General features: G+C 40.3%; 3 protein-coding genes across 6 annotated transcripts; 1 reads left to right on the top strand and 2 right to left on the bottom strand.

Moving 5' to 3' along the window:
• Positions 1-4,659: 4,659 nt before the first annotated feature.
• On the bottom strand, positions 4,660-51,879 carry GPR176 (G protein-coupled receptor 176). Its single transcript, XM_076344890.1, has 3 exons — positions 50,792-51,879; positions 9,236-9,488; positions 4,660-7,555 (listed from the first exon to the last, which is right to left on the bottom strand). Exons 1-3 carry the CDS (start codon positions 51,018-51,020, stop codon positions 6,448-6,450), a joined length of 1,590 nt encoding a protein of 529 aa, XP_076201005.1. The 5' UTR covers positions 51,021-51,879; the 3' UTR covers positions 4,660-6,447.
• Positions 51,880-56,177: 4,298 nt separating this feature from the next.
• EIF2AK4 (eukaryotic translation initiation factor 2 alpha kinase 4) lies at positions 56,178-101,740 on the top strand. 4 transcript variants are annotated; one of them, XM_076344886.1, is made up of 39 exons: positions 56,178-56,393; positions 58,264-58,379; positions 59,562-59,664; positions 62,287-62,460; positions 63,356-63,436; positions 65,939-66,087; positions 68,306-68,421; positions 69,467-69,624; positions 70,056-70,591; positions 70,965-71,074; positions 71,608-71,765; positions 72,111-72,523; positions 73,269-73,338; positions 74,466-74,549; positions 75,870-75,992; positions 76,453-76,557; positions 76,792-76,849; positions 77,554-77,633; positions 78,346-78,447; positions 79,062-79,112; positions 80,114-80,350; positions 81,019-81,094; positions 82,773-82,894; positions 84,062-84,111; positions 84,205-84,373; positions 84,852-84,968; positions 85,679-85,744; positions 86,300-86,470; positions 87,128-87,262; positions 87,398-87,505; positions 88,267-88,395; positions 92,272-92,358; positions 93,689-93,801; positions 95,392-95,450; positions 96,607-96,704; positions 97,987-98,055; positions 98,648-98,692; positions 99,859-99,983; positions 101,212-101,740. In XM_076344886.1, the coding sequence occupies exons 1-39, from the start codon at positions 56,241-56,243 to the stop codon at positions 101,264-101,266; spliced, it is 4,971 nt and encodes a 1,656-aa protein (XP_076201001.1). In that variant the 5' UTR covers positions 56,178-56,240; the 3' UTR covers positions 101,267-101,740. The 4 variants fall into 4 exon arrangements, with proteins under 4 accessions (XP_076201001.1, XP_076201000.1, XP_076200999.1 ...); XM_076344885.1 differs by having other exon boundaries at positions 56,190-56,333; XM_076344884.1 differs by having other exon boundaries at positions 56,190-56,393; positions 87,188-87,262.
• Positions 101,741-102,494: 754 nt separating this feature from the next.
• On the bottom strand, positions 102,495-106,904 carry SRP14 (signal recognition particle 14). The gene is made up of 5 exons (XM_076344888.1): positions 106,824-106,904; positions 106,210-106,282; positions 104,889-105,001; positions 103,707-103,739; positions 102,495-103,370 (listed from the first exon to the last, which is right to left on the bottom strand). Exons 1-5 carry the CDS (start codon positions 106,845-106,847, stop codon positions 103,281-103,283), a joined length of 333 nt encoding a protein of 110 aa, XP_076201003.1. The 5' UTR covers positions 106,848-106,904; the 3' UTR covers positions 102,495-103,280.
• Positions 106,905-109,694: the final 2,790 nt, after the last annotated feature.

Raw genomic sequence — 109,694 nt, 5'->3', positions numbered from 1 at the left:
GATAAACTAGGTACTTCTCTGAAGTATGATGATTAAAAAAAGAAAGGGTTGAATTGGAGAAAACTCTTCTGTCTAGGAAGGGCACAGCAAGAAAAGCACTCCAAGATGTGCTTTTCATCCTAAAAGATAGGTTACAACATGATGAAGTCACATTTAGACAAGCTGTCTTGATACTCAGAACACAGTCACCATAGTAACAGAATTCATTTATCCTTTTCTCCCTAATCCAATCAGGAAGAAACACAAATGAGGGGGGAAAACATAGGGAACTTGTTCCCATTACTACTGCTTATCTTCATATTCCTCTGCTGAACAGCGTTTTAATACACAAATAGGTAGCCAAAACACTTTCATTGTCTCATACAGGTTGGAGGGCAAATTATCAAGACTTTGTTTAATGCTTATTAGTTATTTGTCTTTGATATTTTTAATATTCTTTTGTGTACTCACCAGAAGTAGCTTTTCTTTACCACAGGCAGTATTTTTAAGGTAGACTGTAGCAGTTCTAGTACTTGGATCAGGATAAGCACAGCTAATATTCATTATATTAACTCCCCTAAATGTTAGGGGAATAAACAGACCCTTTTCTTGCAAAGGAAAAATAGATTATGTGTTAATATCTTTTGATTGGTGTGTGCCAAGTCAAGGGCAAAAAACCAGGAATTTTGGGCCATATTCCAACTTTTCCAGAAACCCTCGGTGAGGATGAGTGGAGTTCTGCAGTGTGCTCCATCAGCAATAGCGATACAGCGTAGTAATCCGTCAGCCGAGGAGGAAAGGCTAAACTAAAATGCTAAGTTCAGAGTCAATGATAAAACTGCCATTGTGTTTAATAAAGCCAGGTTTTCATTCTTTGACTTGCATTGGGAAAGGTCCTACCTTGACAAGACTGTCTTCCATGCTGCCACACCTCCTTCTGCTGGAAAACAGCAGAGTTTAGGAAGCAGGAGCTCAAAATGGATTGTGGTGGTGTCCTGGTTTTGGCTGGGATAGAGTTAATTTTCTTCCCAGTAGCTGGTACAGTGCTGTGTTTTGGATTGAGGATGAGAACAATGTTGATAACACACCCATGTTTTAGTTGTTGCTAGGTAATGCTTACACTAGCCAAGGACTTTTCAGCTTCCCATGCTCTACCAACTGAGAAGGCTGGAGGTGCACAAGAAGCTGGGAGGGGGCACAGCCAAACTGGCCAAAGGGATATTGCATACCATATGACGTCATGCTCAGTACATAAACTGGGGAAAGCTGGCCGCGGGGGCTGCTGCTCGGGGACTGGCTGGGCATCAGTCGGCGGGTGGTGAGCAGTTGCATTGTGCATCACTTGTTTTGTATATTCTTCTTCTAATTATTGCTATTATTATTTTATTTCAATTATTAAACTGTTCTTATCTCTACCCACGAGTTTTCTCACTTTTACTCTTCTGATTCTCTCCCCCATCCCACCGGGGGGCGCGGGGGGAGTGAGCGAGCGGCTGTGTGGTGCTCGGTTGCCGGCTGAGGTCAAACCACGACAGTTGTGCTGAAGTGTCCCGGTGCTGTGGGGTGCAGTGTGTTGGAGTTTGCTACCAGACAGGTGCAAGGGGACCAGAAGAATGACATCCTACAATTGTCTTAAGGACCTTCTTCCGTGGCTTAGGATATGACCCAGGCAAAAAGTACAGGGTTTAGTTTCACAGAAAATGGAGGCAAAGAAGATAGAATACTGCTTAGGTAAGTACTGTGCACAAGGGAGCTTTTGGAGTAAATCACCATCTCAGTGCATTATGTTTAGCCATAGAGAACCTCGGGATGCAGAACAGCAGCTGCGTAGAAACCCTGGTTTGCGTTGACAAATGTGTATTCAGGAATTGGATCTGACTTGGTATTTCTTATGCTTTCTTTAAAAAATAGTCCACTTTCTCCTCACAGAGAAGAAACAAGAGAACTGCTCCTATGCATCTGCAGAGGGGCTTTCACTGAGATGAAGAATGCTTCTGCACCCCCCTTTTGTATTGTTGTCCCTGAAGAAAGCGATCAGAAAAATCAGCCTCTGCGTACTCTTCACCACCTTTGGCTGGTTTAGTAGCTTAAAAACAGACATGGAACAAAGATCATTTTGGGCTGGTTCCTGCTGTTCCCCCTCTGTGTCCTCCATGAGAGGGGAGGAATCAACTCGCTCATGAGTGCAAGCATCTGCATCTGGTGTTCTGCAATTTCCTACAAGATATGTTTTGTTTTGTTGTGTTGTTTTCCTAAACTGTCCTTGAATTACAAATTACTGAAGATTGCAGTGACTAACCCCATGGTCCCGGTTTGATAGTTAAAGACATCATTATAACTTGTTTAGAAATCCTGCTAATAACCCTACTTTGCACAGAGAAAGTCACTTTAATTAAAATAAGCAGCAGTCTTTTGAAGAGGTAAGAATGTTTTAAGTTTGAAAGCAATGACTTCATATCTTTTGGGGGGGTGAGTCCTTTATGGCCAAAAAAAAGAAAAAAGCCCTAAAACCATTGATTATCTCCTACTGACTCCTACGTAGGTTAAAGCACAATTACACAGTAATTTAGATCAAATAAGATTAGAAGGCAGGGATTTTGCTTTTTTATGTTTACATTCTTTATCAAATTATGCAGTGCAAGGTCAGGTGACATGAATGAGAGGAACTACCAGAGTTCTGTGGGACATGTAATCACCTCCAGAGCTGGCTACCTTCACAGCAGCTTATGGGACAGCTCCTGTTTAGCTGGAACCATCTGCTAAGTCCCAGTCCTACTGATCTGGAACCACAGCCTGACTTTCCTCTCCGTTCTTCAAGATATAGGCCACTGATACAGGAGTATTTTCCCAGGAAACAGGGAGCAGAATAGAAGAAAACTCACTACAGAAATCCAGCCAGCCTTTTCTGCAAAACATAGGTGTATTTTTAAAACCAGAACAAATGCATTCATTAAATTACTGCAGCTTAGCAACAACTAGATCTGTTATAGAGTAGAATACTTGGGGAGTTTTTTCTAGAAAACAACTGCTTTTCTCTGGAAGTTTATCCCATTGTGCAAAATACATTGTTGCCAAGTAGCCAACCAATATAGCATTATTTGGTGCTGAAGGACTGTGTGGGTTTTTTCTTTTTTTAATTTTTACATGATGTTTGTTTGAATTTAACAATATTTCTTCAGCATACCTAGGAACGGTAAATTGACATTGTCCCATAGTCTTTTCATCCTTTTTAAAGGACTTCTTCCTTTAATGTAAGCTCCATTTTCTATTTTTCTCCCCTAAGTGCTAGAATAATGAGTTTTAACTTTCCTTCCTCCAAGTTTATTCTCCAGTAGTAAGATTTAGCCTTTAAATCTATTTGCACAGGCCAAATTACCCCAGGCTTTCACCTCTTCAATTCCCACAGCTTTGCTTTGTACTTCACTTTCTTTCATTAATAATCTGGAGAGAAAAATTTATCTTACCAAGACCTGTGGTGGTTAAAAACAACCATCATAACAAAAGAAGCCCACTTTTGCTTATCTTTAATGTGATGATAAAGAAGAAAACAAGTGTTGATTTTTTTTTTTCATATTGGATGCTGGAGAACATTTTGCCCAGTAGAAATTATTTGAACAATAAGCCAACAGACTGCAGTAATGACTCAAAGTTACCACTGTCTTAAGATGAAGTTAAAAATCAAACTCTGCAAGCCAAATATTCCATCTTGCATAAAAAGCCTCCTGAATTACTGTTTTCTGATGACAATTCTAGCACAGAGGCTGTATTATGAATTTTATACAGATTATTTTTTCTATGCAAAGATGTGCTTTTGTATTTTTTCCACTTCCCTTAAACATTCACATGGATAAACTGTTGAAAGAGGGACTAAAATAAAATATTCCCCAGTAATTCTTCAGGTATGGAAAACCACCTTAGTTAACTTCTCGGTGAAAGGTTTCAATGGCTTCAGCTACAATCTGCTAAAAAAAAAAAAAATAGAAGCAAGTTTTTACATGTGTCCTCTTTGAAAGAAAGAGGTATTTTTGTCTCAACAGTCAAAAACCACCACAAATCCCTTGCTTTCCTGATATGATAAAACTAAATTCTATGCAATTTGGCTCTTTGAATTTATCATTGGTATTTCATTCAACATGAGAGTTGAAAAGGACAAAACTAAGACTAAGTTTGCTTTCCTGAAAGGAGTTCAGATCTGAGTAACCATTTATCCACATTCATTAATCACAAAGACTTTGACCGGTATCTATACTTAAGTGGGCCATAAATATTAAATTTAACCAAAATTCTTAAGGAAACTATAACTCCTACTTCACTTCTGAGGTTTTCAGGATTTTTTGAATGGCATCTGTTCTTTCACTAACTCTGGAAAAACAAACACTCCAATAAATTACTTTTTATCAACACTTAAAAAAAAAAGTCTGCTATGGTACTTCTCTACCTCTGCCACAGAAGGAACACCTTTTCATGGAATATTTCTTCTGTCTGATTTCAGGCAAGCTATGTCTGCCGTCTCATCTCTGTATCTAAGAAGCAGGGCAGCTGGGGTTCCCACCACCCATCTGGACCCATTGAAGACTGCTCCTCACTCCCAAGCTGAGAAGTTCTTGAACTAGTAAGAAGTGAAGAGCACTGAAGCCAAAGAGGAAATGGAGAAAAACATCATTTACACAGTAATTTATAAACTTTTTTTTAAAATACATTTTTATTAAAACATTTGCTTTTAATGCCTTGTAGAAATCCACCACCTTAGAGCCATCGGAAGCTGCTGACTTTCTTCAAACGTGTCAAAGGAAGAACAGGTACATCTCCAAATTCTGCTTCAGCAGAATTTTTTCTCACTTTTAACATTAACCAGTTGGATTTAGTAAGTTACTGTGAACTTGCCAAGATTCTTCACCTTGTCCTTTTAAAAGTATGCTTTAAAGAAAACTACTTTTATAAACAGGCAGTAACTACAGGTAAAGGTTCAGCATGCACCAAAGGGCTAAAGTACAGGAGAACCACAAGGAGTACACAGATGTTACTGGATTGTGCTTTTAAGAAACTACCCACAGAGACAACAGTGAGTGCAGGTAAGGAAGAAGGAAAGACTACTTGCAACTGAACAAAGATTAAAATGCCAGGGTTACAATAGTTTCAAGTCATCTAACAGACTGATATAGTTTAAAATTCACACTCAGTATAAATGAGACAATATGCCTGTGATGATGCAGGGGGGCAAGCTGCAGTACAATGCCTGAACTCTCATAGAAAGGCTGGTGTGCTGATACCAGGGATGGCATGACTCCGATTCACTCGGGAATCAGGCACCAGATTTGGAAGTCTCATGTTCATACACTGGGTGGTCTAGGCTGTGAAGCGAGTGGAGTAGGATGGTTGGTATCTATCTCTGTGAAGGTAGAAGGAAAACCTCCCTACCGCTGACAATAGTGAGCAACGGCATTAACAAACCTTGCCTTTTGGGGTCTGTTATCAGCTTCCTCAGTCAGCGGTTCAGTACAAGGCTACTAGCATTTCTGACCCGTTTCTTTCATTTGTTAGCTTTCCCATAGGAAAACAGAAGAGTGCATCAGCAGATGAGTCTATTTTAAGGTTGACCCCTTGGTTACTTACACAATACATACACTACACTGTTGGGACATTTGTATATGCCCTTTATCACAGGATCAAAGTGTTCTATTTATGCCCTTGGCACATACACACTTGTTTACTTGAGTCAGGATTTGTCCTGCATGGTCTCCAATCCAGTTTTTACTTAAAACTACAAATATATGTTTTTTAAACAAAAGGTCTTTCTCAGGTTTGACACACATGACAATTTGGGCATCCTTGGCTTTGCTGAAGTTTTAAGCCAAAAAATAGTGGTTTAGGTTTTAAAAAAGTTTAGATGTTTGGCAGATACTTGGTAACTAATTTGTGCAAAAAGTCCAGCAAGTTTTATTTCTAACACTGATTTAAGAAATGGGCTTAACAGAAAATAGATGTACTTAATAGTCCATCTTACTTCATTAATGAAATGTGCAGTACCTTGCTGTGTCTGTTTACAGGAGGTTAGGACTTACCCATTTTGCATCTGTCTTCCGCTCCCTACAGCCTTTCCTATTGTTACTTTGATACCCAGCCCATTTTAATACAACATGAGGTTTCCCAGCAAACTGGCTGCCGTATTTCCATACTTCAGCCATACAAAGTGTTTCCAAAGCCACATGTACTTTTTGAAAGTTAATCAGGCAGGTATCATTGTAGGGATTTCACAGATAAAACTAAGAATCACCATCGTTTGATATATTATTTTCATGAAAACAAATTAATAAGGAACACTTGTTATATTCCCTTTTGTTTGTTTGTTTAAATTACATTTGGCACAAAAAAATCAGCCTGTAACAAATTTCAGCATAACAAAGATCCATGGGATCACACATATAATAGAAGGTGACCTTCCTCTGTCACTTAAAGCTCCTGCTCTTACTAAGAATCCACCTTGGGAAAAATACTGACTTTATTGTTTCTGCTGATTTTTCTTTCTGCTTTACCCTTAGGCTGTTTCGTCTGGATTAGCTCTTCAGGGGTATTCCCCAAAGGAGGCAGGAGTCGCTTCTTACTGTTTCGGTTTTCTGAGAGCCACTGTGGAGGCAGCTCAAAGGGTCCAAAACCAAACTGCATGGAATACTTGTCATTTACCGTATCAGCTTCTGTGGGCACAGCTGGCGCCACCTGAGCTGCAGAGTCTGCAATCGTCTGTGGTATAAATTTGTGAACCAAAGTCTCTCCTACCTCTAAACTGGTGGTAGGAATTTCTTTCTGCTGAAAGTCACCAGAGCCAATGGATTTGGTCTCATTCTCCTCATCTTCCGTTGGCTTGAAGATTTGTTGTTGCCCGATATGAAACATCTCCAGAAGCTGGCTCCCCGAGCGGACACTGGGCTCCAGATTAGCATCTGCAACACCTCCCGAGCTCACAATGTTTCTCCTGCTATACCTTCGGTGCAGCTGTACTATTGTCCCCACTAAGCACTTCCGTACAGATTTGTTAACAGTTAAAAACAACAAAGGATTGGCCAGCAAAGAGACCTTGGGCAACCAAATGGCAGTGAGAAGCAAGAAGACTGAAATATCTGAAATATTGAGTATGGTGCGGTAAATCACCAAAGTCACATAGGGGACGCTGCAGAAAATAAATATCATAACCATGGAAAGCAGCATGGCATGGAGCTCAGCTTCCCGCTGGGAGGCATAAGGGATGGAAATTGTATTCTGAGGGGTCCTTAAGGCAGCTATGATGACTTTTTTCTTCTGGCTGGCACTCAGTGCCCTGCGAATAAGAATCATAAAGAGAAATACCACAGCCACTGGTACAATCACAGTGGTGATGTTATAGATGATGACGTATATCAGGTGGCCAAGGGAGTAACTCCAAGATTCAGAACAGGTGGACATGGCATAAATATCAGACACATTGGTCACAGCAAATACTGGAATGCTGGCCACTATTGCATGGGCCCAGATATAGATAACCAGGTCTCGGGATTTTGCATCAGATATTTTTCTTTCCAAAGGGTATAAAACAGAGTAGTACCTGTCAAAAAAAAAAAAAAAAATTAAAAAAAATACAACTGATACACTGCAAAGGGTGAAGTCTGTAATAAGCATAGTGCCTATGAGAAGCCTCTCAGGAGCTGCCTGAGCATAATGCCCAAAATCCCTAACTGGGTTGCCAACTGACTACCTGCTTATGAGAGAAATAAAAAAACCCAAGGGTCTGCCTTTGCAGGTCTGTCTGTAGAAAAAAACCCTGAATATTCAAACTTCAGGATCATGTTATTGGTGTTGAACAATTCTTTCAATAATTGGGACTATATCACTTTGGCTGATGTGCATGAACATTATTTTGAAGATTTCACCGTTCACTTACTTTTACGCTGGACAGTATATTGCACACAGCACAAAATTTCAGAAAACATGATGGAGGCATAGGTATGTCACGTTGAAAGGCCAGACTCATAGTTTATTTGAAAAGCTGCTTTATGATAGATTCTTTCTCTGGATATCTGGAAAAAGCTGTTGGTCACAAATTACATGTACCCATCTACTGGAAGTACAATGAGGTTTTGTTTTGCACAAGCTCTGGTTGGCAAGGCCCTGAGCAAAAGAGTAGTCAAACACTGAACGCTCTGTGTGCATTAAAAAAAAAAAAAGTGCATCTCTGACATGCACTTCAAATTTCAGGCACTGATTCATTGTTTGCTTAGCTACTGCGGACTTTTAAGCTCACAGACTTTTCATGAGACCTATCCTTTTACACTTATCGTTATAAGTGGTAGCAGTTTCTGCTTTTTGTGAGGAAGATGACAAGTTTTACTGGTGAAGGGCAAATGATATGCTGTTCCAGTGGCAACACTGGTATGCATTACAGATAGTGATACTGCATTTATCAAGACGTTAACATTAAAGTAAAAGACATACCACTTTATTAGGTATACAGTTTGTTTTTGTAGAGCTAACATATTCTGTGGTGAGACACAGTAACAGACTAACAATAATTTTATCCAACATGTATAAATCCACTGTTTTAGTAATTTAAACTGTACTAAACCAGTACCTACCCTTCCTTAAAAATATCTAACTTACAGTCACTGTCAAGATGATAGAGCTGTGCATTTAGGTGGGATCAGTGACTGCTAATAATAATAACCAAAATGAATGGAATCCAAAAACTTAGACAGTCCAAAGGGCCACTTTTGTTTTAGACTGATCTTCTACATACAAAATCTCTCTGAATTAATTCTGGTTGTATTAAAATTGTTTGGGTTTTTTTAAAACAAATCTACATATGAAATTTGAAATTGATGGACAATCTACCACAGGCATTGTTAAATTCTTCTAACGGGCAATGACTTTCAACTTCTACAAATAAAAATGTGCACCTTGTCTATAGTCTGACGTCTGGCTTCAAGTTCCATTACTGAACAAGAATTATTAACAAGAAGAAAGAAAGGATAAAAACTTCTCTGAAGACAAATCTACAGACTCGAAGTCCTTTATAAATGTCCAGAGACATCAGAGTAAACTGAAAAATAAATGTTTTCAATGTTACAGAGAAGAATATTTATCCCAGTACGTTCTGGAAAGAAGCTGTACACTGCGAGCAAGGCAACACTAAATAGCATTTACAAGACTAATATGAAAGGAAGAAAAGGGTTTCAAAGGGAGAAAGAAGAAAGAAAAATCAAGGATCCTGGCAAATTTGATCCCTTACCTGTCAAGAGCAATGGCTGGAAAACTAAGGATGGTCACTGAGCAGAAGACTTTGTGCAGAAATTTGGCAATTCTGCAGAAGAGCATCGTATAGATCCACCAGCAGCAGTGTGGACTGGCACTAAGAGCAATGTCAAAAGGCACACAGACTAGGCTGGCACAGATCCCCGAGCAGGCCAAATTCTTAATGAATCGGTTTGTTACAGATTTAAGTACCGATGTTCTGCAAGTTGACCACAGCACCATGATGTTACCTGCAAGTAGAGACAGGAAGGATAAACAAAGAAAAAAAAACCAACCAACCAGCCAAACACCCCCAAAACCCAACTGTCCTGGTTTCAGCAGGGATAGAGTTAATTTCCTTCCTAGTAGCTGGTACAGTGCTGTGTTTTGGATTTAGGGTGAGAACAATGTTGATAACTCACCCATGTTTTAGTTGTTGCTAGGTAGTGTTTACACTAGTCAAGGACTTTTCAGCTTCCCATGCTCTACTGACTGAGAAGGCTGGGGGTGCACAAGAAGCTGGGAGGGGGCACAGCCAGGACAGCTGACCGAAACTGGCCAAAGGGATATTCCATACCATGTGACGTCATGCTCAGTATATAAAGCTGGGGGAAGAAGAAGGAAGGGGGGGACGTTTGGAGTGATGGCGTTTGTCTTCCCAAGTAACCGTTACGCGTGATGGAGCCCTGCTTTCCTGGAGATGGCTGAACACCTGCCTGCCCATGGGAAGTAGTGAATGAATTCCTTGTTTTGCTTTGCTTGCATGTGTGGCTTTTGCTTTACCTATTAAACTGCCTTTATCTCAACCCACGAGTCTTTCTAACTTGTGCTCTTCCAATTCTCTCCCCCATCCCACCGGGTGGGGGGGAGTGAGCGAGCGGCTGCGTGGTGCTTAGTTGCCAGCTGAGGTTAAACCACGACACCAACAACAGTAATTTTAACAGATTTGAATGTTCCCTAGTACTGCAAATAAAAATACTTGTTTGGAGTTTGCCAGGAGTCACTGATTTGAACCATCACACTGCCCAAACTAAAAAGTCTGTGTAATGGCTAGTGGCTCTATAAATCAGATGACTGAAAAAAATTACTCCCCAGCTATCTCCTTGCAGTGTCTATGCCCTGGTTTCAGCTGGGATAGAGTTAATTTTCTTCCTAGCAGCTGGTACAGTGCTGTGTTTTGGATTGAGGAGGAGAACAATGTTGATAACACACCGATGTTTTAGTTGTTGCTAAGTAGTGCTTACACTAGTCAAGGACTTTTCAGCTTCCCATGCTCTGCCAGTGAGAGGCTGGGAGGGGGCACAGCCAGGACAGCTGACCCAAACTGGCCAAAGGGATATTCCATACCATGTGACGTCATGCTCAGTATATAAACTGGGGGGAGTTGGCCAGGGGAGGGGTGACCACCGCTCAGGAACTGGTTGGGCATCGGTCAGCAGGTGGTGAACTATTGTATTGTGCATCACTTGTTTTGTATATTCTTTTATCATCATCATTATTATTATTTTTCCCTTCCTTTTCCATCCTATTAAACTGTCTTTATCTCAACCCACAAATTTTACTTTTTTTTTCCTGATTTTCTCCCCATCCACTGAGGGGGGGGAGTGAGCGAACAGCTGCGTGGTGTTCAGCTGCCTGCCGGGTTAAACCACAACAGTCTAGTAATGAATGACTTCGGGAATTTCAGAGGCAGATACCTAAGTAGGATATCCAAACCATGTTTTTAGATGCTTATGTTGACTCCTGCATTAAATGAGCCATCCTGAGTATTCAAATATAGAAATTTGCTAAAGTGCTCATATTTTAATAACTAGTGCATAATTGTTTTTTAAAGATAAAAATACTCTGTAAGTAAACATAAACATATAGTTTTAATCTGTTTGTGTGTAAGTGGATCACAGCAGCTTGCTTTTCTTTCCATTGGCCACTTCAATGGCACAGACGGACCTGTGTGAAGCCACATCCAGAAGAAATTATTTTTTTTCAAGAGATTCTACACATACATAATAACACGTAATTAAACAAATGGGACAGGCAAAAAAAGAAGAAAGACTTGATGCACATAACTTCACAAAAGTACGCACAGAATGCAACCCACTGTTTTGGATATTCAAGCCCTACACATTTGTTTCAAATACGGTGAATGGATGGCAGTGGAGCAGAAGTACAGAGAGAAACCAGCATTAGCTCAGACGCTATTTTTCCCTAATTATTGTATCTTACTCTATCCAGATCTCAGGAAGAAATATCATCTCATAGAAACAAATTTTCCATCACAAATTTCCCTATGATTCTAAGTCACACAGCAACAGCACAAGAGTAAATGAAGCAATCTGTTCTTACTGCATGCAGCTCTGGGCACCTTCTAATGCATACCAAGATGTCAGAAAACTCACACTCAGAATATAGGATTTGAGCTCTCCTTTAAAAACCTGTCTTTAGCAAGATGTTTGCTTTTTTTTTTAATTTAAAAAAAAGAGTGCTACCAGGAAAAAAAAGGCTTACTAGAACTGTGCAAACGTGAAGATGAATTTAATATTAATGTCTTGTCTTGAATGTCATAAAACACCCACAGTCCTCAAAGGTTTGGTCATTTCCGATTAATAAAAGTTAAAGACAATACTATAGGTGAAGGAAATGCAGACACCCACTATATGGCCACAGAAATGCTTACTTGCTCCAAATGCATTTTAAGCACACAGAAGGACTACCAAAGACAGGTCAGCCCAGGATGGCTGGCGGTGGAAATCACACATCTGTACTTAAACACTTGCTGCAAACCGCCTGGAGCGCACTCAGCTCCACGGACCTGACATACATGGAAATACATCACACACTGGCTCGGCAACAGCTCTTTCTTGTTCTGCCTTGGTCTGCTCAGACTGAGAAGTCCCTTTCCTCCCATGTCTATATGGGCAGAGGGGAGTGATGTTAAGGGGGCAGAGGGCGGTGAGAAGCAGACAGCCCATTCTGGTTTCTTTGCTCCCCGTCTTCTTGGCTCTGGCTTTACCCTCCCAGGGCAAGTGATACTCTTAAGTAAGCAAACTCTTACGCTCATCAGACACTGTAGCAGACACTTTCTGTGGTACCCAAGCAGACAGAGATGTACTAGTGCAGAGCTATGCAAGGAGGATCTCTGCTAGCACAGCCGAGTGTGGCACACACATTCCACATCAGGTAACCTGGTCCTGGCTTTCCACCCATGCCTGCACAGACACCGTCTTGGCTCAGCCACCAACCACTCAGCTGGTTGGTGGCTCCAGCACCTACCACTTGAACTTTTTAGTGCCGTCTTCAGACAGAGCATTTGAAGACTCACTGACAGCAAAAGGAAACAGAAACTTTCAAAGTGTGTTAAAACTGGAAGGCAGCAGATGAATGTGCAAGGCCACCAGAGCAAGTTAGAAGGACACATTTTTAAAGATATGTGCAGATCATATATTTCTAAGCAAGTTGTCCAATTGAAACTGAGAGGTGTCTAATGTTTCAGCTAAATGTTTGTCACACAAACATAAAAACAGCACAAAAACATGCAAAGTTTTCTCAGGGGTTTCACAAGCGTTCTTTGTATACTTAAAAGGCATCAGAGTTATTTTCAGAAAGCATTCACCCTTTTATGAAATGATCTGACAACGAAATGAAAGCAAACATACTTTATACAACTCCCCCTAGTAATTCTTCACAGTGGTTTTAATGGAGAAAAATCTCTAGTGGAGCACATATCTCTTGATGATACTATCCCATAGCTAATCAATTCTAATGTGGTTTATTAAATACCTCTCTTTCCATAAGACACTAAGCAACAGACAGTCATTAAATCATCTTACCAGACAGCAAATCCAAGACAAAAATAAAATGTAATAGCTCAGTGCATGAGACTGATTAAACTATGTTTAAATTTTTATACTGAAGAAATACTGCAATCATTCTTTGTTATCCAGTTCACTGTGCACCAGGCAAAAATTGTCCTGAATGACAGGTATTGGTGAATTAGTAAAATTCTCAGCATTGGCCAAATTATGCAGCTGTGCTCAGTGCATAGCTCGTGTGCGAGCTAGTTGTTTTGCACGAGCAGTAACTACATGGTAAAGGCCACTATCATCTTAATAAAATGTGATTCTCCCTTATTTTAGTTCTCCTGGAGATGTACTGTGCACTACCACCATATCAACCAAAGCATAGCTACCAGCATAAAAATACTGCTTGACGAGACAACTCCATTTACTCTGCTGCAGCTGGACAGCATGCAGAGTTTAGCTTCCTGCCTCCAAGAAAAGTTAGGTTGTTCTTACTGCAGACTGTATCAACAACCACATGTTGTTCATACTATATATTGTTGACACTTAACAGAAGCTCTTTTGAGTTGAAGTGTAATTGATTTATGACGCAGACAGATTTGTTAGTATTTTTGTAGGGTACATACAAATATACACAATGAGAGAAAACAGCATCTTAAGCTGATTGAGAGATGAAAAAGCAGCTGCAGTTCCCCCCCAGTGTCTCTGTTGACACTACCATTCTTTGGCTTGATTCTTCCTCCAACCAATAAAAAAACCCCAAGCTTTTATTTGCCAAGTAGAGTTTTCCTACGGTTGCCCACATAAAATGCCAGCAAGATCATATTCTTGTTCACATGGCCAATGTGTATACCAAGTGGCAAGTACCAAGAAATACCAGAAAGTCAAGTTTAGCTTCTTGATAAAACACTGCACTATTTCAATAGAAGCATGCAGTATTAACTTCAAAATCTACCTCACAGATGTACTATTTAGGTCTGCAGCACTTGAATGCCATTTGGAATTCAAGTTTCTATATATTGCGTCATGCGTCTTATGCAAATTCCTTTTTGGTAGCTGACAAAATATTGAGTTACGTATTTACTACCTGATGTGTTTTAAAGAATGGAATCATCATCTGGTTTTGGCAGGTGCTTTGGGCTTGACAATATATTCCACAGGCAGTATTCAATCAGTTGTATTTAAAGCTTCCTAAGTTGCTAGGAGATATTCAGTCAATCAAACCACTTGCTTTCAAAAATATCTCTAACTCTCCAGTTATTAAAGAAGTACTTCTCACATAGTAATAATATATTATTACAACGCCCTGGAGTAGGGGAGAAGCTGGGGTTTTTTGTTGTTTTTTTTTTTTTTTTAATTTAAATCTTTCATCTAGTTTGAACTGCATTGATTTTATAACCTTACTTCCAAAGCAAGTTTCATCTCCATTAGAATGAATATAAATGAAGAATGGAAAAATAAAAGAAATTAGAGGGGTTTTCATTAATACTTCAGAAGCTGCTAGAGAACTCCTGAGCTATTCTTCAGGGTCCTACAAAGGAGCTTCATTCAAGACTCCAGATTCTCATCTGTTGAATTACTTCTACAAATTATGTCATATTATCATTTAAACATCAGAGAGTCACAAGGAAATGAAATTAGCTCTGGTGCTGACTAATCCTAAATGGAAGTGGAAAGAATAAAGCATTAAAAAAAATATTGGTTCTAAGATGAGGAAGAACTCTTTAGACTGACAAAATGAAGTCAGAGCCTGAAAGGGGAAAAAAGGATAAGCAGACAGAAGTGTCTACTTGGGACACTGGAAAATTAGTGAGTGAGTATCCCTCAGGGAAACATTCTTTTTCCACTTGCAACTATGAGTAACTTGTATATTAATAAGCTGCTCCGATGAACCAGATCAGCTTCAGTATAGCCTGGTAGCTCTTTCTGCTGATGCCTTCAAATCAAGTATTTCCCTTCATGCATCTCAAAGCCACCCACTCAGAGAAAAAATTACACCAGAAACTTTGCACAGCATTAAATACTAAGACACTTCAGAACAAAACTGCATGCATTTCCCATTTCACTGCTCCTCACCTTTCCCCAGCAACTCCTTCCCATGGAAGAGGATAACAATGTTCCAGGCAACAAGGTAATTCAACAAGCATTATAGCAATTGCGCTCTGAATCTTTTCACAGTGTCTACAGGCACTTTTCTATTCTGTATGTATTAGTCATTCACTTTGAACCCGTGAAAGACACTAGTCTAACACCAGTATTCTCCTTGGATTACAACTGTACTAGGCTGTGGCACATCCTCACAGTGGGCAAAGCTGTCATTTTCTACCATGGGTTAGTTTCTGAGGTGTTTCTCCTGGATAAGTGGTCTAGGGCTACATAACCTTGGGTTCAAACTTCGTAACAGGTTAGCTGGGAGGCATCCAGGGAAAGCTGGAGTGAACAAGCAGCTGGAAAACGTAGCATCTTGCTGTTTCCTGTAATTCAATACTGCCTGGGATATAAGTGTCACTTATAAATGATGACATGTGACAAAGCATATCCCATACTGGTTGCACAAAATTCCACCACTAGAAGAAAAAGATGAAGTGTTTTTCATTTAAAAAGGAAAAGCATATCTTTGGTCTTCTCAGAGAATGAGCTATGTTTACATAAACCCCTTACTACACCTGACATTAGTTGATAACCTTGTCAGTACACAGACTGAATGAGCAGGAGGTTAGAGTACCCAGCTTGTCTGTGCCTTTGAAAATTCCTCCAACTAAAAAAGAGGAATAGGAAATAGAGCAGCATGAGAAGCAGTTCTTTTCACGTTAGAAACAAACACATGTATAAAGCCTGCCAAACAAGGTCAAACAGAGTTTGTTTTATCCTCTTATATTATCATAACTATCAACATTCAATAAAATCTCCATGTACTATATACCAATTCCACTGTATTCAGATTGAAAGGATGGTTGTTTCCAGTCATCCCCTACATTTTTTTTTTAATTGAGATATATCACAGATAAGCAGCCACAGTACATGAAGTTGCACAGAAGTACACTGAGAAAGTAAACACAATGGTCCGACACAGCATGCTGCCCGGACCTCCTTCAAGCCTTTATAGTGTTTCAAGTTCACTGTACCTGCAAGGAGTAACATTCTCTGAGCATGAAATGTTATCAGAGTGCATTAGTCTGATTCAAAGCAGCAAAAAATATTTTTGCTCCTCTCCCAAGTTGTACCCTCCTCAGATTTCACTGCCAGACACAAAGTGTTGATGCAGGCATCAACAGCTGAAATAGTTTTGAAATACTAGCTCTTAGCAATAATTCAAATAATGTGAACAATTCTTAGTAATACCTTTAACAAGCAGAAGAATGATCCCCATGGAAACCAGAGACTGTTATCTAAAACGAGTGCATTTGCCATGCAGTCGTCCCCCAAAAAAAGAAGAAGAAATACTGCTTTTGTCAATTAACTCATGGAACCCAATCCATTAGCTGGGTATGACATTCATCTTACATTTTTGTTAACATTAATCAGCACGTAATTGAATCAAAACAAAGTCCACGCTCTAGCAAAATCCTCCTCCTCACAGCTTGCCTTCCTCTGCTTGCTGATTTCCCTCCCACCTAGAGTGGGGTTCTCAGGATCCAGCCGTCCTTTCCAGCAGAGAGCCTCTGCGTACCCCACCCACGCTCCACACAGTGCTGCAAGGAAGGAGCTGGCAGCCCTCTTTATAAAAAAACAAAGCAGGAAGCAACGGAAAAGGTTAGAAACTGGGCTTTAGCCATTAAAACCTTCCATTAAAAACAATTAACTGAAAAAGTCACAGGTTCTGTCAACATGATGAACGGGAAAAACTTCTCTTGTTGAAACACCAGGATGATTACATTCCCAACCCTCAAACTCTGTTTTTTATTATTTTCTGAGGTATTTTGAGGAAGGTGTTTTCCGCAGAACTTATTCTGTTAAACAACAAACCTCACTCAAAAAGTGGTTCACTTCATTTTTGGCAACCCATGATAGGAAGCTATCAAATACCCTTCTTATGTTAAAATGTATGTTGTTTTCATCTATTCATCTCCAGAGGGAACAGGTATCAGGACACATGTTGGCTTACATAGCTTGAAAAAATGCGTAACTTTATCACAGAGTGGTTGAGGCTGGAAGGGACCTCTGAAGATCATCTGGACCAAACCCCTGCTCAAGCAGGGCCAAATTCTTGTAAGTCTTTGTAATTCTTGTATATTTTAGTTTAAAAAAGTATAGTAATCAGACTGACAGAATTGCCTTTATAGATGAAAAAAAAAACACCATAAACCAAAAAGTAAACTTCCTGAAACCAAATCCAACCTTTTTTAACATTCTAGCTACCAACTTCAAAATTCAGTGAATAAATAACAATTGCACTGCAGTTAAAAAGAGTGGGCAACAGCTTAATTTGTTGTTTTAACATATTTCTTTCATTTTCAGTTTGTGCACATGTGCAACCAAATGTTTTATATCCAAGATGAAGTGTCTGCTGCAAGAGAACTACCTTGGAACAACATTTGCTGTATACCGAACATTTTTCTTTTCCTTCATAAAACAGGTGATCGCCTTAATTTTAAGATAATGTTTCTCACTCCTATTAGAATTCTCATCACGTTCCTACTTACATCATGAGTATTGATTTAGAAGTCTAATTATGTAAGAGATTTATCAGTGTGGAGTTCCTGGTCACCAAACTCAGCTCAGCTGAACTACATCAAGCATGAATTTGCCCCGTACAAAGAAGTTACCTGCAGAGTGTTTCAGCATAGATGTAAATTATATTGGAAGCCCCTTCATTTAGAGTGTGATACTTGTCTACATGGTTTCTGTTCCCAAGAAAGTGTATAGTTACAAGGTAGAAAAGATTTTAGGGAAGGAGCTAGTTCATAGCTGCTTAGTCCCAGAAAGGGAACATAAGATTTCCTTGCAGCAACAGGTAAGTAATTGACTTTTGTTGCGGTATTGCCTAAGACTAGTGCAAGGCCAACACCTGCCTACACAATCCACTGGCAGCAGCTACCATGACTTGTTGTGAAGTGAAGATGGAATAAAGTTAGAAAACATATGTGAAGAAATTTAAAATTGTTCTTACAGCAAGCATAACTTGTGGGATATGATGGTATTTGTAATGTCAAAATCACTATGGGAAATGACCATTAATATAATTCCATTTGTGACTTTTTTTACTGTTGTCCTTAGTATTTTATAAATTCATTGTCTGTAGGCAGATTCTAAAGTAACTGCATCATGTTAAAGGTCTTGGATACCCACCTGTATTTCTTTCAGATATACCTATCTGAAGGGAGGTAAGAAAGTGCTGCACTGGTAATTCTCCAGTTCTTCATACCCACTGCCCATTTTTCCCACCCCACTTTTTGTACTTACTGTCCCGTTAAATGGACAGAATTTCTGGGCAGGAACAATCATTTTCTCCCTTTCGACAAACTACAGTCCTTCAACAGCCACATGATCATTTCAGCCAATCAAGGAAATAACCAAACCCACTTATTTTGCTGAAGTACACTTGACTTGTCTGAATTCCTTGCCTCTATTTTAAAACCGATGTCCTCAAAGAACCTGAAACTCTTCAAGCGCCTTGGAAGGAAAAAAGTTTAAAGAATATTGTGTCTGCAACTTCAGGACCTTGGATTGTTCCCATGTCAGGAAGAAATGACAAATGTATAGCATTACCTTTGAAACCCAAGCTAGGAAATTAAAACCCTGAAAAAAGAATGTCCAGATTTACTGCTCTAACCGTAACAGGAATATAAATGTTTTCAAAGTTGTTAGCTTTTTGAATCACAGTGCCTAAGGGACCAGCTTGTTTTACTTATTGCAAAAATATAACCAAAAATTTTTAAACCCAAGGACTTTACATGACACCCATGAGAGTCCCCCATGACATGGGGACCAACGTTTTTACCTCTTCTATAGAGGAAGGAAATAGAAATAAAGCAAATAGATATAGAAGAGGTAAAAATATTGGATGTCTGCATCACCAACATACATTAAATCATTAGCAGAAGTACTGGATCCTACATCTCCTTTGCCAACAAAGTGTCACATCTAGTGAACCATCTGGCCTTTCTTGCACCAGGCTTTGTGCCAGTCGCCCTCAGAGAGCAAATCTGATGTTGTTACTGAAACACTACAAGGCCTGGGACACAAGTGAAGCAGGTTATTTTTCTGAACAGCCAGTCTGTCTGTTCATCATCCTTGGTACAAGAGGAATAGCTTTTGTCCCTTTGTTTTATAAAGAACTCAGAAAAGGGCCATTTTGAACCTGTATGTCATGAAACGACTGAAGGGATGCAATAGTAAGCACTTCTTATGCAAGGTGATGTCAAGTAACACAGCGATTTATTTGAGCTGCCTTGATCGCTGTGCTGAATCTAATTGTAAATAGCAGTCTTAACACAGGGAGCAAGTACGTTTAAGATTTGTTTTTAAACAACAATGCTATCTGCCAGTACCTCTTTGTTTGTAGAGAGCCTGTAGCCACTTCTGTTGGTAGCCTCGCTATGTACATCCAGACACGTCTCTTCAGATGCTCTTTTTTTGTCTAACTTCACATGCACCTGCAATTCATATGCAGGCATGTTGGTGCTGTTAAGGAGATGTGGTCACTAAGACGTGACTTTTCACATCGCAGATGCAGCTCAACTTCGCTTCACTTATAGGGCCAGCCCCAGTCCCTGCTAGGTTCTCCTAGGAGAAACCTGCAGGACCCCTGTCCTCTCTGCGCGACGTGCCAAGGTCAGATCCAGGAGGAGACTGACAGTTTTGCACTTGTGAGGCTGTGGAAAAACTTACGTCTTTTAGAGCAACTCCAGCATTTGGCCTGGGCTGTAAGCAGCTCCAACATCCACAGCAAACAGAAACAACTTTCCACCTTCCACTCTGGACCTGATGACCTCCTGTGCTGTTCAGAGTCTTACTCCCTCCTGCCTTCACCCTCATATCCATACAAAATGCTACCAGAACAGAATGCAACGCGGACATGGTCCAACAATTTCATGCTTATGCAAAATTATTTTTTCTGTATTTAATACTTTTCCAGGTGTTCACTCAAGATATTAAGACAAAACTTATAAAAGAAATTAGTTGCTGTGCCATATTGTAGTATAGTGGATATGTGAGATCTATACTGTCTAATAGTATACAACCAACTGGACAACTTGACTAAATTACTGGTTAGCTGATTTTCCCTGGCTTATTTATTGAGGAAAAAAGCAGAAATACACACAATTTAAAATGAATTATACTTAACAGAGGAGCACAATTTAAAAAGCCTGTGGTAATTACTAGTAGTTGGAAGACAGACTTCATATTTTCCTTAGTAATTGAGGCTCTCTTGCACTCTTGATTAAAAAAAATAATTCCTACCCATTAGCATCAATTTTCATCCTCCGTTGCAGCTGAAATTATTGAGCTGGTAGCTGAAAAACACCATAGTAACAGCTATTTCATAGAGCAGAAATTATTTTCTGGCCTACCCCACAGTCTTGTGACTCTTTTTTTTTGCTTTAGACAACTAAGAAAGCTCTGATGTCATTTCTGCATCAGTTTGACTGTGCTTCCCTTTCTCCAAAGTGCCAGGTTATCAGAAACAAAAGTTTATTCTTTATATAGTTTTGCCATGCAGCCATTCACCAGGTCACCAGCTGGGCATATTTGCCCTTGATTCTTTATACACAGATGTCTTCAGACAGAAATTACATATGCTTAATACATCCTGCACAGTGGGATTAATTTACGTTATATTTAGAAACAAGCTTTTTTCCCTCCCTCCACAGCTGACTGTAATGAATGGTTCTCTCCACTCCTCCCAGCCCTGTGAATGGACTCAAACAATACTTGCTAGGAAGAAGAAAGTAGAGCTGGGGACTCTGACACACATCTGAAACACCATGAGTTATAAACTGAAAAAATCAGTATGGCCCTAAATCAAATACTATAAAAAAAAAATCACATGGAAAAATATTCTGTCTAGTTACCAGAGTGAGGCATTTCACTGAAGAAATATGAATTTACAGAACCAAATAAGATTTATTCCAACTTGCCAAAGGGAAGAGATGTGTTCCCAAGGGATACCTCCGAGCAGGCGAGGTACTTCACTGTCAAGATCACGGTGACATTTCTGGCCTGACTGAATGCAAGAGGTGGGGTTTTGGTTTGGGTTTTTTTTCCTTAAAAAATAAAGAGCCCTGAAGTAAAATTTGAGATTTTGTTGATCAAGCATTTCACTTACAAAAACTGTTCTTTATTGAGACTTTTCCCAAATTTCCTCTCTCTCATTTTTCTACAGTCCCCAATCTGTAACAGAACTCCACTATAGGACTTCTGTAGTGTCCACTCTCCAGTCGCCTTTCTTTTACTCTTTTAATAACTCAGATCCCTTTTCTTTGCTCAAAATCCTCCCAGCAAGAGACACTGCTGTTCCCAGGTCCATTCTCTGCAAGGCAGCACTGTTAAACCCAGAATAGCATTGGGCCTAGTGAAACGGGCCACAATCATTTGTCCTTCAAATGCCTTCACAGAAAACACTATGAAAAATTAGTATGATTGCTTACTGCTTCCCTTTTATTAAAAAAAGCCAGAAATTCAGCTTGATCCACATTTTGTATGTCCTCAGCAAGGCTAATGGGTGGTAGATGATCTAATCGGGATTGATGACTCAAAATCCAGAGCAACACGCAAGTGCTCAGGATTGACTGAAGTAAAGGGAACCAGATTCAGTTACCCAAACTGAAGAAATACTGAAATTCTTCTTGACCTTAAGAATAAGACAAGTTTTAAAAATTCTAGGTCTGGACACCCTCTAGCAACAGAATAGTTCTGAGGGCAAGACAAGCTGTAAAACTGCGTAAAATTCACCCTAAATACACCCCTGATGTGTGGAAAGAATTTTTAAGTTTTCTTTTAACCTTCCAAGAATCCAGATGACTGCCCTACTGGAAAAGGAAGATAACATGGTCATTTTTACTGTAAGTGTCCTTTTCTTCCCTGGTGTTAAAAATACAATTAGCCATCCATATTTGGGCTTCATAAGTTACTGGGCACAGCAGAAGATACTCTACACTGAAACCTGCCATCACACTGCCAAAACTTTGCCCTATGTTTCCTTCCGCTAGCGTGAGCTTATGACCTAACACGGGCTGATGACACAAACTCCCTCATCAATCATCCATATGCAGTATAAAATTTTAAACTTGTGTTTTGCTGATAGATGCAGCTGAAGAGAATCTTTTTGCTGATATATGGAATTTTTAGGTCTATTACTGTATTAAAATCAAACTGATTTCAGTATGATTTTTCCATATGAAAAAAATTGATACAAAGCTGGAACAATGTAACCTAAAATTAGTTTCTAGTTTTATTTTCTGAAACTAAAAAATTATTTCATTGTCTTGCTACACATATATAACCTGATAAGGTCTACCATGTATTAGCCATATGCATGTGAAAACTAAATGAACCTAAGACACATGTGGCACACAACTAACCCTATAAAAGACAGCAGCTGCCATCAGAAATGAGAGAGAACCATGTATGCATACCCTACCTTCCACCAAAGAGGACTGCACACAGGCAGTGACTTGTTTGACTGGGGGGAATCAGCAAGTGGGTGTATCAAATCACTTACAGCTTGCTGTGTTTTCCTATACACATATACAAACACAAGCTCATTAGCAAAGCTTTTCAGGGTTCTCGCATCTGTTCTCTGAAGTCATATGTAAAACAACATTTCTTGTTGTGACGCAGGCAGTAAATCCACAAATAACCAAGATGTTAGTTGCTGTATCGTTGACCTCTGCTTATTAAACATTCAACCCACCTATCGCTACAAACCAAGGCATGTATTATTTATATTTCAGCAGCTGTCTTTCATATTTCTACATTTCTCACCCACTTCTTCCCTTTTGTGTTCCTACAAAAATTACCATGTCACAATGGTTGGGAATGCTTGCATGATACATTTGTGTAATTGCTCCTCTCTTGTACTGAATCATCCATTTCAGCAGGTGAAAACGTTTCAGATGTCTCTACACCATATGGAAACAAACAAACAGAAAATAAAAACAATCCAGCAACTTCTCTTGGCTTCCGCAGATGAAGTAGCAACAAAAATGTATGCCAAAAATCTATAGCGATTTTAGCTCTTCCATAAAGGAAATAAAAGGCATCCATTTACAGATGAAACCCCTTCAGCTTTGTAACTCCATTGCCTGGATGCAAAATTTTCAATTTTAAGTAACAGCTATGTAATTAGTCTTGTTACCTTAAAAAGAAACATAGGCACAGTTTGCACTCTTCAGGGTGAATATGAAGAGCAAGATTTAAGTTTGCATATTTTAGTAGTCCCTGGAAAATTGCTATTGCAAATCCAAAAGGTCTTCCAAAATAGCAGAGCCAAAGAAAAAGCCCGTTAATTTACCTACAGGTGTTTGGCATACTTCAACTAGTGACCTAAATAGATGAAAAACGTGTGGATCCTTTCCTGAGGCATTTAGAGATTTGCAACACAAATACTAAGATCAGTCTGAATGAAACATGAATAGAAGTGAATGTGTGTGAAAGCATCAGAAGAAACAATAAAGCAAGGGTTAAAAGAATGTCATGTATTGATAAAACAAGGACACCGCTGACAGCAATAAAACCGGTGAACAGGGAGGAACGTGCTGTTTGCATCAAGACCAGGAGGCCTGTGCTCTGAAACGGCCACAGCAGAGATGACTTGTCAGCAGAGGACTCATGCTGTAATTCAGGAGGATGGCAAGGAGGTTGTAGTACAGCAGTACAGTCACTGCTCTCCTGCCTCTTCCAGCAGGAAGACAGACTGCAACTATGATTCCCGAAACGATGGAACAAAGACAAGGGGCAGCAACCTTGCCAAGGAACTACAGAGGGTAATTAAGAATAACAGTAAGCAGGATTCTGAGGCAGAAGATCCTCCCGTAGTAACTGTTGACTCCTAACAAGTTTAAAAGACGTGTTCAAAAAACATTTCATTGCCATCCTCCCAATTCCACACAAGTAATCCAGACCACTTAAACACACATGTGTTGGTGCTTGTGAGTATGTGCGAGAGAAGAAGGGCTGAAATCAGTGTTGTTTAAAAAATAAAATAGTATTTCCCTTTCATAAGGTTTCACATCTATTTTTGTTAACACTAAATTCTTGTAGAATTTAAGATACCAGTTTAAATTTAGTTTTGCTTTTTTATTTTGTTAAACAGGAACCTCCTTCTAAGTAATACTGCTATTATCTAACACTAATCCCAAAACGTGTCAATGCCTTGCAATTTGGACGTAATTCCCACTGATGGAGTTTGAATGAAGAAAAAAGGCTAAAATGATACTGAACTTCAGCTCACAAGGTCTCAGTTACATAGTCTCAGCAACTGTTCACAGCTACACATGCCCAGAGCCCAGTGCAGCCAGCAGGAATCAACCAGGGAGCAGAATCCAGGCTACAATTAAAGCATCCTGAAAGAAAAACTGGTCTTTGCTCCAAGACCACCACACTATTATGTTACTAGGGTTTTTTAATTTCACAATATCCATTTTTACAGTTCTTTTGTCTGCTTCTCATCTCATGTAGCTGCTCTTTTCCAACGACACCACTCAGTAGGATAAAATGTATTATTCCTTCTCAGAAACCTTACCTTGCTTATATCCTTAGACCACAGTAACAATACTGCATCAGATAGGGGCAGTCCAAACCAGTTTTGCATCTTTTCCTGGCCTTAGTCAATCTGAGCTGTTGTACATGAAAAACTAAGTTCTTCCTTACTGAAGTGTTTTTGCTAACTTTCAGAAGAAACCTTCAAGAAGCTATCAGAAGATTTAGCTTTTTCTAACCACACATTTTTGATATGGACAAAATTTTAACTGCTTCAAAACATATATTTTTGATTCATTTATGAGGAAGATTATTTGAATTTTTAGATAGCTTTTATTTTACTGATTATACTCATTTGTATCAGCAATGACTGCAAAAACAACTTAATAAATACATTCACAAATACAAACGCAAAAATCATTCCACAACTAAAAAACCCACAGTTGTATTGTTTGGATTTGGAACGTATTTGGGTTGTTTTACTAAAATAAGTAACTAGACATAAAACTAGTGTTGGAAACAAGCAAATCTCATCAAAAATATATGATAAATGAATTGCGGAAGGAAAAAAAAAACAGGATTGTTTAAAAAAAAAAAAACAAACAACAGTATTGTACATGGTGTACAATGTCATGTAATAGAAAAACTACTCACAAGTACATTACCAAACTGTCATTAAAGTTCCAAAAGCAAACCATCAGTGTGCTTACACTAAGAATAAACTATAAAAGAATCTCAAATACAAACTAATATGTACATGACTTGTTTTTCTCGTGTCAATTCAATCTGGTAGGGCATTTTATTAAAAAACAAATTAAGAAAAAGGCATTACAGAAATTCTCTTTTTCTAAGAGACACTGTAATAAGCTGTTCATGTGTTAAAGTGCCAATGCAAGCGTAAGTAATGCTTAATGAGGAGGCACTCAAATAACAGCACAATCTACTGTCAGAGGTTACCTCAGCTCTTTCTGATTTTCCAGTGGGAGACAACTCATTGGCAATAACCATTTTAAACAGTTTGCTACTAGATGTGTACTGGGGAAAACCACACTAGAATCACTCTGTAAGCTTTAAAGACAAGTTTAATATAAGCAAACAGAGGGCTTCACAGTGATGGTCATTTTAGATTGCATAATTGTAATAAACTCTCTTTCATATTTTGAAAATTATATAAATATAGCAGGAAAAATAGCCACCTGTGTTCCAAAATGTCTTCATTAAGATGTCTTCATTTTAGCAAACTAGCATGTGGACTTCTTTCTGATTCTGTCGAGGTGATCCCATTTTCTTTTTTTTTTTTTTAAAAAGATAATTATTACTGACAGACTGCAACACTCCAGTGCTCTCCTAGAAAAAGAAAAATATTCAGCACAGGGAGCTATATGACAGCCCTCTGCCCTGTCCTGCCAACCCACTCCTATGTACAGAGAAACCTGTGCATGCTCCATACCCATGATTCATTTGGATCTTTGTGCTAATACTGTAAGAGTGCCACAAACTATGACACTGCTTTAAAAGCTTTAATTTATGAGAAGTGCCTTCATAAGAAGTCTCTTTTCTAAAAGCATGGTAGAGGAAGACTTCATCAGTAAAGTAACAAACTTGGAATTAAAACAGTAGATGTTCTAGATTGAAAGTAAAGAAAGAAAGAACAAAAAGCCCACAGCATTTTACTGAGTCTACAATCGCCTCTGGAGCCTACTCAATAAAAATTCAACTTCAAAAATTAGCACTATAATGATGCAAAAAAAATCATTACATAGGAACTCAAAGACATGTTGTTAAACCCTGACTCACTCTACCATCACTTTTGTGAGTAGCTCAACAGACCATAGCAGAACCTGCACACTGGGGACAGCAAGGGTGTCCCACCTGTATCCTAAAGCAGAATTTACATGACAAAGCACTTCCCTGATTCCTATAAAATTATTTTTAGTGGAGATTATTCTTTTTTTTTTGTTCATGCCTCGGTGTTCCAACAGCAAATAAATCAAAAACTCCTGCTATTTCAAGGATGGAAAAGTTAATTTACCATTTCAAGCTTTATTGGTAAAATATGCTAATTGAGAGATGTTAACTGAAACTACAATGGTTAGATAAATATTTCATAAAGCATCTAGTGTATACATAAATGCAAAAAACATTAATGCAATATTAATGTTTGAGTTGTATATACATTAATAATTACTGTTATTGAATTACTGTTTAACAGGCTACTTGTAAGTCTTAATCTGGCAGTACAGAGCAGCAAATATTGCCAGTATGTCAATAGCCTTTTCTGAGTTTAAATGGTTAAACTAAACAATGCATCAATTATTTTGTATCTAATTTGCAACATGTCTAGTTTGTTCTTTTTCTAAAAGAAAAGCGACTCTCTTCCAGACAAATACTTGGCCAGTGACTTCTGCCACATGGCTCATTACAATATTAATGGCAGTCATGTAGCTTTATCTTCTGCAATGTTTTGAAACCACATACCACAGATGTGCCTGCTAGTGTACAGAGAGCTCCCTTACAGACATCAGTGGAGGGCACTACTCCCTCAAGACTGTATGTTTTTAATGTGACCTGATAATGATACTCTGCAAAGAAAATGGAAATTAAAAATAAATTGTATAATGCCATACACTCAGAGAATTGTGGAATGACCCAAAGGACTATTTCCATTCCTAGGAAATGAGCAGACTTAATTGGGAAGCATTTTTATATATCCTTTTTTTCTTTTGTCATTCCACTGATCCCAGGCTGCCTGATTTATGAATTAGTTGCAAAATATTTCGTAACTAGCTTTCCTTTGCTGAGATGATGGAGTCTCTGTAGGACACGCATGGACACTCACATTATAAATACACCTACTTAGAAAAGCTAAAACCAAAACAAAATTCAAAACTGAGACCTGAAGCCACTTTTCATCCTTCAAGCAGGCCACTGTCAATGAATTTGGCTGTCCCGATACTTATTTAGATGAACGCAATCATAAAGCTGCCTTACTGCTTTCTCAACCCTGCTAAGATTGTGACACAAGCAGTGACGGGAAAGCAGGACTTGCAGGTCATCTCTAATTCTCCCTGCTATGGACAACTGAATGAAGAGGAGAAGATGGACACTCTTTCAACCCTTTCATCAAGTTAATAAGTAAGAGTAATGCCACCCATAAAAGAGGGAGGCAGGTTTTTTTCTCTGAAATACAAAGGGGGAAAAAAAGGAAGAGAGGAAGAAACTACTCCCTGTATGCATATCACACATGCCAAGTTCAAATTCTACTGGGAGTATAAAAGTATAGCTTTAGCCTCCCAGAGGCACAAAGTCAGAGACTGATCTGTATTGATCTGATCACCATTTTTAATTCTCTCTGCAACAAAGGACCTAGCCCAAGCTGCCAGCAGACCCTTCTTGTGTTGACAGTTCATTCCTCACATCACCTAACGTCACCTCGGTGTGATCAGGGTTAACATACCCCAGTGTTCTCTCCGCAGCCTACCAGAGGAACCAGAAGGCATTATCTGGTTAAATTCCTATTTCCTTCAAACATCACATTTAGATGAACACTGATAATATAATTACTGGATTCACACTGCTCCGAAAATACATGAAAACTGTAATTCAATGCAACTGGCACTAAAATTATTCCCTTTCCTCTATTCTAACTTTTGTTTTGTTAACTTATTAATTGTTTTACCGATTTCATGTTGCTGGGAAACAGAACAAATGTTGAAGAAGAAATGCATGCCGCCTCCTCTTTGTCCACATGTATACTCTCAAGGTAATTTTTTGTTTCTAAGAATTCTTTATCATATTTAAAAACATAAAGATTTACAAAGACTGTTTTCATGCTGTGTTTGTTGGCTACAATAGATATTAGTAGGTAATTTTTTTTCTCTGAATATATCCTCTTTCTGTGAAGTGTTATGTTTGTGAACATTATTAATTCAATTTACTATTAAATTTCCATTTTTGCCCTATTTGAATTGTTCATGGGGTTTTTTTTAAATACATTTTCAATACCTATTACTAAAACTATATTGGAGCAATTTCATGGAATTGCTCTGCAGGTGAGGTCTTTGCGTCTTTTCAGAGGATGAAGCAGAAAAAAATCTAATCTCAAGCTACCATTTCAGTACAAAAAACACCCACAAGAACCACAGCTCTGCAAAGTAATGAGAGGCAAAGATGGTACGGGAGGCAGCATCTTTTATTAAACCAACTTCAAAAGTTGGGAGGGAAGAGAAGAGAAGCTTTCAGGGTAAAGACAGACCTCTCTTGGACACGCAAGTCGTTCAGTACTCTTTGATCTGTGTTATTATTTACAAGAGCTCTTTTTTATCTGGTTTATCACAAACCTAGTAGGATATTTCTTACATTTACTGAAATGCAAGTAAACAAAATACAAAATAAAGCAGTTTATGACAAATGTGAATAGCAGGTAATCTTCAAAGCTAAGTTTTGTGACTCTAATGATGCTATCATTGAGACAAATACTGCATTAACCCTGTGGCATGTACACAGCTCACCTGTTCATTTGGATGGAATAATAGTACTTAGCTATTTTCATAGGCACTTTCCAGCATATTTGTCGAAAAACCTTTACTCATGTGCCTTTAAACTTAATTTTATCTATTTGGATTATCATTGCACTGGCTCTACACAGTATCACACAGCCTGCAATGAGAGCAGGTGGAGGTAAAACTCCAGCATAATTGCATTTTTGTTTGTTTGGTACCACTGGCAGGATAATTTGAAGTCCTCTATTTTGCTTTTTGTGGACAAAACTGATTTACACTTTTGTGATCTTTAGCAAAAAATACATTTAAAAAACACAGGGGAACATAGCAATTGAATATATTAGGGGAATCTCTCATATTCTTCACTCTGCACCTTTCAAAATAAAATTTTGCCATGTTTACTGTGCCAAGAGAGGCTTAGTTCTCATCATGCTAACTCAACTGAATTAAGGATAAAACACTGAAAATAAACTAACTTGATTAAAGACAACCTCTTTTTTACCCTAGAGAAGTTGAAAATTTACAAATTTACGGCTTTAACAATGTTTTCTAATGAACAAAATTTCCTTTATCATGAAAAACCTATATAAATGCAGAAAAAAGTTTTAACAACAGTAGGAAGGCAGGCCAACATTTCTTTTTTTAGAAGTTTTAGGCCACCCCAAACTTCATTAATCTGCTGGAACAAAAGAACCTTACAAAATGAGCCCTCTCAGTACTGCAACATGCCACAAAGATTTTGTTTGGCAAGAAACAGTCATGAGGAGTCTGAATGCTTGTTTCTTAAGCACAAATCATATCCATGACTTCATACCTTTGGATTCAAAAACACTTCAGCATACTTCCACTCTACCTTGAGTCCACACAGATGGGACAGAGCAGTCCTATTGCTCCAGGCGTGACACTGAGTTTCCTGACACCTACTCATTTGTGCAAGGAAAACCAAAGCAAACTCCCATACTTACTTTGTTACAGTTTTGAGGTCCGAGTTGGACCCATAAAGGAAAACTCAGATCTGCCAACAGTTCCTGAACTCAGATGTTACAAAAAATATAGGCTGCTGTCCTTGTTAGCACCAGTAAACAAATAAAAGGTTAGCCAGTTATAAAGTCACATTTACAACTTCTGAGCACCTTTTCTACTCTATTTTGAAAACATTTTGCTCTGGTGACTGACTTCCCTATAAATTTTCCTATGAAAACCTTCATGAAAAGTAACCACCGCCTTTAGCATGAACTAGATCAACACGTGCAAGAGCATATGACCTGGTATAACGTCCTATAAAATAGGGAGGCCAGCAACCTTATTTACCCAAGACAGTGATTCATGGTAATAGCTGATAGTAAATCAGCAAAATGTTTCTTTTCCAGACAGAACAAAATACAGGAATCTCCCTCTTTCCCACTGAAACATCACCAATACATCGGGGCTCTGAGTAACAACCCCATCTGCATTTCCCCTACACATACTTCTATGCAGAAGGAGACTCTTCCACTCCAACACCCTTTCTCTCTGCACCTCACTATAACACTGCTCTTTCTGTGTCGCTTGTTTCCTGGTGTAAGACTTTGCTTCTTAGGTAACAGAGCACAGAAATCTCCCTCAGTCCTCACCTTGATAAATAGTGAGAAAGCAAGCCAGGCGGCAGGCGCTGGTTTCCTCGCCCATGCACAGGGGATTCAGTGCCCACACCACCTCTGCAGCCGTGCCAGCCCCGGGCTCAGTAGTGCAGCTTGTGCTAATGTTGTCTAGGTATTAACCCAAACATATGGCTACACTAACAGCCTTGCTGAGATTTCAGTCACTTTCTCCTACCAGCTACCAGAGGGCGCGAGGTGCTGCACAGAGCGGAGTATACTTCTTTCCCTTATTGTGCCTGAGTGACCAGAGCAGGGAGAGGGAAGCATATTACAGATGTAGTTGCACTGCCTGATGGGTTTTCAGCAAGCTACCGCACCCATCACTTTTCTTAGCTTTTTAAGTGGGGACGTAGATTGGGCAAGATTGGGCAAGAAAGGCAGAAAGTAGGCCATCCTCTATCTGCCAGAAAGGTGTTCAGAGAAGCACTAACCACTGCCACTAACACTCAAAGTAGGGTTACAGACACACCTTCACACAGACATAATTGTCATGTATTAATATTAATCTTGCACGTGTGCTTTTTACAATTGTGTGCAAAAGCAAATTTCACACAGGCTGACTACGAGGGCCTTAGTGGCCCTGACCCACCTCACCTCGGACCCACAGCCCCTGCCCGTGGCTCCGGCAGCTGTGTGCAAGCTCTGACCTGGGCACACAGTCCTGGCATCAGCCACACTACAGGTGTGCCTGTCTCCTGTCTCTTGGGTGGATCTCAGACCTATGTAACTTTTTTTTCCAGTTAAAGAGATTAAACATTGTGTGCTGCCACTTTCCTCCTCCTTAAGAGAGAGAACATGAAAAAAGATGGCAAATATCTCACACAGGATCTACTCTTAACCTGTACGTAGCTTCTTTTTTTATTTTGACCAGAGAACCTCCCTCTCTATTCCAGCTGGGGTAGCTACCTCTATGGCTGGTCTCCTAACATGAAAGTAAGTTAAATACAACAAATCAAAAGCTCTCATTTATATTTAAGATCAAACCAAGGTTCCCCACTGCTTTACTGAAATATATGGCACTTTCTAGCGTGTGTTTCTTGGGTAAGTATTGCTGCAGTACAGGTCTATAATTTAATACTCCCTGCTGACTACTAACACACTACTAGTATCTGTGACTGCTATTACATGCTGCCGTTGCAGTAGTTACCATGCCAAAAAGACAATTCTCAAAAAAATCTCTCTGATTGCACTCAGGAGGTTTAGCAACAAAACAGAGTCAAAAGGTTACAGGAAAAAGGAGATGTGAGGAAACTCTTCAGTCTGACTGCTGTCTTCTCCATAGACCAAAGTCATTGTCTGTAACGCACCTCTATATCTACAGTCAGATTTCTGTCTTTATTCCAGTTATTTACTCTTTGTAACTGTCAGAGTTAAAAAAGCACACAATTATTTTTTTTTATTGCATGCTCCTGTGATGGTCTCAGTTTATAATCAATCTTTTGGGAACCCCTGAGCAGCAGCAAATTGTTCAAAAGACTCCCCAAGTCGTGGCAGAATTATTCCACACAGTGGTAGTATCCGATTAATCAGAATAACTGAAAGCACTCAACAGCCAGCAGGGATTTTCTAATTAAGACTCTTTCAATGTAGTGTATCATTTTGCAAATCAAAAATTACTGTAAAAATAACTCAGCTGAAGCAAAATAGAAGTGGGGTTCTTTTTGTGTGTGGTTTGGTTTTTTTAAATCAAAAGTATATGAAAATTTGATTTCTAGAGCTTCCAAAGGTACAACCTGGCCACTGTCTAGAATGAGAAACCAGAAATAGGAGTATTGAGATAAGATCACAGGGTTCCCTAAATAGCCACATTACCTTTGGAAGTCACTTATGGCCCAATTTTGCAAGAGCAGATAATGATTCTGCTGGGTGACACCCTAAGCCTGATATTCAGGAGATGGTGAACACCTATCTGTATGGCTTCTCTGGACAGCCAGCCAAAACTCACTCATAATTTCTGACAATCTCAGCTGTATGGACACATATGCACATCACAACCATTGCTCCTTCTGCTATTACCTTCACATACTCTAGCTTCTTTTACTGTTTCCTTTGTTCTTTGGACTTTAGAAATCTAAATTATAAGCTCTTCAGACAACTTCAGGCAAAATGAAGAGTGACTTATACAGACATGTTGAAGGCTTCCAAATGCTGGGGAAGCACAATTCCAAGTATTGATCCATAATGCACAATACAAGCTCATCTCGAGTTTAAAACTTAACTAAAATTACTAAGTCAGGGAAGAAAAAAAGAACAGTAAATTAGTTCAAGACATAGCTAAGGAAACCACTCTAGAAATTAGAAGCACTATAGACATGAAGTAAATTGTTATGGCAAAAAGCAAAGTTACATAGCCTTGACTAGTCTGAGCCTGGCCACTGTCTAGAATGAGAGACCAGAAATAGGTTCAGAAACTTTGTGGTGTCTGAGCACTTTCTATTCATTGCCCAAAGGATGTTGACACTGGCTTAAATGCACAAAAATTTATTCATGGGGTCCATAGCTGATGGCATACATGGACTTCAAAGTTAATTTAGAGATTAAAAAAACAAAGGAGAGAAAGTGAGAGAGAAGGGAAATAGGAAAAACTCTGCCCCATGGTGACAGGGAGGGGAAGCAATGGGGTCTCAAGACAAATGTCCTGCCCTTCGTGTCCTTGCCAGTGCAGCAGGTGGTGATGGTGAAGATGATGAGGCTGATGATGACTTTCACTATGCTCTTCCCTAGTAAGAATAGTACTTTTCATCAGGGCCCACTCAAATGCCCCGTTTCCCACACACACTTACGACAGCGCTGCCTGAAGCACACCTCATCAGGTGTAAGAGTTGCACATCACTCATTGCTAAGCTTTGTGTACATATATGATTGGCAGATGCTTATCAGGTATTTAAATAGCTATTACCTACTTTGACATTCATTAAGTCTTGTTCTTTCCCCAGTGTTAAACTAAAGGTTACAAAAAAGAGGTTGGAGAAGGCAAGGGAAAGAAGGGGAGATTTTTTCCATTGGTGGCAATCACTTGTGTGTGTGAAATTAAAGAAGTTAAACAAGTTTAATGATAAAAGTATCAAAGCTCAAGAGAAATGATTGTGCTATCAGATTAAACTAACTGGTTAAAGCACCTGTCACTTAATAAGGCCAGGCACCAAGAAACCTCAGCACACTATGCCAATATGCTTGTCCCCAGGGTGCGGTAGTTCAGTTGAAGTGTCACCCCGGCACACAATGGCTGGTACTCTACTACCAGGTGCAAAACACCATTTGAACATTAATTTCATTTTAATCAGAATAGAGGTGCTGACACTGAATAAGAGTGATCATTTAAAGCACGTTTATGTAAACAAATGCAAGTTTCTCTGTAAACACGGCTTATAAACGATAACGTATAAATTAGCTAGTATATTGCCTGAATAAGAAGAGACACCAGATAAAAGCTTTGCTCTTAGATATGAAAGATAATGTATTAGGTAAATAATCTCAACTATCACTTAGCAAAGCAAAAATGTGTACAAAGATGGATACTGCTTTTTTTTTTAACAGGAAGGATGGCCTTTTGGGATAATTTGCTCTCTCTCCCAGAAAACCCATCTTTAAAAGATGACTAGGTAAACAGATTTCATTTGTTGCACCGCAAAAGTAGGTTCTTCTTTAGTGTGGTTGGATAAGTCAGTGGTAAAGCCAAACACATCAAGTCCATGTCTAAAATAAAACAGATATTTGAGAAATTCTATTCCTTAAAAGCAAACAATTAAACAAAAAATACTTTATTTAAGGAGCTGCTGCTACCTTACATTGATCATGCTGTACTTTATGCTAGCAACTGAGAATATATGGAAATGCAATAGCGTTTTTGCCACCTGAGGCTCCAACACAGACTGCATAGAGCCATTTACTTCTGGTATGACACATGTAGAATCAGTTCACACTCAAGCTATTCTTATTGCTTGGGTTTACACGTTCTTTCTACCCTGCAGCAACATAAGACAGCCATCTCACCCCAAGCTGCCACACCAGTCTCAGAGACAGTCTACTTTCGCACTAGAGCTGGATATACAGCACAGAAAGCCTATAGAGTCAGTTTTCAACAATTTAAAAAAGGAGCAGTCTCATTCTTCCAGACTAGTATTATTGGATAGATATGACCATACAATATGTGAAGATGGCCTTGACCAAAGACAGAAGCAGACTCAAAGCCTGCCTGTCTCCCAGTCCACAGGGAAGCCTTGCAGACAGCCTGCAAGCAGCCTAACTCACCCTAATTCACCTAGGGACAGACCTGAACCAGGTCCCCCTCCACCCCTCCAAACAAAAATCAAAGAAATTCTCTTTCAGATATCAGATTCTCAGGACTGCGAAGTTACCTGCTCTCTGAAAATAGTAGAATGTATGGACAGAGACTGTTAACACTACTTCATCAATGAAGCTAAGATACATGTAACTGTAACATTATTAACAGACTACTATGCAAATACCTACCACCTTTGTTAGCTCTCTACGTGATATTAAATGAAGAGAAGACAACTTACTAGCAGCGTATATAGATACCAGAGGCTCTAGGGCTCTATTTGCCCTTCCTAGACATTTCCACATACAATTTGTTTTAGACCCTATCACATAGAAATGTCTTTAACCATGTAACCTCCATTTTCGGTCACAAAGCAATCACCTCTGACCATTGGTTTAGCCCCAGCAAATATAAGGTATTCTGAGACAGCTACTTACTCAGATCTGTCCACGTTATGCTCTAAGAAATTACAGAGGAAACAGAATCCGAAGAGTAGTTCAGTGTTTTTCAGCTCCTTTGGAACCTGAAGTGCAATTTTACTTTCTTAAATGCTTAAAATTATCAAAATAAGTCTCCAGAGGCTAGTACCACATCATGCATTATCAGCCTTTGCCAACTGCATGGGTGTTTTAGTATCTCCTTTAACCAGACTCTTTTCTTCTGATGACTGTGTTTTAAAAACTGAATAAAACAAAAGGATGTCTTTGCTGTCCTATTACGGAGGCTTGTTACAGTCAGAAAATTTCTGGTGTGGTGGCAATTTATTTCTTTTTTCAAATTAAATTGCAGACATAGAATACTGAACTTAGCCAAATCTAGCATGAACACTAGAGAACTGTACTGGATGAAAATAAGGATAATAGATAAAAATTTTTGTAAGTGAAGTAAAAGAACATTCTGTAATACACTATTGAGTTCTGCAGCTTTTTCTGTAAGTATTATAGTAATTCTGCTAACCTGCACATGATGTTCCTTGCAATGTTCCCTTTTTCTATTAACACATCAATGTTTGGGTGAAGGGGGCAAAATAAGAACCATATCTTTTAAAATGTGCTCCAAAAAAACATGGACATGTTAAAGAGCAGTATATGTGGCAACATCCCACTGTAATTTCCTGATGATTAGTAGTCATATACACAGTGTTACTGTACACATATGTGTAGTTTCCCAGACTTAACCTACACAAGATGGAGACGATGTATCTGCAAAAAACAGATGGATGCTTGCCCTTGTTTCGGCAGGGATAGAGTTAATTTCCTTCCTAGTAGCTGGTACAATGCTGTGTTTTGGATTTAGGATGAGAACAAAGTTGATAACACACCCATGTTTTAGTTGTTGCTAAGCAGTGCTTACACTAGTCAAGGACTTTTCAGCTTCCCATGCTCTACCGACTGAGAAGGCTGGAGGTGCACAAGAAGCTGGGAGGGGGCACAGCCAAACTGGCCAAAGGGACATTCCATACCATGTGACGTCATGCTCAGTATGTAAACTGGGGAAAGCTGGCCGGGGGGGCCGCTGCTCGGGGACTGGCTGGGCATCGGTTGGCGGGTGGTGAGCAATTGTACTGTGTATCACTTGCTTTGTGTATTATTATTATTATTATTATCATATTATTATCATTTTATTTCAATTATTAAACTGTTTTTATCTCAACCCACGAGTTTTTCTCACTTGTGCTCTTCCAATTCTCTCCCCCATCCCACCGGGTGGGGGGAGTGAGCGAGTGGCTGTGTGGTGCTCAGTTGCCGACTGAGGTTAAACCACGACAATGCTACATCCAGCCATCACAGGGTATTGTGCACTCCAAACAAAATAGGATGAATGCTTATCTCTCTGTGCTGGGAGTACATGTAGCAAACAAAGGGCAATCAAACAGGGCAGGTGGCACAGCTGTTTTGCCCAGAAAAGACAGGAACAGTGGGAAGGCAGGCAAGATTGGCGAGTTTGGGGCTGGCCTGCCTCCTTTGGTGGCCACGTGCTTTGGGTAAGTAGGAGTTTGCTGAGGCTGCTCAGTGTTTGCCAAGTGACTGCTGTGGAGGATGTGAGAGGGCGGGATGCGAAGAGGTCTGCAAGGTGGTCCCTTGATGCTGACAAGGGGGCTGAGCATACCCAGGGTGGAGGCGACAAAAGGCAAAAGCTAAATAACCAGAGGAGCATAGTGAACAGAGGCAGCCATGATGGAAGAGTGCACTGGCAAAGGTACAAATGAGCTGGCTTCTCCACACACGCTCACTCACACGTGCACGCACTCACTCCTCAGTTTATCTCATATAGGCTACATCTTACTTCACTGCTAAGCATGTTAAAAAGGATACAGTACAGTAGGAGGACAGCAATCTTAATCACTGAAGCAAAAGACAAGCTAAACTAATAAGACACTTAAACTAACATGTTAAGCTCAACGTGCCAGTCAAAGTCCAGGAACAGATAGTGCTACTGGCCAGAGTGCAGCACACGTGATTACCTATTCAGGGGCCATTTTTTTGTGTGCGTGTGTGTATACAGTACAAGAAGTTCCTGGCCCTCATTCTCTTCAGATGGGAATGGCTAAACTGGAACAGCTAAGAGAAATAAAAAGGTCCCATATGAGGCCTACAGGGACACTGCTGCATACTCTCACCTCCACTGCAGCAGCTCTTGTGCTGGGGACACAAGTCTCAGGGAAGGACAGTACCCATCTGGGCAAGAGTGTCCTCTTGCATACTGGATGTGCCTGCAGTAGAAAGGACTCCAAGGACAGGAAGCAGCAGTGGCAGGAGGTTGCTTTACTAGGCACAGAGCTAGCTGGCTTTGAGACATCAGAGAGGAAGGACTGCACGGTAACTTGCCTGTCAGGTGCAAAGGGAGTGGACCTCCTGGGATCTCCCAATAGCTCACAAGGAAGAACAGGGCCAATGGTCAGTCTGTATCAGCACCAGCGACACAGGCAAGTGTCAGAGGGACGTTCTGAAGGCTCAATTCAGGTGATCAACCAGGACACTGAAGCCCAGGACCTTAATAACCGCTGTCATTAAGAGATTTATTAAGAGCTCTTATATGCTAAGGGCAGGCAGAGACCTGGAGTCTCAGTGCATGAATGAGATGGTGATGCTGAGAAGGGGGTTTTGGATACATTAAGAAATGGGATACCTTTCAGGACAATACAGACCTGTAGAAGAAGGACAGGCTGGCTGTACCTTAGCCAAACTAGAGTCAGGCTGAAAATTGGAGGAAAACATTTAAGCTAAAAGCTGGGGAAAGCCAAAAGGCACAAAGGAGCACCTGATTCAGACTGACATAGTTCCAAAGGGGCTGTAGCTTAATGCTCCTCTGAAAAGGCTAAGGGAAATAAACAGCCTAATACAACAAATAGAAAAGGCGAATCAGACTACATTTCTGTCCTAGATACTCCTTAAAACTACAGATATTAAATTGAAACAACAAAAACCACCTTACCTCAGTATTTCCACTTTTTCCAATTAATTCAGGCAATAGCAGTAGAAAATGTATTTTAGCCCCTTGTATGACTGACTGTTGTTTGTTCTACCATATCAGAGAAATGATCCAGTTATGCCATAAGAAATATAGATACACAACAAAAGTAAGGCCTGTTGGAGTCTGAACACAAGCCAAGTGACACAAGCTATGTAGAGAAAGATACAAGAGGTTACACGAGAAGCAAGATCACTTCATATTTTACCAGTCTTCTGGAAGAAATTGTTGAGTTCTTGCTGGAATTGCTTTGACAGACAAGAGAGTAAGTCAAAGGTGGTAGAAAAAAAGCAGACTAAGAACAGAGTCTCTGTCCTCCAAAAAATTACAGGCTTTGTTTTCCCCCAAGAGAATTGGCAGAAGGACCACATTTGTCAGGAAGTAAGCCAGGCTATTCATGATGGAGAAGAATGTAAATTACAGTGTTGAATATCATAACTGATAAAGCATTTAAAAAGGCAGCAATCTCCCAGCAATCTCCCAGCAATCCCCAACGACAGCAAAAGACCATGAGCGGAGAATAAGACAATTAGAGCTCTCCCTGCCATCACCATTTCAGCTTCACTACTGCTTTTGTTACTACCATAATTGCCATTTGCATTGTCTGGCTGATCTAATTAGCCTTACCATGACAGGTTATGAGCTTTCTTATCCAGCCAGCCTTCCAATCCAGGATATTCTCCTTATTGCAATGTTTCTATGGAAGCTGGCTGACTACAAGGCACCAGTTCTTGTCCCTGCTTCCAGCTGCTAAATCTAATTTAAAGATGCTAAAATTAAAAAAGGCTTACATGTAACAGTACTGTTCAGAAAACAAGAGGCTGTACTTCCTATAGGGATAGCATTTAATCAGCAGTGAAATGACGAGAGCTACAATACAATAATTGTTTCACTGGTATTTCTGCCATTTCCAAACTTTCTAGCAGTACCTAGCCCACTCTCAGAACATTTTGAGAACTCCTTCCTTGTTAGATATTGAGACAGCAAGTATAGGAAACATAACACAGGAAAGTCCCAAGTCTTTGGACTTCCAGTTCAGCTGTTGCCCCAGTGACCACCTATACTGGACACCCAAGAATGCAGAGTCATTTACAAATTCTGTGATGGGCCGGGCCAGGGGGCGGGGGGCGGGGGGGGGGGGGGGGGGGGGGTGCGGGGCAGGGATCAAAAGAAGTACAGCAGGAAAACAAAACATTATCTTGATCATTTAGGAATTTTTCCTTAAATATATAGAGGATGTATATAAAATCCACTTTTGTTTTTCTCTGCAAAACACTTCACAGTGATATTCCCACTAGTACACATACAATCTACTGTATGATCTCAGAGCCTCATCATACAAAAACTATCAAAAAGAAGTGCAGTTTGTAGCTTATATTAGCAAATGTGATTACAGGCTTGCCTCCATGAAGACAAAGGAGCAGAGAGACACAACAGCAGGTGGGGGAAGCCCAATAACCTACTCAGAGAAAGGAGCCCCTGCCCCAACCCCTCCCCAGGCTGTCGCAGGGGAGACTCCACCCCATGGGCCAGGGGTGGCCCCCATCCGTCAGTCCATGGGAGAGGCTCTCCAGGTCTCCTTTCAGACTGAGGGGGTTTAGCCCAGGGGTAATGCAGTCATTGTGGGATGCAGGGGAAGACCATTTCAGGATTGTACAAAACTTACTATGGGATGTTTATGGTAGGGGAAAAAAGGTGGGTAAAGGGAGAGTTCAGGGTGCTTTGGGGAGGAACAAGTGCGGGAAACTAGAGGGAAAAGGGGATAAAAGCCATCTATAAACTAGCATTTGGTCAGTACGCTTGTCTGGCCATGCCCTGCACCTGATCAGCACAGTCTATCCCATCTTCTCATTAAACTCCATTTCCAACTCTTCTCATAGGTGGGGGGCTCTCTGCTCCATGGGTCTGTGTGCATACAGAGGTCCAAGTGCAGTAACTGGAGTCAGACCATGGGATATCAGGGCCCACACATCAGGGTGGCAACAACTGGAGAGACCGCAGAGTGTGCATTTGTGTAAGCGTGTATGTCGGTGTGTAATCACTACTAAACATCAAGCCAGACTAGGCAGCAAGTAGGGTAAGATGCTTAGGAGACAAGTATTGGTGTGGCCATAAGTCTGGGCCAGATAACCAGGGGGGACAAGAGGGGTCTGAAAGTTTGCTAGTGGAGAACCAGAAGGTCCAAGCCAGCTACTGGAGAGACCTTGGGATTTGGAGGTCAGCTACTGGTAAGGTCATAGTTCCAGACCAGCAACTGGAGAGACCCGTCTACATCTGTGTGTCTGTGTGTGAGAGAACTGGGAGACCAGAGGATCCTGGGCCAGCTACTGGGTAGACTGGGTGTCTAAGACCAGCTACTACAAAGGGATCTATACTGATGTGTGTATATGTATATGCTTATGTATTTTATACTAATGGGCTTTCATCCTGAGCAGCTAGAGAGGGGAAGAGGATGAGGCCATCGGTGCTCTTTGTGTTTGCATGAGTGCTGCATTTTCTGCCTGTGTCAGTCTGTGTGGCTGCTCGTGCATATATGTACATATGTATTGTGTGCATGTGTGCCTCTTGGGAATGTGTGCTCAGCCTTGCTGTGGCTGGACCTGAGGACACGGAGCTGCAGCAGGCTCACCTCTATCAGCCTACAGGATTCAGCAGCACCTAAACACTTACCAGCATCTTTTCTGGGGATGAGTCGGGAAAAAAGTATACAATTTCCTAGATCTTGAAAAATGTTCCCAATAAACAGAAAACTTACTTTTTCCAACACCACACAAATAAGAAATTAATTATTAAAGATGAACAGAAAATAATAAAAACCTCATTTAAGTGCTCATGGTGCCTGCTCAATAACAAGCCAATAAATGAGGTCTGTAACAGAACTAACGCCATTTAAAATTCTTCCTAAGGCTTGGGTTCATTCATGCCTGAAATACTAACTTACTGCCCATAATATCCAATACAAAATCTTGATGTATCTAAACTTTCACTGAAGTTCAAAACAGTCAGTGATATATACACCAGCTGGCATTTGAGCAAATGTAACTCACAATGAAAAGCAAAACATGACATCCAGTCACCTAGGTAAACAGCTCTGGTTCATAGCTGTCATTAAAGTGTTCACACGGGGAATACAGACAGTAAAACGACTAGTATCAGTTTCACCCTAAATAGCGATCAGTTTAACATCCTCGACACACACGATGTTTAAAGACATCAGCTAACCCCCCAGCACGTATCTGAGGAACACTCCAGCATCCAGTATCCCCAGAGTATCACGCACTTGCAGTTCAGATATAAATCATTGCATCTCACACGTTTCCAGACTGGGTAAATCGTTATTTTCCCAATGCCTCTCTTTTAAAACGCGGCGGTGCTATCTGAGTAGCCCCTCAGCCAAAGCCAGACAAGGCACCTCTGCTAAAGCACAGGAAGAAGAGAGGTCTCCATAGCAACGGGGACCGCAGAGGCTCTCACAACCCCTTTTCTTCACCCACTCCCCAAACTCAATTTTTCTTCGGAAAAATAATTGCTTAGTAGTTCACCCGAAAACACATAAAAAGCAAAAGCATAATACCTGTTCCAGACAGACTTTATCAAGGGTGCAACCTGAACTGGGCTTACTGCTGCAAGGTCCATTACTCCTGAGGCTTGGAACCACCCATACAAAAATGCAGGGGAAAATTATTCCCGTAATGTTATGATACTGTAATATGTTATTACTATGCCATTATTATTACATGCAAATATTACCACTCATATCATTACATTTGCCTGATGCTTCTTATTAGACTTGATTTTCAGTCACTTTTTGCTTTGCCAAACTTTAACTATTCCAGCTAATCAGCAACAAAGTTAATCTATGCAAAGTGCCTGGTTTAGAAGATTTCATCTAAAACAATTCCAATTTTTCTAAGACTGACACCAGTAGAAACAAAACATCATCCTTCCCATCCCCAGACCCTTTTCTTTTCCCCCTCAGACGGTTCTATCCTTTTTGGGGGCAGGGCTACAAATTTTTGCTGGAGCTATTGCAGATGTGCCCCTCGTTCTTTAAAAATTCTCTCAGTCTAGCCTTTAATCACGTACCTGCAGTATTTTTTTACTGCAAGATTCCCTGCTTCATTCTTTATAGAAGATGCCTGTGGCAAACTTCACTGGTAGCTATTCCAAGATACAAATATTTATTCCTTATGCTAGTATACATTTGCCTTTATGAACACGTTACCTAGACTGCCAGTTACTTCACGATTGTATCCCAGAAGGAATCTATCCTTTTATAAATTAGGTGCTGCAACAACTCCATTTTACATGTCTGTTCACAGATGTCAAGACAGGGAGATGAAAATCAGTTTCAAGGGCAGGGAGAGGCAGGAGCCAAACAGCTCATGGGAAATCCTCAGGAAAAGGGGTGAGCCTGAAGCCTTGCCTCTTCTTGTCCCACAGGACACTGGGAAGGCTCACTTTTCACTTGGAAATCTGGTATTGGTTTCAAAGCGTGCTGTTTTTCAAAGGACACCTCCCTTTGATATCATCACAGCGTGGTTAGAAACCAGGAGGTAATCAATCTAACCCACAGCTTCCAAAAAAAGTGCTATAACCACTAGAATAGAGTTCAAACTGTATCAGAGCATCCTCAGCCTTTCCAATGACATTTCTTTCTGTACGAGACAGATCTGGGAAGACAAAAGAGCAAGTAACAGAGCCTCATTCCCCAAACCCCAATTAAGGCACTGATCTACAAGATCTGGGAAAGTTTCCTGGCTTTGGGATTATTTGGGATACTTTCTGTGCATTTTTTACTAACTGTCTAGGGAGTAGACACTGGCACTGAGGACATCTCTTTCTCATTATAATTTTCATCAATTGTCTAGTGTGGGTTTTTTTCCCCAAATGTCTGAAAAGAATTATTTTTTTAAAGAAGAAATTAATGCAGTTTTATCTACATGGCTAACATGAAAATTGTGAACGGACTCAAATAACCTCAGGAGCACATGCAGACTCTCAGACCTGGGAAATATGAAAAGAATAGAAATGACAAACCATGATAATGGGATACCATCTCGCCTAAGCCTAACATGACACGAACATTCAGCTACACCCATGCTACACTCAGTAAAAGCACAACATATATTAGCTCCCCCATTTAACTGCAGTTAATGGTATGTAAATAAGTGAACTGTGGAAAAATCCATGTTAAGAGTGACAGAGCCCATATCCTGATCTCCCTCAAAACTGTTATTCCTGGTCTTCCTTTCCCTTCTCCTGAGAATAATAGAAGGTGCTATTGTCCATTGCATTTCACCCATCAATTTTATCTCCCTTTCAAGCTAAGCTTACTGTGCATGCTGGCTACAAGTGCTTTTTGGAGATCCTCTTCTTCATTTCCAAGAACGCCTCTCACGGCTTGCACTCAACTGAAAACAGCTGCAGCCACCTCCAGCGACCTCTCCCTGCCAAAGCTCGGAAGTAATACTCCCTCTTCCTTCTGTCAAAGGTTTGGTTGCTGTGCTAAAGTAATAATTAGTCTCTGCAGATTGATTACCTGTAATGGCAAGAGAAAAATATCCTTTGTAGAGTTATATTGCTCTATTCCTATATTCACTGCAAATCTGATCTCAAGAATCTTCTTTGATAAAAAGGAAGCTATTAAAAATTTAGTCGCTTTGAAAAGGAGCCCTATGTCATCCCAAGCTTTTTTAAAGAAAAAAAAAGCATCTGTGATTTGCCATTCATCAGTTGTCACCTATTTAAAAGTCATTGTCCACATGTATCCTTTTTCAAGCTACTGACAGCCACAAGAGTAAAAGCAGTAGCTCCATATTCTTCTGAATCAAATAGCTAATATTTTTTCACAGTTACCATGTTCAAATACTCTATTTTTCATAAACTGTTTATTCATTTTTGAATAGCAGCCAAGAATATACTAGAGCTTTTTGCTGTTTTCTTTTCATGCTGGAGGAGGGGGCGGAGGGAAGAAATTATCTGAATTAAAAAATACTATGAATTTCAGGTTACAAGTTTAAACTCTTAAATCCAATAAAAAACAACCTATAAACTTTGCCCTACCCCTCTGACCTCAGACTGAAAGATCTGAAGCCTCTATTTTTTCTGACTGTGAGTGTGCAATGAGTAACGCCAACAGCATTGGTGATACCCCTTTTCAGCCTGGCTACTCTGCTGTGCATTACTGAAACGTATTGCAGTGCTAGTTGCAGCCCTACCATGCTGTAGTTAATCCTCACAGTATGCTCTGTATATTAGAAGCCCAAACAGCCAGAGATATGCCCCCAAAAAATGGAAGAGTGAGATCACTGCATGAGCTCCATCTCACTATATGGCTACACGACAAGAGAACAAATGAGAAAATCTAGAATGCACCCAGTGTACACAGGTCTCAGAAGGGGGAGAATGGAAAACAAAAACCAAGAAACACTTTCCTAGGGTAATATAACAGAATTGCTGCGCAGCATGCTTCTCAAATGGCGGAAATTTCTTTACCTTAGGGTTCTCTTACCTGTAAAGCCAATGCAGATACATCTGCACAGCTAGATGTAGCTCCCATTCTATTAGTCACTATGGGAGAAGCCAGCAGAGTCTCACTTTCCTGGCCCATTGATCTCAGTCAGTCAAATCATAGTCGTCTCTTCACCGCAATAGCAGGCAACAAAAACTGGTCTCCCCTTGAAAGGCTCCTGAATTTCCTGGTTTCTGTACTTGCCCTGTGAGAACAAGCCCCGTCCATACATGGCAAAGGTACAGAGAACCTAGCACAATGACAGAGTCATGGGCACAACCACCAGTGGCCTGCATTGCCCTGGGACATGCTGACCATTATGATCACAGCAAATCATACAAAAGCTGAAGCCTAACTATTCTCCAGCAAGAGGAACCAACTTCCCATAGACATGGGAACACTACAAATTTTCCTTCTCTACCATTCCAATGCTACTTGTCAGTCCTCTTCCAAATAAAACCCTACACAATCAGCAAAACTCATGAAATCTCTTCTTTTGATTTAAAGAAGAAAAAAAAAAATCGCAAGCAGAACTTTACTCCTGCTCAAAGAGGAGCAACTTCAGAAACTGCACGAAAAACTGTGCTTTTGTTATGAATTTGTATCACTGATGGCACTCTGCTACTATGGCAATAGGTGGCAGAACAACATTGTGAAGTGGACAGACTCGGAAGAAAGACTCTGAAACAAGAACCCAGAGACAGACAAACAGGGTAACATGCCAAAAAAAATCATGAGAATGGAGAATATGGTCTCCATCTTCAAAACTTTAGTAATTTGACAGGGCAGTAGTTATAAACCTAAGTTTTATTTTATCCTTCCTTTTATCAACTTCACATGAACAACACCATCCCCTTGATAGTAGCCATCTGAATTTGCCAGCTAAGGACCCTAGCCAGTATTACCATGAGTGCAAATCATCATTCACTTCCACAAGTAATCCTGACTTCATCATCTTAGTCACATCCATTTGGTGGCATAGGTGGAGGGAACTGGCCTGAAACACGTTAGGCAAAACAAAACAGTTCCCACAGTTCTTACAAGGCAGTAGAAAATTATCTAACCTGAGTCAGGCAGAATACACAGGGAACCGCAGAGCAGATAGATCTGTGCAGGATTAGTGGAAGTGAAGCGATCAATCTCAAAGCAAATCTCTACCATTCTTGTTCTTCCATTGACGACTTCTACATCCTTTCAAAACAAGTTAGGACATGCAAAGCTCAAATCTCTTGACACCTTTTACCACACAGGATTAAGTCAACCGAAGGGAATCAGTACTGACAGCATGTGTTGCTTCTCATGTCACACTGCTCCCGTCTGCATCATTCCAGTGGCCAGTAAAATCAGCTAGTTCTTCCCATTGGTGCCTTTCACTTTCCCTCATATTTAAGGGAATGAAAGTTGCTGCATTACACACAGAAATTCAACACATTAGCTTTCCTTTTGCTAAGCCAATTAGGGGCAATTGAGGGGTTCAAAAAACAGTCATCCATATGAAAGAGTTGACAGAAGCAGCATAATTATTTTGGCTTCTATTCTCCTATAGTAACTTCTCTTAGAAGCAACAGATTTAATCATACTGTAACTGCACAGCTATGGCCTAAGCAGACTACTGAGTGCAACTCACCTGACCCCACGCCAGAAACACATCTCTACACATGCACTTGTCATTCCAGAGTTCCTGAGGCACCCACTCTCTTGATTTCCAGGAGTACCAAGTGCACGTGTGGATCAGAAAAGGAAAGTGGTAACGAGAGGCATGGGTCTTTTCCTAGTTCTTCTGCTGATGCTCAGCACGCTTGTATTTTTTTCTGTAACATGTTCCACACTCCCTGATCCAAGTACAGTTCAAACAGTGGAACGAGAAACACCAGTGGCAAGCATTTTCACTGTTTTATTCTAGCGCCGCCCTGAGTTGATAGCTTACAGGCTAGGAAATGCCATTACTATGAGAACTGCCCTTACTAGCCATGGAGCTGCACAGGAAGACAGCATTAACAAGGCCTTCTAGTCTCATACATACTTGGTACCTCACCTTGTGCATTTGGTAAATAAGTTCATCAACATGTGCAAAGCATTTAAAGCTCCCCAGATGAATTCCCCAGTTCATGAGTTCAGCTAAGCATCACAGACAGAAATGGCTTGCAAGTCTTGAACATACTGCAAATCTTTCCTTCATAGAGTCAAATCGATCTGCTGATCAGGATAACTAAATTGACCAAATTCATCCCTCCAATGCCTCCTGTCTTGTGCTGAAACCTCGTGGTGGGCTACAGCCAAAGGAGTGCATAATGGGTAGTACCAGTTGGCTTCAAAGTATAGAGATGCAGATTTACCCCATTTTATTCCTCAGTCCTTGAAAATTAAAATCATAGGTAGTCTGCTAAGCAAGAACTTCCACGCAAGCAGTGGAAAAGCAACAGTGGGAAGTTTGTGCAAACAGACTCAAAGTCACATAAATGGTTATTTAAAACTGTAGCATTTAAGCACATTATAGCTTCATTAACTCAGTAACTCATGACCAAGTTATCTGAAGAACTCTCATCCCTAAATTATAAGTGATTTTTAGGCTAATAATTATGTTTTGTCCATTCCAATCATGGAATAATCTGATTCTTTACAAAATCAGAATTTTTTAACAATGACAACTTTCTACAAATTAGGACAAAAAACAATAGGAAAAAAATCTGCGAATTGGCAAGCCTCTTCTTGATACTTCTGGTTGGTTCTACCAGTTAGATCTTCTGACGTACATGTTAAGGTCATATCCAGGTTCAAGCTTTGGCAAACTTGTCACAACTACACAATCCCTTTTAAAGACAAACAAAAATTCTAGAATCTAGTATCGTTGTTATTGCTACCTAAAATAATAAACGAATTGAGAATGTGCTTTCAATGTATTGTAAAGTAACCATAAAGAAGAACAGTTTGACTCTTTCTTGTCCTTAGCAGGTATCATGAAACACTCACCATAGCACAGTCCTTTCACAACACAGGGAAAACTAACACAAGAATTTCTCCTACTGTTACAAGTCTCCCCACAGGTCTCAAACAAATGGGAGAGAAAAACATAGTGTACGTCTCTCTCACAACTGACTATCACTATCACATTTTTCTGCGCAGCAGGAACCCAAATTAAATTCACAACCCCAGCTGTGATTCTTCCCTCTTGTAGGACCTGGACCTCTCTGTGCTGTAGACTGCTGCTTATGTCAGACCCCAGTATTCATTATCAGGACTGAGACATATACATTTGTTCCCTTTCAAGCTGGAAGCAGAAATATTTTTTTCCTTTTAAAAGGGTAGTGCTATTTTATGCAATAGCAAAGTGGCTTGGGCACTGACGTTGTAGGATGTACAAGCTGCACATCCTCCTAAACCAGAAAGAATCCAAACCCATACATCCTACCTCTGAGGAGAGTGCCCCCCATCTCATGCTTTAGGGGGAAGGATAGTCCTAATTCCCCTCAAAGGGTTTCCCCTCTGCAAAGAGGAACCTGAAACTCACTGGACCAAAGAACTGCTATTCTGTAGCTCAGCTGAGGGGCCCACCTGAGGGAGAAAAGATCTGCATGCCGCCCATGCTCTAAGGACCATGGCAGAGAACAAATGAAGAGGAAAATTAATTAACGGCGTTTGTGCAAGTGTAAGTATGAGGTAAATATCCAGTTGTTCTCCCCTGCTGATGCAGAGATAGTGTGCAGCAAAACATCTGGCACGTATGAGGGTTGAGCATGCAGGCACCAAAACCCTGAGACCTTCGGGAGATCAGGGCTTCAGCTTCTTTGTGGCTTTGTTTCCATTCAGTAAAGAAGGAATAGCAGTACATTCATACGGATGATATGGGAAGACATTTTTAAAGACTCTCAAGTTTTCAGCTGTTATGATAGCGTGTCATAAATGTTCTTAAAATAGTGTTTTGGGGCAGCAGGGAGATTGGAAAAGAAGGCAGTTTCAAAAAAATAGTTAAAATTGGTTTCCATCACCGTAAATCCATGAGGCCCACTGCTAACATTTGTCATTGGACTACTGCATTTTCATATTTCAAAAAACCATAATTTCCTCTCCTATTTTGCTCTTTGATAGGCCTGGAGGAGTTACTGATCTGGAAGCTTCATCAGCCTCCCAGCCATCCAATCTGCAGATAAACCCCTTATAACAGGTCCAAATCTTTTCACAGAGTCCACCTCTTGAAAGCAAATTGCAGGAGTGCCAAACCATGACTTGCAGTAGTCTTGCAAAATTTATAGCTATGGTATTTTTTGGTTGGTTGGTTGGTTTTTAAAAACTCCTAGCTGCTGAAGGCATGATTGTCTGAGAGTGTCTGTTTTCTTCTTCAAATAACATTTGAGGATCCATGCTCATGAAAGTAAGTCTGGACATATGACCCAAATGTACACTCTTAAGGCTCAAAACCCAAAAGATAAAGAACTAAAATTCTGATTTTTCTCATCCAAATTTGTTATTTTTAGGACACTATTTGCTGGCTATCATTTTGTGCCAGGCACTATCCAACATACAGAAAAAGAGAGTCCTTTCCCCATACTACCTATGCGCTAAATAGAAAAAAAGCAAGAACCATGAGGATTACCCCCACTGGACAGAAGAATAATTGAGGCCAAAAGACTCAGTGATTACAGTAATAACCAGTAAGTGTATCGCTAACTGAGCCCAGAGCTCAACGCTGTTCAAGACTATGCTTACTATCTTCTTCGAAATTATTTAAGTGATATTAAATATTACCAAGAGGAAATCCATATTAGAATTAATTACCATGGCCACAGAAATGGATTTTAGCATTACTCAAGATCAGGAAAACCAAAAACAAATCCCTGATAATAAGTGCCAATGACCATTAGCAAAGTCCTATTGAACTCACCTAGGAGAGCTGGAGACTTTCTCAGCCAAGCCCTGTGTGAAAAGCCTCATCATCATTTCCAGTAACTAGCTCTGAATGACTTAGACAGTAGCAGCATTTTACTGAAATCCAGCTTACTGATCTCCCAAATAGTGCTAAATTGACTCACCAAAAGGCTTATTTTGCCTTTTTTTTTTTTTGGAGGGGGTAAGAAATTCACATGTATTCCTAACAAAACAATGTACTATAAGCACCTAGAAAGCAAACGTACACACATTTGTAAAGTTATATGGCCATATATATTATTCGTTTACTACCACATATCTAAAGTGTATGATTCCTAATTTAAGTATAACAAGTAGGCAAGATTGCACGTGGTTATATATGTTTACAGCATAAAGCACTTCCAAAGGATTCATCTGAAATCTGCAGGACGAAATGTAGAATTACTGCAGTGTGAAACAGAAATTCAGTAAAACTTGTTTAAAACACTCCACACCCTTTTCTATGGTAAAGAGAACAGATCCCATTACAGTTGAAAATCAACCCATTAAATTTTTACCCATTAAATTTTTGCCCATTTAAATTCTGATAGAAAAGTTTACAAAGTGATACATACATATAATGTACTGGTTCTCATCTGTGATGAATAGCTAACTTTTTATAGTAATAGCTTTTACACATCAGAAATCCACAAGGAACATGAAATCATACAGCTGAGGACCTAAAATGCAAGAAGAAGAGCCACTAAGGCAGAAAATTATGCTTGTTACTGTTTGGTCTGCAGTCCCTGGCCATAAGGATAAACAAACCGCATCAACAAAAAACTCCAGCAACACCCACTTACCCAGCAAAGACCCTACGAAGATGACAATTTGCACAGTGGTAGTGAAATGCCTGTAGGTCTGCTCTTCGCCGTGCTCCTCGCTCTCCGCAGTGCCAGCCTCGCTGCCGTTCCCACCCTGCCACACTATCTGCCCAGCCGAGGTGTTCCTCATCTCCAGAGCTCTGGTGACAGCCTGGTACGGGGCATGCTCGCTTTCATTCCTCAAGATCCAGCTTTTGTTGTACCCCATGGCGAAGTTCCTGCCTTCCTTGCTGCCACCTAATAACCACAGGTTATTGAGCCCCTGCCTTTAATGACTGAATGGAGCCCACAGGCAAAAAAGCACTTATGAGAATAAAGCCCTGTCTCTGACACTCAGAGGCATCTTCACCACATTTCTGTGTCCTGGAAAGCAGGTTTGGCTTTTCACATTTCTACCTTGTAAATCATGATAGCCAGTAAAGAAAAGCAGAAAATAAAGCAGGCTCCTCCTTGCAATTAGCTGTCCCGCATTTCTTGCTTCACAATACCACAGCGTTTCCTCAGCATGTTTTACTGCAATAAACGTGAATGAGGAAATTACAGTGTACACCACGGCTCATCTTCCTAACCCCGCCAGGTCACCTCGCGCCCGCCGCGTACACGCTTGCACGCACACCGACTTACTATACATTAAAACCAGTTTGGAAAAGTTGATGGACCATAAGCTCTGTCCCCCACTCCATTCTCAGCCTTTGCATTAGCTTTTCTCACAACCTTGAGAGAGGAAAAACATCTCTTTCCCCGTGGCACATCTCCTAGTGCTCTCTTCTCTCCTTCCGCTCACTCCTCCTGGGGTAAGACATGGCTCTGTCCCGCGTCCCTCCTTGCTCTGCGCAACACTGGACACCAAGAAGACCCTTAGACAGCGTCCAGAGAAGTAAATGCCTGCTCAATGGCTTCCACTGCACTCCAGTTATTTCTCGGGGAAAATTAATTTGGTTTTGAATCCCAAGGCGGGGGGCACTCGAGCCTCCAATGAACCAGCCCTCCGCATGATCCTGCGTGACCCCCTCTGAGCGCGCCCCGCACCAAGCGCGGCTGGCGGTGACACCCCTGCTCGTACGCGCGCCAACATGCCGGCCCGGGCGCCGAGCTACGCTGCCCTGCCCTGCCGCTGCCCGCGGCCCCGCCACTCCACACTGCGGACAGCCGCCGACCTCCGCCGCCCGCGGGAGGCGGTGGCCCGACGGGGCGGGGCGGGCCGCCGAGCTCCCGCCTCCGCCAAGCTCCCGAGGGGCGGCGGGCACCGCCATCACGTGGCCGCGGCACTCAGCAGGGTCTGCAGGGCCGCCATTTTGCTCGGGAGCGCTGGGGCGGGCGTGGCTGGGGTAGGCGGGAAGCGCCTGTCGCGGCAGCCGCGCCGCCACGGGCGGGCAGGGCAGCCCTGCGCCCGCAGCTCGTCATCGTTAGGCAAGCGCCGTCTGGAAGCCAGCATTTCTAAACCGGTATTTTAAAACAGGTCCGTAATTCTGAGGACTGAATTCCAAAAGACAGTGCTAACTTGCAGATATACATATTATTAAAATAGATACTTCTTTAGTATGTAATTTGCCAGGAAAGCTTTTCTATAGGCATAATAAGTTTGGGTTTTAATTGTGCAAAAAGTGTCCATATAGCGGGTGCATATTTGCCTTTAATTTGAAGATTTTAGGAGGATGGCTAGTTAAAAATGAAGCCAAAAAAGGTTTTTCAGCCATTGGCCAGCAAATCTGAAAGTGCCCCCTGGAAGAACAGCTACCCTTGAGTGTAACCCCTGCACAGCAAGGCATTTTCAGGGACCCCAAACTGACAAAATGTATTTCTGTGATCTATGTCCTGTCTCCTGTGAACTCTGATGATACAGGAGAGAGCTGAGTGCTCTGGTATGGGTTCAAAGACATTTGCTGACCACAGGGAAACAGGCACTGCCACCGTCCCATCCCACCACAGGCCCTGGAGGCTGTTGGCCAAACCTCCGCTTGCACCTCTGTGTTTGGGCCCTGCCCTATGCAGCCTCCTGTCACTCCTCTGGGAGTGTGAGTCTCCCAGCTCATTGCTCCAGGCTCTCTTCCAATAATTCATATCTCTTCCCCACTCCCAGCCTGGACCCAGGCTCACCCACCCGCCTACCCTTTCCTCTCACCCCTACTCCCAACTCATGCACCTTGTCCAGCCAGTCCCAGTTGTTTTTCACTTTCTCCAGGCAATAATCAGCAGCTTCCATTGTGCTTCCCCCTCATCTTTGTTTCCTGGGGCTCCTGCATCAGCTTCCTCCTCCTTTTGGTCCCCCAACATCCCTGTGGCCATTTTGGCCAGTCTCCGTGACCAGACTCTCTCGTGCTCCCTTCCACCTCCCGGCCACCAGCAAGGAGCCTTTCCTCACCCAGTCACCCATTTCTTCAGCTCCTCCCTCCGGGACCCTTCCCCTCTCTCCTGCACTTCACCTGGGGAGACTCACCTCCCCTCACCATGCACAGGGGGAAGTGAAAGCATGCTCTCACGTCCCACATCATTAAATTTTAATGGCTAGAATTAAATTTTAATGTTGTGGGATGTGAGAGTTGTAAATTTTGTCTTAAATTTTGGAAGGGAAGCTTCTGTCCAGATGCAGTCTGGCACATGTTCAGCGCGGGTGGACTCTTCAGTGATAGTCATTGTACTCCAGTAAATCTGCGCGGAGCATGTGAATACTTCCCCCCCCCCCCCCCCCCCAGTAATATAATTTGGTTTACTTTATGCAGGTTTTCACAAGGCTAGCTAGCAAAGCCACAGCACTGAAAAAGGTTGTCTCTTCCCCCTCACCCATCAAATTTTCACACTTCCGCTGGGGTACAAGACTTTTTAAAAGAAATTCTCAGAATGTTTTTATTATGATGTTATTTTTCTCTGGCTTTCTTCTTGGAAACAATGAATCAATGTAGAAGAAATTAAGAGAAAAAAAAATAGCCTGAGGTAGACATCTGGTCTAGAACATTTAATCCCAAATGGTTAAAATTTTGCCAAGAACGGAGGGCGGGGACGACAGTCAGGCAGCTTTAACAATGCATACTGTTACCTGACCCACCCATTGTTATGCAATGTAACATGGGAGAAGATTCCCACGTGCTGGGCAGTGTACCCCACACAAAGTGCTTGGAAAGTGTAAACCCATGATTTCTGATAAAATTTTACTGAAGTTTCTTAATTACTTACTGCATCACATCTTCAAATTGGCAATTCTTGCTGCATCTTTGTGTGGGAGAGAAGATGAATCCGGGGCCTAGAAACTTTTATTTCTTGTCTTTAACACAGAGAGGCTATCTATATACAAACTGATAGATGAGCATATGCAACTGCACCAGTGGTTCAAATATAGCAGTTACTTCTAAGACGGTGCAAGAAACTAGTGGACAATTACAGTGCCCCCGGTCACATTTGACTGTGCAAAAGGATATCTCTGTTGTTGTTAGATGAACACTACACAGCTTTGGTCATGCATTTCCCACAAAAAAAAAGATGAGACAGAAAAACGCTACCACTAAAGGCACATTCCAGGCATTCCCAGACATGGTGAGGAACAGTGAACAGCATCAGAACAGTGATACAGTTTAAGATTTGTTTTGGTTAGATACTAATGACATTATGAAACTACCATTTATTAAATAAGTTATAATCCCAGCTGGGACCTTAAGAATTATGGAAAGATAAACAAAAGTATGCACGTAACAAGTTCTCAATTTCAGAAGGACAAATTGAGAGCCATAGAAACTATTCATTAGAGTAAGTCCCTCCTTAAGTGGTCTATTTATAACAAAAAGTCTGTACTTGAAGGTCAGGGAATAAAGTGAAGATCACCAAAACTCCATTGATACAAACCTTGTAAGTAAAAGGGAAGCATCGGAAGATTCTTCATGCAATTACAAAAGTAAAGAAAAATTGAATCCATTATACTGCAACAGTAGAGATTTAAAATAATGCAAGTATGGCTCTGAAACTTATTTTACTTGTTTTCAATTAAGATGACGGAATTTGATCTTTAGGGGCAAGATAATATAACTAATGGGGATCCTGGTATGAACATGACTAGGTCTAAGGCAGAAGGAAAACTCCAACATTGAGTTCATTCCATCTCAGTGGACCACACTTGTTTCCTGTGTTTCCTAACAAATAAAATCACCTAAGTATAGTATATGGGTGCATGGTAGCAAGCTACAGATTACTGTAGCGTTTTTGTTTGCCTGGGGATCACATACCTAATAGGTAAGCTTGTATGTATGAATTTACCTGGGGGGGGTTCATTAAGATCCCAAAACTTTAAAGGCTACGTCATCTTGTGGCAATCCTTCCGTTCACTAGTTACCACATGAAGTGACTGAAGAAAAGCACATTTTCTTCTCTGCTTACCACCACTCCCCTGACAACCCCCAGCTGCCTCTCTCTGGCAAGTAAGTTGCCCCCTGGAGACCCAGGGGCTGTGGGGGTGCTCACAGGGTCTGGCGTCACCTCGTGTTTGGAGCTCAACCAGCCGGAGAGTACGGCTGCTTACACTCCACCTCCTAGTGGTCGCTAAAGCAATCCTCAGTGGAAACATTTTTTTAGTTTCCACATAGATTTGTATCCTGGCCCAGCTCTACATGACATCCATTGTGAATTTTGTGGTTCTTCTTCCGCTTTGCAAATCTTTCTCAAGGTCTATAAAAAAAATCCGCACAGTAATATGTCTGTATTTGCAGATATACCTAGAGGCGTATCTGGGGGAAGTTCAGACTCAACATTAGGAAAAGGTTCTTCACTGAGAGGGTGGTTGGTCACTGGAACAGGCTCCCCGGGGAAGCGATCATGGCACTGAGCCTGTCAGAGTTCAAGGAGCATCTGGACGATGCTGTTAATCATATGGTTTAGTTTTAGGTAGTCCTGCGAGGAGCAGGGCGTTGGACTCAATCATCCTTATGGGTCCCTTCCAACTCAAGATATTCTATGATTCCATGAGGCACAGCTACTCTGGGCCTACACAGCTGTGAGGACGGGGCGTTTGGAACGAGGCAGTTGGGACCACGAGTGGCCATAGGGGTTGAGCAGGGCACAACAGCAGCTGTGGGCAATACGCCACGGTCCCTCCCGGGCTGGCAGAGCCCCAGAAAGGCCGCCGAGAGCCGTCGGGTCCACGTCCCTGCACGGCCCGGGGCTAACACGGCGCCGAGGCCGCCGCCAGCCCACCGCACCCCGGCACACAGCTCCTGCGAGGGCTGCGGCACTGGCCCCGGCCTTTCCCGCAGCCGCCGTTACGGGACGCACCATGCCCAGGCGGGGCCGGGCGGCCGCGGCCCCGCGGCTCCTCCTCCCGCCGCCGCGGAGGCGGTGCCGGGGCGCGGCAAAGCGCGGCCGCCGCTGGCCCGGCGCCACTTCCACGGTGGCAGCGCCGCGGGGCCGCCCGCGATGGCTGCCGCCCGCCCCCGCCCGGGGAGCTAACATGGCCCGGGCGAGAGGCGCGCAGCAGCTGCCGGCGGAGGTGGCCGCGGAGCCGGCGGAGAGCTACCAGCTGCGGCAGGAGAACGAGCTCCAGGTGCTGGAGTCCATTTACGGGCAGGACTTCCAGGATCTGCGGCAGAATCAGGCCTGGAAGGTAGCGAGCGGGGCTCCCGCGGCCGGCCCGCTTGCCTGCGCTGTCCGCAGGCGCGGGGCTGCCCCTCGCCTGGCCCTTCCGAGCGCGGCGGCGCGGGGGCCTCGTCGCTGCTCTCTCTTAGCGCTTCGTGCGCCCATTAATGGTTAGAGAGGCAGAGCCGCTCGTTCTCCTTCGTCCCATGTGAACGGGAGGCAGCAGGAGGCAGAGCGGGCCCTTGCTACTTGCGGATGTGGGTGGTGGCGCTCGCGTTGCTGCGGGCGGGCGGTGGGAACGTTGTTAGTGCTTTCTCGCTGGTGTCGAGCCCTTGTATTTCTTGCCTGGCGCATCTTGCCTCTAGCTCTTTGCCCGTTGTCCTCCCCTACTTCGGCAGGCAGCCGTGTCACTGCCTTTCGATTAATCCTTTAGGTCGATGCGTTCACGCTATAATTAATGCTGTGCACGTAACTTGCATTTTAATTAATTGTCAGATTTATAAAAAATTGCTTCTTAATTCATCCCTTAACCGACTAATTACATACCTGCTTAATTAATTCATCTCATGGGTATACATGTTGCTGATCTTTGCATATTTCTTATATGCTGTGGTTTACTCGAACTGTGGCTGTTTCCATGATAATGTAATACTTTAACATTCATTTTTATATTTTTTTTTAATTACAACTAATTAATGCTCAGGGCTAGTCCTCACTACTCTTTTGCATTTCTCTTTCGTGTCCACAATGTCTAATTGATAATTTTTTTCCAGTTGCATCTGTGACACTGTTTTCCTGTACCTGGAGGTACTGGTCACTCTTTTCAGTTCCCCAAGTTCACTGCTACTGTCGTTTCTCTTTACATTCTTTTGTCTTTAGTTTCTACAAAATACACCATAGCCCTAGCTGTCTTTTTTCTGCCATAAACCTGAACTTACAATTCTTGCAGCACCCTGTAACTTCTTTTTTTTTTCCCCCATGGAGTTTGATGCAAACACTGTTAGTAATTTGCTGGGTTTTCAGAAGTGTTGCAGACCTCGCTGCCTATTAAAGTCATACCTGACATTCTCTTGACTTAACCTGTTCTTCTCCCTGCTGGAAACGCAAAGGGAAGATAAAGGGCATAGTGACCATCTTTCAACCTGTTTCCATATTTGTTATTCCATGTGGTCTTATTTCCCTGACTGTTTGTCATGTTACTAAGGTCTGGGTTGGTTTTTAAAAAAAAAAAAACCAAAACAATTTTCTAATTGGAAAAAAAAAGTTTAGAATGTTTATATGGGCATGTTTTACTTTATTATGATTTTGAGTAGGCAGTTTGAACAGAATGGGGGGAAGGGCAGTACTTGTTAAAATTCTGGTTTATACCAAAAATATATACACAAAAAAAATACTAGCCATTTGTTTGGCCACACAATGTGTATATAGATGTGATGTTATAGTCTGTTGCCATGTCAGAAAATAAAATACTGACTGTTGTTTATTAGTGACCTAAAACAAACACAAAAGAGACAATATTGTTCTTATAATGAATGCTTTAATCTGTGCTATTCCATAAATAACCTGTTACATTTATTTAATTTTTTCCTACTATTAGCCTACAGTAAGCAGAATACAAGGGTTTTATTATAAAACCTCCTTTTTGCTCAGTCTGAATCATCTTTCTAATAACTAACTACACTTATCCGAAGAAGTTCTAAAAATATACTGGATAAACTGTGATAATCAGTGAACCAGTTCACTCTCATTGAGCAATGTCAATACATTAATATTTTTTTTTCACGGTTTGGATGGTCTAACCTGAATTCTGCCATAATACAGGTTGTGAGAGTTGTGTGCTTTCATTAAAACAAAACCAAAAAAACCTTTTAAATCAAAAGTTTTGTTTTCCATTTTAGGTACGACAACCTCCTGAAATTAATTTAGTTCTGCGTCCTCAGGGATTGACTGGTGATAATGAAGTATATGCCAAAGTTGATCTGTGGGTCAAGTGTCCACATACTTACCCTGATACGTGAGTGAACGTTAAAATATAACCTTCTTTCTCTGAACATTTTTCTCTGTTTTCCACAGTAAAGTGTAAGTTGAAAAAACATGTAGTTTTATTCATCACTCGTATTCTTGCTTTCTGCATGTCAGTATTTAAGCCTGTGGTATTTTGTAATAGGCAACTATAAAATTTGGCACCTGAATTGGATGTGGTCTTTTGTGCAATGGAGAATAATAGGGATGCATTTATCAGTGCAAGACTGCAGCCCCAATTTGTAGCTTGGAGAGATGTAAACACGGGTGTACCTGCTAGCATCTTAGTGCCCTTTTTAAACTTTTTCCACTCGTGACCTGCTGAGAGGGGGACTGAATGTTCATTTTTAAAGCAGTCTGCTGCCTTAGTTGTATCTGCTGTTCCTGTTTTCTGCTGGATTAGCCTTTTGGAGGAGTTCTCCACAGAGAATTGTAAAAAGAATTGCAGGTGATCAGCCCCCCCAGCATTTTGGGCTCGCAAGTTATTTCTGGGTTAAGTGTTGCTCTGTGCCCCGTTTCGTTCAGTCCTTATGCCACTGGTTGTGTCCAAAGCATAACTCCCTTCAGCCCGTCCATTTGTGCTGTGGTATGAGTGGTGTGCAAGGGAAGTGCTATTCCTTACCAAGTGATAGCTCAGTTATACCCTGTAACATGGGATATAACAGCCACTCTACTTTACTTTAATTTAAGATAGCATAGCTACAGACATTTTACTTGTTTACTTTATTTTAAACATTTTTTAGATTTAGCTGTTACTTACTTATTGCATATGTTTCTTTAGGTTTGTGTAACCTGTATAGTGGTGATAAATAAATTTTAAACACCTAAATGTTGTGCTAGTAATATTTTTAAAGGACTGTTATGTAAATCACTGGTTAAGAGCTGAATTATAAGAGTCTGCAGGGTTTATTTGGTAGTTTTTCTCTTAAGTATAACTGACAGGTAATCTGCAGCCACAAAATTTGATGGTAGGGAATATAAAACAGTATTTCTGGCTTTATTCTATATTGTATATCTAATATTTATGTACTGCTTATTTGAGCATTGACTAATCGCTAAGTGACTATGAACTCCATTCCTTTTCCCTCACCCACCGTTTTTACCAACATTCTGTTGCTTTTTACACTTACTTTTTCTAACGAGGAATTTTTTATGTTTTGTTGCTGTCCTCCAGTGTCCCTGAAATACAACTAAAAAATTCAAAAGGCTTGTCAAATGAGAAAATAAATGAATTAAAATCCAGACTAGCTGAACTGGCAAAACGGCGCTGTGGAGAGGTAAGAACTTTTCACTTCCTTGAGAAATATACTCTGGAGCTAAATAGCTCTAAAAATGTGTGGTATAATATAATGGAATACATCCACATTGGAAGTATAAGTTGCATTGCTCCTAAGGAAGGAGAGACTTTCTTTCTTTCTTAAGAATGTTTCTAATTAATGAAAGTTCGGAGTATGCACGCTCTTAAAATATAGTGCATGTGTAAATAGTGCAAGCTTTATCCCTGTTTAAAGGCAGATTTAAAGGTTCATGTTATTCTCGGAGTTATTTCACAGTATGAAAAGCAATACTAACTCTAAAATTGAGAGCTTTCTGCACTCTTCAGATTAATTTGAATATTGTAAGTGGCTATACCTGTTTAAGCAAACAGCAATTATGTGGGGAGTTTTTCAGTGTGATCTTGTTCACCTAATGCTGAACTGAAGGGCAAGAGACCTTACTTACACCACCAGCTCAACAGTTGACTTCTGTGGCTGTAGCACAGTCACTCCATGCCACTGTGCCTTTTTTCCTACTGTGTTTAGGAATAGTGATTCTTGACTTGCCCCTGAATAGGATAAAAAGAGAAAGATGGAGAAACATATAAAGCTTAGAACTCGTATCTATTTTAAGGGATTTTATAAGTCACCAGGTATGTTTGGTATTAACAATACCTTTCCATTGTTGCTGAGGACTGAAATGATTCAAAGAATTACTAGCAAACATTGAATTCTTGGTGAAAGCAGGGTTTACGGTATGTTTCTTATACTATTTGGAAATGTTACAGGTGAGCACATTTGATTTGCTCAATTTGCCTTTTTAAAAGTGAGAAATACACAGCTGTGGAAGTTGTTATATGCTGAAATGGGATAATATTCTGCTTTCAGTTTCCTACACCTGTCAACTTTACAGGTTTGGCAGGGGTTGCCTGTTGTTCAGTCTTGCCACATCAAGCCTTTTTTCCATTTGCATACTATATTTCTATTTTGATTGCCAATTTTTCTGCAGATAATTTCAAAAGACCTGTTTTAACCAGTTACTGTTTTGTTCATTCTGTTCAATAACCAAGAATTTCCTCAATTTTTTCAGTATCTCTGGAAATTGGCAGTTTAACAGTGTATTCTGGATTTTTTTTTTTTTCTTTTTTGTAATGACTGTGCTATGGACAATTGATAGGAAATACACGGTTCAAATTCTCCAAGTAACCACTAAACGATGCAATACATACTCAGTCTGCTCACAACTGACCCCAGGAGAGCGATTGGCCTCTAGGGCTTTAAATCCCAGTTTGATTTCTGATCTCATTGAAAGGAGCTACAAATGTGTCATAGGTTTTCCTAATGTTAATTTTTCAAAGCAAGAGTTGTGCTTGCTCCAGCAATGTGTAGATGCAGTTGTGAGTTACATGTATGATACACATTTTTGATGAATGACATACACAATGCATTCCTGAATTACTTTCTCTGCAGGAAAAGGGAGATAACTGTTCTCTCTGCCTTGACAGGTATTCTTTATTGAAGTGCATTCTGCAATATGGAAAACTTGAAAATACCTCAGTTACCTGTCAAACTGAACAGCAGATTGTGGCTTTTTTAATTATTGAGATTCCTCCTTTTTTATACATGTGTGTACATGCATGATCGCCTTGCCTTCTGAATAGCAACCTGGGAAAGATATTTTCGTTTGCACGTCAGATATATGCATGTTGCGCTCTTCTTCCTATTCTGAATTGCCTCCTGGCTTCATTCTTACTTTCAAGCAGGGGATTTGGTGTTTGAGAATCTTCTAAATGTCAGCCTGTCGCAGGCAGATGGTACAATTTAGTTTGGCTGTTTTCCCACCTATACATGCAAATCCTGCTCAGTGCTGCTGCTGACTGCTGGAATGCATCTTTCTGATGTACTGTCCTTTAATTTCGGAGATACAGTGGTCTATTAGCACTGTGAATTGCTTGAATTAATAAAGGGATGCTACTTAGACTGATGAAAGCTTTAAGCCCTGACAGGTCAATAGATCATCATCAACATACCCAGTTCAAGTAAACAGTAACTGAAAATTGATTCCAACCTTGCAAACCACATAGCAGAATTCAGCTGAGTTTTCAGTGCAGTTCTTATTTTAATAGTTGTGGTTATATGAATGTGGAATGCCTTAAGTGACTTTACAGTTCTAACTGGAGGGGGCTAGTTTGCAGAGGAAGGACTGGATTGTGTGTTAGCAGTGAAGTAAGTAACTGTTTCATAGCAGTAGATACAGTAATAGACAATTGCAAAGGATTTGTTCTGTTGTAGCTCATATGTCATAAACACGTATCTTTGTGAATAGAAAAATACGCCTAAAAGAAGATGAGAAAAGGAAATTTATTTTGAATTTTTTTTTTAGAAAAAGATGATGTTTGAAGTTGGCTTTCTTACAGTATTTTTTGCCGTCTTTGCTACTGTGGTCAGGGATTTTTCATGTTACAGTTTATTAATAAATAGTTCTGACAAAAAAATACTGAAATATGGTAAATTCTCCCTGATAAGTAACAAAATCAGCAGTCACACTGCTGCTGTATTGCTTTTTCGAGTTGGGAATCATTTTACTATGTGATCTTCTTCTTCTTTGAACTCTGCATGTCATTCATATTTATTGTCTTTCAGGTGATGATATTTGAACTTGCCAACCACATACAGTCATTTCTCAGTGAGTATAATAAACCACCTTCCAAGTCTTTTCATGAAGAAATGCTAAAAAATCATCAAAAAGAACAAGAAAGACTGGCTCAGGAGGAATTGCGTAGGGCACAAGAAGTTAAGAGAAGAGAGGAGCAGGAGGTAAGAGAAATTAAAGTGTGAATAACCCTGTATTCTTAAAATAACATAAACAATCATGATTTTGTGAATCATCCTGCGTAGCGGTGGGTTTTAGTGAATTATTAACTTGTCAGACCTGTCAGTATACGTTGATCAGTATGTAATATATTAACTATCTGCTGCTGCAATTGTAATATTTTAATGATGTGTTTTTAATCCTGAGAAATATTTATGCCTGAAACAAACCTAAACGTTGATTCCTGATCCTATGAAAATTACTTTTATAAAAAGGACCTTATACAAAAGTGTAAGCAAATGTATATATGAAGTGCGTTCCATCTTAAACTAGGAAGTATTAGCCAGACAGGTACGTAATCATACCTTCCTTCACCCATAGGGTGACTGGAATGTTTACTATGACAGACTTCTCTACAGTGCAATAAATTTAATCTAAAGAGACCTTGGGCCCGCATACATTCTTCACTAGAAATGAGAGGATTCATTTAAGTCTCACAGGGACTAGTAGTGTGGAGTCTCCACACTGTGGGAATATGGATAGAATAGCTCTTTTTTTAAAAGAATGTTTTGGCTTATTCCTCTGTCTTTTCTGCATATGAAACTTTATTGTTGGGTCTGTCAGTAGAAGTAAATTTCTTCTGTCTACAACTCTGTTCTCCTATATCATACAATTGATGCTGTTAACTTCCTCAGGAGAGCTAATTTGATTTCTATTTTTTCATTCTTGTGAGATCCACAAGTCCTCTTTACCACTTTTGAAAAATCGGCATCAGAGCCTGCGCGCTTGCTCTTTTTTTTTTTTTTTTTTTTTTTTTTTTTTTTTTTTTTAGCCAGGGTGAGATTAGCAGTTGCATTGCATGTACTGTTGCATCTCTAACGACACTGAAATTCATTTCAGCAACGTGAAATCCTTAACGAGATTCAGAGAAGGGAGGAAGAGAAAAGAGAAGAACGAAAAAAGAAAGAGATTGCCAAACAGGTATTCTTCCTAAACAGGCGTGCAAAACCCATTGCGGTAACTTATTCCCAGTACTGTAGCATATGCTTATAAAAATTTGGGAGATTTACATGACTGAATTGTCCTGGACATCTTTTCTCATCCAGTGCTTCTAATAGATCTAGGTTAAAATAGGTTCTTGATTATATGGGGTTTATTTCTAGAATAAAATCAACTGTAGGGGAAAATAGCTTAATATATTAGCATCTTAAGTGTGCTGAGATGGATATTTTCAAACAGACATAGAAAAAAGCTAGTGTGTTAATATTTCCGGTTTCATTGTAAAGAATCTTTACATTCTTGCCCATGGACAGTGCTGAAATGTACTTTCTGAATCTCAGCACTTCTTCCTCAGCCTTATATGTACATTTATTATGAAAACCGATCTCTTCTGTGATCTGGGTGACTTTATAGAATAATCATAGAATAGTTTGGGTTGGAAGGAACCTCTACAGGTCATCTAGTCCAACCCCCTTCAACTAGATCAGGTTGCTCAGAGCCCTGTCCAACCTGACCCTGAATGTTTCCAGGGATGGGGCATCCACCAGCTCTCTGGGCAACCTGTGCCAGTGTTTCACCACCCTCCGCGTAAAAAATGTCTTCCTTATATCTAGTCTGAATCTACCCCCCTTTAGTTTAAAGCCATTCCCCCTTGTCCTGTCACAACAGGCCCTGCTAAAAAGTTTGCCGCCATCTTTCTTTTAAGCCCCCTTTAAGTACTGATAGGCTGCAAGAAGGTCTCCCCGAAGCCTTCTCTTCTCTAGGCTGAACAACCCCAACTCTCTCAGCCTTTCTTCATGGGAGAGGTGTTCCATCCCCCAGATCATTTTCGTGGCCCTCTTCTGGACCCGCTCCAACAGGTCCATGTCTTTCTTATGCTGAGGGCTCCAGAGCTGGACGCAGCACTCCAGGTGGGGTCTCACCAGAGCAGAGTAGAGGGGCAGAATCACCTCCCTCGACCTGCTGGCCACGCTGCTTTTCATGCAGCCCAGGATACGATTGGCCGCCTGGGCTGTGAGCGCACATTGCTGACTCATGTCCAGCTTTTCATCCACCAGTACCCCCAAGTCCTTCTCGGCAGGCCTGCTCTCAATCCCTCCATCCCCCAGCCTGCATTGATACCAGGGGTTGCCCCAACCCAGGTGCAGGACCTTGCCCTTGGCCTTGTCAAACCTCATGAGGTTCACACAGGCCCACTTCTCGAGCTTGTCCAGGTCCCTCTGGATGGCATCCCATCCCTCTGGCATGTTGACCGCACCACTCAGCTTGGTGTCATCTGCAAACTTGCTGAGGGTGCACTTGATCCCACTGCCTATGTCATTGATGAAGATATTAAGCAGTACTGGTCCCTATAAGGACCCTGCAGGATGCCACTCGTCACCAGTCTCCATCTGGACATTGAGCTGTTGACCACTACACTCTGGATGTGACCATCTAACCAATTCCTCACCCACCGGACAGTCTCCCCATCAAATCCATACCTCTCCAGTTTAGAGAGAAGGATGTTGTGGGGGACTGTGTCAAAAGCCTTACAGAGGTCCAGGTAGACGATATCTGTAGCCCTTCCCGTGTCCACTGATGTAGTCACTCCATCATAGAAGGCCACTAGGTCAGGCAGGCAGGACTTGCCCTTGGTGAAGCCATGCTGGCTGTCTTGAATCACCTCCCTGTCCTCCATGTGCCTTAGCATAGCTTCCAGGAGGATGTGTTCTATGATCTTCCCAGGCACAGAGGTGAGACTGACTGGCCTGTAGCTCCCCGTGTCTTCCTTTTTTCCCTTTTTAAAAATGGGGGTTATGTTTCCCCTTTTCCAGTCAGTGGGAACTTCTCCGGACTGCCATGACTTCTCAAATACGATGGATAGTGGCTTAGCAACTTCATCCACCAGTTCCTTCAGGACCCCCGAATGGATCTCATCGGGTCCTATGGACTTGTGCACCTTCAGGTGCCTTACATGGTCTCGAACCTGGTGTTCTCCCACAGTGGGCGGCTCTTCATTCTCCCAGTCCCTGCCTTTGCCTTCTGCGGCTTGGGCGATGAGGCTCAGGCACCTGCCGGTGAAGACCGAGGCAAAAAAGTCATTGAGTACCTCTGCCTTTTCCGTGTCCCGGGTAACCAGGTCTCCCATTTCCTTCTGGAGAGGGCCCACATCTTCCCTCGTCTTCCTTTTATCCCCGACGTACCTATAGAATCTTTTCTTGTTGCGCTTGATGTCCCTGGCCAGATTTAATTCTATCAGGGCTTTAGATTTCCTAACCTGATCCCTGGCTGCTCAGACAATTTCTCCGTATTCCTCCCAGGCTACCTGTCTTTGCTTCCACCCTCTGTAGGCTTCCTCTTTGTGTTTGAGTTTGTCCAGGAGCTCCTTGTTCATCCATGCAGGCCTCCTGGCGTTTTTGCCAATAATAGTAATAGTCAAGTACTCGCATATTTTGAGGATAGGGGCAGTTTCTGTACCTATTTGGTGTTTTTCCTGATTTGTAGGAACGTTTGGAAGTAGCTGCTCTGACAAGTCAAGAAAATTCTCACAGGAGAGATACTGCAGGATATAGAGTTGCTTCCAGTTTAAATGGGAGCTGTTTGGAACATGGAGTGAATAATAAACACCGACCAAATTCAGCTGGACGTTCAAAGTAAGTATGTGAGTTTGTATATGGATTTTTTTTGTTTTTTGTTTAAATGTTACATTTCGAAGTGAAATTTGAAGGCAAGAGAGTAATGTGCCATGTTTCTCAGCTGTTTGTTTTGGTCTCCCCCCCATTCCTCCCCCTCTTCATTTGGCATGGTTTAACTAATTTATGTGCTATGGATAACTTGAGAACTTTCCAATTAAGAGAGTCAGCTTGGCCCTTAGTTTAACTTAGAAAGAATTTGGCAATCATTGGAAGGTATATTCAGGGCTTACTTAGTTTCTTAAAAGTATGCAATATGTTGGCAATTGCAGAAAAAAATATTTTAAATTAGTTAATGAAGATTTTGGAACAGCACAATAAATTAAAGCTTATATTCATCTGAAAACATTTGCTGTAAAGACACACCGGTGTAAAGTTCCTTGTTGGAGAACTGGGTAATGCTGATTGCATTTGCAGAGCAACTTATTGGAGGGAAGATTAGAGTTATTGGAGGGTTCTTTTGCTGGTACGTAACTCATCTAGGTTAGGATTGGTGATGATATAGGTAGGTTGGGGGGTTTGTTTTTATTTTCCTTCCCGCCCCCCCCCCCCTTTCCTGTGTTCATAGCTGGTATAACTGTCAAGGACAGTGGAGATATCCTGGTATTAATTTTCCTAGTTTTGATTCAGATTGTGCCAATGACTTGTTATTTGGACTGTTGCTTTAATGGAAATAGCGTATTGCTGTTTTCTTCTTGTCTATAGACTTCAAAATTGTTTTCACGTTATTTATCAGCAACACTAGATAACCTGAAGCAGTTGTTCTTCTTTCATCTGTCCTACTTTGACTCTTGCTGCTGTCTCTTCCCTTTGCCTATCCCAAGTCATATTTGGCAGTTGTTTCTGTATAGTGTTTGATGGTCCATAAATCTCTCTTCCTGTCTTCTTGCTAATCTGAGCATAACAAAACGAGATACTGTCTGTGGTTGTGGAACAAGACCAGTGTCTCAAAAGTTTGTTACTATGCTTTAATGCAGAACACATACTATGGACTTACGTGAACTTCACACACAAATTCTTACATTATATGTTCTTATTAAGAAAAAAAAAATGCAATGTTACTTATTTTAACAATGGTGAAAACAATCAAAAAGGATTTTGAAATGTTGAAACTTCTCATGATGCCATGTTCGTAGAGTTAAGCAAAAGCTAGACATGTTTAGTTTTCTGAGGTCTCTTTTCACAAGAAAAGTAGTGCAGTATTTTTATCTGGTTTTGAAGCCTGAAATATTGGCTATTGGAACACAAACTTTTAGAAGATTATTAAAATCTAAAATAATTTCATTTATAAAATGTATTTGAATTCAGAAAGCCAGATGCTTTCTTTGTATTTTTTTTTTCTTTATACAGCACTTGTAAGAAGTTCCCTGTGGCATCTTCTTTCTATGTAGTGCTTTTTACCTTTTTTTTTTTTTTTAATAAATTCAATATTTTGAAAGAGCTTTTACATTACCCTTCATGTACTCCTGTGATTTCTATACGTGATTGCATTTATTTGGAGGATACTCTTGCAGTGGTGATATTTCTATTAATTTTGACATAGATTGTACCAAGAAGTAATGGAGGTTGATTTGGATTAGTGGTCTTGAGTTCTTTCTGATCTCACATGCAGCTCCATACATGCATATGAGAAGAAACACTCTAATCATACTTGCTTTGAAAGTTTTTGCAAAACTTCCCTTTTCTTGAAGGAGGATTTTAGAGTAATAAAGGAGGCAAATGGGAAACCCATTTTAAGTTAGGAAAAATAATTAAGCTAAAGCTGGAATGAACTTCCAAAATTGCATATATCTGCTTTTTGTAATGTTCTGAAAGAGAATGCAAATCAAGTCAAACTTACATATTTTTCAGAGCTGTAGTATGTTTACTTTTTTTTTTAACTACCCCACCCCCAACTGGGAGTGTCATCCTAAGATAAAGAAGTTTTAAGGTTTGGATTCAACTCCTGGCTTTGAATATAGAGACCCAGTGCAGCATGATATTGCTGCTAAAATGCTGGATTTCTAATCAGACCTATATCTTTGCACTAACTCAGTATCTTTGAAATTAATGGATATTATCATTGGATGCAAAAGTCTCTGAAAGCTAATCCCCTTGCAGAATTGATATCTTTAGGGACTAGGGACTGCAACAATACTATCTTTTTGAGTTGGAGAAAATTGTTCTGTTCACGTTGCAGACGAGAACGCCAGCTTTCTCTTAGTAATAATGAAGAGTCCCATGGAAATTATGAAGTTTTGAACTTCAGCACAAGTGGTGCTGGACAACTTACTGTCCATAAAGGAAAATGTTTAGGTAAGCAAAATTACAATTGCAGCTTGAAATACTGGGTTTTGGGCTGGTGGGGTTTTTTTTGGTGGTTTTATTTTTTTTTGAGAGGCAGAACTTAAACAATGTTAACAGGTATAAGCAGCAAGGGTGGAGAGAATATTGTTCTGGATTGTGAAATGTCAGAGTCAAGAGTGGGAGAGAGTAAAGTTACTTTGTGGTAAATATTTTATATTTTCTTAGGACTATTTTAAGTAAAAATTTGTTTCTCCAGATACCATTGCATAACTGAATAGCTATACCAAAAAAATCCTGCACCTTCTCAACTTTTTATATTCTCTGCATAACTAAAATAATACTGAAAACTATTTGCTTTTAAATTTAAATAGCTAGCTTGTCAGATACACATGGCTACCAAGCAAGAAGTCATTTAGCTTTCAGTAACATGTGAAACGAGTGATAAGCACAGGGTTAGAAACGCATACTTACTCTCCTTCCATTGCTGCCGTTAGCAATGGCATAAAAGCAGCAGTTTTGGTGAAAACACGAATACAGGCAACAACAGGAGACTTTCAGAACTGAAAGGCATCCATGAAGTGCCCATATGAATGGACCATCAAATGTTTTCATTGTTCGTTTTCAACGTAGCGCTTCCTCAGTGGCAGGATGAACAGCCTGAAAGTCTCTGGAGCAAAGAGAATTTTATTATTTTGCAGTTTGAGGATGAACAATTATGTTACTGTGTGTAGAGCTTGGCATTTGCTCAGCAGGGAGAGTATTTGTTTACTAAAACCTGAAATTCTTTAAAATGTGCAGCAATTTTTTGCCAATGTGCTATTGCTTTCATCTGAGTACTGCTACGTAGCATTCAGTCTCATCAGACCTGATAGTTTCCATACCTACCACGTAGGTATGGATCTTGTTTAGTTGTAAGTAGGTTTGTGTTTCTGAAATTGTAGAAAGCAGGCTTACTGGTGTTTATTTAGCATTTGCAGGAGCTCTTTTCAAGCAGCAGAAGTTTCTCCTTAGAAACAAAAGAAGCCCTGTTCCTCTTCTCTCTTTTTATGTATAGGCAAGGATGAACAGCTCGGCAAATCAGTCTACAATGCCTTGGAAATTCGCAGCGGAGACTTTGTTTTAATCTATGAGTGGGTTCTGCACTGGCAAAAAAAGATGGGAAGGTTTCTTACAACGCGTGAAATGGAGAAGATTGAGCAGTGTAAGAAACAGGTAAGGCCCATATTTTGCTTTTGGCTTAATAACGGTTAGGTGGGGTTCAGTGCTTTTGTTGAGGCTGCTAGTTTATATTAAACTTGAGAGGGTGGTGATGAGCTTGAAAATGCTAGTGTTTGGAGTATGTGCACCACAGAAGAAGATGGGTTTATTGAGGTATTCAGGAGTTCATTTACAATAATATAAATGCAAGAAAGTGCGTTTGCAAGTATGCATAAATAAAATACTAAAATTCTGAAGAAAGAAGGAATCAAGCTTACCTGGCAGAAATCAAAGTTGTTCTTGCCCCTTGTGTACAATACTTCCTTTTCAGAAAAGGATGAGAACGTCACATATTTTTACATGTATTTTGTGTGTGTTGTATATTTTAGTAGTGGTGTATTCATGAGATATGACACAATGTATGTTATGTTGTGTTTCTCTAACAGCTTCAGGGTGCAGAAACAGAGTTCAGCTCACTGACGAAGTTAAGTCACCCAAACATAGTACATTATAAATGTATGAACCTTAAAGAACAGGATGATTCAATTGTGGTGGACATTTTGGTGGAGCACATCAGTGGTTGCAGCCTTTCTACATACTTGCACAAAGAGACTCCAGTTCCAATTGAGCAGTTGCGCCATTATGTGACCCAGATCTTGTCAGCTCTCGACTACTTGCACAACAATTCAGTAGTGCACAAAGTTCTTTGTGCTTCCAGTATCCTGGTAGATGCTGAAGGAAACATCAAGGTGACAGACTACAGCATTTCGAAGCGCTTAGCTGATATCTGCAAAGCAGATGTTTTTGAGCAAACCAAAGTTCGTTTTAGTGAGGATGGTCTTCCCAGCAAACCTGGAAAAAAAGGAGATGTATGGAGCCTGGGCTTGCTTCTGCATTCACTCAGCCAGGGCCAAGTAGCCAAGGAATATCCAGTTGCTGTTCCTACCAATTTACCTGCTGACTTCCAAGACTTTCTGGAAAAGTATGTTTGTCGCGTTCCTGTATCTTTTTGTCTTTGATTCTTTTTTAATTTTTATTTTTTTAAAGACTTGAACAGCTTTTTGAAAGAACAGCTAAATCCCCCTGTGTTGCTAGTTATAGTTTATAGAGAAGAGGTGATTGCTCCCTCATGGCTCAGGCTGCTAATCTGGGATTTGGGAGAACAGGTCTGGTACTCTCTTCTCTTCCCTGCCACCAACTTCGTCAGTTAGATAAGTCATTTAGTCTGTCTTTGCTTCTGATTCCCATCTGAATGATAAAGGTGATAATTTCTTAAATATAAGACGACCTCTTTGAACATTTAGGCCTGATACGGAATAGATCTTTGAACAGTTCTCTTCTTGGTTTGGTAACAGATGCATTTGCTTGGAAGATAAGGAAAGATGGACTCCTCAGCAGTTGTTACAACATAGTTTTATAAACATTCCACGAATGAAAACACCTGTAGCTGAAGAAAATCTAGATGGTAAGAAACTTGGTTCTTTCCATATTCTGCTAATTAAGTGGACTACATGACTGCAGTAACAGGAGATTTGAGCTGTGCTAGAGCTTCACGAGACTGCACAAGTGTTTTATATTAAGTAACTTAAAAGCTAGTATGGTCTTTAACTTCTATATCCATGACTAGCTAGGGTGGACTGACTGCTGTTGTCTCTTCAGTAGAAGAAGCTGATGCTTTAATTAAACCTGTAAATTCATCCACCTCCTGCATGGTGTAAATGTCAGACTTAACTTTGTCCTTGGAAGATGCTGTTCCAATGAGACTTCTTTGCTACGTTCTTGTTTAGGATCAGTTCCTTTGTCCAGTGTAATTAATGTTAGTAATTAAAAACTGTATTAAGGTTTATGCTTGTACCAGAGCGTAACTCTACACAGCAGAGCACTTCTGTATTTTAGGCTTTAGTTGCACTTGAAGCTATTTAGGTTTTATCTTCTTCCTGATGTTTGTGCCTTATCCCCATACTGCCAGCAGTGGTAACTTTGATATCCTCATTACAGATTCGGCAGGTGTAGATTGCATCGAGACAGTTGTACCCAGCAGTCAGATATCTAGCGCTTCATTCTTCACAGAAACACAGAAGCAATTTTCACGCTACTACAATGAGTTTGAAGAGCTAAAATTACTTGGCAAAGGAGCTTTTGGAGCAGTCATCAAGGTATAGTATAAAAATTATTTCCCTCTATGGAATCCTTTTTGGGGATGTGTTTGTTTTCTCTAAAGCAAAACAATATATTCAATGTTTGCATGGTTTATTTACTATCTTCTAGTGTGCTGTGCCTGTGTTATGGTTTTTATCTGGAATTGAATAGGCTGGTAAGTTTTGCGAGAGGTTGCTGGGAGTCTGGGGAGAAGCCTGTCAGTATGGGGAAGCTTGCATTTGAATTGTAGTCGTTTCCCAGGTGGAAGGAAAACTTCCTCTTCGATGAAATTATTCTACTTCTGGCTCTACTTGGTAAGGCATTTATAAGCATTTGACTTCAGATTTATTTGAATTTTGCAGGTGAGAAATAAGCTTGATGGTTGCTATTATGCTGTGAAACGTATCCACATAAACCCTGCCAGCAAGCAATTTCGGAGGATTAAGGGGGAAGTAACATTACTTTCCCGTTTGAACCATGAGAATATTGTGAGGTATTATAATGCTTGGATAGAAAAACATGAAAGTCCTGTTCCCACTGTGTCATCATCTGAAACAACCGAGGAGAAAAGAATGCCCACCAAAGCCAGTCTCCTCATCCTTACCACTGAGGAGACAAATGATGTGGAAGCTAATGCTCCTCCTCCGGTTTTGACAAGTTCAGTTGAGTGGAGTACTTCGTGTGAAAGATCCTCCAGCAACAAATTCAGTGGAGCTGATCAGGAGTCCAGTGATGACGACGATGACTGTGATGGGGTATTCTCGCATTCATTTTTGTAAGTAGGCTTCAGTATTGGCACTATAGGGAGCACAAGCAGAGTTGGTTCTTCCAAGTTTGTGTCTTTTATCATTCTCACTTCTTTCATCAGAGGTAGTTCATTGCATTTCCATTCTGTTCCCTGGTTCAAAAACAGTGTATTTGCCAGCAGTCAGATAGCCAGGGAGAGGAAAATTTGTACCTAAAAACTGTCAGTGTAGGAGGAAAATCTTGGTTTAGGCTTCTAGAAGTTTCTTATCATTTGTGTCAGAATGCATGACTCTCTACTTCATGTTGGACTGTCTTTTCCAACCTTGAAGTAAAGTTTTTAATAAACAATAACAGAGAAAGGTATTTTTCAGGATTTGTAATCTTACTTGTCCTTTCTTTTTTGTTTTGATTTTTATTGACGTATTCCATACCTGCCTCTGTGTATGGAGTGGTCCTTTCACTCATGGTGTGTTTTTGCTTAAGCAAGTAAGTAAGCTTACCTCAGTTTTGCTTATTGAATATAGAAATTAAATTTTACTGATGCAAATATATACCCTCCCTTTAAGAGACTGGGCTGTCAAAGGAAGTGTTGCTTTGCAAGCAGGATACTTTTTTGGGTTTGGTTTTGTTTTGCTTTTTTGTTTAAGGCATACGGAAAGTCTTCAACAGAAGCTTAGATTTTCTTTTTTTCTGCAAATAGTTTCCAGATTTCTTAGTAAATGTTTCTTGGTACCCAAAACTTCTGGGGTTTTTTCTTTCTCTTTTTTAAACAGGCCAACCACAGATTCTGAAAGCGAAATCATTTTTTATAACGAGGATGAAAACAGTAAAGGTCACCCTCCAGTAAGTATAAAGATAAAGCTGGTGAAAATGAAAAGATCATAAAATAGTCTTGGACAAGCAAACAGGTCAGTTGGGAAGTTTTGTTTCACTTCTGGTGTAAGTACAGAACCATATAAGGTTATGTTCCATCAGAGTAAATGTTGTGCCATCATGAGCTGCGTTCCATAGAAATCAGTCTGATGCAGCTAATCTGGATTCTGTTTCTCATAGTGTTCATTGAGCTAAATGTGAGTTGCACTTTATAGTCATAAGCCTGGTTGTTGCAAGTTTAACACTTCAGTATGTACATGATTTATCAGTTAACGATATGGATTACCTTACATCATCTGAAAGTTGAAATTCTGTTCTGCTTTTAGATGATACAAACCAATATATTTGCTCATACTAGCCACTTCTTGAAAGTGGTGACAATACATATTGCTAGCTGTCAAAAAGAGATGGGAAGTTGGAATAATGTGTAAGGCTTTAGTTGATTTTAAGATCTTGTATGCCAGCACTTGCTGTGAACAGTCAGTGTGCTGTATCACTAGAAAGCTAGTGGCACAGTTTTCTACAGCATCTAGAATCTGTCATTGCCAATCCTGATGATCTGTAAAATGCTCTTATTAAAGCTTCATCTCCTTCCTCTTTCTGTTGTAATGTACGTTAGCATGAAAAAGCTTTCAATATATAATTTAATAATATGGCAGTGCATTTTTTTGTCACTACATCTATATATGCACTATATCAAAATTGTTGGTTGGGGGCAGGGGTTGCATTATTAATTCTATTAAATAAGCTTTGTATATTTTAGTTTCAATATTTTTTTTTTTTAAGCGTGACACACTTTGAGATTTAGGTTTCATCCAGATCTTGTGGAATGTTTTACCTTCAGTGTCTAATGATGGCAAAATGTTACTCGTTCTCGCTTTGAAAATGAGAGTTGGGTCACACCTGTTTTTCTAGTTTATTTAGAAGCAGTGGCGTTACAAAAATGTCAATATATTCTTTTGCTGTTATTCAAACCTAGCCATAGAAGTTGAGTTCTCATCAATTTGTTTCAGCCATTAAAAAATAGTAGTATGCATAAAAAAGCTCTGGACGGCTTCCTGTAGCTAACTGTTCTGTTAACTTTTATTGTGATAAAGGATGAAGAAGGCAATGAAAAGAATAGCCATGGAGGAGAAGACAGGACAGCAGTCATTCAGACAGTGCATTACCTGTACATTCAGGTAGAAACGTGCTTGCGTTTTCAGATAAAAGGATACTGTTTATTCCAACCTGCAGAGATTAATTGCTCGTTTTCATGAGAAAAGTAATGACCTTTAAAAAATGCAAATGAGACTAAGTTCAACATTGTTTTTGCAATAGACTGGTTTTCTGAAAGGCTTGGCTGGTGGAAGGCACTGTGCAGCGCACATGGCTGGTTATGCCTTCCCAGGCTCTATAGTTGCTCCTTGCGAGAGCGAAGTTTTGTAGTGCTATAGTATGTAACGGGATCACTGTTGTTGCTTGTGTACAAGTAAAACTTGGCAACTCCTGACCTAACCTTAGAACAACCCAACCAACCATCCGACCTTTTTGAGTCTGTGGCTCTTAGAACAACCCAACCAACCATCCAAGCTTTTTGAGTCCATGGCTTCCAAAATATTGTTTTGCCTTGTGCGTATTATTTGTTTAGAATATCCATCACAACCCTGTAACATTGTAGCTGGTGTTCTTGGGTTTGGTTATGGTGTTAATGCCCAGTGTGGAGTTGAAGTGTACTGTGTTAACTTCCAGAGGGGAAGTTGTATTTCAGAGATGTGGAAACTTCCTCATTCTCTTCAAAGGCGCTATATTGTGTATACACTTTCTTTTAACAGAAAATGGTAATATGCAAAGCCATTGTATGACGCTAACCATAGGCACAAAATAAAATTCCTGCAGGTTTGCAACTTCAGGCTGTACTACTGGCAACATCTCCTTTGTGTTAGGAGTTAGACTGTTTCTGGGAGAAGTTGACCATCATAGCTAACTAATCTGTGGTGATGTGCAATTTTTTTATAACGCACTTAATGCTAGAGCTTGTCTGGAAGGAAGATACAATTAGATGGAATTATATTTTAATAAGCTTGTTTGCATGTGTTATGTATATTCATAACATAAGCAGTTAAGATGTAAAGTAAAATAAAGTAAGAGTAAAATAAAGCCAGAGGTTCTTTAAAGTTTGGCTTAAACATACATTATGGTTTGGCTGTTTTCACCTTGTTTTTAACATTTATGTTAGAGAATATACTACTCTACAAGCTCGTACCATTGTCCCAGAAAATGGGATAGGACCCATAAGTGAAAACCCATAAGTTTTTAGCTAGAAAACCATGTTTTCTAGCTAAAAGACAGCTCACAGGAACATTCCAAACAGCAGAATGTTTTGGTGATACTATTTGCTCCTGAACTGCGTGTTACAGAACCAAGCATTAACATGCACACAGATAAAAGTTTCTGGTGGTCTCTTTTCTTCACAAAACTGTTCTTTCTTCCCTCTGTCCCCTGCATATGCACAACTGAAGATGGAGTATTGTGAAAAGAGCACGTTAAGGGATACTATTGACCAAGGATTACATGAAGACACCAGTCGGCTTTGGAGGCTTTTCCGAGAAATTTTAGATGGGTTAGCTTACATCCATGAAAAGGTTAGTAAATATGACAGTTATGACCTGTCCATAATATCTGTGTTATGCCTCTTTCTGTATGGGTTTCTTCATATTCTATTAATTTTTGGGCGTTTATTAGCAAGGTTCGTTCCTTGCCCTTTCCATTATTAATCTGTTCTAGGGGTTTAGAATATTTTATCATAAACTTTAATTTTATAATGAGCCACTTCAGATTTTCCCCTTTGTCACAAAAATTTGACCACCTTCAAAAACGTTTTGTTAGGTATCTGGTAGCACTGAATATTGTTTCTAGCTTCTGGGCTACAGACTATAGTCTTACTTCAAAATTAATCATCAGTGACTTAATGCAGTAGATTTCCCACTGTAATAAAAGTACGTGATACAATTTTCCAGTCTATTATAAAGAGAGTTTTATTTTGAATTGTGTTTGTTGTTTTAATATTCTGTGGGTCTTTTTTTCGTTCTTCTGCTGTAACAGGGAATGATCCACAGAGACTTGAAACCTGTGAACATTTTTCTAGATTCGGATGATCACGTCAAAATTGGTGATTTTGGTTTAGCTACAGATCATCCAGCAAATGCAGTAAGTACAGCTGAAAGTGAATGAAAAAAACCCTTGAATTTGGTGTTGTAATAACATGAAAGATGAAAATAAAACACAAAAACATAGTGCTCATTAGGCTTTATATTGTTAATGCCATAAACTTTTTTATTTCTAAGGTTCTAGAATTAAGCCGTGTACTGCCAACCAAAGCAAGAAAAGCCAACAGAAGCATTTCAAGTGCCACTTACAGTATGTCTGTTTTCCTGATTTCAGGTGGTCTCTAAACAAGAAGAAAATCACTCGGATAGTTCTGCTATGTCTGACCCATCAGGTTAGTTTACATAGTAGCTTGTTCCAAATGATTTTAAGCGAACACTTATATTCTGCAGTCTTGTATGCTCTGTTAGAACTTCCATTCATTCTTTGAAAATAAAACCTTTTTCACTGGGGGGAGAAAAAACAACCACCAACTTTTGGGTAGATACGTTACATATAATCTGGCAGTTTTGACTGTTATCTAAGAATGAATTTGCTTCCACTGCTAGCCTTCTGCCATGGATCAGTCCTTTTCTCATGGTGAGGTATATAGAGATACTGTATATCTGTTCCATCTGCACTTCTGTTCTCTTGCCTGTACAGGACAATTTCAAGACTTCAGGGATTTTTGTTTGGTTGGGTTTTTTTTGACACCTTCTGTAACAGGCTGAATTTTGTGTTTTGAGAAAATTTTAGTACATAGTGTGTCTTAAGATGAGTGTAATGGAAGTGAAATTTAGTTGTATCATTTGTGTGCTAACTACTACAATTCTGTAAAGCAATAGGTAGGTTTAGCTACTATAGATAGACACAGATACTTGACATGTGAAGGTAAGAACTGTCTGTTTTGCAAACTTCTCAACTGGGTCTCTCTCAGTAAGGACTGCATTCCAACCTAGAAGAAATGAGGACAGAATATGAGTGAGTGTTTTCTTGACTTTGATGCTGCATTTCTCTCCCACTTTCTTGAAACTAGTACTCTCATCTTTTGCCACGTAGGTAATTTGACAGGGATGGTGGGCACCGCGCTGTATGTTAGCCCAGAGGTCCAAGGAAGCACTAAGTCTACATACAATCAGGTATGATTAGAGCAGACGTAATACAAAGGTAGCATGGAATCTAAGGTACCGGTACAATTTAGGTCATTCTTGCTCAACAAAGGTGATTTCAAGGTGGAACAGGGTGTGGTGGGACTGCTGCGATAAGCAAGGGAATGAGAAATACTCCTTTGAGAGGAGACCAAGGATAGAAGGATGTGGGCAAGTCAGATTTTCTGCCTGTAGTGACTGTGACTAGGTGCGAGCAACTTCAGGTTGAAAGCAGGTAATCATGGAGGACCTTTATAAATGAATGGGATGGAAATCTTAGTTAAGTCTTTAGTTAAGGTAAAATGTCATCATCAGAAGTATATATTGCTCTCCTGGATTCCTGGACTGTGATTTTGGGAGGTGGGAGTGCATTTTTTCATCAAAGAGGATCCTGTTTATATGCAGAGACGAGCTGAATTTCAAAGCAAGAATGTTTTCAAAGTGTGAGTCCTTTATGTCATGGCAGTGCTGTGATGATGGAAGGCATTGAAGTCTACCAAATCTTAATGGATTGTGTCATTTAACAATAAATAAATAATAATTTTAAAAAAACCACCAAAACAAAACAACAAAAGAACCCACCGCTCTCTCCAGCTGTAATATACTGTGAAATTTAACCAAAACAGTATTTTTTTCTCTGCTATCATCTTCTGCAGAGAATTCACAGGTATTGCATTTAAGTTTCCATTTCTTTCTTCCTTAGAAAGCGGACCTGTTCAGTTTGGGTATAATATTCTTTGAAATGTCTTACCATCCCATGAGTACTGCATCAGAAAGGATCTTTGTTCTTGGTCAGCTAAGACTGGTAAGTACACAGGTATAAAAGATACTGATTCTGTGCATCAAATAGTTTGTTAATAGAAGTAAAAGGATGCAATACAGAGCAAAAATGTTTCCATAGGGAGTGCTTAAAAAAAAAGTTTATATAATGAAAAGTGAACAATAAAATTGGAGCTGGTGCTGATACTCCCTTAATGCACTGTGGATTCCCTAATGGTATTACCATCAGTCAGTGTTCTGTCTGTGAAATTAATTTTTATAGTGCAAAACATTAGAGGTGTAAACGTCAGATAAAGACATCATGGCTTTAGTACACCTGGGTTTAGACCCGGTGGGTCTCTCTCAGGAACCAGTTGGTATTTGTAGTTGGTAAATGCTTGAGATTATGGGTTGTATCTTCATTGTACAAAACATCATAAAAGCATTTCAGTGACATTCTTTTTCATTCTAGCTCTTCAAACTAAATTTGCAATGTGGTTTTTCTGTTTGTTTGTTGGTTGGATATTTTTTTACCCATGGGCAATAAAAATGCTTAGTTTCTCTGTTTAAATATGTAGAACTTAAAAATAAGACTAGCCTGAGCAAGCTGGACTGCCTGTTATAATTCAAATGTGCTTTTTGTTTTTGTTTTTTTTATAGCCCACTATTGTATTTCCTAAAGACTTTGATGAAGTCAAGCATGCAAAGCAGGTAATTTTGAAGACATTTTAACTATTAGGTATTCCCTGTCAAGAAATGTTAATTACCGTTTTTCCCACTTAATTTTAAATTAGTAATCTCTGCCAAGTTCTTATTACATGACATTAGAACAAAGTAAGGGGGGGAAAAAAAAATCTCAAAAGAATATACTAAGTTGACGTGGAAATATACTTATCTACAAAATTCCCTGAGCACAGTCATAAAGAAATACGGAGTTCACTGGCATACCTTTTAAGCTCTGAGGGACAATTTTGACTTTCAGGCTCAGACAAATGGCAGCTATATTGTTTAACTCTTAACTTAAACTTCTGAAAGAAATCTGTGTCACAGAACAGAAAGAGGTGTGCAAGCTAAATTGACTGCTTTGAGTTTGAAAAGAGCTGCCAAGAGCTGTTCTGGATGCCTCCATGGCACAGAAATGAAGTGATAAGTTGCAGTGTAAATCTTTTCTGGACCATCTAGATGACTTTTTCCTTGCGCTAGCGGACTCTTTTGTTGACCTTTAGCATTAGCTTTTTGTCTGTTATACCTGTGAAACAGCAATCTGCCTGTTACTAGTACCATAAAAATGTTTCCATCTTGCACAGTTTACTGAAATATGCCAGGAAGATTCCCCCTTCTTTAATATCTGTAACTCTCAAATCTTTGCTGTTATGCCTATGATTCTGCTTTCTCTTAACTTTGTTGATAAAGAGATGCCAGAGCTAGCATAACATAGAACAACAAAGGATACTACATATTTTGTCATCCTGGGAGGTACATTTCTAATAATTTTTGTGTTTTAGTAGATTTTATTCAGATAATAACACAATAGAAGATACTTAAATTTAATAAGCAAAGAATATCCACCCCAGAGATTCAGATCCTGCTTTTTTTGTCCCCTGTAGAGTCTCACAATTTTTTTATTAATGTGATGTGACTAGGAAGTTTGTTGTAAATACTGCTAATATATACAATTTTTCTAAACTATAAAATTTTGGTTTAATTTTTAGAGATCGGTTATTACATGGCTTCTGAACCATGATCCTGCAGCACGACCAACAGCTGTGGAGCTGTTAAAAAGTGAACATCTTCCACCACCACAAATGGAAGAGTCTGAACTCCATGAAGTACTCCACCATACCTTAGCAAATGTGGATGGAAAGGCCTACCGGACTATGATGAGTCAGATATTTTCACAGCGTATATCTCCAGCTATAGACTATACCTATGACAGTGATATGCTGAAGGTTTGTAGGTGTTCAGGGGATGCGTGGGTTTTTTTTTTTCCTGTGTTGGATTAAAAAAAAAAAAAAAATGTTTATATGGGTAAACTCTAACATGTTTGAGAGAATTGCATTATGTCTTAAGATTAACCTTCGCATTAGTTCCCATTTAAAGCTACAGTCTGTACTACGTGGGCTTGAATAACCACTTACCATTTGAACCTTACATTCATTCTTCAATGAAGAAATGAGCAGTGTTTGATTGTAGTAGCTAAAGCTTTAAGCTTATGTCCAGATGATTACTTTCTTTACTCTGAATTTCTGTCAAACTAATGGTACTTGCATCTGATTGCCAACAGAATGTGTTGCCTCTGACTGTTTTCTTCCCTTTCTAATCATGGCAATCAAAGAAATCTTTCTCGGTTTCTCAACTCTTAAATCTTCCTAAATCTAAAGAAATACAAGGTAACACAGTACAACAATGCTTTGTATAAGTGTAGTTATCTTGTATTACAATTATTTTATTAAATTGTTTTGTATTTACAGTTATTTCATTACAATTTATTATAGTGGAACGAGATAGCAGAATACTTATTCGCCTGTATTACATGGAATGATTGCCTATATTACATGGAGTGTTCATGGCATATGAATTGAATTATATGTGTACTTTTTATTTGTGATGGTTTCAGGGTAGTTTTTCTATTTGGGCAGCCAAGATACAGCAGCATGTATGCGAGGTTGTCAGCCGGATATTTAAAAGACACGGTGGGTGTTGTTACAAAAGTCATTCATTTCCTTTTTTGTGATTGAATGGATTTAAGAGAACGGAATGGTTTTACTGCTATCACATGAGTTGGAAAGTATGTTCAGTAGTTGCATATCATTTGAAGTTTTACTTTTTTTTTTTTCTTGCTGTTATTTCGGCATCCCAGTAATAGCTGTTAACTTCAAATCTGAATGATTTAAATTTTCTACAGAAAGAACAGGGAAAAATCTTGATCATATCTTTGAATGCATTTGGTTGTTCTGATAAATCTGTATGAGCTGTTAAGAGGTAGGGAGTGTTACGTAAAATGTAGATCTGAATATAAGGATAGCTCTACAGTGAAAGACCAAGTATCCATGTAGCACAGTAACCTCTCTTTGAACATAGCCAGAATGGGAATGGCCTAAGAAACAGCGTGGAAACAGAGCGAGTGTACAGTGGTACTTTCAGTGATGCTGCTCTTAGCAATGATTTGCTGTTCAGGAACTTCCTGAGCCAGAGCTGGTGTCATGGTTTAATAGTCTGATGGTTTTTCTTTCCAGGACTCTATCCAGTCATTAGTAATAGTATTTGCTTAAAATTAGTTTTTAAGAGAGGAAGAAAACTTATGCACACACTGTCACATTTGAAATGTTATAAATTGTATTTTTATAGGCGTTCATAATACTATTTCATGTAAAAATAGAGAATTTTAAAATAGAAACTGGGAGATTTTGTAATATATCATAATCTGATTAACCATGATCAGGGTTTGGCAATACAAAAGAATGAGAAACGCGAAGTCAAGTAAGGAGAAGTTACTTTTATCCCCCCCCCCCCCCCCCCATTTAAAGCTTGGCAGACTTTGGAACATGTTGGTCAGCATTTTATAGATTGAAATGTTTCCATTCTTTTGGAAGAAAACTGGGGGGTTTTGGATATATATTTCTTCCATTAGATTGTATCTGCCGTCTGTAATGGTTAGAAGCATTTCCTTGTATTTGGGGCTTTTTTTTTTTTTTTACCCTAATGTTTATGTTGAAATCTAATTGAAGACATGAGTAAAGCTTCTATAATAAAATAGCTGTTTGAAAATGGGTAGAGAATTTAAAACAGGAAAGTATTTTTCAGTGATTAGTGATATTATTGTTAATAGTAAGGCTTCAATGAAGATTGGATTCATACAGATAGATGGTTGCAAAATATAGCCAGAAAAAAAAGGTATTTATGAGGTGTTAAAGTGAACCATAAACATTTCTAGTGCGTTTTTAAGACACAGGATGCAACATGTCTGAACAATATTTGTTCTCTATGGAAGTGCCTCTAGACCAAAACAGTACTACTGGTATCTGTAGAGTTTCTCATCTGTTTCGTACGCATGCTTTTGTGAAAGGTGGTGTTTAAAGAGGGAGGGCAAGGTGAGGATTCTGCTGGGGCTGTGGAATTGGCAGTTCTCCTCTGTTTCTCTGTGGGCTGCCTGCTGAGCCCAAGAAGCGTGCAAGATAGAACATCAAAGTTTGTTTGATGGCTTTCTTTAAACACTGGAAGAGGAAAGTCTATTAAGGACACTTAAAATAATGTAATTTTTAAAAGGTATTGGTTGAGATTATCATGCCCTGCAAAGTTGTTCATGAGCTTGTAAAGAGCAGATGTTACTTCTGAAATGGCAGATAATAGTATTTTACTGGTTTTGTGCAGGAGCCATCAAGCTGCATACTCCACTGCTAATGCCCAGAAATAAAAAACTATACGAACATAATGAAGCTTCATATTTTATGGATCACAGTGGGATGCTGGTAATGCTTCCTTATGACCTCAGAGTAAGTAGTATCATCTCTGCAGGCAAAGCTGGGTTTGAAGAGTGCTGTGGTGTTTGTAGATACCTTTGATTCACTAGTCACAAATTTTGGTTTAGGCTTATGCTTCTTCTGACTGCTGAAGTAGTGTATCTTTTGGTGTCTGTTCCTGTATTCCTTAATGCTGTACTCCTGGTCTTGACAGCTGGAGCCCTGGCCACGTAGAGAAGAAATAGACTTTTTTTTTTCTTTTTTCTTCTTTTTTTTTTTTTTAAACACAGATGAAAATCATGCCGTATTATAAATGTGATAGATGTCACTGCTCGTTTATTTCTTTTGTGGTTTTTTTTCTTGCACATATAAGAGAAAAGACTTTTCCAATGGCCAGTGAAAATTCTAATATTCCCATCCCTTTCTTATTTATATCTCTTTATAGAGAATGTGGGTAACAGTCTGTCCAGTTTTATCTTCCTCAAACAGATGTTGTCAAGGATCACTCTACTCTTGAGAGGAATTGCTGTTTGCGCAGTTCAAATTTTACTGTCTGGGATTCCTCTATCAGTAATACCCACTTATATGCAATGTTGGCCTAATTAATTACCTTGCACTTAACTAAACACCTAAATGCTTTAACTTATATTTTTTGTTTATTATTGACGGTTAAAGAACCTGACTTTTCATATTCCATTTCATTAATTTAAGGTCAGTTTGACTCACCCTTCCTTTGCATTTATAACATCAAGCTATACAATATGATTCACAGTTAAGGATTTGTGCAGGATCTACAAAATCGATCTTTCTTTTGGAATTACTTGTTTTGGAAAACGTGCTGACCAAAGACTTCTTAAAAAATACTCCTTTATATCTTTATGTAAACAGCAAAATACCTGCTTGTACACTTTAATATGCTCATAGCTGATTTATGATGCATTTTGCATGCATTAGGGTAATTAAGAAATGTCCTTGTGTCCCTCTCCAAGCTCTTCTAGGAACTTGGCGGGGGGGATGTTTTTATTTAAAACTTGCAGCAAGGATGATTAGATTAATACTACTTGGCTATGGCAAATATTTAAGGTATTATTACACATGTGAGTACAAGTGTTACTGCATGGTAGTAATTCATCTCCAGTTTCATAGCCTAGTCAGACTGAATGTTTTGTTTCAACAATTTTCATGTATTCTGTTTTTCAGATTCCTTTTGCAAGATTTGTAGCTAGAAATAACATATCAAACTTGAAAAGGTAAGGGGCATAGACATGACATTTTTCACAGATGCCATGCTTTATGACAGTGACCACTGAAGATGCTGATTCTTTCTTCAATGTTTCCGTTAGATACTGTATAGAGCGAGTTTTCAGACCTCGGAAGTTAGACCGCTGTCATCCCAAAGAACTCCTAGAATGTGCATTTGACATCGTTACATCTGCTGGAAATAGCTTTTTGCCTATAGCAGAAACAATTTATGCCATTTCAGAAATCATTCAAGAGTTTTCAGTGCTACAGGTAGATTCTCTAATCATCCCCTTTGCTGTCTTTTCCATCCTAAAATTTTAATCTAAGTAAATATTTAGTCTAATGTGTTTAAAAAGGATAGTTCCTTTAACCCTAACAAGTACAGAACTGTTTTCACATTTTATCGATAGTTAGTTACTGAACACTGTTATTTAAATAAAAAATGTTTCATAGGTAAACTTAAAATGAAGCATAGGTTTGTGTGCAAAGGAAATATTAATTGAATCCTTACAGTGCCACTGAAATAACATCTGTCTTCTGTCAGGCAAGTGATTATTGTAGAATGGGACAAGCCTTGCCGTTCTTTAGTTATAGATGGAAGGTAAGGTGGTGGAAGGAGAGGTCTGAAGTTAGTTTTGAACTATTATTAAAAGTTTAGGAAACCTCTTTTTTTTAAGCAAAATGGAATGCAAGTAAAACTTTTTTCTTTCTTTCTTTCTTCCTTTCTTTTTTCTTTACCCTTCGTTAGGAAAGAAATTACAGTATTTACTTGAACCACACTGCCTTACTGAAAGCTATACTTTTGCACTGTGGGATACCAGAGGATAAACTCAATCAAGTCTACATCATTCTGTATGATGCTGTGGTAAGATATTAGTTATTAATCTAATTTCTGTAATCATCGCTGTAGAGTATCTTACTTCGTGGAGCCATTTCTAAAAATGAGTACCAGCCCATTGCCAGCATAACAAGGAATATCCTGTTGTTATATAAAAAGGCTGGCTATCTTTGGGCTGTAAACTTAGATTAATTACTTTTCTGTTACTTCTGGATTGGGATGTTTTAAGATGATATTGAAATGTGTATGAGAGAATTACTTACCTTTATAATTAAAGATCTGGTAGACTATTCAATAAAAACTTTAAAATGTATCTTAATATCATGTTAGTCTCTTCTACCTTATAAGCAGAGAAAATAGATTAAATTAATTTGAATAATTAAGGTAGTGTTTAAATCCCAACAAAGTGCCTTTTTTATTTCCTTTCATTTTATTCTTTTTTTTGTTTATTAATTTAGATAAGCATTTCAGTATTTATGTAGAAGTGCTTTTCAACAAAGTTGGTATTTTTATACTTCTTGTTGCTTCTTGAAACCAAGCCAAATATGGCCTCGCTACAAGATTGGTGGAAAATGTGTTATTTATTGGTTTTGTTCTTTCACAGTATTATTGCAGTTTGTAAATGCAACATTTAATTAAAGGTATTGGAAAGTTGTATTTTAATTCTTCTCAGCAATAGTAATTTTTTTTTTTGGTAACTCAGTTGTTGAATACCTTTGAATCTGTTTCTCTTGCAGACTGAAAAGCTAACTAAAAGAGAAGTAGAAGCCAAATTCTGTAATCTTTCTCTCACATCAAATAGTGTAAGTAATTTTAATTCAGTGTTAATTTCCCTGTAACTTGCCATAAGTCAGTAATATTTTATTTACTTTGCAATTTAATCAACCAGAGTAAGAAAAAAAACCTGTAACATCTGCTGTTCAAAATAGACCAGTGTCTTTGGAAGTGGTCTGATTTTTGTTCTCTGTTCTCTCTGGAAGTCGGTATTGCAACTGTCCAAGCTTCCTTCTTCTTTTAAACATATTTTTCAGACTGTGGAAACAATTAAAAGGTAAACAGAATACTGTACAGTGGTATTTAGTAAAACAAACTGACAGAAACTTTAAAAAAAATAATTGCAAATCTTGATGAATGTACATAAAGAGTTGAGGTTAACTTCTGGACACCCTGATGAGACTTGTGCCTGTCCATTCCTTTCCTCAACTCACTAGGTAAAAACAGGCCGCTGGGCAAAACAAGCAAAAAAGGCAGATATTTTACTCACACCAAGTCAAATATTTTTCATTTTTTTGGATGTGACCTATTATGAGCGCTGTCAGTGGTGCTACCTATGTCTTTTATTTGATTTTTGTTCTTAGCTTTCTCGACTCTACAGATTCATTGAGCAGAAGGGAGAAGCAAGTAATGTATTTCCATTTTTAAACACAATGATAAAACAAAAGCCAGGTGTCACTCAGCTGTTGAAGCATGGCATGAAGGATTTAGAGGAAATCGTTGGTCTGCTAAAGCAACTTGGAATAAAACTTCAGGTTTGTAAAATACTCTGCTGATAAGTTAATGGATTTATAGGCTGCTGGGCCTCGTAACTAGCCAGAAAACAAAGTAATGATATTTTAGAGTAGAAAAAACACATCAAAGTGTCTTTTGATGGCAAGTAATAATACTGGCGTTGGTTGGTTGGTTGGTTTTTTTGTTTGTTTGATTTTTTTTTTTAATTTATTTAAAAAAAAAACCAAAAAACCCCACGCATTTTAAGAATAAGACCTCTTCCAGTCAGAAGTCTCTGGCTTAATTTCTATCTAATGACATGCAGACTTCCCCCCCCTCCCCCCAACCAAGATTGAAGACATCACCTAGAACATAAAGGATTTTTTTAAATTTTGAAACAAACTATAAATATTTTAAAAATACAAAAAGCTGATGACTACTAAAGGCATCCTGTCCTCCACCTTCCTTGAGGCTTGCTCTTTGGGTTTTGTGCTGTAGGTCTTTTGGGCTGCTTTAAGATTAAAGCATCATTTCCTTATTTTTAATTGTGTATTAAATTTTTGGAGATAAGGAGTGTTTCTGTATGTGTTCCTTACAGGAGAACAGTGTTTTCAATCTATACTGCTAATGGGAAATTAATTATATTAACTGGTCATATTGATAAGGGTCTTGCACACACATTCATTTTTATTTTACAGGTTTCTATAAATCTGGGACTAGTTTACAAAATACAGCAGCACAATGGTATTATCTTTCAGTTTATAGCATACATCAAAAGAAGACAAAGAACTGTGCCTGAAATCCTTGCTGCAGGGGGCAGATATGATCATCTGGTATGTGCTCACCTCTTTTAATGAATTTAGATTTTTTTTTTCTTTTTAAAAAACAATGAAAAAATGAAAAACCTTTTTAACATTTTGCAAAGATAACTATTTGGGTCTTCCATTTTGTTTTTGTCTTGTTTCGAGATTCCCCAATTTAGAGGGCCACAGACGGTAGGACCAGTTCCTTCAGCTGTTGGAGTCAGCATAGCTATAGATAAAATAACTGCTGCTGTTTCCAGTGTGGAGGATTCTGTAAGTCTCTTTTTTGGGAGGTGGGGAGTTTTGTTTGTTTGTTTTACTCCTGACAGTTCAGTAACCTAATTGTAGCCACAGATGGGCAAAAAATAAGATGTTCAGATGTGTTCCAAAATAATACCATACTGAAACAGAGAGCAAACATCAAGATGACCTGTTCTGTGTTTCTCTACATAGAATTATTTAGTAAAATAAGAATTAGGGGAAGAGAGGATCTTCAGACTTTATACCCTTTTATTTTTAATTTAAATGGGACGTTTATCTCAGCCTGTGCATTGTTTCAGATGGAAGAGTACAACTGTATATTTTAGCTAATGAGCGTTACTTCGCCCCTACCACTTCTTCTGTTATAAAAGTATAGAAGGTGGAGATGGAGGGAAACTTAAGAAAATGGACTGCTTTGTACAACGTCACACAATTTCACTTGGTTGTGGAATGTGTATTTTATTAACTTTTCTTTATAAGAATAAATTAAAATTGCTAAGCAGAGTGGGAAGGAAAGAACAATAGGCTAGGATATTTTGCAAGCTGAGGTTGTGCAGATGCTTTTCATCAAAGATTAAGCTTCAGTGACTTTCAAACATGCTTAGGTAGATTGTGGTTCTAAAAACAGGTGGATTTAACCCCTTTTTTTCAGCTTGATGCATTTTGAAAAACATTAGTGTATTTATCCTTCTTTGTTACTTTAACTACCTTATGAAGGGGAAAAGGTGATCTTGTGGCTAATATTGTTCCCCTTGTTTTTACTTTCCCTTCAGGTTTCTGTCAGCTCATGTGACCTGCTGGTTGTAAGCATTGGTCAGATGTCAATGGGTAGAGCTATCAATATTGTTCAGAAACTCTGGACTGCAGGAATTCCAGCCGAAATAATGTATGACTGGTCCCAGGTAGAATTTCTATCTCCGTGTGTTAACTATATTGTTGTTCTCTAAGATTAGTGAAGCTTGAGACCATCCTTTTTCAATTTTTTTTCTAGTTTTTATTGAGTTACATACTCCTAAAACTGAGCATGTAGGGTGCTATTCAGATACAATAATGTTAAGAAAGTCTCACTGGCCTTGCAGCATTCTTCCTCTCTACCTCCCAGCATGTTTAAAAGTGTGATGGAGGATCTTTGTGCGCTCCTCAGAGCACAGAGGAATTAAGTGACCTTCCCGAATTATACACCAAGTGTGGAGTCCAAGGCCTATTGAAATCAAGGGGGAAAGTAGCATAATGAATTTAAAATGAGGCCAGTTAGCTCCAATTAAGTGAAGTGAGGATGCTTCAAAGCAGAAGCATATTTTGTACCAATGAAGGCAATAAATTTTCCTTTCAAGGAGGGCTGCAAATAGCATCCCTGAATTAATGAGTTAATCCTTAATAAAGGGCATGTCTGGAACAGAACAGTAGCATCAACTCTTAAATATATCCAGATGGCTGAAGACTATCAGGTACAGAGGGAATATTGACATCATTCTACTGTTAGAAAAACAGCTTAGTAAACTGAGCTACTAGATATGCTATGGGGTCCCCATGTGGTCCCTGGAGAGATGTGTGGCAGAAGGGAGAGAAAGTGGCAAGCTGAATTGTGCCCTTTTTTCTCCAGCTGAAACCAAGCAGACCTTTAGCCACTACTGCCTCACTGGAGTAGTGAGCTACATGGCAATGCTGAAGTCCCTTTTAATAGTGGTGGCAGTTACCTGAGGATTATGAGTTTGGTTCACCTTCAAGTATGCCAGTTGGTGACTAACAAAAGAAACACTGTGCAGTTGCCCATTTTGAGTCATAGAATCATTGAGGTTGGAAGAGACCTCTAAGATCATCGAGTCCAACCATCGACCCAACACCACCATGCCCACTAAACCATGTCCCTAAGTGCCTCATCTACTCGTCTTTTAAATACCTCCAGGGATGGGGACTCAGCCACTTCCCTGGGCAGCCTGTTCCAATGTTTAACCACTCTTTCAGGAAAGACATTTTTCCTTACATCCAATCTAAACCTCCCCTGGCACAACTTGAGGCCATTTCCTCTCGTCCTATCGCTAGTTACTTGGGAGAAGAGACCAACACCCACCTCACTACAACCTCCTTTCAGGTAGTTGTAGAGCGCGATGAGGTCTCCCCTCAGCCTCCTTTTCTCCAGGCTAAACAACCCCAGTTCCCTCAGCCGCTCCTCATAAGACTTGTTCTCCAGACCCCTCACCAGCCTCGTTGCCCTTCTCTGGACACGCTCCAGCACCTCAACGTCCTTCTTGTAGTGAGGGGCCCAAAACTGAACATAGTATTCGAGGTGAGGCCTCACCAGGGGGCACGATCACTTCCCTACTCCTGCTGGCCACGCTATTTTTGATACAAGCCAGGATGCCATTGGCCTTCTTGGCCGCCTGGGCACACTGCTGGCTCATGTTCAGCCGGCTGTCGACCAACACCCCCAGGTCCTTTTCCGCCAGGCAGCTTTCCAGCCACTCTTCCCCAAGCCTGTAGTGCTGCATGGGGTTGTTGTGGCCGAAATGCAGGACCCGGCACTTGGCCTTGTTGAACCTCATACAGTTGGCCTGGGCCCATCGATCCAGCCTGTCCAGGTCCCTCTGCAGAGCCTTCCTACCCTCGAGCAGATCAATGCTCCCGCCCAACTTGGTGTCGTCTGCAAACTTACTGAGGGTGCACTCGATCCCCTCATCCAGATCATCGATAAAGATATTGAACAAGACCGGCCCCAGTACTGAGCCCTGGGGAACACCGCTCGTGACCAGCCGCCAACTGGATGTAACTCCATTCACCACAACTCTCTGGGCCCGGCCGTCCAGCCAGTTTTTGACCCAGCGCAGAGTACACCTGTCTAAGCCGTGAGCCGCCAGCTTCTCGAGGAGAATGCTGTGGGAGACAGTGTCAAAGGCCTTGCTGAAGTCCAGGTAGACCACATCCACAGCCTTTCCCTCATCCACTAGGCGGGTCACCTGGTCATAGAAGGAGATCAGGTTGGTCAAGCAGGACTTGCCTCTCATGAATCCGTGCTGGCTAGGCCGGATCCCCTGGTTGTCCCGCTCATGCCTTGTGAGCACCCTCAAGATGAACCGCCCCATAATCTTCCCCGGCACCGAGGTCAGGCTGACAGGCCTGTAGTTCCCCGGATCCTCCTTCCGGCCCTTCTTGTAGATGGGCGTCACATTGGCAAGCCTCCAGTCGTCCGGGACCTCCCCTGTTAACCAGGACTGCTGATAAATGATGGAGAGCGGCTTGGCGAGCACCTCCGCCAGCTCCCTCAGCACCCTCAGTTGGATCCCATCCGGCCCCATAGACTTGTGAGCATCCAGGTGGTGTAGCAGGTCATTGACTGCTTCCTCTTGGATTATGGGGGGTTCATCCTGCTCGCCGTCCCTGTCTTCCAGCTCGGGGGGCTGAGTACCCTGAGGATAACCGGTCTGCCTGTTAAAGACTGAGGCAAAGAAGGCATTGAGTACCTCAGCCTTTTCCTCATCCTCGGTGACAATGTTCCCCCCTGCATCCAATAAGGGATGGAGATTCTCCTTGGCTCTCTTCTTGTCATTAATATATTTGTAAAAGCTTTTTTTGTTGTCTTTAACGACAGCGGCCAGATTGCGTTCTAGCTGGGCTTTTGCCTTTCTCATTTCCTCTCTGCATGACCTAACGAGATCCCTGTACTGTTCTTGACTCGCCTGCCCCTTCTTCCACAAGCGGTAAACTCTCCTTTTTTTTCCTGAGTCCCAGCAAGAGCTCCCCGTTCAGCCAGGCCGGTCGTCTTCCCCGCCCGTTCTTCTTACGGCGTACAGGGACAGCCTGCTCCTGCACCTTTAAGACTTCCTTCTTGAAGATCATCCAGCCTTCCTGGACCCCTTTGCCCTTCAGGACCGTCTCCCAAGGCACTCTCTCAACCAACGTCCTGAACAGGCCAAAGTCCGCCCTCTGGAAGTCCATGGTTGCGGTTTTGCTGGCCCCCCTCCTTACTTCACCAAGAATTGAGAATTCTATCATTTCATGGTCACTAAGCCCAAGACGGCCTCCGACCACCACTCATGTGCTGCAAAGCAGACAGTTTTGAGCTCACTCACTTAATTGCCTGACTTTTTTGTAGTCTTTTGCTATAACATTTCTGACGGTTTCAATCCCTCAGAATTGAAAAAAATCCAGATCATTATGCTTTTCCTATGATCACCCTGGGTTCTCTTCTTTTTGCAATTCTTAAGGAATGAAGATTTGGGTAGTTCTTGCCTCTGTCTAATGCTGTCCTGCAACCCACTGCTAAGTCAGCATAGCAAGCCCTTCGGTAAGCTCAGCACTGAGAATGATGTAAGTCAGCCTCAGGTTTACATGAAACCCAGCTGGAGTCAGCTTTCATGACAGAGTACCAGTTGTGCAGGACTGAGCTATTACTGAAAGTTGCAGGCAGTGGGGTGGTAACTGTTTGATTGACGTTACATTGCACATTTTTACAGTTATCTAGACCCTGCGCTTCTAGATCCAGCTGGCCCTTCCATGTGGGAACCAGGACTGCAGGGTCTAGGCGTTCTCTCTGTCTAGTGTAGACTTAGACAGATTTCAGTTTTTAAGGAGCATTAGGTGGATAAATATATGCATAATGAAGTTTCACCTCCTGGACTTGTTAATAAAGCTTTCCTCTCTCAGAAACTTACATAATCAGTGTAACTGCTGCATACAAAGTTATTTTTTAATTAAGGACAGGAGACTTTGATTACTTAAGTGATCATTTTATAATCTGTCAAATTTCTGTCCCATTCCCCTTTCCCTTCTTCCCATTTTAGTCCCAGGAAGAACTGCAGGAATATTGCAGATGCTCTGGGATTACATATGTGGCTCTTGTGTCAGGTAAAGAAGGAAGTCATGTGAAGGTAAGTGTGGACAGGAGGATGCTTGATGGTGTTTCAGATTTATAATCTGTTGTTCTACTTTTTTTTTTTACAATCATTATTATTTTCAATAAAGTATTTTAAGTAGATGGAATTCAAGTAAATACAGTTTCAGTTGCCAAGTAGTAGCTGAAGAAGCCTGCTTTTTATCCCTCCGTAACAGTGTTATTCACAGACCTCCTTTCCTCTAGGGAAGTCCAAAAATTAGTGCAAACATTGCTTGACTTCGAGTCATCGGTGTCTTTATGTGGAAAAAGGTTTCTGTTGTCTCTGATTTCTTTGAACTACAAAATGAATTAGTTGACTCAGTGATCTTTCAGTTGGCAGCTTTCCATATTACAAAACAAATGTAACTAAAACGTAAATCTAAAAAAATCCATGTAGTTCAAACAGGCAGAGTCTGAACCACACTCCTCATCTCTCTAAGCTAAGGTTAAGATGGAAAGACTGGACTGTGTCACAACATGACTTACCGCCTCCTGTGCTCTGCAGCCTGTGGTTCTGGAACCTTTTTAGAAGTTAAAAGTTTTAAAATATTCTTGATTCTGGATCATTATTCTTTGAATAAAGATTCATTCTTTGACTGAAAAAAAGAAAAAAAAGTAACCATTTGACAGCATCCAGCGCGAGCATGTTACCTAGTCAATGTGCATTACTAAAATATTTTTCACTTGTTATTCACTCTCCTTGTCATTGTAACAGAGATAGCAAATAACTGTATGAACTAGTAGATTTTGATGATGAGAATGCTATATATCAGTGTCTTCCACAAGACCATTACAGAGCATTCTTTTAAATATGGCTTTATTGAAGCAAAACCAACAAAGAACATGCTAATGAGGTGAATGGTGTTGTTACTGATTAATCTTTTCCCAGTAAAGATGGAGCAGATATTCTGAGTTTTTAATGTTTGAGTCTAACTCTTGCAAACTGGAAGGTAAGCCTTATTCTAACATAATTCCTTAACTAAAAAAAAAAAAAAGCCCAAAACCAAATATGCTATTATTAATATGGTATTTACACCTATAAATCATTCTGTTAAAAAATTAATTATCACATTAAATACAAGTAGCCAAGCTAATTTAAGCTTTGGGAATGCAGAGGAAATTAGTTGGTTGAAAGAAAAAAAAAAAAAATCTGATCAAAGATTTAATTGGCAGTGATTGATTGGTAATGATGATAGCTTTCTACCTTTGACTGCTTCACCTTTAACGGGTGAATAATCCAGTTTGGTTTTGATTAAATTTGATAAGTTTATTCATATGCTATTTTAAGAATCAACAATCTTAAGAACCACTGAACTACATCATAGGTGAAATCCTTTGAGAAAGACAGACAGACGGAGAAAAGGATTTTAGAATCTGACTTAGTAGATCACCTGATCCAGAAACTGAAAACTAAAATCTGTGACGAAAGATGCAGTAGGTAAGTAGCATAACATGTCAACGTGAATAGTCAAAATCAGAAGTGAATGTAGGTTTGTTTTCATGAAATAATTTTAAGATATGCTCAGTTAAACGTTGATTTTATTTGATAAAGAGCTTTGCTGAATTTCTTTTGAGGGGAAAAGAAAGCAAAAGGCTTGGTTATAGAATTTTATTGAGACTAAAGAGACTGGTTTCCCTAGCTGCTGCTACGTTCAAACATCCATAGTGCTTCATAAATTAAAGGCCATGTGGTTATCCAGCTCAAATACTACTAGAACACCAGTATTGGACTTGCAGGCAGTCCTGCCGTACAAACCTGTTACTGACCAGAAGTCCGTTACATTCATGTACTGTGTAATCAAAGAAGTAAAGCAGCAAATCCCTTTCATTCTGAGGCAGTGTTGATATGGTAAAAATGAAGGTGTAATTGTAGCACACCTGTGCGCTTTGGCTGGCACAAGTGAAAGTAACACCTGGCAAAGACTCAGGGTACACACACAGCAACACCCCATCATCCTTTCTTTGTTGAAATTACTGTTTATTGTCACCAGTAGAAGTTAGTACGGAAATCACAGGAGAGGCTACGGTCCCACCTGTGTGCATAAGCAGTATAGCTGTCATTCACACATATCCCTTTGTAAATATATAATTACACACGCATCTATGTATATTTACATGTGTGTACATATATGTATGTATGTACTGGCAGCAGGAACAGACATAGTTTAGTCACGCAAACTAGAATTCAGAAACTAACAGATCTGAGATCCATAGTATTTCTGAATAGACTTAACAGTAAAGGAAATCGTTAGGCTGGAAAATGCTTAACTTGAGCAGTAGTTTGTGCAGGTGGTTGACGCCTCGTGATACCCACCTCTTCATTCTCCTTTTTCTGGCCTCAGCCAGTCTTGGCATTTAACTTCACAAGTAAACTTGATTCTCATGTGTTTTGTGACAGATCTACAGGATCCGTTAGAAGCTGTGAAAGAAAATCATTCTTTCTGAAAGTTACCTTATTTCTAGATCCTGAGAACGGAATATAGAAAAACCCCTATTTGCTAATACTAAACAGAGAAATGCAATAACTATGATTGTAATAACACTGGCAAATTTCTTTGTTAATGAATCCTGAATGTGGAAAGTAAGGGGATCCAAACTAATTATCAAAAACTTCTTTGAATATGTGTGATCTTAAGTGTAAATATTACTTTGATACTTTAGTATTATCTCACAGAAACCTGTAAGAAGTTGTAGATTAAATTAATCATTTAGAGAGAATATTCTCATAATATATTCTAGTATTAGGATCTAAATCACTTGCATGATGGGGAGCACGTTTTTTTGTATCCATAGGAAGCATAAAGATTGATTCTAGATCTGATTTTGTAATGTAATTTTGTATGATTTCCTGTCTGTTCCAGAATAGAATTTAATCTGCAGATACGTGCTGGGAAGTATCTATAAATTTCTTTATCTATATCTATATGGAATGAAATTAAGTATCTTTGTATGATGATCTGAAACCATGTCTTATTACAGTATTTCTTCGCTATTGTAAATTTGTTTCCCTGTCTTTGTTTATTTTCAGAGAAACTTCAGATAATCTTTCAGTACCAAATCAAAAGGGATCATTTACTAATATTTCAGGTATTTAGTCTCTAGTTATAGAACATACAAACTGTTTTTCTTTCTGCTTAAAAACAGTTTTATAAGAAAATACTGCTGGAACATAAATTTTAAAAGTATTACCAAAGTCAGAGCAAGAAAATGTTTTCTAGCAGTGCCTCTGGTTAGAGACACTTTCTCCTAATCTCAAATGTTGTTCCAAGTGATCTAAAACTGAAATTTCTCCAAACTAACAACATAAGTACTTAGACCAACAGACAGAATATTCCCCATATAAGCATTCATTGATGCAGTGATTCAGGAGGGGGGAAAAGCCAAAAACCATGAACACTTCCTAGCTGAGGAGAAAGTAAATGTCATCTTGATGAAAAATGACATGACCTGTGATTGTTACAATGTTGAGACCCAAGTACATTGACCTACTGTTCTATTAAGATTTTTTTTTTCTTCAAATGAAAATGCCTTTACATTTCTAGCTACAGATTTGCACTCCTTAGTCTGATAATAGAAGTTTGTATATAAAGAATAATATTAAGTACTTGTGTGGATAAAGTTTGGCATTTTTGATAATTATTTTATTAAGTACTGATACAGTGTGTGGTGGTGGTGGTGATTGTTGTTTTTAAAGAAACACTCCTGCGTGCCTTGCATAACAGTGAGGGAGAGAGGTGGCCATGCTTAACTTGGGGGGTGGGGGGTGATTACCAGAAGTAGCAATTTGGATTTCGAAGTAAGCCATTTCAAATTTCAGTTACTGTGATTTGGGGGAGCTGGGGGCTGGGGTTTATTGGTTTTTGTCATTGAGTCTGCTATGGGACAGAGCATTAAATACTTGTAATAGCTTTTCTTTTTTTTTCATACTGGGTATGCTATGTTCCTCTGTAAAATTCTGCAAGCCATTTGGAACCTTTTATTAGTTTCAGGGAACACTGATGTACAATACCAAATTTCTTAGTCTTACCAACCAGTCCTTTAAAGTCATAAGTGAGCATTTGAGAATTTACATGCCTGTGTTTCACTATCCTATCTACTTGACTGACTTCGGGGGGGTTTTAGCAGCTTTTCAAACCCTATACTATACAGATCTTAGCTTATTAATATTTGTGAATTTTTCTGTTTCTTGCTACTTCTTGTATAAAGAAAGAATATAATCTAAAACTACATGTTTGCATTTTAGGTGTATTTGAATCACATGGAACTCTTGTAGTGCCTAATGTTAGTGTTATAGCTCCTGAAAAATTATCTGCCAGTGCCAGGCGTCGTCAAGAAGTTCAGGTACACACACATCAAAAGTATTAAGAAGTGAGCCTTAAAAATTAACCAATGGTAGAATTCATATTTTCACTATTACCTAACTTACACAAATGCATCCTGTTTGTTCTTTATTCATAAAATAGACTATGAACACCACAAAAGGTTGAAGGCAAAGACCACCTTTTTTAACATTTTGGATCCTGGGGATATCTGTGACATTGTGGCTCAGCCATCATTGTACATACATATTAGCAATCTTATTTTAGTAGGAACCATGGTTCTGGAATTTTCCCTTTTTTTTTTTTTTTTTTTTTTTTTTAATAAATGCTGAAGTGTGTTAAAGGTGCAAGTTCCAGCATACTTCTCATGTGTAGTATGTTTGTAACAGATGCTCTGTGTATTTCATTATGTTGTCTCAAACTAAAGGCCTAAGAAAAAATTGCAGATTTAAAGGAAAAAAAAAACACCAACCCTGCCTAAAATGTGATATTATAACAATGTAGAAAAGATTAAATGATGCTAGAAACAAATGTCAGAGTTTACTTATTTAGGATTATTGGCTTCAAGATATTTAGAGTACATGGTAAAACAGAACTGTAATCTTATCCCCTTTTCAGTCCAAATTTGGGTGTTCAACAGAAAAATCCCCCCTATAAATAGTTCTCAGAACCCAAATAAAGAAGTGGATGTTATTCTCTGAGCTTTGAGCTAAACAGACTTGTTGTTTTCAGGTTTTTAATGGATAACAGCATCTTTCCAAGGTACAAAAGACAACCTAGTGCAAGGCTGCAACTGCATTTGTAAAGTGCTACCTTGGCAGGGTTACTAGCTTGCTCTGGAAAAAAGTGTTACAAGGCGTGACCCATACTTTGGTTTGGCTTTCGTATCAGTCATCCTTCTTCAGCTAGAGATGATTCACTATATCTGGTCACAGGTTCTCACATTCCTCTGAAAAGTTACCTAACACCGAGAAACAGAAAGGCTGTTTTTACTACGTATGCGAGAATTCACATTGTAACGTGCAGTTTTATCTGCTTTAGTCCAGTACCAGTATTACCAAGTCTTTACCATTGCTGCAAGTGTGGCTCAGCCCCAGTCTCCTTCCTGTCTACTCATCAAGGATTATTGTGGAATTGTTACCGGAAACAATATTAAATGTGAATTTTAGTTTAAATGTGATGTTCTACATCTTGTGTTAGAAGCAGCCTCTTCTGTTCTCATCATCTAGGAAATAGAAAATAAGTGTTCCCAGCCTGTGTCACAGAAGCAGTGTATTTTACTTTTGCCCATCTCTTGTTGCCAGGTGCAAACAAGACTTCAGACATTCATTTCTAGCCTGCAACAGAAAACAAGTGAGATTGAGATTTTAGCAGTAAGTATTTGGCAGAAGCCTGAATTAATTTCAAATTCTTAATTGAATTGGATGATGCAGTTGCTATCTGGAAGAAACTACTGCCAATAGCCTCACTTGAGAGAGAACCAAATGAACCAAACTTCTGGTTAAATAAGACCCATGGCATGTTTTTTTTAATACTCGAAAATTATCTGAAATTGTTTGTATTGGACAGTTGCATAGAACAAAATTTAACAAGTATTTAGTTGTAAATTCTTAAGCTGTACTTATGCTAACTACTGTGGTAGATTTAATAACTTGTTCCTGCTAGATTTGCTCTTACATAGCTTTTGTTTGTGTATAGCTTTTAGACTTTGCTGACCATGTCACAAAGGACTTTAAAATGGTGTATGCTTTTCAGGAAACATACTGCCTATTTGGAACTTTCCGTAATGGAATCTGTCATGAACAGTTTGTTTAAAATGCTTAAAACCTTTGTAAATTCCCAGTTCTATCAGCACAAGTGCTCCTTTGGAAATCAAAAAGTCTGACTCCCTTCAGTATAGCTAATGTCTAGTTGGCAAACTGATAACAGAAGTACTGTTAAGTATTGATTTCTTGATTTTTACAGGTAGATCTGCCAAAAGCAATTGCGATACACTTCTTATCATTAGAGGTAAGCAATTAAGTATTGTCGTTAAAACTCTAATTGAACAATAGATGATAAATTCTGTTCCTAATGAAGTGGAATGTAAAATTCACCCATTGTATTTTTTCTCCTTCAAGGAGTTTGAATTAGGTTTTAAAACTTGAAAGGATTTTTTTACCCAAGGAGCTTGACTGAGGCTAGAAAAATCTTTTTGTCAAATGCCCAAGTTACAGAAGACACCATCAGGAAGTCCTAATCCAAAGCTCTGGGTTTTTTCCCCAAGAATAGTTAACTGAAATTAAGTCTTACTGCTCATTTTCAGAAACCAGTAAGCGTTAATAGCAGTTTCAACAAAGGTGTTTCTTGAAGCTGTTAATGAAGGAGGACCCAAAGTACAGAGGCAATTATTTCAAGTACAGTAGCTGAAACATCTCTTAGTGAAGCCAAGATAAAAAGGGGATGTATAAGTATTATATTGACACCTTTAACAACTCAGAAACTGCTGGATGGTGGGGGAGGGGGGGGAACCCACCAAAGACAAAGCTCTTTTCTTTCCTTCAATGACAGCAGTAGCTTTAAAGTCAGAAGTTCTTACTGGAGAGATGGATGCCTCCCCACCCCCCAAAAAAGCAAACTCAGGAATGGCATCCTGCCTGGAAGTGGATGTAGTACTTTCGTACCTTTCATCTGCTGCTATGAAGCAATGCTTGTCTGGTAATCAAACCCCAGTGAAACATTTGAAAATATTTTCAAAATACTTAGTTCATTCAGTCTATCCAAATCATGGAGATAGTTTATCACCTTTTACTTTAAAAAAAAAAAAACAAAAACCAAAAAAACCCAACAAAACGCACACGATCAGCTTGCATCATTCACTTTTGACCACCCTTACACCACAGTTCTCATATTCTATCCAGCATTGCGAAATTGATAGAGCCCTTTTCATTGCTTATGCCTTTTTATCGCTAAACTATCTGTGTTAAGAAACTGATCACTAAATTCTTAATACATTTTCTTAAATTTTTAAAAAATCAAGTTGCACCTGTTGTTTATATGAATTTTATTTGAAACCTGTTTAATTAAGGAGCATTGACGTTACACAATGTTCAGAAGACTGAATCCTATCTGGAGAAGTATTTCCTTCATGAGAATGTAAGACTGCATCATAGTTCCTTGTCAATTTTTTTTCTTAGTTTGATGGAGACAGACAAGCCTTTGATGCTACTGTGAGACAACTGATGTCACGATGGCCAAAACAGAGATGTTCATACTTACAAGCAATTTGTGATGAAATTTACAGTATCAAAATGGAAAAGAGGTAAATTTGTTAAGCTCTTACAGGTACATAAAACATCTCCATTATTTCTGCATTCAAACTTTACTAAATAAGCTGCTCTTAATTTGTCCTCCCTTTTCCCTCTCCCTGAGAAAAAAAGAATTATTCAGGAAATGCGTATAGTTCCTTAAGTACTATGGTCATCTAATCCTCGCTTGTGGTAAAATGTAAATTCTTGGCCATGTAAATTCTTCATTTTTACAAGTTTTTTCAAGAAATTCTAAAACATATTCCCACTGTTCTCTCATTTGCTGCTTTGCTCATAAAACTGAATAGCAAACAACTATATACATTCAGGTATACTGCTATTCTACTACATAGTAACACTTTTTTCTCATGGGAGGGACTCAGCTCGCCTTTTAAAACTCATGAGCACATTTAATTCCTCCCGCTTTGAAGGAATACAATGGGAATCTGGCACAGCTGACAGACTGCCCAGCTTTAAGCAAACACAATGCATGCTCTCCAAACATGTACAGTAAAGCCTGTTTCTGTTTTCTAAGCATAAAACCATTTATGTTCAACTCAGTCTCCTTGTTGGATGCTGGCAAGGCTGAAACAGATAGTCTGGGCACATCCAGTTTTAAGCCTCAAATTTTCAACTGTTGCATGTACTGGTACAGTTAAGTGAGACCTTGGGTATTTATGTCCTATTGTGGGTTTCATTTATAATACATTTTCTTGTACCTTCAAGCTGAACGTAGGTTTTACTTAACCTTTAAATGAGACTAAAAATTGACCAATTCCTTTTTCTTAGAGAAGCACCAAAATTCGCTCAGCTTTGCTAATGTTTACTAAGGCAACTAAGTATCAAGTGAAACATTTTTTTTCTTCCTGTGGCTTGCAAGGATGTGAGCAACAGAACCCAATTACTACGTAAAAATAATATTCCATACAGTGTTGGGTGTGAATGTTATGCAGTGCCTGATGAAGTCTTCCTTTCCCATTTGATGCCTGTGCACAGAACACTGCTTAGCCATAAGCCTTCAGATCACTGAACGGAAACTGAACAGGCTAGATAAATGGAAAGAGAATTTTCATTGCAGAAGACTGCAATGAAAATTGCAGTCGCAGCCAAAGGGACTAAAACTTACTGCTTTGCTACTGCATCTTTGCCATTAGCTTATTGCTAAGATTTGCCACAGGTATCGTAGCTTTCGAACCTGCACCTTCAAAGTTTAAAAATTCTCTCTTTTCCCTCCCTCTGCAGGGTTCCTGCACTTATCCTGTACAGTTACCGAGACGAATACAAGGTTTTGTTTTAGTGCTTAAAGCATCGTTTATGGGATGCTTTTACTAACAGACAACAGTGTTTTGTCAAAAGGAATTTCAAAAAGCTGTATAATGCAAGACAGGCAACTAATGCCTTTTTATATGTCCAGATTGAATTTCATGTGTAACATAAACCTGTAAATTTATGTCAAAAAGTGGAAATAAATGTTTTATAAGCAATTAAGGAGCAAGTCTGACTACAGCCACAGATATGTATTATCATGTAATCTTGCCCCTTATGCCACAAAAGAGATTATCAGCTCTGCAGGTGTAAAACTACTTTTTTTTTTTAAATGGTTTCAGAATGCCTTTTATGTCAACATGCAACAGTAGTACTGAAATCAGAAATTCAGTTCAAGGATTAGAGAGGATGAATTATCTTCAACTCTAACAAACTGTTTTAAACTTTTTTGAAGAAGGGTTTTTATGTAATAAAAGGTTTGGCTGCTGAGCCTTCTTGAAACATGTATTACAAGCCTTTTGTGGTTGTGTGTTTTGGTTTTTTTTAACCCTACTGTTTTAATTTCTATATAAGAGATGGTAGATTTCAAGCTGAGAGAGTTGTTGCAAGCCTGGCTGCCTGTGCTTGTCCTGCCTGTACTTTTGCATTCAAATCAAGCAGCAGTTTCCTGGGAGATGAAATAAGACCTGATACAGGAAAAACTTGTTTTGGACCTAAACCTAAGACTTTGAAGAGAAACAGTAACCTGCATGTGCAGAGGTATAACCAAAGTTTTGAACTAGCTTTCTTCACAGGGGTTGTCAGATTGTTTGAAGTGAAAGTCATAGTAATGATGGGAATCTTGTAATTATCTTCTTGAAGCTACAGTTACCTATGCATTATATTTCACATCAAACTACTTATAATACTGGAGTGAATATGCAGAAAAGTGTTTACCCTTCCTCCCCACCTGGTACCTTCTGTTTAAACAGCTTACTCCTGTTTCTTTAACTAACTCAAGTGATTGCCCTTAGCACTGCAGGCTCATTGCATTAAGAAATACCTACTTACTTTTTCTGCCCCTTTCTTGTAGTAAAGAGGAGTGCAAAGTTAATATGTAAAAAGGTAACTTTAAAGACGAACCCAAGAACTTCTGAGAACTGTGAAAGTTGTAACAGCCAACACACTAAGTAGCATCAGGGGAGAATCCTACAGGCACAGATAACCATACTATTCCTAGCAATTCACCAAGACAAGTCACACCAGTCATTACAACCAAATCCATTTCTTATTGTGTTTAATAGGAACAATTAAGTATTCACCTTTTACATCTGCTCATATGAAGGAGCTACTTTAAGATGTGAAATAGAGGGAAATTCAGATCCCTGAATGTACTGAAGGATGAAGTTTAAAAAAAAAAAAAATTTAGGTGACATGAGCATTTTTAAGCCATGTCTGAAGGGAACATGATGCAGAGTCCTGCCCTCCCCCCCACCCTGAGCCAAGGTCAGCACAGCTGGATCAGCATGGAGCAAAGGCACAGCTGGCTCAAGCACTGTGCTGGCTGCCATAGGGATATCTGCACTGCATCACGTAGACACGTCCCTCAAAATAAGACAGAAACAGGAAAGCTGCTGTTCCTGATAATATATTGGCACCCACTTTCCCTAGTACTACTGAGGCTTATCTATAAAACTGGGCATCTGTCACTTAGACTCCTGCTCCAGTCTTACTTTGCTCCTGGTACGGTACATTTCCCTTCACCCTATGTTACACCCCACACAGGTTTTACGCTGCCCACTTGTATAATACAAAATAAACAGCAGTATAAGTACAAAACTAGTTGGCAGCTGAGTGTAAAGCTATTTCAGTATAACCCTGTAAATACTCCTGCCATACAACAATCCACAGAAAGCACCTTCCGCTCTCAGTTTAAATGAAAGTACTGATCACATCACAGTATCCTCCTGGAAGGAAAGCCAAAGACAAGTGGTAACTCAAAAAGAAATGGACTTTGCTTTGGGCAAGGGTGAGGTCTGTTATAGTGACGGTAGGACACCGTTCCATCACTGTGTTGCTTTACTCTTCTTGTTTTTGCTTTTCTTGTCTTTTTTCTTCAAGCCATCCATGTTAGCTCTCAGCAAATTTGAATATGCCTGAAACAACAATTGGAACAAATTAAAAGAACAAATACTTAAGTGACAATATACTAGAGGTAACATTTTACATAATGCTAATGCATTTTCTCGTGTTAGAGAATCATGCTCTTACACCCTACACTGGGAAACTATTATTTCTAAACCAATGCAAAGAGTTAGATAAAATAGAACGGGATTTTTTTTTTTTAAACAAATGCAGACAGATGGGTAGTCTAAGGTTAATCTGTATGCCAGTTCAGCACTGAATCAACCCATTCACAGCTGTCCAGTGCTTCCTACTGACCACTCCCCAATACCTACAGAAAAGGAAGATAAAAGGCATATAAAACTTACCATCTGGAATTTATTTACTTCCTTTGAGCTCACCTACAAAAGTAATACTGGAGGTTAACCAAGAAAACACTGGCTTCTGTTACAAACCAAGTATCAGTACGTGTCTACCCACCAGTGACCATCTAGTCTTTTTAGCAGCAGTTGGATCAACTCACCACATTCAGTGGTAGGTAGGCTGTACTGACATGTCATAGGACTTCACTGATTCAGAAAACTGAAAACACTCCTTACTTGATTAACAAAATCCTCTGGAGGCCATTCGTCCCAAATCCATGTGTTTTCAAATGGGAAGAATGTGAAGAAACATTCTAAGGAAGGTTTTATTTACTTGTAGGTCCATAAAAATACATTGCAGCCCAGATTCTCTCAACTATTTCTCAAAGTAACATTTTTCCTTGGGTTACATCACAGAGGAGAGCTAGTCAGCTAAAGCCTTTCCCAATCTCTCATTCAAAGTAAACACACATCAGGTTTTCAACTTCTAGTTAACATTCCCTGAAATACAAATAGCTCTGTAAATGAGAAAAAAATAGGTATGCTGAGCAAGATTAAGGCTTAGAGGAGTCTACCCACGCCCACACATTCTTGTCAGGACACAAGGATCCCTTTCCTACTGTTTCACAGTCTGGGAACATTCAGTTCTTTCCTGGGTTGTAAGAACCTCCAGTAATTCCATTGAGGTCTATAGGAAACTACCTCTGTCACCTGAGGCTTGAGTGTAGGTGTGCAGGACCCTTCTCCTTGGAGCCACATCATTTGTCCTCAGGACAGATCTGGAACCTGCAGTATGTGTCCTTCTGCCCGTGTCTCTAGAAGCAGTTTCCCCCTTCCCTCCACACAATTTCACCTGACTCAAAACACAACAGCCAAGGTTGCTGAAAACAGGCAGAGTCCCTTTCTGCTGTCCTGCAATACCATTCTGAAGCAAAATCCAGCATACAGAGCACAACTATAAACTACTGTCCCATCTGTAATGCTGAGTGTAAACATTAAGACTTCACGTAAGTTTAACACTTCAGCACCCCAACTTCAGCTGTGTGTTTAGCTACCATATGGTTTCTCTGGAATTAAGAGGGTAGTTCTCATGAAATTCATGTAAAGACAAATTTCACTTAAAATATAGGGCATTAAATAGAAGACAAGCAGGGCCACTAATCTTTCTAACCCAAAGTTGTCACTTACCACTGTGCTAATTTTCTTCTTTCCATCAGTTGCTCTTAGAAGACACTTATTGTCTGCTGGTTCGAAACTTTCTACATGGCCTTTGCGTGGGACTGGTTTTGTTCGGCCATCATCTGTATTGAAAGACAGAGAATGCTTATTCATATTTCACTAAAATCATGCATGCCTCCTGACACGAGATGTTAAAAATTGCTCATGAGGAGATCTGTAAAACACCTTGAAATTTAAGGCCATTTGAACCGATACTGCTGCCAAATTGTTCACAGACCCCTTCCTCTGAGTCCTGGCTTTGGCTGGGATAGAGTTGTTTTCTTCCTAGTAGCTGGTACAGTGCTGTGTTTTGGATTTAGCATGAGGATAATGTGGTAACACACCGATGTTTTAGTTGTTGCTAAGTGGTGTTTAAACTAAGGCAAGGACTTTTCAGTTTCCCATACTCTGCCAGAGAGGGAAGTGCACAAGAAGCTGGGAGGGGGCACAGCCAGGACAGCTGACCCAAACTGGCCAAAGGGATATTCCATACCATGTGACGTCATGCTCAGTATATAAACTGGGGGGAGTTGGCTGGGGGGCAGCGACCGCTGCTCAGGGACTGGCTGGGCATCGGTCAGCAGGCAGTGGCATCACTTCTTTTTTTTTTTTTCCCCCTTTCCTTGGGCTTTTGGTTTTTTCTCTCTCTCTTGTTGTTTTACTTTCCATTACAATTTATTATTATTATTTTATTACTTCATCTTATCTGAACCCACAAGTTTTCTTGCTTTTGCTCTTCTGATTCTCTCCCCCATCCCACCAGGGCGGGGGGAGGGTGAGCAAGCAGCTGTGTGGTGCTCAGTTGCCGACTGGCGTTAAACCACGACACTCTGTAACCCCAGAAGGATCTGTTTCATAAACTACATCCGCCAGGAAAAAAATGTAAATCCTTGCCCTGACACGCTGTATGAACTGCCTGCTTCAGCAGCAGTATGTTTTAAATGCATGTCAAACTGCAGCCTAGGACACTTGACTTCTCAAGTAGTGCCAGCTCGCCAGAAACCAGAGAAACATAAACACACAAAAGCAACGCTATAATTCTCCTTTTATAGAATTCTAAGGATTTCCGATTATTGTTTAATAATTAAAGTCCCAGTATTTCCTGCAGTTTGAAATACAGTCTTACTTCAAGGTTATTAGTACTGCAGCTAAGATGATTGATTTGTCCATACGATTACTGTTGTTTTCAGAGACTCTGAATTACAACTGTATCTTTTAAAATACATGCTAACAACGGTAAGTTTGACTTCGATGAACGCCTCTTTAATCCAGTAACAGACTTAAAACTTACATTTCTTCAGCGTTATGAAAACACTCCCCGAAGTTCTGCACTTTTGAAAGAGTCTGGTAAGCTCTGTCAGGAACTGCAAGAGAAAGAGACCCCATCCTTGGCTGGAGGCCACCACACAGGCGTTTCTCCCTCCTCCCCGTGCAGCCCGGCGACTCGCCGCCCGGGGAGCAGCCCCTGCCTCGCTCCGGCGGCGCCGCTACCACAGGCCGGCCCCCGCAGTTACGCGGGAATAAGCACCAGGGGAAGGAGAACTCCCGGTTTTTCCCACGCTGAAGCTGCAGGGCACGCGGTCCCCGCCGGGGACGGCCCAGCCCGAGGGTCCGACTCCGGAACACGGGGTCTAAACCCCCCGGACCTACCGCGGCCCCAGCGTTTCCGCCCTCCCTCCCTCGCCCAAGTCGCCGGCTACAACGATGCTCGCTCCCCTCCCCCGCCGTCGCTCCCACGCCGCCGGGCCAGGCGAGGGGACGGCCCTGCGCGGGCCTGGCGCACCCTGGGGCTTCGCGGGGCCTCCCTCCCACCGCAGCCGGCACAGGGCACACCCCACGCGGCCGGTGACCAGCCGACTCCCCGGGGGCCGGCCACGTCCACGGCTCCCGCCGGGGCAGCCCCACCTGCTCGCTCTCCAGCAGCACCATCCTGCGAGCCCCGCCGGAAACGCCGCGCGCACGCGCACGGGCGCACCCACGGGCGCACGCGCACCACGGCACGCACGCGGCAACGCCCCCAAGCCGCTCGCGCCGCTGGAAGAACGGAGCGGGCGGAGAGCGCCTGGCGCTGAGGGGGCGGGGGGGGCGGCGGCGAGGCCCCGCCCCGCGGAGGGGAGCGCCACGTCAGCCCCGCGCTGCTGCCGCCGCCCGCCCCGGCCTCGCCCCGGCCCCCCGTGGCCGAAGGCGGGTGGCGGACGCGGCCTCGCCATGCTGCCCCGGAGCGGGGGGAGCAGCCGGTGCCTGATCCGAGGCGCGGATCAGGCCGGCGGGAAAGGCCAGACCCGGGGGGCTCCGCTCCGGACGCCGCTGCAGCCACCGCCGTTATACCCCCCCCCCCCGCGGCTGTCCGGTGACGGCCGCAGTGCGGGGTTTTCCCCAGGCAAACAACTGGTGCGCACGCAGCCTGGAGGAGCGGCACCAAGATTTCAGCTCTTCTTCGAACGCCGCGTTACCGTGACAGGCCCGGCGCTGCCTCACCTAGGCGGCCATGTCCCCGCGGCCTCGCGTAACCCGCCGGCTGGGACTCGAGGTCTGAACGATGGCCTGCGAGTGGGCCTCGGTGCACCCGCGGGTGGCTGCGCTCGGCCTGCTAAGAAGCGGGACGCTTGCCTGGGCGCTGCACAAACCACAGGGGTGGGAGGTCATAAACCAGCCCTGGCTCCCTACTTCCCATTAGTTGGAGCGGGTGTTTCAACTTGCGTGTGCCTCAGTGGCCCGAGGCGCCAGGAACAGCTCGCAAGCTGCCACGTTAGCTCCTCGTGAAAACACAGAACTGCAGCTGGCCATCGTTTCCAGTGAAGTGCTGAAATGGCTGGTGCGAAGAGTCCTGGCGAGTGTGACTGGCCAAAGGCTTAGAGGGTGAAGGGTGTGATGTGAGACTAAATGAACAAGATCCCTAGATTTGTACAAGAAACGGCTAAGAGGAAACCAGCATCTGGGTGGGGCGAGAGGGCACTTCACACCCGTAATACTTGAATCTCCTGAGGGGCAGATTCTGGAAAGGGGGAGTTTTCTGTCAGGCCCAGGTTAGTTGATCTGGGAACACACAGAAGTAGCATTTGATCCAGTGCCACTTCATGTTTCTCACTAGGAAAGTTGATTTCTTTTTCCTCCATGGACCTAACAGAAGGGGAAGATAATGCCTTACATACAGCTAAAAGGGAAAAACTTCCCTCAGGCTGATAGGTGCTTGAGCCCCTGAGGAATTCATACTGTTCATTTAGGAGCTCAGGACTGCATTCTAGACAGAACTGAAATACCTTCTTGCGTTACTATTCTCATGGTGGGGGTGTTGTTTCATATATAAAACAACACTTCATAATCAGAGAGTCTAGTCACTCCAAAAGTCATTTTTAGAGTTTACAATCATTTGCTGTCCTTTTGCAGGTTAAGCAAGAGGCAGTAGAGGGTGCTGTGATTGCACACACAGAAATGAAACTGCCTAAAGAACAAGGAAACAAATACCCAAGAAGCAGGTCATCACAACACGGCCATGATTTATCAAAATCTATCAGTTTATTAAATTAACTCCATTATGTTGGAGTCAAAGGAAGTGTAGAGATCCAACACTGCATTTCCCTAACTGTGGATGGTATTATCCTCCTGATGTTTTTGCACTTGTATTATTTGCAGTTGAGGAGGAAAGACTTCAGAAAAATAAATGTCATTGTTTCTCATAGCATTAAAAATCTCATAAAAACTGAAGCGAGGAATATGTGTTATTTAAATCTTCTGAAAGCGGGCACTCTAAGAGGACATCATCAATGCTGTGGTCGGAAGTACTGACAGACCAAAGCCTTGTACAACTGTAGAAAGCGATGGTCCCTGCCCCTAAAAGCTTACAGTCAGCGTCCACAACAAGTGAAGGCAGGTGGATGCAAGGAGTCATTGCTGACACATACTTCCTCTAACCCTGCCCGGTTGCAGGAGCAGTCATAACAAACTCCTAATTACAAGAGGTTGTTTTGTCAGAAATCAGAGTAGGGTTGTGTTTTCAAAAGAGCTCTGAATGAGGACGATGCAATAGCATTGCAGAATTTTATAGGCCACTTGTGAAAGAAGAGCAGAAATGGAAAAACTAAAACAATTGCAACATACTCCCCCTTGGAAACTACCATGGTCACAGACACTGGAAGGCAGAAGAAGTGCACTTCCACTCATGCTTGCCAAAAGAGAAGATGGGTGGTCTCGTAGCTGAAACATGGGGACTACAACTCTCACCTGCATTCTGACTCTTGAATTCACCAGAGAAGTCTTGTGTTGCCTTGAACCGGTCTCCTAACTTCTCTGTACCACAGCTCTTCTTTCATAAAGGTGGAGAAAGATGTGTAGTTACTCTCTACACCTTTTACGCAACAAAAAGCGTCAGTGCCTGTGGGATGAGCACCATGGAGTTTTTTTCCCCTTTTGCACAAAAATCTCAGCCCACTATTAGGAACTACTTCTGTTGCTGAGGTGTGCCTTCGGTACGCTGCGGACATAGTTGTGCCCACCTTAATGTAGCTGAGGTATCAGTAGCAGTGTAGCTGCGGCATCAGAGACTGTACAAAAATATTGGGCATCTACCTGTCTGGGCGGATGCCTTGCAGGAACCTTTAAAAACCAAAGCTTCCGGTTCTGCTGTATGGTGGAAGAAGGGACAAAGTGGAAACCACTGTGAAGAACTCCAGAGAGTTGCATAAAGTTTACATTTTTCAAATCTGTTGTTTTATCAGCAATTTTTCTGAAAATATATTTGTGTCACTGCTAATAAAAGAAGTGGCTCCACTGAATTGC

This window comes from Aptenodytes patagonicus, chromosome 7 (genome assembly GCF_965638725.1).
Source record: "Aptenodytes patagonicus chromosome 7, bAptPat1.pri.cur, whole genome shotgun sequence".
Lineage (NCBI taxonomy): Eukaryota > Metazoa > Chordata > Aves > Sphenisciformes > Spheniscidae > Aptenodytes > Aptenodytes patagonicus.
Note: the sequence above shows the minus strand (reverse complement) of the source record. Positions and strands in the feature narration are given on the sequence as shown.

Bases quoted from the DNA above. Each gene is read 5' to 3' on its own strand.
- SRP14 (XM_076344888.1), bottom strand. From the start codon at position 106,847: ATGGTGCTGCTGGAGAGCGAGCAG. The intron at 105,002-106,209 runs GTAAGTTTTAAG...CTTTCAATACAG, and splicing joins TTTCATAACGCTGAAGAAAT to ATGATGGCCGAACAAAACCA. The intron at 103,740-104,888 runs GTAAGTGACAAC...TTACTTTTGTAG, and splicing joins AGAAGAAAATTAGCACAGTG to GTGAGCTCAAAGGAAGTAAA.
- EIF2AK4 (XM_076344886.1), top strand. From the start codon at position 56,241: ATGGCCCGGGCGAGAGGCGCGCAGCAGCTGCCGGCGGAGGTGGCCGCG. The intron at 84,969-85,678 runs GTAAGATATTAG...TTTCTCTTGCAG, and splicing joins TCATTCTGTATGATGCTGTG to ACTGAAAAGCTAACTAAAAG. The intron at 87,506-88,266 runs GTAAGTCTCTTT...CTTTCCCTTCAG, and splicing joins TTTCCAGTGTGGAGGATTCT to GTTTCTGTCAGCTCATGTGA.
- GPR176 (XM_076344890.1), bottom strand. From the start codon at position 51,020: ATGGGGTACAACAAAAGCTGGATCTTGAGGAATGAAAGCGAGCATGCC. The intron at 9,489-50,791 runs GTAAGTGGGTGT...CTCTACTTGCAG, and splicing joins CTTCGTAGGGTCTTTGCTGG to GTAACATCATGGTGCTGTGG. The intron at 7,556-9,235 runs GTAAGGGATCAA...TTTTTTTGACAG, and splicing joins CCAGCCATTGCTCTTGACAG to GTACTACTCTGTTTTATACC.